The sequence below is a fragment of the Pipistrellus hanaki genome (assembly GCF_964339955.1).
Source record: "Pipistrellus hanaki genome assembly, chromosome: 1".
Taxonomy (NCBI): Eukaryota; Metazoa; Chordata; class Mammalia; order Chiroptera; family Vespertilionidae; genus Pipistrellus; species Pipistrellus hanaki.
The window spans coordinates 98,664,147-98,806,734 of NC_140503.1; the positions used below are offsets into that span (position 1 = coordinate 98,664,147).

At 49.5% G+C, this 142,588-nt stretch overlaps 2 protein-coding genes across 11 annotated transcripts; one reads left to right on the top strand and one right to left on the bottom strand.

The window, feature by feature from the left end:
- The first annotated feature begins 8,599 nt into the window (after nt 1–8,599).
- On the top strand, nt 8,600–22,798 carry CYP11A1 (cytochrome P450 family 11 subfamily A member 1). Of its 10 annotated transcripts, none has more exons than XM_084889165.1 (9): nt 8,600–8,966; nt 13,819–13,974; nt 15,745–15,944; nt 17,148–17,351; nt 18,108–18,265; nt 20,906–21,072; nt 21,335–21,413; nt 21,876–22,073; nt 22,480–22,798. In XM_084889165.1, exons 1-9 carry the CDS (start codon nt 8,698–8,700, stop codon nt 22,609–22,611), a joined length of 1,563 nt encoding a protein of 520 aa, XP_084745291.1. In that variant the 5' UTR covers nt 8,600–8,697; the 3' UTR covers nt 22,612–22,798. The 10 variants fall into 10 exon arrangements, with proteins under 10 accessions (XP_084745291.1, XP_084745294.1, XP_084745296.1 ...); XM_084889168.1 differs by having other exon boundaries at nt 8,613–8,966; nt 20,924–21,072; XM_084889170.1 differs by having other exon boundaries at nt 8,613–8,966; nt 17,280–17,351.
- Nucleotides 22,799–24,360: 1,562 nt separating this feature from the next.
- On the bottom strand, nt 24,361–116,019 carry CCDC33 (coiled-coil domain containing 33; the record flags this gene model as incomplete). The annotated part of the gene is made up of 19 exons (XM_084880291.1): nt 24,361–24,459; nt 25,258–25,371; nt 25,734–25,820; nt 27,217–27,383; nt 28,363–28,453; nt 28,565–28,693; nt 28,889–28,977; nt 29,236–29,401; nt 72,006–72,200; nt 84,801–84,872; nt 85,764–85,897; nt 86,469–86,598; nt 92,502–92,622; nt 93,738–93,829; nt 96,431–96,538; nt 98,054–98,163; nt 101,858–101,991; nt 115,654–115,877; nt 115,984–116,019. The coding sequence occupies 19 exons, from the start codon at nt 116,017–116,019 to the stop codon at nt 24,361–24,363; spliced, it is 2,298 nt and encodes a 765-aa protein (XP_084736417.1).
- Nucleotides 116,020–142,588: the final 26,569 nt, after the last annotated feature.

A 142,588-nucleotide genomic window follows, 5' to 3' on the forward strand; every position in this document is an offset into this window, starting at 1 on the left:
TCACACATGGCTGAGGAGGAGGCTGGGGCTGGACTGAAGCTGGGTGCTGCCAAGAAGAGGACCACAGGTCTTTCATGCCACACTAAGCAGGGCTCTTCTCAGCGAGAAACGTGGAGCCACTTAAAACAAAGGAATTGGCTTTCAGTCATGAACTTACAAATTTCACCTTGGTTCTGAGAGTCTATGAAGAAAAACAAGTTGACTGTTTTTCTTTGTGGAGGCTCATTGCCTTGGTGCTGCCTGTGAGAAATGGCCTTCCCTTGCTAATGTCATTCCAGGCTCGAGGTCATCAGTGAGGCAAAACAGGCTCCCTCCAACTCTCTTTATCAGAAAGCTCATGCCTGGGAGGGGCAGTGGTCACTCTCCTAGGGAGAACAGCAACCACTCTTGATAAGGGCAAATAATTATTTTATTTATTTATTTGCTAAAAAACAGCTGCTTTAAATTTGTGTTGGAAGTGGTTCAACACCATTGGATACTGGCTCAAATGGCTGTGTGTAGTGACAGCTTTCACTGTCATGGGTAGTCTATTGGCTGATAACATCATGGAAGGGGCAGGAGGAGGCCAGCTCCTCTGCATATGCATGTATACATGTGTGTGCGTGCGTGTGAGGTAGCAGCTTTATTGATATACAGTTCACATGCTACACAATTCACCCATTTAAAGTGTACAATTTGATGGTTTTCAGTATATTCACAGAGTTGTATAAGTATCATTGCAATTAATTTTTGAACATTTTCATGTTCATCACCCCAAAAAGAACCTCCATACCCTTTAGATATCATCCCTTCAACCCAAAGCTACTGCCACTCTACTTTCTGTCTATACCTTTATTTGCCAGCAGGTAAAGTTTTTGGGAGAAAAAAAAGGAGTCATATTGTCCAATGTAAAACATAAGGTATAGTGTGGATTGTTATCAAGAGATGTTCTACATGGCATGTGTGTGCTTTTTGACGTACACACTGAACAAGAGGGCCATAGTTTTGTTTAAATTATATTATGATGGATCCTGTTTTCTGGGAAGGTGGTGGGTTCAGGGAGGGTTGTGTGTGGGCAATGATCTCAGCTGGCCTGGGTCTGAGGGTGTATGGTGGGAGGGGTTGTAGAAGCAGATCAGAGAGCCAATGTGTGGGCAGGGAGGAGTTGACATCCTGGGTTGGGTGGTGACCTGATTTGTCATGATCTTGGAGTGAGTCCAGAATAGTCTGACCGCAGACCTCAGCTCAAGGGACCCTGGGCTCCTTCTGAGTCAGCCCTACTGAGCCATGACCCAGATCAGTGTCAGCTGGGAAGAGATGACGAAGATTGGAGTTCAAGGTAAAATTCCTTTGTTTCTTCAAATTCTTCCAAGGCCTGGGGAATGAAGGCCTTCTCATCACCTTCACTTCCTCCTCTGGTTTTCTTCTCTGTCCTCAGCCAGGCTCCTACTCTGTGGAAGTCAAGCAGGCCAGGCTACAGGGAGGAACCAGCCACACTTCTCCAAATGGCCACTCTTCACTTGGACCCCTATGGTTCTTTGGGGGGTTGGGGCCTGGTTTAGATCTGCCTCTGCTCCTACTTTGCTCTAGTGACTCAATATAGGTCTCTGTTCCTTTTTATTTTTTTATTGATTTTTATTGATTTCAGAGAGGAACAGAGAGAGAGAGAAACTTCAATGATGAGAGAGAATCATTGATCAGCTGCCACCTGCACTCCTCCCACTAGGGATCAAGTCCCAAACTCAGGCATGTTCCTGATCAGGAATCAAACCATGACCTCCTGGTTCATGGGTGATACTCAGGCTCTGTTCCTTTCTTTCTTTCTTTTTCTTTTTAGTCTTTATTGTTGAAAGCATTACATATTACTCCTCTGCCCCGTGACCTATTCTAGCCCACCCAGGCTCTGCTCCTTTTTTTTTTTTTTTTTTTAAATATATTTTTATTGATATTTTACAGAGAGGAAGGGAGAGAGATAGAGAGCTAGAAACATCGATGAGAGAGAGTCATCGATCAGCCGCCTCTTGCACACCCCCTACTGGGGATATGCCTGCAACCAAGGCACATGCCCTTGACCGGAATCAAACCCAGGACCTTTCAGTCCCCAAGCCGATGCTCTATCCATTGAGCCAAACCGGTCTCGGCCTCTGCTCCTTTCTTGACCTCAGTCTACCATCTGTTTAATGGGAGACCAAAGAAATGATACATAAGGACCTTTCTAAGTCTCTCAGCCTTTGTAACCTAGTTGTCATCACTTTACAGTTTTCAGGGCATGTCATAGCGTTGCCAATGCCCTCATTTAGTGTTCTCGAGCCCACTTATCAGCAGCATGGTGAGGAGTCAAGAGCCCAGCCCTGGGAGAAGGTCCACCTGGATTTGAATACCAACTTTGTCACTGGTTAGTACTGTGACTTCGGGCAAATGCTCAATGGTTGAGCATCAACCTATGAACCAGGAAGTCATGGTTCAATTCCTGGTCAGGGCACATGCCTGGGTTTTGGCCTCCATCCCCAGTGGGGGGAGTCAAGGAGGCAGTAGAACAATGATTCTCATCATTAATGTTTCTATCTCTCCCTCTCTGAAAAACAAAAAACAAAAATCAAAACAAACAACCAGAAAAGAATAAATTAAAAAAGGACCGAAAGAAAATATATCAGAATATTTTTAACAGGGTTAATATTTATCTCAAGGTGGTGAGGCCACAGGTATTGCCCCACTATTTTCATCAAATACCAGCTTGTCATGAGATTTTCTCTCTGGTTCCTGTAATGTACTTTTAATGAGTTGAAGTTTATGGGGTAAAATTTAAAAATAGACTGATATAAAATGATCCAACTTAGCTACATTAATTTAGGTGCAAAAATATTTGAAGTGTAAGAATGTGATGGACTTTCAACAAATATAATTAGCTGTTTACTGTAAACAACAATATAAGTGTAGCCATAGAACCAGAGCTGCCATCCCAGAGGAACTGCCTTGCACATCTTATATATCAAACCTTGGAATGTTAAAAACAGGGCCAAATAACCTTCGAACTTAGCCTAGGATTATGTCCCAAAGAACTGTTTGCAAAGATAAGAGAGCAGTTGACCACTGGACTGATGACTACTGGACTGAAAATTAACAATGTTGTTTAGAATTAACATCACTATGTTATCTGTACCAATACAAATGCCTTCCTTTTGTTGATTCTCAAAAATAGCCATTGCCTGTCTCCTAATCAGAACTCTGTTTGGCCTTAGCTATTCTTATTGATCTTAAATGATTGTTGCCTGTTACTCTGAAAAGTCTTATTTTTATATTTATTTATTTATTTATTTTTATTTTAAAAATATATTTTATTGATTTTTCACAGAGAGGAATAGAGAGGGATAGAGAGTTAGAAACATCGATGAGAGAGAATCATCGATCAGCTGCCTCTTGCACACCCCCCACTGGGGATGTGCCCGCAACCAAGGTACATGCCCTTGCCCGGAATCGAACCCGGGACCTTTCAGTCCGCAGGCCGATGCTCTATCCACTGAGCCAAACCGGTCCCGGCTATTTATTTATTTTTAAATAAATCTTTATTGTTCATATTATTACAAATGTTCCTCATTCCCCCCCCCACCCCCCCCATTGCTCCCCTCCACCAGGTTTCCACCCCACCTTCTGCCCTTTCCCCACCTCCCATTGTCCTCATCCATAGGTGCACAGTTTATGTTCAGTTTCTTCCCACACCCCCCTCTCCCCTTTTCCCTGAGAATCATCAGTTCACTCCCCTTCCATACCTCTGATTCTATTATATTCACCAGTTAATATTGTTCATCAGATTTTTTTTTAATTCCCTTGGTTTTTAGATTCACTTGTTGATAGTTATGTATTTGTTGTTCATAGTTTTTATCTTTATTTACTTTCTCTTCCAAAAGAACTCCCTTCAGCAATTCATATAATTCTGGTTTGGCGGTGATGAACTCCTTTAGCTTTTTTTTTTATTTTTTTATTTTTTTATTAGTGAAGCTCTTTATCTGGCCTTCGATTCTGAGTGATAGCTTTGCTGGGTAGATTATTTTTGGCTGTAGGTTCTTGCTATTCATCACCTTGAATATTTCTTGCCATTCCCGTCTGGCCTGAATGGTTTCTGTTGAGAAATCAGCTGACAATCATATGGGTGCTCCTTTATAGGTAATTATCTGCTTTTCTCTTGCTGCTTTTAATATTCTCTCCTTGTCTTTTGCTCTTGGAATTTTAATTATGATGTGTCTTGGTGTGGTCCTCTTTGATTCCTCTTGTTTGGGGTTCTGTGCACTTCCTGGACTTATAAGTCTATTTCACCAGGTGGGGGAAGTTTTCTGTCACTATTTCTTTCAGTATGTTTTTGATATCTTGCTCACTGTCATCTTCTGGGACCCCCATAATTCTGATGTTGGTTCGCTTGAAGTTGTCCCAGCGGTTTCTTACATTATCTTCAACTTTCTGGATTCTCTTGTCTTCTTGCTTTTGTGGAGGAGTGTCTTCTGGCTCTTTATGTTCCAAATCTTTGACTTGATTCTTGTGATCTTCCATTCTGTTTTTAGGACTCTGTATAATATATTTTTTTTTATTTCAGACAATGTATTCTTTATTTCTTGTTGATCCATTATTATTTCTTGTTGATCCCTTATTAGTTCTTGTTGATCCCTTTTCATATCCTCATAGGTCTTATCGACCTTTTCTAGGAAATTCTTGAAAAACCTTATAAGTGTGGTTTTGAACTCTATATCCAGTCGCTTCTTTTCCTCCATTTCTTTTGTTTGTGATCTGTTTCCTTGTCTTGGCATTTTTACAGCTTCTCTGAGTTGGTAAGGTGGCTTTGTGTGCTAAGGTGTCCTATATGGTTCAGTGAGTCAGCCTCCCAGTTACCTGAGGTGGACAGTCTTGGTGTAGCCCTTTGTGGGCTGTGTGTGCGGTTTTGTTGTGAAGCCTTGCTTGTTGCTGGTATCACTGGGAAGCGTTGATCTCCAAGCCAATTGGCTATGAGGATCAGAAGTGTCTCAGCTAGGAGGGTTTCTGTATTCCGCTTGAATGGGGTGGAGTCTCAGGGTGGCACAGACAAGCTTTGTTGAATCCCGTACAATTGGTTGGAGGTGCGTGCACCTCTTTGGTATAGGCGCAGACAAGCTTTAGATTCCTGTCTGTCACTCCCTAGGAGAGTCCCATTCGCTACGAAAAGCTAGCCACTGGAAGGGCTTCTGTGCTCCACTTGGATGGGGCAGAGTCTCGAGTGGTGCAGACAAGCTTTATTCAGCCCCTCCCTACGAGGGTCTGGTTTCTGAGTCCCGCAGTAATGGCCGCTGGTTTCACATACCTCCGAGAGATCTCTGCCCACTGCCTGACAATCTGGCCTCTCCCTGTCTGGGGCCATCTATCAGCGCAATAGGGTGGTTCTGTTTTCCTCCCGAACAAGAAAGCCAGCTGTGCATTAGCTGCCCGCCCTCTCCGTGCGCAGGGAGTAAGCCAGTAGCGAACTCTTCGACCGTCTTTTCGCACGTACAGTTCTCTGCACCTTCACAGTTCCTGGGGTTCAGCGCGCCTTCTTTCTCCTTCCCAGATGGTAGAGCCTCTTCTCAGCCAGCTGTCTGGTGCTTCAGGGTGATGTTTCCCCTGTCTTCCAGTTCTAAATTCAAATTTGTTGTGATAGGCTGCATTCGGGTGTCTACCCTATGTCGCCATCTTGGTTTCTCTCTCCTGACTCAAGTCTTTTATTTTTAGATTACCATTATTTTTGTATCATTCAGAGTTCTTAGTTATCAAGAACAGAATTTATTCCATCTAATATTTTCAGAGAATGGATTTATCAGGGAGTATTATGCAGTTTCACAAAATCTCTAGGAGAGTAAGATAATCAGGCTTATCGGGCATAATGTAAAAATAGATTATTTTAAAGTTATGTTTGTCAGCCCCAGACCAGTGTGGCTCAGTTGGTTGGTAGGTGGTTCTGAACACTAAAAGTTAGCGAGTTTGATTTCCAGTCAGGGCAAATACATAGGTTGTTGGTTCAGTTCCTGGTTGGGGTACACACAAGAGGCAAACAATCAGTCTCTCTCTCTCTCTCTCTCTCTCTCTCTCTCTCTCTCTCTCTCTCTCCCTCTACCTCTCTCCCCACCCCCCTCTTTCTTGACTTTCCCTTTCTCTCTCTAAAAATAAGTCAGCCCAGCTTGTGTGACTCACTGGTTGAGTGTCAACCTATAAACCAGGAGATCACGGTCAATTCCAGGTCAGGACATATACCCGGGCTTCAGGCTCGATCCCCAGTATGGGGTGTGCAGTGCAGGACGCAGCCGATCAATGATTCTCTCTCATCATTGATGTTTGTATCTCTCTCTACAGCTCCCATCCTCTCTGAAATCAATAAAAATATATTTTTAAAAATCATGTGTCAGGAATATTATCCAAATTATAGCCAGGGTTGCTTTGGTGGCCAATTATTGGCCCCCACAGGCCTTATATGCTGCAGCTGGCCCAGGCTAGAGGTCTTTTGCCACCACTTGTTCCAGGCAGGGTTTTAAATGGGGCCTGCTTCCTCATCTCTACCAAAATGTCACCAAAGGGTATCTGATTGGGGGAGTCCAAATCATCTGCCTGATTTCCATTTGTAAGGGATTCTGGAAAAGTGAGTTTGAAAAAGTATTTGTTAGAAAAAGATGATTTTTCTTTTTTGTATTTTTACTGCAGTAACTTGTATTTCATAAAATGCAAATATCACATTTATATTCAGATGAATTTTTACATATGTAAACATATGTAAAGAAAAAACATTTCTAGCACCCCAGAAAGTTCTCTCATGTCCTCTCCCAGGCAACCTCCCATGAGAGAACCTCTTCTAACACTATATATTAATTTGAACTTTGTCAGAATGGAATCCAACATATTAACATAGGAAACATCCAAACCTGCAGAGAATTTTATAAAAATTTATTTGAACCCTAACCAGTTTGGCTCAGTGGATAGAGCGCTGGCATGCGGACTGAAGGGTCCCGGGTTCAATTCCGGTCAAGGGCATGTACCTTGGTTTTTGGGCACATCCCCAGTGGGGGGTGTGCAGGAGGCAGCTGATCGATATTTCTAACTCTCTATCCCTCTTCCTTCCTCTCTGTAAAAAATCAATAAAAATATATTAAAAATTTTTATTTGAGCCAAACAGAGGACACACCTGGAAGCAATATCTCAACAGGCAGAAAAATGTTTCTCACAATGACAGTTTACAGCACATGTGTCAAACACAAGGCCCGCGGGCCAAATCCAGCCCGCCAGGCCTTGCAATGTGGCCCGCACCGCGCTGTCATCACTGCACTCCGCTGTCAGTTTATGACATTGTCAGTTTATGACTGTTCAGTAAACCATTCGGCCCGCGATTTAGGCTGGATTTTAGATTTTGGCCCCTTCTCTGATTCAGTTCGACACCCCTAGTTTACAGTTTCTTTTATGCATTTGGAATTAAGGAGGGAATGTAAGGAAGATTACATGGAGGTGGGAGAAAACCAAGTGGAATTGGATTATTGAATATACATGTGCTATCCTCTGAATAGAGGTATTTCAAAGGTGTGCTAACCTAGATGCACAAAAACAAAGGACAGGGCTTGTGTAAGGCAAAGTGAGAATTTTTAAAGAAGTTATAGGCTTGAGGTGAGATTAACCATCATGACCTGCCTGGTTAAGAACTTAAGATCAGATCACCCTGTGTGGTTACTTCCATAGAACCCCTTTCTTTCATTCACAACCAGTATTTACTATTGTGTCTGGCTTCTTTCACTCAGCATTCAAGACTCAGGAGATTGTAATTTGTCTTGTTTGTCCTTTCCTCAATGTTCTGCAATGAACAAATAAGACTAATTTAATTTACTTTTATAGTTATTATTATCTTTAAAAATAAGAGCAATACCTGCCAATTACAATGTTTTCAGAAAATAGGTTTTTTTTTTTTTTTTTTGCAAGCAGAGAAAGTAGAACTTTAAAAATCAGGGAACTATCTATAATAATAAAAGTATAATATGTAAATTGACCGAATGACTGAACAGTGGACCGACCATTCGGACAACCTTCAAGATGACCTTCTGTGAAGCCGGGGATGCAGCCACTGTGGCTGCGAGGGGTCGAGGCAGCCAGCATCAGGGGCTGTAAAGGTCTACTCTTGCACCAATTTCGTGCATCAGGCTTCTAATAGAAAAAAAAAATTAAATAAAGCAAAATCAGGGAAATATACAAAAACAGTTTATATTCATATACAGAATATATATAGTGGGGGTCACAATAAGATGTATGCTGCCCCAAAGCTGCAAGGTGCCTCCAACCTCCTCTCAGACCCCTCATTGTTGTTCCCAAGCCCCAGCTGTTGGCAGTAGATGGATGTCTGCCAGTAGCTGGGTCCAGCTGCAGGAGTCAGCAGGAGGCCCCAGCAGAGGAAAAGCACTGACCTGTACATTTCCAGGGCCTGCTGTGGCTGTCACCGAGGATAGAGAAGAGGGTCTTCCTGAGCTTCGGGGAGCCTCTCTGGCTGCAGAAATTCCAGATGGAGCCTTGGTATCCCGCTCTGGGAGGGGCCGTGTGTGGGTGGGAGCCAACCAGAGGAGGAGGGCAGTACACTGCTTTGTCAGCTTCTCCCTTAACCTTGAGCTGGCAGATATAAGCTGGGCCCCAGGGCCAGAGTCTCTTGTCAGGCCCTGCTGCAGTAGGAGTAGGAGCAGTGGCAGTCTTGGGGACAACATGCTGGTCAGGGGGCTTCCTCTGCGCTCAGTCCTGGTCAAAGGCTGCCAGCCCCTTCTCAGTGCCTCGCAGGAGGGACCGTGGAATCCCAGGGTGCCCACTGGAGAGGGAGCCGGAATCTCCACTCGCATGCCTCGTCCTTTCAGAGAGATCCCCTCCCCTGGTGACAACGGCTGGCTGAACCTATACCATTTCTGGAGGGAGAGGGGTTCACAGAATTTCCACTACCACCAAGTCCAGAACTTCCAGAAGTATGGCCCCATCTACAGGTAAGCCTGGTAGAGGGAGGGCTGGTGGGACAGGCAGGGAGAGGGGCCTGGACAGCTTTGCTGTGTTCCCCCTTCCCAAATCGCTTGCCCATTGCAGGTTCCTGACTACCTTCTGACTTTGCTTCTTCCATGCCTGGTGATGGTGGCAGGAGAATGGATAAGGCTCCCAGACAGTGGGTTCAATTCCCAGACTCAACCCTTCCCAGGTCCTATCCTTTGAAACTTTGTGGGGTGTGGGGATAGTAAGAGGACAAGCCTCTGTTAACTGGTTAACTGCCTCCTACATCGTTTATCCTCAGAACCCCTCGGAAGGTAAGCTTTCCACCCCATTGTCAGAGGGACTAAGGCTTTAGTCACCCAGTTGGATCCCTGTCCTGTTGGGCTGCTGGCCTCGCCCCTCAGCCCAGTGCATCTCTGGAGCCACTGATTTTGTCCCTTCCTCTTGGCCTGGCTAGGCCCCCCCTTCCCCAAGCATCTGTCTTGCTTTCTACCTGGAGGAAGGGACTTTGGTCTTTTGGCCTCAGTACTGCCACTCCCAGGGCTGGGATGAGGGGGGTGCAGGTATCTGAGGGCTGCTCCTGGTGGCAGGCCTTGCTTGTTCTGGTTCAGCAGTTTCTAAGGTGGGTCATCTTTAGGCCAGCCTGGGTTCTTTTCTGAGAGCATAGTTGAGGAGGATGGGAGGTGGTGGAGGTGATCGTTGGGAAGGGAGGGAAGAGCATCCTAGGGCATGTTGCTGGCTGGCTGGGTGGCTGGGGTGGGAGGGCAGGCTTGTTTGTGCAGGGGTCCAGCTGCCCACACTACTGGGTCACTTCCTCCCTGTCCCACAATCCATTTTGAAGCCTACAGTGCCTTTCTCACAGCAGGTTGGAGACCGAAAGGCCCTAGGCTGAGTGTCAGGCTTGGGAGAAAGTTATTCCGGAGTCTCTCTCTCTCCTAGGCCCGTCAGTGCCTCTCCCTCAACCTCCCTTCAGGGTTGTTCCTCTCTATCCCCTGCTTCCTGTGCCCCGGTAGAACTCTTTACCAAGCCCCTTTCTGTTTTCTGAGTCACTTTTACCTGAGCCTTGAAGCATGCCCTTTAAATTGGCGTTAAAATCCCATTTCACTGAGGCCCAGGGAGAAGAGTCTTGCCAAGGTCACAGAGCTCACCAGGGCAAAGCCAGAGCGGGAACTGCCGCTGCCTGGGGCCGAGCACTGTGCCGCCTTGCTGTTCACACACAGCCTAGGCACGGGGAATCTGAATAAATGTGAGGAATTTAAAATACAACTTTGGTAGATTTCTTCTTTCTGTTATTTTTAAATTGAATTTAGTGGGGTGACATTGCTTAATAAAATTATATAAGTTTCAGGGGTACAATTGTATTGTGTGTTCACCACCCCAAGTCAAGTCTCCTTCCATCACCATTTACCTCCCTTTACCCTCTTCAACCCCCCCCCCCATAGGTTTTTTTTTTTTTTTTTTTTTTTTTTTTTTTTTTTTTAATACAAAGGCTGTTCTAGTTCATATTTATAGAATGATTTGGAAAATATAAACAAGCACAAATGAAAAATTGAAATCAGATACAATCTCAATTTTGATAATATGTAGATACCATTAGAAATGTGAATGTTATATACACTGTTTGGTGTTGTTCCACAGAAATATATCAAAGACTTCACTCCTCTTTTCTCTTTTTAATGTAGTTTAGAAAGGCAGCATTTTAGTCCATAGTATGAATAAGCCATACTATTTTAGTTGGTTCTTCAAAGTGCATTTGGGATTTTTGCTATTACACAAATGCCGTGATGAACCTCCTCATCCACTAGGCATCACTGTCCTCGGTCAGGTCATTGCCTTGGGCTAGATTCCCAGAAGCAGAATTGATAATAATACTAGCAGTTCAAGGACTTTGCTGAGCCAGGGTGGGGCTTTGGAGCTAGTGGTGTGAGGACAAATAGTCCTTGGAAAAACTCTGAGGGGACTCTCTGGGAGACTTGGGAAGATAGCCTCAGGGTTTATAGGTCAGCAGTTAAAGCTGGATTCCTGAATTCTACTCCCTCAACACACCCCCCTCCTGTCCTCCTCCCACTATTTTCATCACTGCAGGGAGGAAGCAGGGGAGGGAGGAGGAGATGGGAAGGGAGGGAGAGAGAACTCAGCTTGTACCTGTACTAGTATGTATTTCTAATATTTTGCCTTAAAAATATCTTGAATTAACTTTCTTATGCAAAAGGCAGATACCACCCCCCCCCCCCCCAACACACACACAAAAGACAGATGTAAGTGACAAGTGGAATTTTCTGTGGTTTTGAGAGAAGTTAACTTTAAAAGCAGGCAGGCAGGCAGTGCAGGGGTTCAATGGGACACAAGGCAGATGGGACATAGGCAGGAGCAGACATGAAGTTTGAGCAGCCTAATCACAGGAAGCAATCAAGCAGAAATAATGAAATGTTTCTGGACCCAAAGCAGGAGGCATGGGAATCTAGGGAGAGCCTGCAGCAACAAAGTTCAGGACTGTTGCTGGGCAAGGACAACGAGGGAATCAATCAGGTGGTGACACAGGTGTCCATAGAGCAGGCTTGTCACACACACACACACACACACACACACACACACCTCTGGACTACAAAGCTACACGGGCAGCCTATTATTGGGCCCCCTTTCCCATGAAGGGAGTCTAAATCTGCTTGTAATAAATTTTCCACACTTTATTTTTTTATTTTTTAAAATATATTTGATTGATTTTTTTTACAGAGAGGAAGAAAGAGGGATAGAGAGTTAGAAACATTGATGAGAATCATCAATCAGCTGCCTCTTGCACACCCCATACTGGGGATGTGCCTGCAACCAAGGTACATGCCCTTGACCAGAATCGAACCCGGGACCTTTCAGTCTGCAGGCTGACACTCTATCCACTGAGCCAAACCGGTTTTGGCAATTTCCCACACTTTAGTTTAAATCTTCTGGTCCATAGATCTCATTCTTCTGCTTCTCAAGGCACGACCCCAGGGGAAAAACCTCCGCTCACAGTTCTGGTTATCAATTTCCTCAAGTTCTTGTATTTTCTCCCTTCCTTCCTTCCTTCCTTCCTTCCTTCCTTCCTTCCTTCCTTCCTTCCTTCCTTCCTTCCTTCTTTCCTTCATTCTTTCCTCCTTCCCTCTTTCCCTCCTTCCTTCCTTAATCCTCATTGAGGTTATATTTTTATTGATTTTAGAGAAGAAGGGAGAGAGAGACATTGATGTGAGAGAAACAACAGTTGTATGGACTGCTGGCCAAGTTCTTTGTGAGGTACATCTTGAGGATAAAAAAGGATTCTAGGGAAAGTAACCTCATTGATCATAGATTCCTAACTGGGCAGGTGTGGGTGGGTAGTCATATCCTAGACATTTTACTTCTTTAGTAAAAGGTTTATCTCTGCCTTAAGCATGCTCTGCCCATTGTTTCTGTGCATCTAGGTGAGCACACCTTTGAAATGCCTCTTTAAGATCCCTCCTCTAAAACTGACCACTCTAGAGAGAGTACATGAATCTTGTTAACTATCCTGTTATCCAATCCCTGCCTTGTCTTCTTCCACCTTCATATAATCTTCCTTATGTTCCCTCAAATTTCAAATGCATAAAAGATAGTGCAAAACTGTAGATCTCTGGAGCATTTCAGATCTTGCTTCCCTGCAAGGGTCCTCTGTTTGGGCCCACATAAAATCTTCTAAAATTCCCCACAGGCTTAGACATTTCTTATGTCAACAATCTGTACCTGGGCCAGTGTTTATTTTTATTTTATTTTTTAAATCCTCACCTGAGGATATTTTCCCATTGGTTTTAGAGAAAGTGGAAGAGAGAGGGAAAGACAGAGAGAAATATGGATGTGAGAGAAACACATTGATTGGTTGCTTCCTACACACACCCTGACCAGGGCCCAGGCCAAGGAGAAGCCTGTAACCAAGGTATGTGTCCTTGGCAGAAATCGAATCCAGGACCCTTTGGTTAGCAGGTCAATGCTCTATTCACTGAGCCAAACCAGCTAGGGCTGTTTGTGTGTGTGTGTGTGTGTGTGTGTGTGTGTGTGTGTGTGTGTGTGTGTGTTTTAATTTTATTTATATTGATTATAGAGAGAGAAATAGAAACATCAATTTGTTGTTCCACTTATGTATGTATTCATTGGTTGATTCTTGTATATGCCCTGATGGGAAATCAAACCTGTAACCTTGGTGTGTTAGGATGATGTTCTAACAAACTGAGCTACCTGGCCAGGGCCAGTGTTGTTTTAATAGATACAAAGTGCTTTGTCAGGCCTATGATTGACTAGCCCATGTGTGTCATATATAGTAAGCTACATGGAGTCATTCCAGTACAGGGTCACTTCAGTGGTGACATGAGGGTTCCATGCTTCTGAGCTATGCAGTGGGTGAGAGAGTGAAGAGGGTCTGAACACTCAGAAAGAATAAGCATGGGATGAACTTGGGATGAGGACTTGATGGTCCATGGAAGATGTGTGGGGGCGAGGCTGGTCCTGGAGGACATGCTCTGGCATGACAACAGCCAATGGATAATATGAGGAGCGTAAAACTGTCGCTTAGACTCTAAGCCTTAGAGAATGCCTGCCTACGGAGTCATATTCACAGACTTCATCTTATTCTTTAGCAGCCCTGTGAGAAAGGTACTGTATTCATTTCCATTTTATAAAAGAGGAAACTGAGACTCAGAGGGGGTGAGAGATAGCAAGAACCCTGTGGAACTGGGATCCACTTTCAGGGCCCTCTGCTCTGCACTCAAAGCCATGATGTGGTTACAGATGAGCCGAGCTCCTGTCCTGATTGCATAGGGTCTTCGAGGCTCTCCTCGATTCCTCATGCCTTAGCCCTTCTCCTCCTTCCAGGGAGAAGCTTGGCAACATGGAGTCTGTTTTTATCATTGACCCTGAAGATGTGGCCCTGCTCTTTAAGTTTGAGGGTTCCACCCCAGAGCGATATTGCATCCCGCCCTGGGTCGCCTATCACCAGCATTACCAGAGACCCGTCGGGGTCCTGTTCAAGTGAGTCTGGGGACAGAAGCTGGGGAGAGGGGCTGGACCATGTTTGCTCTGTGCTGTCTGGCTGGGAACTCGAGGCACATCCCTGTCATCTTCCTACCTCCTTGAAACAGATGGTAATGGTACTGAACTGCTGTGCCCACCAGCAGAGAAAGGGTCAGGCTGAAGATCTGAATGAGTAATTAAAGAACCTTGCAAAGTTCTCATTTATTAGTTCATTAAATCCTGTCTTATTGAGAACCTACTATGTGCCAGGCTCTGGGCTTTTAGCGACATGTAAGGCAGGGCCCTGCCATTGTGCGTTCCTCACAGTCTAAGAGAGCAGTGAAACAGGACAAACCAGTGTATTTAGTGTAGTGGGTACCATTTCCCACCAAATTCCTCATCACAAATTTAAAACGACCATATCAAACGTTGGTGAGGATATGGAGCAACTAGAACTCTCCCAGATTGCTAGTGGGATGAAAACTGGTGCCAGCACTTTGAGATGATTGGCCATGACCTACAATTGAATACACACAGCCTATGATGCAGCTGCCCTACTCTCAGGGATATATTCTAAAGAACATCCCTGAGGGGAAGGTAGCAGAATGTTGGCAACAGTGTCATTCATAAGCACAAAACCCAAGAAACCACCTGAACGCCAAACAGGAGTTTAAATTAGTGAGTGGTGGCATATGCCACTCATTATGAACAAACTCAGTGACCCTCCCCCCCCCCCCAACAGTACAGATGATACTGAGACATATAAAATTTTGTCAAAAAAGCAAATCTCCCAAGGCATGTCAAGAAATCATGTTTTAGAATTATATGTAGATCAGGTGAAGCTATACACAAAGCAAGCAAATCAGGTTGGAGGTCCCCTTAGTTGGGGAGGACCAGGTGGACACATAGAAGTTACTGTGATGTTCTTTGTTTCTTATTGGGTGGTGAATTTATAAACTATTGTTGTAAACAAACAAAGCCTCCAAACTAGAGAGAGGGCTTTGCATGGATCTACTTTCAAGAGTGGACCATAAGCTGAGGCTTATCACTGACCCTATTCTGGGCACGTGACAGTCCCCACCAACGTGAATAAAGGGACATACTAGGGTGCAGCAGAGAGGTTGATCAATTATGTCTGTGCAGGGGTCAGAGAGGATGACATACAGGAGCCCTTAAAAGGCAAGAGGAAGGAAAAGTGACGGAAAAGGCATACCTGCACCTGAGGCAAAGACGAGGCAAAGACTAGGGCACTGAAAGAGACATAAAGGCTCCAAGATGCTCAGTTCCTAGCTCGCAGCAGCAGCAGCAGCAGCAGCAGCAAGGGCTGGGGGTCAGGTTTTGTTTTCCTTCATTCACTTTCTTCCTGTCTCTTCCTTTTTTTTTTTTTTTTTTTAAAAAAAAAATATATTTTATTGATTTTTTACAGAGAGGAAGGGAGAGGGATAGAGAGCTAGAAACGTCGATGAGAGAGAAACATTGACCAGCTGCCTCTTGCACACCCCCCACCGGAGATGTGCCCGCAACCAACGTACATGCTCCTGACCGGAATTGAACCTGGGACCTTTCAGTCCGCAGACCAACGCTCTACCACTGAGCCAAACCGGTTTCAGCCTGTCTCTTCCTTAAGGCCCAACAGAAATAGGGAGCAGAGGGTGTTGGGAGGAGTGAGGGCTGGCACACATGAGTGCTGGACTCTGAGCTGTGACTTGGCCTCCTGGGAGAGCTCGTCTTTGTGTGCAAGCCTGGGGTTTGTGGCCATGAGGGCCCAAAGGGCCTGTGTTTCCACAGGAAGTCAGGAGCCTGGAAGAAAGACCGACTGGCCCTGAATCAGGAGGTGATGACACCAGATGCCATGAAAAACTTCATCCCCCTGCTGGACACGGTGTCCCAGGACTTCATCAGCATCCTGCACAGGCGCATCAAGCAGCAGGGCTCTGGAAAGTTCTCAGGGGACATCAGTGATGACCTGTTTCGCTTTGCTTTTGAGTGTAAGGGGGTGGGAGAACCCAGCGTCCCACCTTGAGACCCAGCCAGCATAGACCCTGAAGAAGTGGTGGAATTCGTTTTTGGGATGGGCTACTGAAAACATTTTCTGCCATTTTACCCAGGGGATGCTGAACACTCTTATCTAACATTCATACTATGGGGGCAAGGGTCTCCACAGTTTAGGTCCCCATTGAAACTTCCCTCTAAAAGACAGAGTATGGCTCAGCCCTGCATTATGCAAATCTCTCTCTTGGGCCTTTGAGGTCTGGGAGGGGAAGGGAGGATTGGGTGGTTAATCTGAATTGGGTATTCAAGAAGGTATAGCAGTTATTCAGATAGGGTAAGGAGGTTGGGCAGTCTGGGCAGAGGGAACAGCCCATACAAAGACCCTGTGGCATGATGAGAGTCATGTGATCACTGCAGGAGATCTGGGATGCCCAGACTTTGGTATAAAATCAGCATTCCCATTTCTGACCCCACAGGTGGGAAAAACTAGGGGTTGTTGTGACTTCTTTTTTTTTTTTTTTTAAATATATTTTTTATTGATTTTATACAGAGAGGAAGAGAGAGGGATAGAGAGTTAAAAACATCAATGAGAGAGAATCATCAATCAGCTGCCTCTTGCACACCCCCTACTGGGGATGTGCCCTCAACCAACGTACATGCCCTTGACCGGAATCGAACCCGGGACCCTTCAGTCCCCAAGCCAATGCTCTATCCACTGAGCCAAACTGGTCTCGGCATGTTGTGACTTCTTAAGTCTAGCCAAGGTGGTTCCTGTATGGCCAATTACTAGGGCTTTATGTCTTCTAGTCTTCCATCTGGCCTGAAACAGGAAGTATTTCGCCAATTTGGTTAATTACAGCTAAGGAATCTCTCTTCCTGGACAAAAGCCCAGCAGCTGCTTGGGTGCTAGTGGAAGGGTGGATGGAATTGTTTCATCCCAGCCTGGGCCCACTCCCGGCTCTGCTGGAGACTGCTTCCCACCCAAGTGATCCCTTTTCAGGGTCTTCTGCTTGCTCCCCTGAGTGGTTGTCAGAAGGGCAGTTTTCCTCAGTCCTAAAATTTCAGCCCCATAGCCTCAGGTTTCTGTTTCTTTACTGAAGGAGACTGAGATCGGGTCAGGAGGTCCTATGTGTTGGCAGGAGTGGGTTGGTGGGGGTTCCTGGGAGCAGAGTCTCCTCAGCTTGTACTTATCCTCGCAGCCATCACCAACGTCATATTTGGGGAACGTTTGGGGATGTTGGAGGAGATTGTGGACCCTGAGGCTCAGCGTTTCATTGATGCTGTTTACCAGATGTTCCAAACCAGTGTCCCCATGCTCATGCTTCCTCCAGGCCTGTTTCGTCTGTTCAGGACCAAGACATGGCGTGACCATGTGGCTGCATGGGATGTGATTTTCAGTAAAGGTGAGGATTCCTCTGGCTATGCCCTGGGCAGCTAGGAGAGCCTTATCTACCTCAGGGGGAGGGAAACCCAGGTTTGGGTGGACACACATACACACACACACACACACACACACACAGCCAGAAGCCCCAAGTCTCGGCCTGCTTCTTTGCCCCAGTTATGTCAATGGACACTGACTTGCTATGTGGGTAGGGAGGGTATCAGGGAGGTCCTATAAGCCCTGGGATTGGTGAGTTGAAGGCCAGCTGTTGGGAATGATCAGATCTTTATGGAGAAAGAAGATCTAGATGTCCATCATGTTCTTCTAAGGAGCCCATGATCCCCAACATAGGTTAAGGCTAATGTTTTAGACCCAGCTATACTTGGGGACAGACTGGGACTTGGGTAAGGGAAATTAGTAAAGTAGGGTGGAGAAGGCTAATTGGAATATGGTGATGATGTGAGACCTGGAGTCAAATCCCTTCTCTGCTCCTGACACCCATCTAACCCTGGGCAAGTCACTATCCTCTGTGGGCTTCTGTTTTCTTACCTGTAAAATGGTGATAATATCTCTTACTCAATAGGACTATGGTCAAGAATTAAACAAAGAAACAGATAGGAAGGGCTTAGCAGATAGTATGTGCTCAGTAAAATGCAGCTAGAAAGTGCAGCACTTCAGCATCTCCAAGCCCTTGGCCCATCCCTCTCACCAAGGGTCCATCCCTTCACTTCTGCCTGTAGAGAGCCTCACTCTTTCCCCCCCTCCTGCCCACCAACAGCTGAAAAATACACCCAGAACTTCTACTTGGACTTGAGACAGAAAAGAGACTTCAGTAATTACCCAGGTGTCCTCTACCGCCTCCTGGAAAATAACAAGCTGCTTTTCGAGGACGTCAAGGCCAACATTACAGAGATGTTGGCAGGGGGCGTGGACACGGTGAGGTGATCGTAGGGGTATACTCTGTCCCTTTCTGTGTCTGTGTCCCTTCTCCACCAGTTTGCATCATTCAAAACCTTGCCCATGTGGGGTAGATCTCCTTCTCTTGATTTTATTTCCTAAATAACCATCTCCTAGGAGGCTGAGGTCAAGTCATCTCTTGAGGCTGATCCAACATTTTTTTAACCTATGAGAAGGGAGAAACTAGGCATAGGTGGTGAGCCCTTCAGTCATAGGTGGGGACACAGATCACTGGATTCAGAAAGGCAGGCAGGACCTCAGAAAAGCTGGGAGCCAGTGGAATTAGCCCTGGGCTCTGCCTTCTAGAATCCTTTTGTTGTCTTCCATTCTTCCCCATGTATTAGTTTGCTAGGGCTGCACACAAAGTACCACACACACGATGGCTTAAACAACAGACATGTACTTTCTCACAGTTCTAGAACTAGAAGTCCAAGATCAAGGTGTCAGAAGGGTTGGTTTCTTCTGAGGCTCCTCTTCTCCCTTATGTCTTTGCACAGTCATCCCTCTGTGTGTGTGTGTCAGTGTCCTGATCTCTTCTTATAAGGACACCAGTCCTATTAGATTAGGGTTTACCCCAGTGATCTCATTTTACCTTATTACCTCTTTAAAAACATTGCATCCAAATACAGTCACATTGTGAGGTATTGGGGGTTAGGGCTTCAACATATGAATTTGGGGGAACACAATTCATCCCATGACAAGGATGGCCACCATACCATAGTCATAAGGTTGGATGAGTAGGCCTGGATTGGGCACTGACAATGCTAAGCGGCCCTGCAGGATGGGGAGAGGCCCCTTAAAGGAGCTAAAATTCAACTTGTGTCTTGAAGGCTGTTGCCAGGAGGAGGAAGGGAAAATAACATTTCGGGACAAGAGAGAAGATATATGTGTCAAGTCCCCTGGGTGAATAACTTTATTTCCTAGATATCTTATTTACATCGTGCTCTAATGGAAGACTTTCAGTCCCAGTGACAGGTTGCAGATGGAGCCTTTGAGTTTATTTTATTTTAAAAAACATATCTATTTATTGATTTCAGAGAGGAAGGAAGAAGGAGAAATAGAAGCATCAATGATGAGAGAGAGAATTATTGATGGGCTGCCTCCTGCTCACCTCCTGCTGGGGATCAAGCCCGCAACCTGGGCATATGTCCTTGTCTAGAATCAAACCTGGGACCCTTTAGTCCGCAGGCTGACGCTCTATCCACAGAGCCAAACTGGCTAGGGCTAAGTTTATTTTAAATCTAGTTCTTGTCAGTTATGTAGAAGGGATCTCCAAAAAGTGCTTACCTGAACCAAAACAGCTATTATTGTTAGGTAATGTTTATTGGGCATGCACTATATGGTAGGCAGGACCTAAGCTTTTCATATGTATTAATTCAGTACGTGCTCACAAACTAAATTATTAGGAATATTACTATTATCCCCCTTTTCAAATGAGGAAACTGGGGCACAGAGAGATTAACAAACAAGTATTTTCTGAGTAGCCACCCTGTCCAACTTTGGAAATAGTGAGACAAATACACAGATTTGATTCAAGCCTTAAAGGCCTACAGACTGGCTTCCATGGTTGGGAAGGGAATTGTAGGAAGAGGGAATAGCCGGAGGAAGATTTCTGGGCTTCAGGAGCTGCGTGTAGCTCAGTGCAGCTAGGGTATTAGGTGCATGTTGGAGAGAAGTGATGGTGAGGCTGGGAGCAGCAGGCAGGTGTTGAGTACTCTGTACTTGATCTGGATTTATTCTGGGGGATCTGGGCTTGATCTGGGGAGTCAGACTAGGATTTCCAACTGGGAAGTGACTGGATGCCATGCTTTCATGATTGCTCCTGCTGGGAGGAAGGAGTGTTCCGACTTTTTGGACAAAAATATGATTCTTGGTAAGTTATGTGCAACAACCCATGCCCTAATTATAGGAGGGAGGGCTGTACCAACCTGGGGTCCCACCACAAAGGTAGGGACTTGATGAGGGTCACTCACTCATACCTCCAGAGATGGGCAAATGGTCATGACACTGACTAACAATGGGATTAGCAGGTTTATCTTAGCATAACCGTATGCTAATTGCAACACAGATAGGAACCAGAGTGGTGGTTCTGGCTTCATTATCTGAGCCTTCTTTCTCACTTCACTACTATAGGTAAATGCTAAAGTTTGTGAAGTTCTACTGAGGAGACACTGCTTGTTTAACAGGCATTTCAGCAAGAATGGCAGTTAGTAAGGGAGAACTGTTACAGAAGGGGGCTTTGGTCTCTGAGGGCTCCAGAGTCCTTTGGAAGAAGGCCTTGGTTGTTTGGGTTCCCTCTACTGGCTGGGGAGGCTCTGGTGACATGAGGGATGAGGGTAGGGACAAGTGGTACCCCAAAAATTCCTGCCTGGACTGAATGTTTGGGGTACCAAACATTCAGAAAGCCTCTGGCACATTTGTCTTTTGAATTGGACTTTGGCACATTTGTCTTTTGAATTGGACTTTGCTTTTGTAGATGATGGTCTCTGGATACTGGGACAAGTATCCAGAGACCATGTTCTTGGAAGATGTTCTTGGAAATAAAAATGTAGCACAAGCCTAGGTGCCTCAAGAGTGACAGGCCCTCCTGGTCTTCTGCATCCTGACACTCCCTCCCAGACGTCCATGACACTGCAGTGGCATTTGTACGAGATGGCACGCAGCCTGAGAGTGCAGGAGATGCTGCGGGAGGAGGTTCTGGCTGCCCGGCGCCAGGCTGGGGAAGACATGAGCAGGATGCTGCAGTTGGTCCCGCTTCTAAAAGCTAGCATCAAGGAGACACTGAGGCAAGCTCACACCCACCCATGCCTGCCTCCTTCCCAATCCTGGCCAGGTTCAGCATGGTGCCTGGGGACTGGTGGAGATTGGTAGCAGAAAGTGAGAAGTCTGAGAAGACAGCTGGGAATGGGGAGGAGGGAAGAGAGTCCTGATCTTGCCTCCAGATTCCCCAGGGTGCTGCCACTGGGCCTGAGATGCATGCTGGGTGTGGGGCTTTGGGGCTTTGTCCTGGCCTCAGGGCATTAGCTTCTGAATGCCTTCCTTCGGCAGACTCCACCCCATCTCTGTGACTCTGCAGAGATACCTTGCAAACGACTTGGTTCTTCAAGATTACATGATTCCTGCCAAGGTAGGTACAGCAGGGCTGCAGGACCTGCCACTTAGACAGGAGGTTGGGGTCTGACTACAGTTGCCTACAGATGGGGGCTTCTGCCTGTGTTCCTGGAGCTGCCTGATGGGTCCTTGGCAGCAGCAAAGTTTGAAGAACAAACGTGTTAGGCATAGTGGGTGATCCCTGGAATGTTGCTGGAGCCCAGAGTTAGGAGGGAAACCCCATGGGTCACCTGGGTCTTCTGGTGCTGAGGAAAGGGAAGGACAATCCCTTGGGCCATCCCTGGCCTACTGGCTTCAGTCATGCTCCTTTGATGGGTGAAGCTCAGGGAAAAGGGGGGTCTTGTTCAATGTCATCCAGTGGGCAGTGTCTTCTGGACAGCTGGGAAGCTGGGCTGGGGAGTGTGGTGGGGAAGCTGGGTTATGCTCATGGCTGTGAGGAGGTGAGGCCTACTTAGGCCTCTGCTCACCTTGTCCCCAGACATTGGTGCAGGTGGCCGTCTATGCCATGGGTCAAGACCCCACCTTCTTCCTCAATCCGGGCAAATTTGACCCCACCCGATGGCTGGGTAAAAACAAGGACCTCATCCACTTCCGGAACCTGGGCTTTGGCTGGGGTATTCGGCAGTGTGTGGGTCGCAGGATCGCCGAGCTTGAGATGACACTCTTCCTTATCCATGTGAGTCTAGCCTGGGGACCTCTGGGCACCCTGGGCTGGCTTTGGCCTTAATGAAAGCACCATCCCTCCTACTCCCATCTCTGTTCAGAACCCTCCCCAACAATCCCCTTCTGCCTCCTCTTTTGGGCTAATATACTTGTCACCAATTGGTGCCCCTGGCCATGTGTCCACCATGGTGGTGATGGGATGGGGGTAGGGTGGGATAAGGTTCTTTAGAAACTGAAGCAAAAGCCTGAATCAAGGGGACAGCACTATTGGTGTGTTCTCAGGTTACATAGTAGCTGGTGTGGACCCCTTAGAGCTCCCCAAATCCCACTCAATAGGCATTGCCTACAGGTGAATGAGTCTGGCCCGGGGGGATGGATTCTCCCCACTTGTCACTAAGTCCATCACCCCTCCTTCTCAGATTCTGGAGAACTTCAGAGTTGAAATCCAGCATCTCAATGATGTGGGCACAACATTCAACCTCATCCTGATGCCCGACCAGCCCATTTTCTTCACTTTCCGGCCCTTCACCCCGGACCTGCCCAAGGCTTGACTGAGAGAGTGGTGTGAAAGGAAGGCCTGAGGGATGTGGCAGGGGCCCATGGAGGTGTCTGCATCCTGAGCTCCTGGTTCCCCACGCCTGCTCCTTTATGCCCCAACTCAGTGAAGGCACTTCTCTTTTACCCACCTCTTCCCCTAGTCCCACACTCCATGAAAGCAATAAAGGGCTGAACTACGTGAAGTGTTTTCATTTCCCTCTGGCCCCTAAGGGATCACTCCTGTGGAGATGCTCTCTGATGGATCAACAGTTGCATCTGAGCACAAATGGGCAGCCACACCTGAAGCCATTTCTGCTGGGATCCACCTACCTACAGCTCAGGAGCCAGCAGGATCAAGCCTCCTGCTTCCTGGGGCTGAGAGCAGATGGAGGGCTATTGCTACTGTGCCCAGACCAGCAGGCAGAGGGACAGAGGACCTGATGGAGCTCTGCTGAGAGAACAGGGCATTGGGGGCAGACCCACCTATCAGAGGCGAGGCTAGTGCAGTGCTCTGCTTGGCTGAACTTTGGGTTGGAGTTCCAGGTGGGGCATGAAGACTTCCTGCCAAGGTCCAGCCAGAGACTTGGGCATGACCAGGGCTGAGGCCTGTGGGTAAGGGGCTGGTATGAGGTGGCTGACTCTGGGGATAGAAGGCCAGTATGCTTCCTCTGCCCCACCTGACCCTTCTCTGGCTTTTCTAGGCCTCAAATTTCTGCTCTAGGGGAACATGCCCACTTTTCTAAGCTCTGAGCTGTAGGCAGGGAGACTGCAGCAGAATCTTTGGTCCATTATTTGAACTGATCCCAATTTTAGCCCCCCTCACCCCTTCTGAGTTCCATAACTTCTGATCTGAACCAGGTGCTTGATACTTCCTGGTCCTTGACTACCCAAATCTAAGTCCTGCCGGCAGTCAGGGAAGCTAGTCCTATTTGGGACAGCAGCCTAGTTAGCTTGAAGCCTTTTATAGTGGACTCCGTAGGTTCTGAGTCCATTGTTGGAGTCTTTCTGCTTTTCACAATACTCTTTATTGTCTCCTTCCTTTCTCTTCTCATGGCTTGAGTCATCTTTGACTCAGAAATGTTAGAGCTGGAAAGGGTCTTACTATCAGAGAGGTCAAGCTCTGCATGGGATAGATAGGGAAACTGAAGCCTAGAGAGGTTGCCTGAGTCACCCAAGGTCACATTGCATGCTCTTAGTTAGAACCCAGGGCTTCTTTCTGTGGAGGACTCCTTCCTAGTCCCATCTGCTTTCCTGTCCCTGGCTACAGTGACGGGACATTTCACACTATAACTGATTGCCACAGGCAGACTTCAAGTGTCTCCCTCCCCAAGAAACAAGTAAACTAGACTTGAAGGAATTTTATTATGGTAGATGTTTGGGAGCTGGTGGAAATCCCACCCTCCATCACATCACCTAACAGAGTTGGTCTCTGGTGGTCTCACTTCTTCCAAAAGCCTGGAAGGAGTTTGTTTCTATGGCTCCACTGTTGGAGCCTTTCTGCTTTGGAAGGACTTTTCTCCCTACCCTCCTGGGTCCACCATGGCCTTCAGCTCTCGAAGGATGGAAGGCAGGAGACTATTTCACTGCAGCAGAGGGCCCAGGCCCAGAATGAGGTCTGGGAGAAGAATCTGGGTACCTCCAGCCTGCCCTGACCCAGGAAAGAGGCAAATGCTCACTGACTTACAGATTTAATGAAGTCATTTTGAGGTTGTGGTAAAAAACCCCAGCACACAATGAGGGAGCTGCTCCAGTTCTCAGGTCTGCTAGGAGTTTGAGGGCTTGATGGACTCCGTCTCTGAGCTGGGCAGCAAGGGGCCCCCTTTTGAGGGTTGCTTATAGTCCTTGGCTTGGGTTGAGGAGTTCTGCAATTGTGCAAAGCAAGATGAAGTGTGTTTGCCCTTGCCTCGAGGAGCACAGGGCCCATTGAAATGCAGCTTGCCTGGCAAGCCATGTCTTAGAGGGCCATGACTTCCCAAAGATTTTCAAACTCATTTAACCATAGAGATTGTATCCAATTTCTCTGGGGTCCAGCAGGTGAATTTGCACAGGATTCCCTATGTTCCCTGTCAGTTCCCCATCTTCTTCAGACATGACCAAGAGCCTGGAATTGAGCTGAGTACTAATGGCTCAAGAGCAGGAGCAATCAGAGGTTTTGCTCTGGGGGCTGGGTGGCCCAGGCTGAGCTTGAGGCACAGTTGTGAGCAGGTCTATTAGTTTTTAAGAAACTGCAATGTTTCTGGCAACATGCTCCTATCCCTGGCAGGTCTGGAGCATTGCAGTTGCCCAAGAAGGGTGTGCTCACAGGACAATTTTAGGCACTACGGCATTGGGTGGTGGCCATGTGTACTTTGCTCATGAGCAAATCAGTCCTAAAGTACAGCCAGTCCCAGAGCACTCCAGGAGTCTTTTGGTTCTCACCATCACCATGAGGAAGGGGTAGTTCTGACAAAGTTTTCTATTCCCTTAGACAGGTGAGGAACTGAGACAAGGCCAGGGCTTCTTCTGTTGGTAATAGAGTAGAAGCTGAGCCTATGTCCTCTGAATTCCAGCTAAGGAGCTGGCTCCCCTGGACAGTTTTTTTCAAGGCCCAGTGACTCCGGGTAGAAGTTGCCAGCTCTACCGCCCGGACCCCAGGGAGCTCTTCCAGAGGGTTCACTCACAGGCAGGTCTGCGAAGATGGAGTTTGAAGGGTGACCCAAGCCGTTCTCTTGTGCCTGCAGCTGTGTGGCCAAGCCCTGCTTCTCTCGTCCCCAGCGTCGAGCTGAGTCCTCTAACTGCCACCATGGAAAGGACAGATGGGGAACCTCTAAGTAGCAGGGCCCATCCCTGAGATCTGAGACAACCAGAGCTTGAGCCTGTCCTCTGGGCAGAAAGCAAAACCCTGGGCAATTTGAGCTTGCTGCTTCCCCAAGAGACCTTGGGTGGCAGGGCTGGGAAGAGAAGGCCAAGTCATTCTGACTAAGACACAGATGGATCTTCTTTGAGTTCCAATAACATACTGAACCCTGACTCTGAGTCCACACTGATCCTTGACTCTGGTCATAGATTGAGCCTGGCTCACACACTGATCCCCAACCCTGGTCATGGGCCAAGTGGTGAGCTTGCCCAGTCTGACCAACTCCTTTGCCTCACCTACCTGGTTTTCCAGGGATAGGATCCGGTTATAAACTTGTTCCAGTTTGGCCAGGAGGTTAATCTTGTCTGAAGTGTTGCTAAGAAGATCCTGTGGGCAAAGCAGAAACTCACACATGGCTCCAGCTGAGGCCAAACTTAGCTCTCTGATGTAGAGCCTCAGACAAGGGCTAAAGCCTCTTCTTGAAGTTCAGACCTAATATGGCATGTACTTTTTTCACAGCTTTTGGATATATAGTTTTTGCACATCAATTTTATTATTATTTATTATTATTTAAAAATATATTTTATGATTTTTTACAGAGAGGAAGGGAGAAGGATAGAGAGCTAGAAACATCGATGAGAGAGAAACATCGACCAGCTGCCTCCTGCACACCCCCTGCTGGGTATGTGCCCGCAACCAATGTACATGCCCTTGACCGGAATCAAACCTGGGACCTTTCAGTCCGTAGACTGATGCTCTATCTACTGAGCACGAACCGATTTTGGCTATTATTTATTATTTTTAATCCTCATCTGAGGATATATTTTTTATTGATTTTAGACGAGGAAAGGAAAGAGAGAAATAAAGAAAGAGAAAGAGAGAGAGAGAAACAGAGAGATAGAGAGATTGGTTGCTTCCATTACATACCCCGACTGGAGATCAAACTCACAACCTAGCCATGTGCTCTGACTGGGAATCAGTGCACAGGATGATGCTCCAGCCAACTGAGCCACATTGGCCAGGATTGCATATCAATTTTTAAATGTAAAATGCATGAGGGAGTGCCCATTGGTGCATGGTTAGGAATCTTGAACTGGGAGTTTTGGTGAAGTGAAGAATCTGTGAAACAAGGGCTCCACTGTTCCCAGCACTTTACCTGGATGTCCATGCATCAGGGATGCTTTCAGACAGAGCTCACCTCCTGTAATTTAAATGGCCTGTCGTTGGGTTTGCATAAAGCAGGGCCCTTATAGCAGCTTCAAATGTGGAGTGGGGCCAGGGTATGGAGCCTGGGCACCCACCTGAGGAGGCAGGGTTCTGTGTGCTTGGAGGGGCCTCTGCCATCTGTCTCTCAAAACCTCTTTGCCAGGTCTCCTGCTATTAACTCCCCAGGGTCCATCTGGGGCAGGGGAAAAGGATTCTCCAAGGCTGTATAAGTCCCAGGAAGTGCTTCAGACTCGAGTTTCTGAGAGGTCTGTGTGGAGTTCATGAGCAGGCCAGCCATGTGGCAAAAGGAGTCAGAGATCAAGGGCCAGTTAGGGGCTTGCTTTCTCCCAGGGTGCTAGGTAAGGGTCAAAGTGAAGCTTTCAGACCCATGTGTGTCCCCCCAGGAGAAAGAGCAAGGCCTGAGGACTGGCACTCCAGGAGACACCAGGCACATTAGAGACATTGGAAAACCTAGCTCCTGGTCTTAGTCTTTGACTTGGATTGCACTGGGTGATGGCTGGGCACCTGCTGATCTGGACAGGCAGACCCAGGCTGAGCTTGTGCTGGTGGCTCTTACCGGCAGGGCCTGCTGCTGCAGAATGATGGGGGCCGACTGGTGATGGCTCTTATCCAGCTCTGCCCGCAGCCTCGAGTTTTCTGCCAGCAGCACTGAGTAAAGGTCAATAGGCAGGTTCTCTCCTGTAGGATCCTGGGGAAGTCCTGAGGCTGAGAGCATGGGGAAGACTGAAATGGCCACAGATGTTTATGAGGTGGGCTTTCCTGTCTCCATGTCCCTGGCCTGATCTGCTCCAGCATTTTGCTCCATTCTGCCTTTTCTCTGCTCCTTCAATGGCTCCCCACTACCAGTGGGATCAGGTCCACACTCGTCAGGCCATTATTCTCAACTCTTTAGAATCTGGTCCCATCTTTCTCCCTAACCACTCCCCTGCTATTTGTCCTAGGTCTATTGTAGCTCTTCACCCTTCTCTCTTTCCTTCCTTCCTGCTTTTGCTATGGTAATTTCCTTGGTCCTGAAGTTGCCTTCTTGTTTCTCATCCTACTTCTGGATGACCTCAGAGCCTGAAAGGAGAGCCCAACTTTCATTGTTTTCTGAAGGCCTTCAGAAGCGCATCCCCTACTTCCAGTCCCATGCAGTGAAGGCCAAATGCTGGCAGGCACACAGGGGTTTCTGGTGAGGCGGCCCAGACAGGTGCAGGGAAATCTGCTTGGGCTCGCCTGCGAGGGTGTGAATCTGTGGAGAAGCGACTGGGAGCAGAAGGGTGTGACCTGATTCTCTCTTGCTCACCAGAGCTACCTCTAAATGGCAATTCTAGGTGGCTTTGTTTTATATCAATGGAAAAAACAGATAATTGATTTAACTAAAGCATTTTGTTTGTTTTGTATAGAAGCAGATTCTGCAAATAGGGGAGATGAGGACATAATTTGAAAAATCCTGGAGTTAAGAAATCGGAGACTTTCCAGATAGTTCTTCTCTGCTACTCTGGTCTGCAGGGCTCTCCCCTGCCTCTTTCTAGCCTGGCTCATACACTGTGTCCTGATGTATCCTGTGGGTTTTCTGGGAGAAGGGAGTGCCACCATCTGCACTCCCTGGAATAGGGGAGTACCACCATCTGCCACAATTGGGAGGAGCTCCTGGAACTGGGAAGCTCTGGGAAGGGAGGAACTCCAGGGCCTGGATGACTTGGGGAAGAAATCAGCTCACCCCTGTTGGGCTCTCCCTGCAGCCTGTTGGGCAGGGGCTTGCTCCTCTCTTGAAGCTTCTTCTTCAGCACCTCCTCCATCTTCTCAATCACCTGGAAAGCAGAGTACAGAGGCTGGGCAGGGCAGGGCTGGGCTTGCCTGTGGGTTCCACACAATTCCCTCCATGGCTGGCCCCTGGCAGTACCCCCCCCCCCCCCACCTGCCTTTTCCTGGTGTTGCACGCTTTCCTCCAGCGCCTTCATCTTCTGCAGCTTGTCCTGTTGCTGCTTCAGCAGAGCAGCCTGTGGCTGCTGAATCTGGTACAGAAGCAGCTCTTTCTCTCGATCATTCTTCTGATGGTGGCGGACAGGGGCAAGAGGGAAGAAGGAGTGCCTGGGTGGTACCCTTGGCCTAGAGGGCTCACCCCAGCCCCTCTGCTGAGTTCTTCACTGTGCTGGCTCCCCTCCCTCTAGGCCCTTCCCCCTTCTGCTCCCAGACACTTCTCCACAGATTCCCACCCTCCCTCCCCATGCGCTGCCCCAGCTCACTCGAATCAGCTCATTCTGCAGATGCTGCACCTTGTCCCTCAGTTTCTTTATGTACAGCTCACTCAGCAGCAGTTTCTGCTTCATGGACCCTGGTGCTGGAGGCATGGGGAGAGAAGGCTCAGGCAGGAAGCATCTTCCAGCTCAAATGAGCACAGTTAGATGGTGAGGGCAGATGTCCCTCAGGCCTGAGGCTTGAGACAGGACTGGATTCCCTGTTTCCCACTATGGAGAGGGCCCAACTGGCTACTATCAAACCCTGGGAAAGGTTTCCCACCGCCCTGTCCCACAATTCAGAGCCGAGGCTCAGGCGGGCACCCAGACTCCCTTGGTGGCCTTTATGCCCTCACTCAGCTTCTGGGTCTTGTCATCATTGTCCTGCTCCTCCTCCATTTCCTCCAGGGTCAGGCGGCTCCTCAGCATGCGGTTTTCTGCCTCCAGGACCCTGGCCTCTTTCCGCAGCGACAGGATGTCCTCAGCCATCATCTGTATGGCCTGTCGGTAGCTGTTTATCTCCTGTGGATCCCAGTGCTCAGAGTTGAGCATCCAGCCCACATCTGCACCCACACTTAGGAGTTGCTGGGTCAACCCCAAGGCTGATGGACAGCATGCCCTCAACTCTTAGCAATTCCTTCGAGGGGTGGTTATAATTTGGTCTGCACCATGTGAGAAGTTGCATTCAGGTTCTTTCCCAGGGTCCTGCCTCTTCCTGTGATGACAGCTGGGGGGACCCAGGGCTCAGACACCAGGTGAAGAAAACTGTGAGTGCTGGACCTGGATCCAGGTTTCCAGGGCTACTTCTCTGGCTTCTCCCTGCTCCTTCTTTTCTTTTTTAATTCTTCTCCTTCCTCACGTCACTGAGAACATGGGGAACTCAGAAACTCCACTGACTGCCACTTGGGAACTGACTGCAGGCACTAACACCCCTGCCAGCTTAGGGGTCAGGAAAGTAGGCCTGGGAGATCCAGCTCCAAGATCTGGGGCCAGGATGCTAGGCTCTGTTGTTAGGTTAAGAGAGTAACAAAAATCTTAATATCTGGAGTTCACTGAGCTTCACTATGTTCCAGGTTAGGAGGAAGGCTTCCCTCCGGTGTCCTCACAACAAGCCTGTGAGGGTTGGCACTATTATCATCCTCATTTTATCGGCAAGGAAACCAAGGCCCAGATGGGGAACTAACTTGATCAGTTACAAAACTGAGTAACACCCAGGACCAAACCAGAGATGGTCCAACCTGCATCACTACCATTTGTCCACCAACCAGATCTGAAATATCATGGCTGACATGTACACATAAGGAACTGTTTGACATTGAAATTGGGACTCAAAAGAACAGAAAGGAACTCACTATAGACTGATACATTTGTTTCTTAGATAGCCATTAAGGGTTGTCTCAGTTTTGGTTCTTACAAGGGTATTTCTTGGATCACATGATCTTACACATCTAGAGGAAATAATGAACAACATAAACTGATGAACAAAAACAGACCCAGAGAAAGAGAAGCAACGATCAGACTCTCAAACCTCAGAGGGAAAGTAGGGGAAGGTGGGGGTAAGGGGAAGAGATCAACCAAAGGACTTGTATGCATGCATATGGGCCTAGCCAGTGGCCATGGACAACAAGGGGGTGGGGGCATATGTGGGGAGGGGTTTGGGATGGGAATGGGGGGGATGAAGACAACTATGTGACACCATAATCAATAAAATTAAAGCCAAAATCGGTTTGGCTCAGTGGATAGAGCGTCGGCCTGTGGACTGAAGGGTCCCGGGTTCGATTCCGGTCAAGGGCATGTGTCTTGGTTGCGGGCACAGCCCTGGTGGGGGGTGTGCAGAAGGCAGCTGGTCAATGATTCTCTCTCATCGATGTTTCTAACTCTCTACCCTCTCCCTTCCTCTGTAAAAAATCAATAAAATATATTTAAAATAAAATAAAATTAAATTAAATTAAAAAAAAAAATGAGTGGCAGAGTCAAAGTCTGAAACCTGCGCTTCAGCCCACAGGCTCCAGTGGCACCTGAGTCTGTGTTCTAAGTGCTGTGCAATCCTACCATGAGGCTCCAACATGGAAACATCACAGTATGTTGAGAAGTGATATAATAGGCTGCTAAAAAGAATTATCAGTGTGATCTCAATCTGGGAAAATTATTTATGCCTGACCTTATGTGTGCATAGGAGTATTACTAAGTTATATTTATGTGCATTAATTTCAGAATTAGAAAGTCCCTCTTGTTACTTAGAAAAAGTTTTATAAAGAGAGTTTCTTAAATCTAACCAACACAAGATATAACAGGGACCCGAAACATGAAGCCAGAAAGGTCCATAGAAGGGGAGGAGGCGGGTGCTCGTCTGGGGAAGGAGCAGATGAAGTCAGCAGGAATTTGTTAAGCCCGGGTTGGTTGGCCTCTCAGTGACTGTGGAGGACTTGCACGTGGAGGTGGGGCTCTGAAAATGGCTAGGGTCCTAAGTCTCCCAGAAGCAGAATTCTGTACCCAGTTTCCACCTAGGCCTCATGCTGACTGGGGACGAGGCCTGGCTCCCAGCCACTGCCAACCACCAGCTGTTGGCTGGGCCACTGGCTTCTTGGTGAGGGGTTCCTGGACAGCAGGGGTTCATCAGACACCACTTGTCACCTGCTGCTGTCTAGTCTTTTGGCTGGATTCCCTCTAACCAGTGCCAGGGCCGGGCCCAGTTCTCCAGCACCTGCTCCAGTCGAGTTCCAGGTCTCGGCTCCTCCAGATCTGCCCACATGGTGCCCACAGACAGCCCATTAATTAGGAGCCAGCCCAGAGCCCACACAGGGCTTTGTGGTTGGGCCCCAGTCACAGCCCAGCTTGGCCATTGACTCACTGAGTGAACTGAGACAGGCCCCTTCCTTATGAGCCTCAGATTCCTCAGACAGGATAAACACAGGTGCTGTAGAGCTCAGAGTCAGAGTGTATGGGGTGGCAAGCATAGGGCCTTACCAGGGCAGGTAGGATCTGGAGGTATCCATTCCCATCCAATCCTATTTCTGTTCAGTGGCTGCTTTATCAGCAGGTCAGACCCCTTCCTCTTTTTCCTGGCACCTTATTCATCACTTTGGAGAATTGCTTGGAGACTGGATACTATTAATGGTGAACACATGCAAACCTATGATATAGCAAATGTATTCCCGAGTATATACCCAATAAATATGCAAGTGTGAATGCATCTAGAAGAAGAGGTAAGAACATTGTTACCAGCCTTATTTGTAACTAGAGGCCCAGTGCATGAAATTCATGCATGGGGGGTGGGAGGGTGTCCTTCAGCCCAGCCTGCACCCTCTCCCATCTGGGCCCCCTCAAGGGATGTCTCACTGCCCATTTAGGCCTGATCCTGGTAGGGTTGAGCCTAAACGGGCAGTCTAACATCCCTCTCTGCTGGCTCCCAACTGCTCGCCTGTCTGCCTTCCTGATTGCCCCTAACCACTACTGCCTGCTAGCCTGATCACCCCTTAACCACTCCCCTGCCAGTCTGATTGATGCCTAACTGCTCCCCTGCCAGCCTGTTTTCCCCTAACTGCTCTCCCCTGCAGGTCTGGTTACCCCTAACTGCCCTCTCCTGAAGACCTGGTCACCCCCAACTGCTTTCCCCTGCAGGCCTGGGTCCCCCCCAACTGCCCTTTCCTGCAGGCCTGGTTGCCCCCAACTTCCCTCCTCTGGTCCCTCCCAACTTCCCTCCCCCGCTGGCCATCTTGTGACCACATGGGGGCAGCCATCTTGTGTGTTGGAATGACGATCAATTTGCATATTACTCTTTTATTAGATTAGAGGCCTGGTGCATGGGTGGGAGCTTGCTGGTTTGCCCTGAAGGGTGACCTGGATCAGGGTGGGAGTTCCCTTGGGGCTGCTTAGGTGAGGGGCCTGTGGTAGTTTGCAGACTGTCCACACCCCCTGGTGACCCAAGCAGAGGCCCTGGTATCTGGGATTTATTTATCTTCTATAATTGAAACTTTGTAGCCTTATGTGGAGGCCAGGGCAGGCCAGGGCTGAGGAAACTTGGTTTCCTTCATCGCTGGGGGCAACTCAAGCCTCCTGCTCTCTCCAGCTCGGTGGCTGTCACCATTTTTGTTGGGATTTATTTATTTTCTATAATTGAAACTTTGTAGCCTTAAGTGGAGGTCAAGGCAGGCCAAGGCAGGTGGAACACAAGCCTCCTACTCTCTCTGTGGCTACAGCCATCTTGTTTGGGTTAATTTGCATACTTGCTCCTGATTGACTGGTAGGTATAGCAGAGGCATGGACAATTTGCATATTACTCTTTTATTAGATAGGATAACCCTCAACTGGACACGACACAAATACCCCTCACAGTAGAATGGTGAGATAGTCATACAGTGGAATACCACGCAGCAATAAAATGAGCCAACATCAGCTACATGCAACCACATGGAGAAATCTCTCAAATACAGCACACAAAAGATGTCAAACACAAAATACCTACTCTATGATTCCATGTAGATTTGGTTCAAAAATAGACAAACTCAGGCTATAAAGTTAGAAGTCAGGGTATGAGATCCATTTGGGGAGGTGATTGAGAAGTACCAGGGAGCTTTGAGGGTGCTGGCAATGCTGTTGCTCTTGACCTTCATTGAACATTTACTATGCAGTTTGTAATAATTCAACACAGCGAATACACCTATGTTTTTTGTGCATTTGTCTGAATGTGTGCTGTACTTCACATAAACAAATTAAAATCATTTAACGAATTAAAAAATAAATGAAATCCTGGCTCAAGTTTGGTTGAATACATGAAGCCTCCACACAGCAGTCCTTCTCTGGGAACCCTCTTAACTCTTCACAACAATGGGCTCTTCTCAGCTCTGAGCAGTGAATGCTTCTCTGAGTCCTGTTCTTGGGCCCTCACTGCATCCTCTGTACCCTGAGAGGCCTCCTCCTAGTTTGATTCTGGGAGGCTGGGTGGATTCAGTGATGGATCCTGGCAGGCCCTTCTGAAAATGAGCAGGTGTGCACACAGACAGTTATCGAGGCCTGGCACGTTGCCTCAGAACATCCTGAGACTCACACTGGTTCAGTTGGATGACATAAGGTCACACTGCCACAAATGTGGAGCTAGCACTGGAACTCAGACTCTACTCCAACACCTGTGCTCTTTGTATCTACTTGATTGAGGAAGGCTGGGGCCTCACCCAGAGGGAAGAAGAATGACTGACTAAATCTGTCTACAGAAATGAAGGGGCAATGAAGGTGGCCAATGTAGGTACCAATGTCCATCTGATGTCCTGAGGCTCCATTCTGCCTTGTCCCTGAGGCCAAGGTTGCCGTGGGGCAAAGGTAGAAGAAGGAGTTCCCCTGTTTGCTCTTCAAGGAGCCAAATGTGCGCAGGCCTCTGTGTCAGAAGAGGTGGGTGTAGCTCATCTTACTGTCCCCACCTGCACCTAGCCCAACACAGTGTGAAAACAGCAGATTTGAATAAGCCAGCCTGATCCCATTGCTGCCTCACCAGCTTCTTCTTCAGGTGAGGCCTGCCCAAAGTAGGGGAGGGGACAGAGAGGCAGAAGAAGCTTGCTGGATGCTGCAGTCTGGGCACCCTTAGTTTATGTGTGTGCTGGTGGAAGGCTGAGATTTCCACGGCTGTGGTTCAGAGTGAGCTCCTGAGGTCTGGATCAGATGCAAGCCTGGCATATAAAAACTCTTACAAGCTTCCCCTCATGCACACTGACCAGCCCTTCACCTCCCACACTCTTATTTCTCCCTTCATAACCCCACTCCTGCATTCCTACAACCTAACTTGTCCATTTATATTCCATCCAGAAAAAATTTTAAAAATATATCTTTTTATTGATTTCAGATGGACAGGGAGAGGGAGAGAGAGACAGAAACATCACTGATGAAAGAATTATTGATTAGCTGTCTCCTGCCCGCCCCACACTGGTGATTGAGCTGCAACTCAGGCATGTGCCCTGACTGGAAATCAAACTGTGACCTCCTGATTCATAGCTCCACCACTGAGCCATGCCAGCTGGGCCAGAAATTTTTAATCACATGAGGACTGATAGTGTGTGAGTGTGTGTGTGTGCATGGAGGGAGTCCCAGGGGAAAGGGTTGCCAGGCCTCCTGTCTACTCCATGAATCTGATCATTCCCTTCCCATTCAGGGCTCATCTTTTTCTAGGATTCCCTTGTTATTCATCCCTTCATCCCAGCAAAGCTCTTTTCTGAACACCTCCCCCCTCCTAGACAGATGAAGAAAGCTGAGACCGAGATAAAGTGGGTGTCCTCTCCTCAGCCAGATGGGCCCTGATGGAGGAAGGATCATGGCTTCTTCAGGACTCTTACTCCTGAGAAAGCTCTATAGACTTTCTCAGGACCCTGTGCCACCCCAGCCTGGCTGCTTTCTGAGCATGAGGTCTTCCCAGGAAGATGGAGAGGGACCTAGTCCTCGCTTATCCTCCTCAGTCTCTACCTGGGCCAGTATTCTCTGGCCATTGGACCCAGAGAGGTAGCCTGGCAGGCCTGTCCTCCTTCCCAGTTTTGCCCACCCTCATAGCAGAGTGGAAACCTTGGGAAGCACAGCTGAGCTGAAAAGCTGCAGCCTGACCTATCCAAGCAGCCTGGTTGGGCTCCCCACTCAGGGCCACATTCTGCGTCACAGTCCAGCCTTGAGAGCACACAGGACACCATGTCTCAGATTTCCTGTCATGGTTTTGCCCCTCTGCCTGCTTCCTCTTTCCTCCAGTTCCCAGCCTGCTTGGGCTGGCACAGCCTCTAGGGCACTGACTCTACTTATGCCTGACCCTGAGTGCCCACTGCAACCCCTTACTCCCTGATACTCCACAAGGACCCAGCTCTCAGCAGTGAGCCTGAGGTCACGAAGACAAGTTATAAAGCCTAGGCTAGAAGCAGATCAGTGAAAGCCTGATCGTACTTGCAGAGCACAACTGTGTGCCAGGTCTTTGCCACGCTGGGGCCATGAAGCACAAAGGAATCCATACAGTCTCTGCCTGTAGTGGTCTCCCCTCTACACTGAGAAGATGGCAAGAAGTACCTGTAATAGAGGAGAGTTCAGAGAAGGCTCTTAACTCATCCTGGTGTCCAGGAAGGCTTCCTGGAGGAGGTGATAATCTGAGCAGACTCTTTGAAGATGAGTAGGTGTTACCTGGGGTAGGGAGAGGGCCCTCTGGGCATAGAAGTCACTGTGGCAAAGGCAGAGAGATGATGAGAAACAAAGCAAGTAAATTTCTGGAGAGCAGGATGCAGGGAAAAGGGGTAGGAGTATGGCTGGAGAGGTGTCAGGGAAGACAGAAGAGGGTCTTGAAGGTCAGTCTCAGGAGCTTGGACTGACTATTGAAGGGTCTAAGCTGGGAACAGGGGGTGCACGTGACACCTCTCTGATTGTTTAACACAAAGAATAAATGGGGGGAATGGAGGCCAAGAGCAGCAGGCAAGGTGACACATCATGGGACCTGCTCGGGTAAAGGCAGTGGGCATGAAGACGAAGGCAGGAGCTGCAGGAGGAAGAAGAGCAAGGAGAAGGAGAAGGGGGCGGGGGAGGAAGAGGAGAATCTTGGGTCTTGTGAGGGAGCACTTACATATAGGAAGTGACAGGGGAGGGGCATGTTGAGTGTGAGGTGCTTGTGCGGCTTCCAGGTAGAGATGGCCATAGGCAGTTGATGGTGGTCAAGCTTAAAGAGAATCTCAGGCTGGAGAACTGAAATGGAGGGGTGGGAGGGCAGCCCTCAGAGGTGTGAGTGAAGCCTTGGAATGGAGGAGATTTTCCATAGTTAGGGGAAGTGTAGTGTAGAGTAGCGTGGAGGATGGGCTTTAAGAACAAAGGGAGGGTGGTTGTGGGAGAGGAGTCTTCAAGATCAGGGGAATTGTCAGAGACATGGGAGAAAAAGGGCTAAATCAGGCTGGAAAGCAGAGCTTCAAAATGAAGGGATTATGGCCTTCCATGTTAGAAAATGGCACATCGTGTAATATAGAACTCTCAACCTCAGAGATAACCTAAGAGCCTGGATACAAAATAAAACTACACACTTAAAAATATTAAAGAGCTGGCAAGATAGTTAGGAATTATTGGACAGAGATAAGAGACAGATGGGGACCCGTACAGTGGAATACTACACAGTAATAAAAAGGAGGAACCACAGCACCAAATAACCACACAGATGAGGTGAGCAAAAGAACCATACACAAAATAATGCATAGGCATGACATCCTTTAAAGTTAACAACAGGGACTATTAGGCCATAGTGATTAGGGAAGTACACTTAGATGATGACAGTTTAAAGAAGTAAAGCAATACAGTAAGCTGGCACAGTGATCTTGTCTAGGAAAGGAGGGGTGTGAGAAGCTTCCAGGCACTGGTGATGTTTTATTTCTTAACCTAGGTAGTGGTTTCATGGACATCCTATAATAATAAAAGCTAGTATGGCCTTGGCCAGTTTTGCTCAGTGGAGAGAGCGCCATCCTGTGGACTGAAGGGTCCCAGGTTTGATTCTGGCCAAGGGCACATGCCCGTGTTGCAGGCTTGATGTGGGGGCGGGGGGTGTTGCAGGAGGCAGCTGATCAATGATTCTCATCATTGGTGTTTCTATCTCTTTCAACGTCTTCCTTCCTCTCCAAAATCAATAAAGAAACATATTTAAAAAATAAATAAAAGCTAATATGCTAAATGTCTGGTCATCCAGTAATCTGTTCAACCAATCAAAGCGTAATATGGTAAAGTTGCTCAACTGCTCGCTATGACATGTACTGACCACCAGGGGACAGATGCTCCAACCGGTAGGTTAGCTTGCTGCTGGGGTCCAGCCAATCAGGACTGAATGAGAAGGGCTGGACACACCCTGAAGCCTTCCCATAGTCCCTCCCTGGCTGGCCAACCTCCCATGTCCCTCCCCAGCCCTGATTGTGCACCAGTGGGCCACTTTGGCCTGGCTTGCACCCTCTCACAATCCAGAATCCCTCAGGGGATGTTGGAGAGCTTATTTTGGCCTGATTCCGCAAGCCAGGCTGAGGGACCCCACTGGTGCATGAATTCGTGTACCAAGCCTCTAGTTTGTTTTATAATAACTTGGTTGTGTTGTGTTTTATTTTTATATTCAATGCAATTTTTCCATGAGGGTTATGTTTTATAATTCAAAAGGTTTTTAAAAAATATGCTTTTATTATTTTATTATTTAATTTTTGTTAATCCTCACCTGAGGATATTTTCTCATTGATTTTTAGAAAGTGGAAGGGAGGAGGAAAGACACACAGAAAGAAACATGGATGTGAGATAGACACATCAATTGGTTGCCTCCCGCATACATCCTGACCAGAGCTGGGGTCAAGTTGTAATGGATACATGCCCTTGTCTAGAATTGAACCCTGACCCTTCAGTCCATGGGCTGATGCTCTGTATACTGAGCAAAAGAGGCTAAGACTGTTTTTATTGATTTCAGTGAGAGGATGAGAGAGGGAAAGATAGATAGAAACATCAATGATGAGTATCATAGATCAGATGCCTCCTGCATGCCCTATTGATGATTGAGCCCGAAACCCAGATATGTGCCCTGACTGAGAATTGAACTGTGACCTCCTGATGCTCAACCATTGAGCCACACTGGTCTGGCAAAAAATATTTTTGTTTATTTGTTTTGTTTTTTTTAAAAAAATATTTTTATTGATTTTAGAGAGGAAGGGAGAGGGAGAGGGAGAGGGAGAGGGAGGGAGGGAGGGAGAGAGAGAGAGAGAGAGAGAGAGAGAGAGAGAGAGAGAGAGAGAGAGAGAGAGAGAAACATCAATGATAAAAATCATTGATTGGCTGCCTCCTGCACATCCCCTCCTGGGGATGGAGCCTGCAACCCATGCATGTGCCCTTGGCCAGAATCAATCCTGAGACCCTTCAGTCTACATGCAGGTGCTCTACCCACTGAGCAAAACCAGCTAGGGTGGGCAAAAAGGTTTTTGAAAAAAGGAGAGAAAGATTTACTTCCAGCCAAGATGGTAAAGTAGATAAATGTTTTGCTTGCATCCTCCTATGACTACACCAAAATTAGAGAACAACTACTCTTGAGAACCACCTCATGCCTAGCTAAATAAAACGTCTATAACTAAGGATATAATGAAGAAGTCACTGGAGACTGATAGGAGGGGAGATGTGGAACAGAAAGGTTTCACACCCATGGTGTGGTAATTAAGAATCAGGAGGTATATGTTGGGTACAGAGGCATCCCCTGAGGAGAGATGGGTCCTAGCCGCACACTGGCCTCCCCTGCCTGAAGCACCAGTGCCAGGATGAGGAATCCTCATAACACCTGGCTGTGAAAACCAGCAGGGATAGCAGCTAAATGAGACAGAAGGCTATTGGAGTTCCAGGCTAACTCTTGAAGGGCTTGTTCATGGACACTCTGGCTCACAAATACATTCATTTGAAGTTTGCAGGAAAAACAACTTGAAAAGTGCTAGGGACCTATAGGGAAGAACTGAATTCACTAGTTTCAGGGTGAGGGATGAAGGGTCAGGGGTCAGGGGAGCTGTCTCCAGGGATGGAAGTGCTAGCAGTCGCCATTGCTCCTTTGTTGAACTCTTCCCCCACTCAGCCCGCAGGTGCAGGCAGGCACCAAATATGATATATTACTAGTAACTTAGCACTGTTCACCCTGCCCTAATGGTTTCCTGAGACCTTGTCCCACTCAACTCTTGTCCTACTCCAAGCCGCTTCCGGAGGCTTTTCCACACAATTGGCCTGTCTGAGCATGTGATGCAGACTTTCCTAAAATCTCTCAAAGATCCCCAAATCCCCAAACAAGCAATGGTTGGCTTTAGAATGCCCTGTACTTCTTGCTAAATGGCCCCAAACCCAGAACAAGCAGCAACAGGGCTCAACTTGCATTGTAACTCCTATCAGGTGGTCCCAAGCCTCGCATAAGCTACATTGAGTGCCAGCTTGGAACAAAACCCAGCACAAGTGATGGCTGGCTTCAGTTTACATCGTGGTGCCCACCAAAAGGTCCAAGCACAGCACTAGTGTCAGCCAGCCAAAGTTTTCAGCATAGCATCTCCCAAACATTTTTAAGCCTTGCACAAGTGGCAACTAACTACAGATTACTTTATAGCTTCACCAGGTGGCCATGAGCCAAGCACAAATGATGGTTGATTTTGGCTTGCACCAGAACACCTTCCAACAGCCTCCAGAACCAACATTCCTGGTGTCCAGCTTCAGATCACACCAGAGCACCACCCAACCAGCTCCATAAATGACAAACACACAAAGGGTAGAGACTTCTGCTCTATAAAATGAACCCCACAAAACAGCATCTCGCTGTAGTCTTAACCAATCCTCCCAGCCAATCAGCCTGAGGATCAATACTATTGACTGATGTGCCAAAAGAAATCAAGATCTGACTACAACAGGAAGGCATACACAACCCATGCAAGGAACACCCCTGGAACACCTGGCTCAGGTGAACAGGGGATTACACTACTGGGTTCCCCAGGACACCAAATAGATAAGACCATTTTGCCAAAACTGGGAAATATAGCATCTATACCTAATACATAGAAATAAGCACAGGGAGGCAGCCCAAGTGAGGAGACAAAGAAACATGTCCCAAATGAAAGAACAAGATAAAAATCCAGAAAAAAAATGAAACAAAATGGAGAAAAGCAATCTATCAGCTACAGCGTTCAAAATACTGGTTATAAAGATTCTCAGTGAACTTAGAGGAAAAAACCCCACACCAGAAGAACTCAGTGAGAAATTATACAAAGAGATAGAAACCATAAAAAAAAAGAACCAGTCATAAATGAAGAATATAATATACTGAAATTAAAATTAAGGGAGTCAACAGCAGACTATATTAAGCAGAGGATCAAATCAGTGATTTGGGAGACTAGCAGAAAATACCCAATGAGAACAGGCAAAAAAAGAAAGAAGAAAAAAAAAAAATGAGGACAGTTTAAGAGACCTCTGGGATCACATCAAGGGTAGCAATGCATGTCATATGGGTACCAGAAGGTAAAGAGAAAGTGAGCAAGGAATTGAAAATCTATTTGAAAAAATAATGATAAAAACATCCCTAACCTGGTGAAGGAAATAGACATGCAAGTCCAGGAAGCACAGAAGGTCCCAAACAAGATGAACCCAAATAGGACCATACCAAGACACCTAATAATAAAACTGCCAAAGATTAAAGACAAAGAGAATTTTAAAAGTAGCAAGAGAAAGCAGTTCTAACATAACTATGTGCAAGGGAGCTCCCATAAGACTGTCAGCTAATTTCTCAACAGAAACTTGGCTGGCCAGGAAGGATTGGCACGAAATATTCAAAGTGATAAAAAGCAAAGATCTACAACCATGATCACTCTACCCAGTAAGACTAGCATTTAGAATCAAAGGAGATATAGTTTCCTAGACAAGAAAAAACTAAAGGAGTTCATTACTATTAAGCAAATATTATAAGAAATATTAAGTAGGAAAAAAAGTAAATCTGAATCAGAAAATATAGGAAAGAAAAAATTCTCATTAACAAAGGCAGACATTTTAGTAAAAGCTAGTACCAACTACAAAGCTAGTACAAAGTTTAAAAGGCAAAAGTAGGATGAGCTCATGTAAGTACAACAAATTAAGGAATCTATACAGACACACACACACAGAAGACAAGTAAAAGATAATGACAAAAACATAAATGTGGAGGGGGTGAGTCAAAATTGCAGTGATTTAAAAATGTCTTCAAATTTAAGTGACCATCAACTTAAAATAGGTTCACATAAACATAGCTTGGTGTATGTGAAGCACATGGTAACCATAAACCAAAAATCTACAAGTGATATGAAAGAATAAAGACAAAGAAATTCAAACAATACTATAGAAAGTCACCAACATATAAGAGAAGAGAGTAAGAGAATGAGAAAGGAATAGTGAAGAACTACAAAAGAATCAGAAAATAATGAATCACATGGCAACAACTACAGGGCTATCTGTTAATACTTACTTTAAATGTAAATGGACTAAATGTTCCAATCCAAAGACTTGGGGTGGTGGAATTGATTAGGGAAAAAAAAAAAAAAAAAAAAAAAAGCAAAAATACATTGCTTTCAAAAGACTGAAAATGGATAAAAAAAAGTTATTTTATGAAAATAGCAACAACAACAAAGCTTGAGTAACAATACTTATATCAGACAAAATAGACTAAAACAATGGCGGTACAAAGAGACAAAAATGGGCATTTAATAACGATAAAGGGATCAATCCAACAAGAGAATATAACTCTCATAAACATCTATGCACCCAACATTGGAGCACCTAAATATATAAAGCAAATATTTATAGACATAAAGGGAGAAATTCACTACATAGTCATAGAAGGGGACTTTACTACCCTCTTGATATCAATAGATAGATCATTCAGACAGAAAAATCAATAAGGACACAGTGGCTTTAAATGACACACTAGATAAGATAGACTTAATAAACATTTTTAGAACATTTCACCTCAAATCAACAGAATATACATTCTTTTCAACTGCACATGGAATATTTCCAGGATATACCACATGTTAGATCACAAAACAAATCTCAATACATTTAAGAAGATTGAAATAGTATCAAGCATCTTCTCTAATCACAATAGTATGAAACTAGAAATCAATTATAAAAACTGAAAAACACACAAACACATGGAGGCTAAATAACATGTTATTAGACAATGAATAGGTTAACAGTGATATCAAGGAAGAAAAAGATCATTGAGACAAATGAAAATGAAAACACAATGACCCCCAATCTGTTTGATGAAGATAAAGCAGTTCTTAAAGGGAGCACAAGAGCCCCATTAAAGACACTCCTGCTCCATGAAACGAGCACCCACAAAACAGCTTGTCTGCTGTGGTCATAGCCAATCTTTTCCAGCTAGGCAGCCTGAGGGTCCATGCAGGTCTACCTCATAAAACAAGAAAAATCTCAGTAAACAATCTAATCTTACACCTAAAGGAACAAGGAAAAGAACAAACAGAGCCAAAAGTGAGGAGAAGAAAGGACATAATAAAGATCAGAGCATAAATAAATAAAATTGAGTCTAGCCCTGGCTGGGTGGCTCAATTGGTTGGAGTGTTGTCCCATACATTAAAAGGTTATGGGTTTGATTCCTGGTCAGGGCACATGCTTAGGTTGTGAGTTTCATCCATGGTCAGGGCAAATACAGGAGACAACTGATCAATGTTTCTCTCTCAGATTAATGTTTCTCTCTCTTTCCCCTTTCCTTTCTCTCTAAGACAAACAAACAAACAAACAAACAAACAAACATATCCTTGGGCAACAAAATATAATACAGGAAAACAATGAGTCTAAGATATGTTAGGGGAAAAAAATCAACGAAACCAAGAGATGGTTCTTTGAAAAGATAAACAAAATTGAGAAACCGCTAGCCAGACTCATCAAGAAAAAAAGAGAGGACCCAAATAAATAAAATCAGAAACAAAAGTGGAGAAGTGACAACCAACACCACAGAAATACAGAGGATTATAAGGACATTCTATGAACTATCATATGCCAACAAATTGGACAACCTTGAAAAAATGGATAAATTTCTAGAAACATACAATTTTCCAAGACTAAATCAGAAAGAAACAAAAATGTAAACAGAGTGATAACTGTTAATAAAATTGAACAGTAATAAAATACTCCCAACAAGCAAAAGCCCTGGGCCAAATGACTTTAGAGGTGAATTTTTAGCAAACTTTCGAAGAATTAATAATTCTAAAAAAATTGAAGAGGAAGAAAAGGTCCAAAACTCATTTTATGAGGTGAAAATTACTCTAATATCCAAACCAGACAAAGACACCACAAAACAGAAAATTGTAGGCCAATATCCTTGATGAAAGTAGATGCAAAAAATCCTCAATAAAATATTAGCAAACAGACTTCAGTGACACATTAAAAAGGTTATTCTCCATGATCAAATGGGAGTTAGTACCAGGATGCAAGGTTAGTCCAATGTCCACAAATCAGTCAATATGGTACCCCACATAAACAAAAAAGTTAAAATTTATAATATTATTAGATTCAGAAAAAGCATTTGAGAAATCCAATATTCATTTATGATCAAAACTCTCAGCATAGTGGGAATAGAGGGAACATACCTTAACATAATAAAGGCCACATATAACAAACCCACAGCTAACATTATACACCACAGGAAAAGCTGAAAGCCTTTTCTTTAAGATCAGGAACAATGCAAGGAAGTTCACTTGTGTAACTTTTATTCAATACAGTATTGGAAGTGATAGCCATAGTGATTAGACAAGAAATAGAAAGCAGAAGGCATTCAGATAGAAAAGAAGAAGTAAAACTGGTATTTTTTTTTTTTTTGCAGATGGCATGATACTATATATAGAGAACCCTAAATATTCCACACAAAAAAACTCATTAGAACTAATAAGTGAATTCAGTAAAGTAGCAGGATACAAAATAAATATTCAGAAATTGGTTGCATTTTTATATAGCAATAGCAAACTATTAGAGAAGTTTTAAAAATCCCATTTACAATTGCATAAAAAAGAATAAAATACTTAAAAATACTTTTAGTCAAAGAGATAAGACTTGTGCTTGAAAAATTATAAGACATTGAAGAAAGAAATTAAAAAAGATTCAAATAAATGGAAGAATATACTGTGTTCATGGATAAGAAGATTTTTAACATCAGTAAAATGTCCCTTATGCCCAAAGCAATTTAAAGATTCAGTGAAATCCTATCAAAATACCAACGGCATTTTTTCACAGAACTAGAATAAATAATCCTAAAGTTTAAATGAAACCATAGCCCTAGCGGGCTTGACTCAGTGGCTGGAGTGCCAGCCTGCGACCAAAGGGTCCTGGTGTTCTGGGCTGCAAACATTGCACAGCTCCTCCGTCGCCTGGAGGCAGGATGCGTTGGGACAGAGGGAGTGGAGTAGGTCACCGAACAATCGGTTGGAGTTTGGAGGGCAGTGGCAGTTCAAGCTCCGGCCAAGAGCGCCCAGGCCTTGCACCTGTGCCCTGAGTTTCTTGGAAACGGCTGAAATAACTTTTGTAACCTTTGGGTTGTCATTGTAACTGTCCTAACTCCCTCTTGTGGTTTCTGAGTATAAATTTGCTGTAACACCTGTGCTCTGCTCTGCAGTTCGGCCTTTACCGCGGTGAAGTGCTGCAACTGTAGTCGCTGGCCAGCTTAATAAAGGCTCATAAATTTTGATCTCTGTCTCTGGTGGTCGTCTCTTGCGGGTTGCCCCATAACACTGGGTTCAATTCCAGTCAAGGGCATGTACCTCGGTTGTAGGCTCTTCCCCAGCCTGGGTCCTGCTTGGGGCATGTGCAGGAGGCAACCAATTGATGTGTTTCTCTCACATCAATATTTCTCTTTATCTTTCCCTTTCTTTTCCACTCTCTCTAAAAATCAGTAGAAAAATATCCTCAGGTTGAAACTGGTTTGGCTCAGTGGATAGAGTGTCGGCCTGTGGACTGAAAGCTCCCAAGTTCGGTTCCGGTCAAGGGCATGTACCTTGGTTGTGGGCACATCCCCAGTAGGGGGTGTGCAGGAGGCAGCTGATCAATGTTTCTCTCCCATCGATGTTTCTGACTCTCTATTCCTCTCCCTTCCTCTCTGTAAAAAACTGATAAAATATATTTAAAAAAGAAAAAAGAAAAATATCATCAGGTAAGAATAAAAAATAAAATAATAAATAAATGGAACCTCAGACCCCAAGTAGCCAAAGCAATCTTGAGAAAGAAGGTTGGAGGTAACATACTACCTGATATTCAAGTATATACTACTAGAGGCCTGGTGCACAAAATTCGTGCATGACGGCTGGGGGATGTCCCTCAGCCCAGTTTGCACGCTCTCCAATCTGGGACCCCTTGAGGGATGTCTGATTGCCCGTTTAGACCTGATCAGGCCTACATGGGCAGTCGGACATCCCTCTCACAATCCAGGACTGCTGGCTCCCAACTGCTCACCTGCCTGCCTTCTTGATTGCCCCTAACCACTTCTGCCTGCAGCCTGATCACCCCCTAACCATTTCCATGCCAACCTGATTGATGTCTAACTGCTCCCCTGCCAGCCTGTTTGCCCCCAACTTCCCTCCCTTGCAGGCCTGGTCACCCCTAACTGCCCTCCCCTGCAGGGTTGATGCCTCCAACTGCCCTCCCTTACAGGCCTGGTCCCTCTCAACTGTTCCTCCTTGCAGGTCTGGTGCCTCCCAACTGCCCTCCCCTGCTGGCCATCTTGTGGTGGCCATCTTGTGTCCACATGGGGGCAGGATCTTTGACCACATGAGGGCAGCCATATTGTGTGTTGGAGTGATGGTCAATCTGCATATTACTATTTTATTACAATAGATAGGATAAGGCTATAGAAATCAAAACAGCATGGCACTGTTATAAAAACAGACACACAGATCAATGGAACAGAATGAGAGCCCAGAAATAAACACATGCCTACATGGTCAATTAATATATGATAAAGGAGTCAATGGGGTAAAGACAATAAATGGTGTTAGTGAAACTGGACAGATCTGTGCAAAAATTTGAAACTTTCTTATACCATATACAAAAAATAAACTCAAAATGGATCAAATACTTAAATATAAGACCTGAGACCATAAAAGTTCCAGAAAAAACATAGCATAGGCAGTAAGTTCTTTGACCTTACTCCTTCTTGGATACGTCTCATTGGACAAGGGAAATAAAAGAAAAATAAGCAAATGGAACAACATCAAATTAGAAAGTTCTTTTTCCCCATCACCATTTATCCCTCCTTTATCCTCTTCCATCTCTACCCAGCCCCTTTCCCACTGCAATCACCACACTGTTGTCCATGTCCATGAGGTATTTCTTCTTTTTTTCTCAATCCCTTCACCAAACTAAAAAGTTTGTGCACATTAAAGGGAATTATCAACAAAATGAAAAACAGTCTACTAAATAAAAAAAGATATACACCAATGACACATCTGTTATAAAGGGGTTAATATCCAAAATATATAAGGAACTCATACAACCTAACACCACCCCCACTAATCCAATTAAAAGGGGCAGAGGGCCTGAGGAGACATTTCTTAAAGAAGACATACAGATGGCCAATAGACACGAAAAGGTGTTCAACATCACTATCATCAGAGAAATGTAAATTAAAACCACAATGAGCCCAAGCTGGTTTGGCTCAGTGGATAGAGTGTCAGCCTATGTACTGAAGTGTCTCAGGTTTGATTCTGGCCAAGGGCAAATGCCTGAGTTGTGGACTTGATCTCCAGTAAGGGGCATGTAGGAGGCAGCCAATCAATAATTCTCTCTCATTGATGTTTCTACCTCTCATTCTCACTTCTTCTCTGAAATCAATAAAGAAATATATTAAAAAACAAACAAACAAACAAACAAACTATGAGATACCAGCTCACACCTGTCAGAATGACTATCACCAATAAATCAACAAGCAACAAGTGTGAGAATGTGGAGAAAAGGGAACCCTCTTGCTCTGCTAGTGGGAATGCAAATTATTGTAGCCACTATGGAAAATAATATGGAGGTTCTTCAAAAAATTAAAAATAGAATTGCCATATGACCCATATGGGTAGCTCAGCTGGTTGGAGCATTGTCACAATGCATCAAGGTTGTGAGTTGGATCCCCCATCAGGGCACATGCAAAAATCAACCAATGAATGCATAAAATCAGTAGAACAACAAATCAATCTCTCTCTCCTCCCCCTTCAAATCAATCAATAAAAAATAAAAATAGAACTACCTCAATACCCAGCAATTCCATCTCTGGATATATATCCAAAGAAATCCAAAACACCAATTTAAAAAGATTCACACACCTCCCTATGTTTATTGCAGTATTATTTATAACTAGGAGCCCTGCCCACAAATCCGTGTGCCAGTAGCACTCTGCTGCCCTCCTGTAGCTTTCCACTGCCCGCTTGTAGTTTGCTGCCCTACCCTCCTGCAGATACGTGATCCCATTGTTACGTGATTGGGACGTAACAGATAATTAGCTTATTCCTCTCTAATAATATCAGATAGCCAAGACATGGACGCATAGAAGTGTCCACTGATGGGCAAATAGATAAAAAGGATTTGGTACAGATACATAAAGAAGAATGAAATCTTATCATTTGGATGCACCCAGAGGATATTATGTTAAGTGAAATATGACTTCACTTACATGTGGAATTTAAAAATAAATGGACAAACAAAACAGAAATAATATCATAGATACAGAGAATAAATTGGTTGCCAGATTTTAGTGGGGGGGGGTGTTTGGGGGCTGGGTGTATTAAGAAGTACAAATTGCCAGTTATAAAAATAGTTATGGGGATGTAAAATACAGTGTAGGGAATATAGTCAATAATATTGTAATAACTATGTATGGTGTCATATGGGGTCTAGATTTATCAGGGTGATCACTTAGTAAGTTATATAAATGTCTAATTAATCTGTTGTACACCTGTACAACATAATATAATATTGTATGTCAACTGTAATTGAAAAAATAATTTTTTAAGAAAATAAAAAGAGCCTGGTGGATGTGCTAAGTGGTTAGAGTATTGGTGCACAACCAATGGGTTGCGAGTTTCATTCCTGGTCAAGGGCACCTACATGGGTTGCGGGTGCAGGAAGCAACCAGTTGATGTGTCTATCACATCAATGTTTCTCCCTCAGTCCCTCCCTTTCTTCCACTCTCTGAAAAGCCATGGGGAAAAATATCCTTAGGTGAGGATGAAGGAAAAGGAGGCGGAGGAGGAGAAGGAGAAGGAGATAAAAGGAAAAAAAGGAGAGAACATTTAATAGCCTACAAATCTGTGAAGGAAGCCTCTGGGTGTTGTCTCCAGAAGGTGGCCTCTGGTGACTTTGGCCAGTGCTCTGGATGCCAGGGTAAAGGAGAGAGAGGACTGAGGGGGACAGTGAGATTGTGAAGGGACAGAGATAGCTGGGGACACAGAGTGGATGAGAGGCTGGCGGGGGATGGGCGGTAGGGAGGTGGAGAGAGAGAGGGGGGATTTTCTGGAGAATGAGGAGACTAGCAGGAAGGGGTATATCGGGAGGGAGAGCTGAAGGGGGAGAGGGCCTTCATTCTCCTAGGGGGAAGGAGAGAGGCCTGAGCCCCAGGCAAGGTGTAGGCAAGTGTCTGGATCAGAAGCAGGGTGGGTGACAGGGCCCTACAGGGGTGGAGTGAGGCAGTGGGTGGGTGCCCAGGCTGAGCCAGGGCAGAGGATTTGCTAGGTTCAGTACATTCTTCCCTCTTTGCCCTACGCAGTGCAGCTATCCAACCTCTCGGTTCCCAGGCTGGCAGGCTCAGGCTACCTGTTTTGCGGTTTGCCTTTACAGCCGGCAGAGGGCAGCCACCTTCCACAAATGCTTCATTTTCAACCTGTAGTAGGAATGAGGCCAGCTTTAGGGCTCCCACAGCTCATGATGGGGGGCATGCATGGGGGACTGTCTTGCTGACCAGCCCCAGGAAAATATGTCCTCCCTCCAGATGATCCAGCCTGCCTTTCCACACCTTCTGTCCCCAAACTCCCAGCTTTGAGGTTCTGATGAGTACTCCTGCTGAGAATCACTTATGGAGTCCTGAGCCTCAACTGGGTCCTCTGTCATGAGCCAGCACCAGGGAAAAATGATAGCTGAGTGGGGAAGGGAGAAGCTTGGGACAAGAGCCATCTCAAAGCACTGAAGTGACCTCATTGGAAAGAACCCTGCACAGCAGCAGACATGTGAGGCTCACGTCTGTGCACAAAGACTCTGATGCAGCTTAGAAAGTGTAATAAACACATGCACATTAACCAAAGCCTAAATCTTTGCAAATTAGACAAGATTCTTCAATCCACTTAGGAAGACACAGAATGGACACCAGGCCCGGGTAGGGCCTGTAGGGATACTGGGCCTTGACTGCAGCTCCCTTTGTTGAATGCCCATGGCTGGCCAGCCCAATACATGTTGTCTCTATGCAAACAATGAGTCTGCAAGGGAGGCCTTTTCATTCATTCCTCATTTTCTGAGGAGGAGGCTGAGGCTCAGAGCAGGAAGGGCTGGGTAGCTCATTCAAGGCCACCCCTCTGCCAGGGGCAGAGTGGCAGTCTGCTTGGGCCTCTAGCTGTAGGTGAGGGTGTGTGCTACTGGAGAGCCCACCCAGACAAGCTGGGGTTAGGCCGGAGCTCCGGTCTCCCAGGGGACTGAGTAAGGTGCTATCCTGCTCTTGACCTTTTCTTTGCCTCAGGGACTGGGAAAGGTGTCTGCCATGGAGGGGAGGATGCCTAGGCCCATCCCATACACTCCCAGCTGTGATGTGTTCTTAGGGCCCAGAGGGGCTGTCTTTCTGAGTCAGGGATAGAAAAATGCCTGTCCCCCTGGGCCTGGCCAGGCTTGTTTCTTGGTGCCTCTGGAACTCTACCCAAGGCCAGTTCAGTTCTACCCAGAACACAGCTCTGCCTCTGAGAAACCAACTAAGAATGCAGCCCACTGTCCCCCAGGAACTTCCTCTGCCCAGGATGCATCTCTTGGTTGAAGGGAGTGCCCAGGCACCAGGGTGGGCAACCCACTCCCACTGCTCCTGGTCTGATCTCTATAGCTTTCTCCTTTAAGCAGGCCTCCCTTATGGCTGGGCTTTCTTTGTGCTGCTTCAATACACAGATGGGAGATGGCTAAAAACGCTGTTATTCCTCTGACCAAGAGGTGGCATCTCCCCCTCCTCCCCCCGGCTTGCTGCCCTAGCCTTAGAGGCTTGCAGAATGCAGTGTTGTAATGTTCTGGAATTTCTGAGGCCAGGCCACCAGCCACTATGCCTTTCCTCCTGGAATATTTGCTGTTTCCCTGGGAAAGAAGGCTCCCTACCCGGAGGCTGCCATGCTGTGAGGAAGGCCAAGTGACAGTGTAGGAGACAGCCACGTCCACCCAGCCCCAGCTGCTCCAGCCCCTGCCCTACAGGTCTGCTCAGCTGAAGCCCCACAGATCTCCCAGCGGTGCCTTGGCTGAGCTCCTGACCCACACAACTGTGAGCTAGGATAATAAATGTAAAATGATGGCCCCGAGGCACATAGTTTGGGTGGTTTGTTATACTGCAGCAGGTAACTGGAACATTCTCCCTGGCCTCTCAGAGTCACACAGAGGCTCCCACATGCCCTCATGAAAAACTTCCAACTCTCACTTTCAAGGTAGTCTGTCCCAGCGCCAGATCTCCTTTCAGAAATTAGTTTTTAAAAAAATATATTTTATTGATTTTTTACAGAGAGGAGGAGAGAGGGATAGAGAGCTAGAAACGTCGATGAGAGAGAAACATCGACCAGCTGCCTCTTGCACACCCCCTACCGGGGATGTGCCCGCAACCAAGGTACATGCCCTTGCCTGGAATTGAACATGGGAACTTTCGGTCCGCAGGCCAATGCTCTACCACTGAGCCAAATTGGTTTCGGCAGAAATTAGTTCTTGATCATTCTTCTCATGAGCCAGCCTGAACCTCCTTCTATCCTCAAAGCCTCACCTACTTCTGCCAAGAAGCCATTCCTGACCATTCCAGCCTGGCATTCCCCATTCCATCAGGGCCCACCTACACGTTCTCCCTCTTGTTCCCAGGAGATCCTGACAGCCAGCGAGGAAGGGCCTCTGGTTGTCCTGTGTTGGGGAAGGGGCTAAGCAGATGCCCAGGACTGGGAGTGGAGGACCTGCTCCTGCTAGATTTGCTTTCATCTGACTCATCTCCTGCAGGTCCTTCAGGACAGCCCAGAGGCCCCTCTTGGCTAAGCTAAGGAGTCTAATAACATCAAGGGGAATTAGCCACATTTCTTTAAAATGGAAACATTCAGCTTGTGCAAATTGGAGCTGGCCTCCAGCTCCGAGTTCCAGTTGGGGGCTGTTTCAGGGAGGCGTGGGAAAGGAAGAAGGCCGTGTCTAAGATCTGCTGAAGGAGAAAAGTACTTTTGGGGGGCAAGCTTTACCATGGCTAAATAGATACACCTAATAGCTCCTAGGTACACCCAGGCTGCCACCTCTGTATCTGTGGCCCCCTGTCCTTAGTCACAGACCACCCAGCCTGGGACCCTTCTGTCTTGCCCAGGACACTGACAATGGAACCCCACAGTCATGAGAACAAACCATTTTCTTTTTGCCATATATTCTCATATTCATTCTCTCTCTCTCTCTCACCCCCTCCCTCCCTTCCCTCCCCTCCCCCTTCCCCCAGAAGGAAGGCCAGGGAGGCCTGTGAGCACCATTGCTGTGGGGATGTGAGGTCCAGGGCCGGCCAGCCCGAGGTCAGGCAGCTTGAGGTGGAGCAGGAGAGGTTCCATTGCAGATCGCAGAGGGCAGGGCAGGGCAGTGGATGGCAGGGGATGGGTGGTCTCCCCGGTGGGCCTTGGTCCTAGGGGTGGGAGCCTGGAGGAAGTGTGCCCTGGGGGATCAGTTCTCCATCTGCTACTGCTCTTCAGGCCAAGCCCAGGAGCTCTGCCTCTGCTTTGAGGCAGTCCTGGAGTCAGCACCTGCTCACAGGGTCCCCTCGAATGTCAACTGAGATCCCAGCCACAAGCAAATCTGTGCAAATTGCGGTTTAAAACAGACTCCCTGAGGGGGAGGCAGTTGCTTCTTTGTTCAACCCAAGGTTATAGTAAAGAGACAAAAAGAGTGAATTTTCCTTTTTTCTTTTTCTTTTCTTTCCTGTTGCAGCAGAGATGGTGCCTAGAAAGCTTTTGTGCTTAGCATGGTGAATGTGAAGCTCAGAGGGGTGGTGAGACTTTGGCCACTGATCCCAGCCCCTGCCTAATTGGCCCCTGCAGGAGCGGGACTGCTAATTGGTCTGTGCCTGGACAATGGGGCTGGGTTGAGGCTGGCTTGGGGGAGGGCTTCCTGAAAGATGCTCTTTCCAGTTCCCCTCCCAGAACCTGCTCCACCTTCAGGTCTCCACTCTGTGCCCTCCTCCTCCAGGAAGACCGCCTGGACTACCCCCAGCCCAACCATCAGTCACTCCACTTCAGGTTTGTGGGTCAGAGTCCTGCCTCTCCTGGACTCATCTTAGAGCTGGCTCTTGCCCTCAGCCCAGCGACTTAGGGTACTGGTGAGGGGACAGATCCTAGCCCTGGCCTCACAGACCCTGCTTACTCTCCCATAAAGAACCCCCCCTCCCCCCCCTCCCACACACACACACAAAGGGGGGGAAGAATCTTTTCTGGTCACCTCCTGCCAGAATCCACCCTGGTTAGAGCATTGCTGCTCTGAATGCCTAATGTGGGGTGCAGGGAGAGCTCTGCCCAATGTGCTGTATCACCCTAAGCAAGGCTCTGGCCCACTCTGTGCCTCTTTACCTGCAGGCTGGGGAGATGACCGTTGTTGGTGTGTACTCTGGGGTTCTTGCACAATGAATAAGCAAATACTTTGGCTCGAATGAGAAGGTTGTTGTTACTAAGCCAGGCAATGCCAGCCCCAATGGCCTGGGTTAGTTGCACCTCCCCTTGAATGCCCCCATCTGCCTCTACCTCTTTCCCTCTCAGCTCCACACAGCCAGCAAGCCTTCCACACTCTATTTGCCAGGCTAGCCCAGGCACAGACACTTTCTAGGATGCAGGGCTGAACCCCCAAGAGACCAGAGCCAGGGTCTGAATTAGCAGGAGACAGTGACCATATTAAGGGATTTACCCAGAATCCCTTCCCTTTTTCCTTCTTGTTTTCTGGGTTCAGGGGGCCAGGGCAGAGGCTAGAGGCTCCAGAGAAAGTTCCTGTGACCATGGGCATTTGGGGTGAATGTCTGCAGGCCTGATCTTCTCTCCGGACCTTGCTCTGGGAATGCCTCTACTGGTTGCCAGGCAACACACCCCTAACATACTTGTCTGCTAGGTTAGCCAACCCATCCTTCCAGAACGGTGAGTGTGGGGGCAGACTTACAGAGTGGCTGTCAAGGATGTCTGGGGCAGCCTTGGGGGCTGGAAGGGATGAGGAGCCTGGCTCCCCCATCTTCCCTGCCAACAGTCCTGCTCCCCAGGGACTGTTGCTACAACAAGTACCTGCTTGGTGATAGAGCCCAGCCCTGAACTGGAAGCAGGCAGGCCCCTGGGGCCTTCCCCTCTGCTCCAGGGTGGGGAGGCTGCCATCAGGTTAGACTCATTTCTGGGCTAGGGAGGTACAAGGCGTGAGGGCCTGGGAGGGTTGTGGCCAGGAAAGGGGCTATGGCTTGAAGAGCTGTGGCCTTCCGTCCCTCAGCCTGTCAGCATCCTTGCCTGCCTTCCAGCTACACTTCAGTGTCTCCCACAGTGCCCCCTCTTGTTCCCCCTTTTCCTCTGTTGCCCCTATATCAGCCCCTGTCTCTGCTCCTCCATCACCCTTTAGTTCAGTGGAGACATGGGTAGATGTTTTTTAAAGGAACTCACTGCGAAGCAAAGGGAAAACAAACCAAACAAGGCCGCCCACCACCCAGAGACGGCTGTGGTCACTAAGGCAGGGCTACCTGCTTTCTCTGTCCTGGGCCTGGGTTGCAGAGGCCCGCTCCTAGGGCATGGAAGGGCCTGTTTGCTTTTTTCCCAACTGAGCTGGGTTTAGCCTGTCTGTCCCAGCAAGCTTGGCTCCAAAGCCTTTCCTGACAGGCGTCCCCATCTGCCTGAGCTGGGTGCTTGCACAGAGCTGGGGCTCCATAGAGAGCTGTTCGCCTGTTTAATGAATGGGTGGGTGAATATTGGAGGTCGCTCATGGCACAACAGTATCCCTGACTGCACAGGCCAGGACAGATAGCTCCACCCCTAAGGCACCCCCACCCCTGGCTGGTGGGTTCTAGCTCAGGACTCTGCAGGGGAGGCTCTGACCTTTGTCAGTGTTGGATGGTGAACCTTACTTATCTCATTTCAGCCCTAATTTTTTGCTTAATTCACTTTGGGACCTTGGAGAGTTCACCTTTTCTTAGTGGGATGTCTTCCTTTGTATAATAGGGACGGGGCGGGGAGCTGGACAGGACAAGCCCCACACTGTTCTGGTGACTCACGTCCAGCTGCAGGAGCAAAAGACAGACAGTGGGCTTTGAGTTAGCTGGAGCTGAGTTTGAGTCCCTGCTTGCCTGCTAATTGTCTGTGTGACTTTGGACAGGGCAATCACTGGCCTGAGCCTCGGACTCCTGTTCTGTAACATGGAGAACATGACCGTGCCCATCTCCTAGAGCAGTTGGGGGTTTAGTGAGATTGTGAGTGTGGAGCTCCAAGCAGACTGCCTGGCCCATGAGTGGCCCTGGAAATGTTACTCCCTCCTCTGTGAGGACTCGGGAGGGACTAATATTCCTCTAGGAATGGAAAGTAGGCTTATGACAGAGATGGTCATCCTCTTTGGACAGCACCAGCTACCCAGATGGCATCCAGATGTGGGCCTAGACCTTCCTCATCTTGCTCCTCTGCCCCCCTTCCTACAGGGAAAATGGGCTCTGCCTTCTGCTATGTGTGCCCTGCCTGTCCCAAGCTCCTGGGCTAGAATCTAGAATAAAGGCAAAGTCAGACTGGTGCTCCCTCCTAGCCCCGCCTTTAGCCACCCTCACAGAGAGAGGCCCAGAGCTCCCGCGCCCGCTGGGCTACCAATCGATTGAATGTGCTCCCATCCTCGGGCATGCCATGAATTTTTCATCAAAGGTCTGTAGACTTTGGGAAACACACAATTAGAAGCCCCATCAATAATGCACCACGCGGAGGCATTGGCTGTGCTCAGCCAGGCCCCAGACATGGCTGTCTTCCGCACTGCCCTGACAGAAGGCTGGAGGAGCACCCAGGGGCCCCCATAAGGGCCCTCATTGAACACAGATCAGGTGTGGGCTGTTGAGAGGCAGGAGAAGCCTGTCAGAAATGTTGAACCTGCCTCTTAAAGCCCCAGTGGGGCCCTTTACAGAAGTTTGGGCCCTGACCCTTAAAGTGTGATAAACAGAGAGTTGCTATGTGAATACTAGGGTTCTTTGTCAGGCTGGGAGGCATCTTTCTTCCACGGGGTCCCAGGAAGCAGGATGGGCACTAGGCTGGGTGGAAAGGAAGAGGAGCACAGAGATGCCTGGTGACGTCAGGGGGCTTTATTCACCCAGCTGTCATTTGAGGTCCCCTATGATCTAGCCCCACCACCTTGCAGCCTTGTAGCGAGCTCCCCTTCACAAGCATCCACCCACTTGCTGCAGCCTCAGAACCCTCATGGAAAGAACAGTTCTGTTCTGTCCAGTATCTGCCTTCACAGTTCCTCTACCAACAGGACAGAGGCGCCCTTGCCTTGTCTCTGTTGATCTGTTCTTCAGAGCTTGCCTCCAGGCAAAAGCTTCCCTTCCGCCAGAGGGATGTCCTTTTCTGAGTTTCCAGAGTCTGAACCAGGCAGGTAGTAAACAGTGCTCATCTTGGCAGGAAATGTTCTAAATACTTTATATGGATCAATCTAACTTCATCCCCCCCAAGCAACTGGACAAGGCAGATGTCCATTCTACAGAGGAAGAGGTCAGGGAGTTTGTCCTGGTGGGGAATCTGCTTCCAGAGCTTACTCTGAACCACCTCCTCAGACCCTGGGGCTGGCTTTCCTTCCTCAACTGAGTCCACAGGGCTGGGCTCATGCTCCCACTTCCTCCCTCAGTAGGGCTAGGACCGGGGACTGAGGGTCTCCTGCCTACCCCCCTCCCCCACTCAGGGGAGCACAGGGTGGGGTACTCAGGCTGTTAATAGCCACTGGCTCTCTGTTCTCCCACACTCACAGGCTCCAGCATGGCTGCTGCATGCCCCTTGAAATAAGGCCTTCATACTGTGGGGGCGAAAGGGGAGAGGAGGCTGGGGCTGAGGCAGTTTGTAATATTGATTCTGCCCATGTCGCCAGATCTCTTTGGGTCCTGTCTAGCTGTTGGCCTCTCTGTTCCAGCCTCTGTGGGGGCTCATAGGTACCCAGGGTTCTGTGTCTATGAACATGGCTGTCATGGAGGATTACCTGAAGGCCTACATTTCTAAAGCTTCTCCTGGCAGAAATGCCACCAGTGGGCCTGGAACGTAAAGGAGGCCATGTCACACCCTTCCCACATCCACCACCTGGCCATGCCCCAGCCCTGGCACCCATGCAGGACACAGGCTGGGACTCTCTACAGCAGAAGACTCACTATGATTCTAACAACAAGGCTCACACAGGTATCCTGGGAGGGACTCTGGGGGTGGGAGTGGTTGGGGGAGGGTGGGAAGGAACCTGGGTGCCTCCCCAGTTGTGCACTGTCTTTGGCCTTAATGCCTGCCCTGGAGACCTCCATGGCAGCCAGTGAGGCAGGAGGAGCGCCACCTTCCATCTATGGGGGATGGTGATCAGTGCCTCTTCCCAACCCAGGCTAAGGACACTAGCCCGTCCATTTTTCTCTCCAGCAGCCTCTTGCCCAGCCCTGTGCTGCTTGCTGGGAACACAGATGTGAACAAGGTTTAGTCTCTGTCCCTGAGGAGCTTGTATTCTGGTGGATGTGGTAGCAGGCACAATATAACCCTCAGCCAGGCCCCTTGCCACCGCGAGGTACAGGCAGAGGTGGAAGGAAGGGCATGTTAGAGCTAGAATGGGTTTTGAAGGGTGAGTAGGAGTTTGTCAGGTGATAAAGAAGTGATGAAGGGGTGCATTCTCAGCAGAGGGAACAGGAGGAGCAAAGGTGTGAGGTGAGAAGCAGCCTGGCACAGTGAGGAGGAGTGGTGGGAGATGAGGTTGGCATGGCTGCAGTCATAAGGTCTTGAATGCCAGGCCAGCATCCAATGAGGAGCCTAGTACAGTCAGGTGAAATGGGCTGGGCTGAGCTAGATGCTGGCATCAAGCATGACTATAAAGACCCTCCTAGGAAAAGGCCTGGTCACCTTACAAGCTGAAGCTCTGTTCCCTTAGCCAAACCAGCTAGGGCACAACTCCTGGTCACCTTACAGATATGCCCAGTCTGGCAGCACAGTCTATCAGAGCTGGAAAGAGCGGCCTCCAAAGGAGCAGGGCTGATGTTGGCCACCAGGAACCTTGGTTGGGGAGATAGCCACAGGCAGGTGACCTTAAGGATGCTGCCCTCTCTCAGTTCTTGGATAGGCTACCTGCTTTGGCATCCCAGAGTCACCAGGCCATGCCCACCCTGTGCCAGAGGGCTGTCTGAGTCTTGATCCCTGTGTTATCCTTCTCCCTTGTTGTGTGAGAGAAACAGACTTGGCAGTAGCTTCTCAGTCCCCTCTGACCTGTAAATCAATGATATCACTGTTCTTGGAGCAGGAACGGGAGCTGGGAGCAAAATGGTCCTGAGAGCTGCTCCTCAGCCCCAAGGGCAGCAGCCTTCTGGGGTTGAGGGGCTTCTTCTGGACACAAAGCCCTACCTGGTGGGGTCAGGCTCTGCGGTGGCCTGTATGGCTCCTCAGGGTAAGGGGCCAGGGGGGAGGAGGGAGATGAAAGGAGTAGGCTTGGCCCCACCTTCAGAAGTCCTAGGTTGAGGGGGGAAACAGTGCCCACCTTGAGGAGCCCCAGTCTGAGGTGGGACACATGGTTCTGCTCTGGGAGTCCCAGTTTGAGGGAGGTGCCATGTCCCTGGTCTGGAGCACATCTGAGGAGGAGGCAGGGCCCCACACACCCTGGAGAAGGACGCATGAAAAGAACAGATGGTCCCAATAAGTGCAAATTAATTGAGCGAAACCTGTGTACATAGGCGCTGTGAACAGGCGGCTGACAGGAAGGTTGGGGGGTGGTGAGGCAGGGGATGGGGGGGGGAGGGACGCGGGGAGCTGTAACGAGCACTTATCAATGTGTTGCTGGATCTGCAGCTGGGAGCACAATTATTGACCAAACCTGTCTATAAATTTTCCAGCCACGTCTCCAGAAACCTTAATGAAGGGGGCTCATTATCCCTCACACCTCCAGGCACAGGAGACCAGCCTGAGCTGGAGTGGCCGGTGACACTGCGGCTGGCGTGTGACAGCTTGGCAGAGCCCTGCAGCGAGAGGTGCCCAGCTGGGATGTGGGAAACACAATTCAGGGTCCCGTTTCCCAAGAGTTGGAGTGGATGGAAGCTCAGCTTCCAGGCCAACAAGGGCTCAGGGGGAGGGGACTTTGGAAGTAGGGCGTTCAGGGTTTACATTCCAGTTTTGCCAGTTACTCATGACTCCGGTGAGCACTTGGCCTCTCTGAGCCTCAGTTCCATCATCGTACAGCGGGGAGAGAGCTGTGGTAAAGACTGAGTGGGCAGAGTCTGTCTAGGGCTGAGCATAGCACCTGGCACTGGTACGTGCGTAACACATGCCCCTTCTCTAGCCCCTGTCACTATGCCCAGAGCTGTGGAGAAAGAAAGAAGCAGCCCCTGGTGGCCGGGAGCGGGCCCGGCCTGCCCCGCCAGGTCTTGTTCCGTGGAACTACAGGCCACTCAGGCAGTCAGGTCTGACACGGCTGGAACATGAACAATGTCCAAACCACAAAATGACCAGACAGCAGCCTGGGCAATGTGAGTGTCTGCTGCTGTTTTACCAAGGACAGTTTCACCCTCATTTCACCTCCCTGACCTTGGGATAAGAATTACAATTCTTACGGTCCTTTCTGTCCTTTCTGTTCTTTCTAGCACCCTCTTCCTGATCGGTGGCCCCTTGGCTGCAGTGAGTTAATAAACCCAATGTGCTTGCAGGAGTGCTCCTGGTCATCTTTGGCTGGAGAGAATAGCGATTCTACTCTTAGAGCATCATCTCTTTAGTGTGCTTTCCAGGCCTGAATTCCAGACTCTTTTTCACCGTCTCCCAGTTTATTATTTCTGTGAAGGTGTGGGATGCTGCTTCCTATTTATTGTGTCCTCCCCAGGCAAGGAGAAAAGACCCCTGGAGCAGGGCTGTGTGTTGCAGGGGGAGATTCTGGGGCCACCTCTAAATCTCTGGTGAGGGGGAAGGAGCCCCGGCCAGACTCCTGGGCCTCTTGAGGGACCTGGGGAGGCACAGTAGGTGGGGGTGGGACTGGGCTGAGAAGGGAGCAGCAGGTGAGGCCTCCCTTCTCTGTATTTCCGGTTCATCTTAGCTCCGGAAAGGCAGCCCTGGGAGGGCCAGTGGAGAGGGTGGAGTCCTCTGCCCCAAATGCCAGGCCCGTGGGCAGGAAGAAGCAGACTCCAGGGCCATTTTCCCTTCAGGACTAGCTCTCCCCTACCCATCCTTTGGGGCCCAGGCCCTCACAAATCCGAATGAGGGGAGGGGTATCATGGGGATGCTCTGTTGTCTGGGGCACCCTCCCCACTCAGTTTCTCAGGATGCCTGTGCCCTGCTCACCTCAACTCAGTCTCAGAATGCAAATCCTGGTTACCAAGACCTTTGGAACCAAGCCCATCTCCAGTCCTGCCTCGGAAACTCTTCTGAGGCTTCTGAGCTCCCCTCCCACTTTAAGGCCCAAGCCCCAGGCCCTCCTGCGGAGACACCTGTGAAGTCCTGGCTGGGTAGAGGACTTGGGGATTGGGGATGGATAGGGCAGAGACCCATCTATAGTGGGGGAATACACTCCCAAAGGGAGTGGCTGATGGTTGTCTGATATGAGGGCCTGGGAGGGGCTGAGAGAGATAGAATCTGGTCTCTAACCCGCTGCCCGCAGCTCTCCCACACAGCCTTCCTCACCTCTGCTGTAAATGATTAGGCACCAGAGGCCCAGCACAGCTCTCAGGGGCCTCTCCAGGCACATCAGGATTTTTGCAGCTAGCCTGGGATAAGGATTATCATCACCCCCATTTCATAGCAGAGAACACTGAGGTTCCTGTAGATGCTGGCTGGGAACTGAGTGGGAGGCAAACATCCTCTCTCTGATGAAGATCTGTCATATCTTCGGACCATGTGGCCGCTTAGGAAGGGGCATTTTATGCATTCATTGGACTCATTTACTGAGCACCTACTGTGTGCTGGGCACCTGGGGTGGGATGGAGAAGGAGATATAAGGCAGAGAGTCGAGAAAAAAGGTGTGGAGCTGTAGTGCTGTCAGGGTTAGGTGTGGGTAGAATATTCTGGGTTGGGCAGAGGCTTCAGTAGTCACAGGGGCCCCCAGGCTGAGGGGTTCCTTGTACAGATGAGGGAGTCATGGAAAGGTTGCAAGCAGGGGCAACACATTTTGTGCTTTGGATAGATCACCTGGTGGCTGAGCCCTAGGGCAAGGGGTCAAATGGGTAGGAGAGCCCCATCTGGACTGTCATCAGCTCCTGGAACCTGAGCCAGCTTCCTGAGGGAGCCCCTCGGGCCCTCACCGAGCCTTCCGCACACATAAAGGAGAAAGGGGAGGGAGGGGTCTTCGCCTTGGCCTCCACAAGACTCCAATCTGATGGAGCAGGGCTCCGAGGGGGCTCCCCATGCAGCCAGAGGAGGGAAGGTCAGATAGGCCTCCAGTTTCCCACACTCAGAGTGGGTCTAGCTGCCAGGCCCTTGCCCCTGCCCTTCCAAATCCCTAAGCCACTGTTCAGCCCTCCCCAGAGTCCACCATGCCGCAAGGTATTTGCATATCTGACAGTAAAAACAATTCTTCGTAGAAGCTTAGCACCATCAGGGCTGCAAAAACCCCCTTTGTCTGTCTGGGTAAGAGCTGGCTAAAGGCCGGATGATAATTAGTCCCCCAAGGGCAACTGCTGCCCACCTCCTTGAAGATTTAAAAGCACAGCCCACCTATTCAATCTTCGGCTAGCTTATTGGCCCCATGGTTCCCTCCATTCTCTAGCCCCTCTCCTGCAGCCCCCTCCCCCATCCTCTGTCCTGGCTTCTCTGAGAAGGGGACATCAGCCTATGGCAGGAGCCGATGAATGGGCATTTTATCTGATTAAACTGGGAATGAACTGGCCTTTCTCTATTATCTTTGCACCTGATTGGATATTTAACACCAAATGTAGTGTGTGTGTGTGTGTGTGTGTGTGTGTGTGTGTGTGCGTGCGCGTGCGCGTGCACACGTGCACTTTTCTAATTCATGTCAGCAGAAATTGGATTGTACTGAAAGCATTTAATCTGAGCTCAGGGGTCCACTCTAACAGAGTCACTAAGTTGGGGGCGGGGCAATTCTACCCTCAGCCCCGGACAAGCAGAGCCCTTGCTCCGTCCCTGTGTGTTAGTGCCCTGCTCTGGCCTCCTGGGGCCACAGCTCTCTCCATGGGATAAGGAACTGATCGTCAGGGGGAATGCACAGCCAGAGCTTGAGCACCCTCTGAACCACAGCCCGGCTACTTGGGACCCTGGAATTCCCTTCTACTTCCTGGGCCTGTCTTCCTGAAGGTGATGGTGTAGCCTTACGCACCTCATGTGAAAGGTCTCACTTGGTCATTGGGTCATTAGTGTGTGGAACTGAATCTGAGCCAGGTGAGAAGGGCACAGAGGGGGCTAGGATCAGGGGACTCTGGAGGTGTAAATGAGGAGATGGTGTTAAGGTAGAAGAATAGACCATATGTAATTGATTGTCAGCTACAGCTTGGTTTATCACTTTTCCTTATTTGGAGTTTAGACATATGGTGTGTAGGCCTCTCAGAGGTTTGGGCATGCCTGGCAGGGAGCCGCAGCACAGAACTCTGTTTTGATGTTTACTCGAAAACTGAGGCAGATTGCCCACCAGACCAATGGGGAAGAGGGCGAGCCAGGCTTTTGACTTCTGAGTCAGGAGGTGTGGCCAGGGCAGCTGCAGGAGCGGGCACTGGGCGGGTGAGCCCGACCTGTGCTGGACCAGTGCTCTCCTGTGGAATTGCCCCGAGCGGCCAGCAGTTTCTCTATCTGCAAATGGGGACAAATGTGTGTTCTTCATCGGATTGGTGTAGGGATGAAATAAGATTCTGATTAAAGCTCTGGGAGCTGAGTAAGAGCTCAATAAAGATCGGTGGAAGAAATTAGTGTTATTAAAAGGAGGGCTAGGTTTGCAGAAGAGGTGGGCTTATTTCCCAGGTTAGCAGATCTCTCCCAGTCATCCCTGGTTCTGTCGTCCCTCCTGCCCTCACCAATGGGTGGTTCTAGCCCTTAGCAATCCACGGCCTCATCCTCTTGGCTTTATTTACTGCGAGAGCCACACTCCTGCTCACCCAGCCACCTCTAAATCGAGGAACCGAGGTGAACAGTGATGGGGCAGCAGCAGACATCTTACTAAGGAGCAGAGCCAGGAGGCCATCCCACTCCACCTGCCTTAAATGCCAGGATAAAAGAAGAAAAAAATTAAGACCAAGCCCCTCACTGCACAGAGGCTCAGGGAGGCTTGTGGGGGCCCCTCCCATGCCAGGCTTTCTGAGCTGTTTTCTTTCCTTGCTCCAGTGACCTGCTCATCCTCATCTCCTTGGATTCTTTGGGTGCTTGGAGCTAGGCCCTGATTTGGTCAATCCACTGTCACTCTTATCTCCTCAGTTCTCTCGTCCACACACCTAAGACTTCCTCATCCCTCCCTGGAGGGAGGCATTCCCCCCATTTTACCGATAAAGAAACTGAGGGCCAGAGAGGGATGGGTTAGCTTGAGGGCTCCACAGTGCCTCTGAGGGGGGGGGGGGGGGGGAAGATATGGAAACACACATCTTCACTCCCTGACTTCTCTTACAGAAACAAGTTCACTGCTACCAGCAAACCAAAGACCTGTATGGTTTTATACCAACACCATGGATGACAGTGACATCTGGGGACCACCCCCTGACATTCTGTATAAAGTGTGCCCTGCCTGGTAGGGTAGCTGAGGCTTAGAATTAGGTAAACTTTCCTCTGTGCTTCCATAAGCCCCTCAGCAGACTGCACCCCCGTCCTGGACACACCCTTCTTCACTGATTCCCAGAGTATTTCTGCTGACCTCATCCTCCTGAGGACAGAGCCTTTTGCAGGAGGTTATCTCTAAGTTACTGTGACTCAGCTTGGAGAGGAACTTCTGGAGAGGGCTCAGAAGGGAAGGCCTGGTGAGCGGTGCTGCTTCCCCACTCCGCCTCAGTCTGGAAGGGCCCCATGAATACAGTGATTATTCATAAGCTTCCTGCAAAGTGGACAGTCCTTGGCAGTTTCCAAGGCGCTACCATCCATTCTCTTTAATCCTCTCTAAAGATTCAGGTAGGAGCGAGTATTCCCTCCCGTGAACAGATGAGATAGGCCCACACAGGTGGGGTAATTTATTCAAGGTCACACAGCTCTCTTGAGTGGTGGAGATGGGACTCAAACCTGCTACAGCTGCACAGGTGAGCAGAGGTGTCTCTGCGGGATGTCACAGGACTTGACACAACAGATGCTGTAAAAGCTGGTCAGATGAATGAGTGAGTGCACGTGGAAGGCCGTGGAGTCAATAAGAACAAAGAGGCAGCCTAGGGTCCATGGGGTGGGGGAACACTTGACCGTTTTGTTCCCAGTCCCCCCTTTGTGGCCCTCAAGCACTGCTCATACGGGAGAAGAGCTCCTTTGCCTTCTCAGCCCCGGGGTGGAGCTCCTTGCTCCCCAACCTCCCAGGCTGTCTCACTGCCCTTGGCCTTTGCAGACTCCTCCCAGTGAGGCTGGGCTTTCTCCATGGAAGCTTACATCCTCCTCTCCAGGTCCACCCCTAATGTCCGTGGGCCCAGGACCAGAGCATAAATGGAGGCTCCTAACAGCTATCCCCCGGGCCTAGGGGCACAATCCCCCCAAACTATTCGACCCTTGGGAGAATGGACTCCAGGAGGAGGCTTACATAGTCCTCACAAGCAGACTCAGGTCCATTTGGACCACAGAATCTTGGATACCCAGATAGTGGCCTAGAATTGTGGAGTTGGGGCTCTGGGTTACCTTTTCCTGGCCCTGTGTACCCTTTGCTCTGTGGGGAGAGATGAGGCTGAAGGAGGCCCAGAAAGGGCCCACTCAACCGTCTAAGGATGGCCTTCCTCCCACCCTGCCTAACACCTGGTCCCATGGGTCCCGGGGCTCTTTCCTGGGCCACTGCCCCTCTGGGCAAGTTGGTCAGGAAGACAAGACCACTCCAGTGGCCAGTGACTCTCCACGAGGCTCCTGAGACCAGGTGGGGGTGGGGATGGTGTGGAGGTGGTGAGCCCAGCAGATAGAGTGTGAAGTGGGGGAGAGGGGAGGAGGCTGGCCTGCAGGGGGCCTTGCCCAACCACTCACAAACACACCAAGAGACAATAAATCCATAAACACTTAATCTCTCTGCAAATTGAAAAGGAGCTGTACATATCTGCTGCACCCCAGCAGCTGAGTTATGAGCCTTGCTTATTAATTTCTTTAGTCCCAGGTGATGGATGGAGGAGGAGAACGGCCCACCAGGGAGATGCAGGATTGGAGGGAAGGAGGGAGGTGGAAGTGGGTCAGGGCTCTGGGAAGAGCCCTCTGGAGAAGGGGTGAGAGGGGGAGGCCTAGGCATTTGTGCTTTCTCCCTTTTATTCTGTCTAGAAGGGCCTCGTGAATATAGTGACTATTAATGAGCCTCCTGCAAAGTGGACAGCTCTTCACAGTTTCCAAGGTGCTGCCAGCCACTCTCTTGTTAATCCCCCCCTTTCCCCCCTGCCCCAGTCTCAGAAGGGAGGTATTCCTACCACGTCACAGTGAGAAGACAGGTCCAGAGAGGTGGAGTGATCTAAGATCACACAGCTCTTGAGTGTTAGATATGGGCTCAAACCTGCTAGAGCCACATGGGTGAGAGGAGGGGACAGGAGGGGTCTGCAGGGGGAGGACAGGTACCCAGGCAGGATGAATCCTATTTCTTTCTTTACCTCCCTCCCCCCTTCCTCCCTTCCTCCCTCCTTTTCTTTCTCAAATGCTATGTGTCCCCCGACCCTAGGAACTGGAGGAGGAAGAAGAGAAGGGAGTGTGAAGAGGAAGAGGTAGCAGTGCCCAGGAGCTATGACTGTTGTAACCTCACAAGACTGATTTTTACACTCTCCAGGAGCACAACCTGATGCTCCTGTGTGAGGAACGCATGTCTTACTAGTAGGTGGCCCCCGCAGCACATGGACAGAGCAGGGGAGATTAGAGGTGATTGGGACGGAAGACTGACCTGGCAAAGTGCGATCCTGAGCCCTGGGCAGTGGAGTCAGGGGACAGATACTGAGGTGGCCAGGGGGCGGCGGCGGCGGGGGGGGGGGGGGAGGGGGGGCGGGCGGAGAGGGGGGCGGTGACCGAAGTGTTTCGGGAATGTATCTGGTGGTTGTGCCGGTGACCTGGAGGGGGCACTGAGTCAGGGGTCTGATTGGAGGCTGTGAAGGCGGGCACCAGATGCCTGGGCTTTCTTTGTCTCTGTCCCACTCTCCGTTTCTGTTGAATTTTCTCTGCCTTTCAAGAGGACCCAGGTGAGCTGCTTCCCAGGCTGGGCTTTGTGCCTCCATGGCTGGTGGGAGCCAGTCCCAAGCTCCTGGGCCTTGTGATGCTGTTACTCTGGGTTGATGTTCCTGCTACTAGTGGCCACTGCGGTGGGTGTGTCCAGTATTAAATGACCACCGCTGGTGCCGTAGGAGGTGGTGCCATGGGAACCGAGACTGGGTCTGAGCCAGCCTCACCGTCTGCAGACCTCATCTGGGCAGGGGCTGGGCCAGGACCAAGACTCCAGTCATGGTGCAGGAGCCCCTAGGACTGGGGAACATCTGCTCAACCTCTGCTGACAGAGGAACTGGGACCCAGAAAGGAGAAGAGAGTTCAAGGTCACTTCAAAGAGCTGATGAGTATAAGGGACAGTGTGGAGCTGGGCTGGACAGTGAGCAGAGTATGTATCCTGTGGCTGTGGGTGCTGAGGGGGCCGAGAGTCCAGCAACCTCAAATGGAGCAGGGCTGGGGCAGGACAGCGCCCGTGCTATGGAGGGTGAGTGTGATCTGACTTACCTGGGCCTGTGTTGGTTCTAGCATTGCTGAGCCCCTCAGTCCTGAGCAAACAATGATGGTTGGTCTCCCTGGAGCCATGTCAGGCAGACATGCAGGACCAGGCTCCGAGGTGTCCTTGCTACACTGATAGCCCTTTCTCATGGCCCCACCATTTCACCCTGAGAGGCAGGTGAGGAAGGAAACTTCCTGTGTTACAGATGGAAAAACCAAGGCTCAGGGACACAAAGTGCTTTAAGCCACCCTGGGAAGGCGTGGCAGGGCCAGCACCTCTCTGCCTGCGGGGAGGGAAACTGAAGCGGTCCCTGAGCTAGAGGCTGCCCCCTGTGGCCCCAGCCCCCACCTCCCTGCTGTGTGACTTGGGAGGAGCCACAGCTTCTCTGGCTTTCCTTCCTCTCTTTACACAGGCAATGGGGTCCTCTTTCTTGGAGAAATGGTCCCCAGGAGCTGAAATCAACTTACTGAGGAGCAGGTTAAATGAGGTGGGACAGCTGGAGAAGTGGACATGAAACCAAGGGATCAGAGATCATTCAAGAGTCTAGCAGATTCAAGAAAGGAAGAGAAACAAAAGCATTATACTCAGAGGGGGTGGCATGTGGGGAGTGGATGGGAGAGATGAAGGGGAGGGGGGAGGCTTTCAAAGAAAGAATGAAAGAAACGAGTCATTCCAGTGTGGTGTGGTTGCAGAAATTCCACTGTATCTTTAGACAATCCTTGTCAATTTTTCATTTGCTGGTATGAGGGCCCTCTGGTCTGCCACAAATCTCTGAGTATCGGGGGAGAAAGAGGGAGGGAAAATATGGGTCAGAGAGAGGGAGAGAAAAATCAGAAAATCAGAAAGAGAGATAATTAGAGAAATACAGAGCAGGGCAGGGAGAGACAGAAGTAGAGAGGGGGTGGGGAAGAAAGGAGAGACAGAGTAGAGAGAGGAGGGAAAGACCCTGTGATGGGATTCCCACACTGGCAGCAACACTGAACACACACCTCCTGAATAGCACCGAGCACTTCTGCCTCTGTTTATCCAAAGCATAGCCACCTCCTCTAGGACATCCTGCTTGTTCCTCTTGCTCTTTGCTGGGGGCTTACCAGGTGTGCCCAACAACCTGGGAAGGTGTGATACTTAGAGGATCCATGGTCTCAGTCATGCCCCTTCATCATTCATCCCTCACCAAATATTTACTGGTTGCCTGCTCAGGGCCACTGTCTTGCCTCCCGTCTCTCAGGGCATGGCTCAACTCCTGCTGGCTGGAGAATGTCCAGGGCTCAGGGCCTTGGCCTCTCTTTGTCTCTGCCTTCCCCTGGACACAGCTGGGCACCTGGCAGGGGATGGGAGTTTTCTGGCTGGTTGGAGGCTTGCTGAGGACTGGGGAACCAGGCACAGGCAGGTGTTTGTAAGCCCTGTGTGAACAAAGCCAGGCCTGTGCACCCAGCATGAAGTCCCTCATCTTACCTGCTCTCCCCTAGTGTCTGGTTGGCTGGAGGGCTCTAGGGGTGAAGGAGGACGCTTACAAATGGTTATTGTTTGGAGCGCTGTCATGTTCAGGATAACGCTGACTCTTCATTCCACTTAAAGCCTGCCTCTTTCAAAAGACTTCCTGGGCTGCTCAGAAAGGTGGTGAAGGATTCCTCTAGCTCTGCCCAGGCCCTGCTCTTGACTCAAGCCCTGAGCCCAGTGGTCCAGGACAGGACAGAAGCTTTGCACCACATTGACAAAATGGTACATAAAAAGACCTGTTTTAAAACCAAATGTCCTGGATGAAGGGAGCTCGAGATGGAAGAATTTCCTGAATGGCAGTCCTGGAAGGAAGATGATCCAAGGGCATACTTGGGGGAGGGCACCCCAATAGGGCTTGGTGGGGCTGTAGATTGGGACTGGCAGGCCTGGGGCAGCATAGAGCATCCACAGCCTCCTTCCTAAAGAGAGAGTCCAGCCTGTGTCTCCCCACTCCCTTCTCCACCCCAAGGTGCTTCTTTCTCCAGAAAATGTTCAATTTCCTATTTAGCCACAGTAGGCTCTGGAGGGAATCAGAGGTGAAATTATTTCTTGTGCTTTGGGGAGTGTGCTATAGCAATGTACTCTGGGAGTCAGGTGGTGCTGGGAGGCTCACAGCCGGGTAAAGTGGCCGAGAGCCCAGGGAGGTACTTTAGTCCTTTGCTCCCTACACTGCCATGTCACTGGGGCCCAATGATACATTCTGAGGCTCTGCTGCTGGTGACTACTCCCTGACCACACATTCAGGAGTCACATACCTTGTGGCTATGCCATTGCCGCCAGATGTGTCTGTGTGCTAATCAAATGTCTTCTACTGCTCTGTGACTCTGTCTATGGCTTACATGCCATGTTCTTTGCTCATTGCTATGTCCTATGGTTGTGTCTTCCTGTAACACACTGCTGTGTGAAAACACTGGGCAGCTTGGGTTTATTGCTATGCAGCTGCACTCAGCTGCTCCCTGATTGCAGTTCTCTTGCTTGTCACTATGTTTCTTGGTTGTATGAGTGCATTCACCATTATGTAACTTGGTTTTGTTGCTATGAAACAGGGACCCATTGCTACATCATTATTCATAGACCTGTACTCCATTGCTACCCACCCAAGTTCTATTGCTTGTACTGTGCTGTACTGGCCTTGTGAATTGCTTGTACTTGTGCTTCTTGGTCCTTCCAGGTTCTGGCTAGTTATTAAGAGCTGGAGTTTCAGGACCGAATGAGAAGAGACAGAGAGAGAGAGAGAGAGAGAGAGAGAGAGAGAGAGAGAGAGAGAGAGAGAGAGAGAAGAAGAAGAAGAAGAAGAAGAAGAAGAAGAAGAAGAAGAAGGAGGAGGAGGAGGAGGAGGAGGAGGAGGAGGAGGAGGAGGAGGAGGAGGAGAAGAAGGAGGAGAAGAATAGAAGGAGGAGACAGGGGGAAGGAGAGGAGAGGGAGGGGGGAGGGGAGAGGGAATAGGGGAAAGGGGAGAGGCAGGGGTAAGTGAAATGGAGCTGAGTCAGGAACAGAAGGGAACAAGATGGGGCCTGGGATAGGTTGGGATGGGCAAGGGAGAGGGGCATGCCAATTGTCTTGCATACTATGTGTCTGAGGCATCCAGTGGTGTCAAGTAGCTTGAAGGGTCCAGGGCTGGGTATCCGGGCCTTTACAGCCACCTGATATTCACTGGGCTATATGCAAGGCAACTTAGAGTCAGGAGCCTTGGCAGGGTTGTCCCACTTCATCTTATTGCCATCCTTCGTAAAACCAGGAGCTCAGTCTAGATGCTCTCTAAGATGTTCTTTCTGATGTACTTTCTGTCTAGCCAGGGATTCTGGCACATGGCCCAATAAGCATTTACCTACATTTGTGTGGAGCCAGGCCTGGACTGGGTCCTGGAGCCAGTATTCTCTTAGTTCAAAGCTGAATGGTGTTGGTTGAGTGGACTTAACCTTGTAGCAAGCCAGGGAGAGCAGCTAGTGCCTGTGGCCTTGCCAGGTGCGCAGAAAAGGAAGACCAACCCACTGATGGGTGTGCTAGAGTGGTATTCAGAGAAGACATTCTTTAGTTCTCCATCTAGACCCACTCACAACATCTCTGACAGCCTGTAGCTATGGGGTAACCCTGAGCCCCTTGTTTGTACTCAGAGCCTCACAGAATCCATGTTGGTGCCCTTGGGTCACTTATTTCTCCTCTGGCCCTCATCACTCACAATGGTTACTCGGCCCCTTGCTTAAAAATGGTTCTTACTGCCGGGACCGGTTTGGCTCAGTGGATAGAGCGTCGGCCTGGGGACTGGAAGGTCCCGGGTTCGATTCCGGTCAAGGGCATGTACCTTGGTTGCGGGCGCATCCCCAGTAGGGGGTGTGCAAGAGGCAGCTGATCGATGATTCTCTCTCATCGACGTTTCTAACTATCTATCCCTCTCTCTTCCTCTCTGTGAAAAATCAATAAAATATATTTAAAAAAAAATGGTTCTTACTCATGGCTAATCTTGACTTCTCAATATGCAATCTCATCCCATCTCTTACAGTTTAAATTGACTTCAGAAAGGAAGGGAGAGGAAGAGAGAGAGAGAGAAACATCAATGATGAGAGAGAATCATTGATTGGCTGCCTCCTGCATGCTCTCTACTGGAGAACAAGCCTGCAACCCGCATGTGCACTGACCAGGAATCGAACCTGGGACCTTTCAGTCCACAAGCTGACATTCTATCCACTGAACCAAACCAGCGAGCCCATCTCTTACAGTTTAATTCTTAAGAGAAAATCAAGACTAACTGCAGGCATTGATTTATTAATATGTCTAAAGCAGGGGTCGCCAACCCATGGTCCATGGACCACTGGTAGTTCCAAGGTCCGAAAGGTTGGCGATCGCTGGTCCAAAGTCTCCAAAGACAAGATTTGAATCTTTATTTGCAACCCAACTAATGCCTAAACTGGAAGGTCAGGTTAGATAACTGCTTTCCCGAGAGGCAGAAGTGAGAAGAAGGAGAGTAGAAGATAGCCTGAGTGCTCTGGCATCCAGGCAGGGGCCTGTGCTGGGGTGGGCAGAGGCAGTTCATGTGGGAGCACCCTGGACACACCCAGCAGACAGCAACCCTCCCTATGGGACCTGTTTCAGAAAGGTGCAGAGTGCCCAGGGAATATGCGGAGGCTGTTAGTGAGAGGGGAGATCCCTAGAGGAGAAAACCCAGGGCTTCCCTATTGGCCAGTGGCCTTGGCTTGGGCCTTTTCTCAGGATCTTCTGGAGCAATGCTTACCATGGGACCCATTGTGGAAGAAGGGAGGAAGCCACACTTGAATTCATCCATGGTCATTGGCTTGGTACCTCAATTAGGGACTATCATAGTACTTTACCAGAAAATTAAATTTCAAAAAATGCATTTAGTTGTTTACTGTCTCCATGCTAGAATGTAAGTTATAGGTAAGCAGAGACCTTGTTTATCCCTCGTCTGCCTCAGTTAGATGGTTAATGAACACTTTTAAAAGAACAAACAATGCCATCTAAGACTTCCATACTCAGTGTAGTAACAACAGCTTCTAAAATCTCCACACTCCTGTGACACCCGTTGCTGTGCAGACTTATTTTCCATCCCATCTCCTCTGTCATTATTTTAGAAGCTAAAACAAACCTCCCAGGGCTTCCCATTACCCAATCACATGCTCCTGAGGATGCTCTGAGTTGATGACTAGTTGAGTAAATGGAACCAGCTTATACAGTGTTGCAAGGTTTGTTTTAAAAAAAATCGTATGGGTATTTCATTCAAAAGAGAAATAAACTTTGTAAAATGAAGAATGCACACCTTCCACAGTTTAGATTTGGGGTAACTCCCTTACAGAGTGCTCCCAAGGGGAGGTCTACTTGTCACCTGAGGAGTGAACCAGGCCCATAAAGCCAGTCAAGTCCTTTCCAAATCCCCCCTATCATGGCTCCAGCCCTCCCAGGTCTGGGAAAGGAGAGAGACACTCACCATTTCATGGGACATTTGGGGCATCTGAGGCTTTTCCTCTGCTTTCTGGTAGGTGGATGTGCTGGAGTTCATTGTGGAGCTCACTGCGGCCTTGGACTGGGACTCATAGGTGGAACCCAGCTTCTCATCTAAGATTTGAGGGTCCAGCGTGGGCAGAACCTTGCAGTTGTTTGGTGTTAAGAAGTTTTCTGGCCTCTGGGAAGAGAAAGTGCAAAGAAATTCCTCTGTGCCTCTCTACCATAGTGCACTTTCTACACCCCAAGCCTCTCCTCCTCATGGCTCAGGAGACCCTGTATTTTAGCCCCTGTCTACCTCCTGCCCCCTTGCTCTCTGGGCCCGAATCACACTGTCCTTGATGTTTCTCTAACAAGCCAAGCTCTTCCTGCCTCTAGGCCTTTGCATCTGCTGTTTTCTCTACCTGGAAAGCCTCATGGGTCTTTACATGGCTGTTCCCGTCTCTTCACTCAGGTCTCGGCCCAAATGTGATTTTCTTAGAGAGTTCTGCTCTTTGAGGTGGAGGCCCATCCTACTAAAAGTAATTCCTCTTCCAAAATACTCTCTTCACATTATACTACTTTACTCATAGTACTTTACCAGAAAATTAAATTTCAAAAAATGTGCTTAGTTGTTTACTGCCTACCTCACTTCTCCAATCGCCACGCTAGAATGTAAGTTATATGTAAGCAGAGACCTTGTTTATCCCTGGTCTGCCTCATTTAGATGCTCAATAAACACTTTTGAAAGAATAAACGATCCCATCGATGACTTCCATACTCAGTGTAGTAACAACAGCTTCCAAAATCTCCACACTCCTATGACACCCTTTGCTGTGCAGACTTATTTTCCATTCCATCTCTGTCATTCTTCCTCTTATCACCCCTTAAACAGTCTCTCTCTCTCTTTCTCTCTCTCTCTCTCTCTCTCTCTCTCTCTCTCTCTCTCTCTCTCTCCCTCCCCCCCCTTTCTCCTTTAATGTCTGTTTTCTATTCTCCTCCTCCTCTCTTGGTATGATTTTCACTCTCATCTCCGCTTGTCTAGAATTTGACCCACTCAAATACCAGCCCCTCTAGGAAGCCTAATGGCCTCTGCCCACACTTGCTCAAAGCTTTTCTGGGTTCTTCCAGCCCAACCACTAGCTCTCTGTGCTCATATTGGTCTCTAACTCCAGGCTTGTTTTTTATTTTTCTAACTAGAGGCCCAGTGCACAAAATTCATGCATGGGGGCGGGGGTGGGGCTGTCCCTCAGCCCAGCCTGCACCCTCTAGAATCTGGGACTCCTCAAGGGATGTCTGACTGCCCATTTAAGCCCAATCCTACAATCCCTCTCACAATCCAGGACTGCTGACTCCCAACCACTCACCTGCCTCTGTCTGGTTGCCCCTAACTGCTACTGCCTGCCAGCCTAATCACCCCCTAACCACTTCCCTGCCAGCCTGGTCAACACCTAACTGCTCCCCAGACGGCCGATTGCCGCTAACTGACTTCCTCTGCCAGCCTGGTCACCCCCAACTGCCCTCCTCTGCTGGTCTGGTCACCCCTAACTTCCCACAACTGCCCCCTCTGCTGGCCATCCTATGGCGGCCATCTTTAACCACTAGGGGTGGCCATCTTGTATCTTGGAGTGACAGTCAATTTGCATATTACTCTTTTATTAGGATAAAACTTTTAAGTTTTTTGGACTTGGGGACATGTCTTATGCTCTCTCTGGTGAGAGGTTACTTTAAAGCTCTGTTGAAAATCTGTAGTTAGCCATAACTGTATTGTTCAAAGAATTATGCAGTATCAAGTTTGTAGGGACCTTGAAGGTGATCCACTTCCACTGTACATTAGTTGATGGAATTCTTTCTTGGCCAAAAGCAGACAAATATGGCACTTTCTAGAGCAGCATTCACCAACCGTTCAGACCTCATGGACCACAGGTTGTCAACCTTTGGTTTAGAGTGTTGTTCTTGAAGTAAATAGAAGAATGGGCATAGTGCCAAACAGGACAGATGTGTTGAGGGTTAGAAGTGCTTGAGTGTCTGACCCTGAACAGTGAGAACTTGGTACTCTATATGAAAGCCCACTCATGAATCATATGAATTAGGACAAAGATCCTTCACTTTACCACTGGGATCCTTTATGTCCTTTAAAAATAAAATTGTGTGTGCAGAAATTCATTAACATGAAGCCTTTTCAGGCTTGTGTCAGTAGAGTAAGGGATAGTCACACAATACAGAGGTATATCTTGTTCAAGTTGCCCTCACTCTCATGCTTACCCCCACCCTCCACCCCATCCCTGGATTTAAGGATAAATACTTCCAAAGAGAAAACAGCTGAACAAAGACTGTTGGAATGGAAAGAATGAAGCTTGGGTGACCTTGGGGCTGACTAAGGCACCTACTGCTTGTTAAAATCAAGATTTCTGGGACTGTTTTTCCCTGGGCAGTAGGCCTGGCTGTCTCTCTCACCTGCTCCTCTCAGTAGCTATGTACATAGAGGCTGGAACTCACTCAGGGGCTCCTCATTGAACATGCCCAGGGCCTCAGTGCAGCATCTGAGTCAGATGGTTTTGGCATTTTGGGTTGTCTGTTTTATATAGGAAAAAACACCATATCTCTCTCCTGTTCAGAATGGCTGAACACCAAGATGGCTGCAGAGAACAACAGAATACATATTGGATGGATGGATGGATGGATGGATGGATGGATGCAAGAGAGAATGAAGGAAAGAGTAACTACCCAGGGTAAAGACTAACTTTCCATTGACAAAGTGGCCCTGAGGCTGGGGTGAGATGCTGATTCAGGACCCATAATGACATTTTTCCTCATTTCCAGGCAGCAAGCCAATTTTGATGTCCTGGATTTCATAGACTGCCATCTAATCCAGTTAGAAGAGGAAGTAGAAGTAATGAAATCAAGGGAGGTCTCCAGAGGTGCCCTATCAGTTCTGAAAGCAGGGACACCATGCTGAGAAAGTCCCCTCCCCCACAGCCTGTCTCCCTGACATCCACCCTGTGTGGCCCAGAAGTGTCAACTCAGTGACTCAAAAGCTGACATTTATGAAACTGGGCATTCACAGGATACTTTTATGTGTATTCTGAAGTTTGTGATGAATAATTCATTTAATTTCATTATAATGACAAAATAAAAATGAGACTGACCCCAGTCCAGTCCAGTGCTTTTTACCCCATCAGTTTCTGGTGGGTGGGTGTGCTCTGAAAAGCACAGCATCTATGGATTCTAGTCTATACTGCCCACTGCACTCCCTTCTGACCCTCAGCTGCTCTACCCAGAGCCCCTGTCAGACTCAGAGGTTTTGCACTGCTCTGCCCTCTCCATGACTGGTCCTGGCCTATATCTGCTCCCACAGCTGTTTCATACCAGCACCTCCCCACCCTACCCGCCTCTGCAGGTCTCCTACCCACATTTTCAATAAATTTTTTCAGGATCTATTGTGGCCTGGTTGGGGGCAAGGTGGGTGGGTGGTTTTTGCAGAAAAGTCTTTAGACTTCCACATAGTATAGGCCCCACAGGCAAGGCCAGAGGCAGTTGCTCTTGTCATGTGAGATAACTGGCACCAGGAAGGCCATAGTGCCTCACGAAGTGCCTAAATTCTCCCTAACCATCCTTTACCTCTCCAGACTCCTCAGCTTTCACTGCCTTATTTTGGGGAGGGGATTGTGCCCTCCCGCCTTCTTTCTATAGGAAAGGAGCTTGTTTAAGACTACAGGGAGGGGCCAGGCTGCTGGAAGTGGTGGGTCAGGGTAGAGGATGGGGGGAAGGGCAAGGCTAAAATGGGGGAAAGGGTGAAGCCTTGGGGTTAATTCTTCTTTATGTAGTCCCAGCCTTTCTTGGTTCTCTCCCTTTCCTCCAGATGGGGGTTGGAGTGGGGGCTACTGGCCCACCCCACAAGCCTGCTTACTTGTTCTTCTACTTGGCAGGCATACCCTGCCTATTGAGGCAGCTTGGGGCTGACAAGTGGCTTTTCACTCTGTGGCTCCATGGCTGCAGCACGTCCAGCTTCATTAGGGTTGTAATTGGAGACTTACTTTGAAAGCTCAAAGCAATGCATCGCCATGCATTGGCTCAGACTGGGAGCTCAGCCCACCACTCCTTGTGCTGCCACAGCAGCTGCCCCACATGACGAGTGCCATGGTGGGGAGAAGACACCTCTTCCATATGCCTTCCAGCCCTCACTGATGCCTGCAGGCGGGTCTGTTGAGACAGACCAGGCCAAGAGCATCATAAGCTCAAGGTTTTTTGGGTCACCTGTTTCCCCCTCCTCCACTTACATATTCTGCTTCTCTCCTATACACTCCATCCCCCAGATCATGCAAAATGCAACAGTTCCAGCTTGCCCTGGCAATTACAGACTAGCCAGGTTGCAGCTGCTGTCCTTGCTGCTGAAAGTCCCTCTACTAGACTGGGGCCTCTTACCCCGCCCAGAGCCTTCCAGCTGGAGTGCACTGCTTTTAATTCAATTAGGTGGTCCTGAATCCTCCCCAGGGAGCCTGGAGCGGAAACTGACAAATTCTGTTTAACAAAGACATTTTCCCCCACCCGCCAGCTTTGGATTCTGCCCTCACCTCCCTCTCATTAGGTATCTAACAAAGTGCGTCCCAAGAAATCTACTTCCAATCGCTAGTAATTCAGGGGGCCTGATGCAATTTTCTACATGATAAGGGTGTCTCGACTGCTGGCAAACGCCATAATGAGCCCTGTACAGCGGCTCCCCATCAGTCACTGCTTTGTCATTTCCTGTTGCTGAAGTTTAGGTTCTTATCTCTTCAGCTGAAGGCGCAGACAACAGGCCCTCTCCAGGAGGGCTTGCTGCCCCCCCTACGTATGGCAAGCCTCAATTATGGCATCTGGCATGGCCTTTCAGCTGCCATGGGGTTTAAAGCTCTGAGTCTGTCAGCCAACCAAGCCATGATTCATTCTTTAGTAAATGATGTCAGAGGGTTAATCTAAAAGCCAGCTGTGGGATCAGGGGAGAGGAGTCAGTGATATAATTTAAAGAAAATTCTGGCAAGGATTCTAATCTTATATAATGCTATATAATAAAAGCATAATATGCAAATTGACCGAATCACCAAACAGCCGAACAACCATCTGGATGACCATCTGGGATCATACTATGACACCCACTGGTGGTAGATCAGCCAAAGTGGGTGCAATGTGATTGGTTGGGGCCCAGCCATCCCCCATGATCACCTTGCAGAGTGGGCCCAGGCCACTTACTGGTGGGCTGCGGTGGGTGGTGGGGCCTCTCTCTGTGAGGGAAGCCTGGTCCCGGTGCCTGCAGGAAGCCGGTACCGGCAGCCAGGGGAAGGAAGGCCTACTCTTGCTCAAATTTTATGCATTGGGCCTCTAATCCTATATAATAAAAGGCCAGCCACCATGAGTGTAATGACCAGAATGACCAGAGACTAAAACCACCCGGCCCCTTGCCGGGCTGGCCGTCCCCTCTTCCTTCCCTCCCTCCCCCGTAAGCAGTTAGGGGTGATCAAGTAGGCAGGCAAGCAGTTAGGGGTGATTAGGTAGGCAGATAGCCCCTTGCAGGGCTAGCCCCACCCCCCAGCAAAGAAAGAGGGAGGCCCAGGCCACCAGCAGCAACCCTGTGGCAGGTGTGTGGCTGGCCAGTGATAGCCCCGCAGAGGGAGGACCAGGCCAGCCAAGCCATCGCACCCCACGCCTGTCGCCTGCAGAGGGAGGCCACCGGTGGCAGGGGAGGGGGGTGCAGTGCTGAACAGATGAAAAGCAGTGTCAGCAGTGGGGTTGGGGCCAGCTGCCTGCAGGCGGGGGAAGGAAAGCCATGATAGGCCCTGATCTCAGGCCAGACCTAGGGACCCTACCCAAAGGGTCCTGGGTTGTGAGAGGGTGCAGGCCAGGCTGTGGGGACCTCCCCCCCCACCCCCCCGCCCCAGTGCATGAATTTTCATGCACCAGGGCTCTAGTTTCCTTAGCCATCCTTGCATCCTGAATCAATATACTTCATCTGTGGGCTGGGAGTCACAGGCACACTTTCTTAAAGCATCATAGGGCCTGTGGTTGATGAGGTGTTTGGGATAGACCTGCAGTATGACTTGGTCCAGCCCTGCTCACCCTGATGTGGGAGCTCAGGGCCAAAAAGCAGGTCTTTACTTTCTTATCTCCTCCATAGCCCCAAGCTCAGGGCAGGGTACACTGGGAACTCCAGCAAGTCTGGTCTCTGGAGAGATGATTGTCTCTTTTCCATTTCTTCATTCCCTGAAAAATTGCCGTGAAACCAATGTGGTGCTGGTGATGTTTATCTTCAGCACTTGGCAAGGCTTCCTGATGTCCTTATGGACATGAATCTGGGGGGGGGGGGGGGGCTGTTATGAGGGGTGGGCAACAAGTGAGGGTTAGCAGGGCTCCACTGTTCCACTCCCTCAGGATTCCTGCCCTCATCCCTGAGGAGTTCAGGTGCTTGTCAGCAACCTGGGTGAACAATGAATGTTAAGCACTCCCCTCACCAAGTGTCTGTAAGACACTGTGCTGGGCACTCACTCATGCTCCTCCTGTCAATTTTTACTATATTCCTGGCTGGTAGGAATCACAACCCCTTCCTTTAGATAAGGAAAGCAAAACTCTAAGATCAAGTGGAAGATCCAGGATTCAAACCCAGTTTGAAGGATGCACACTTTTTAGTACTCAAAGTGTCCTGACCACATCCACAGATGATACAAAGGTTGCGGTGGGGATGGAGGCAGGACTGTAAATGTGATGCATGATAAAATCAGGGTCCAGAATGATCATAAGCCCAGACAATGGCTGAGATGGAGAAAGTGAAACCGGCAGGGAAGAGAACCCTGCCCAAGTTCAAAATAGAGCAGCAGAAGGTGAAGATGCTCCTGACAATGGCTCACATGCCAGCCTGGACCCACAGACTTTCAATGGATCCCTGTGGTGTAGGTTAATAATAAAGTAAATGACAGACTTTGGCTGTACCAAAGGGGAGAATGTGTTTGGAGAAAGGGGTAATAGCCCTATTCTATCCTCCAATGTTGATCTGGCCCCACATTTTGGGGGGAGTTTTAAGAGCGGTCTTGTCAAGAGGAGACGGCCAGGAGGATGAGAAGCAGAAACCAAGTAGGACAAAGATCAGTCAGAGCAGTGGTTGACAAATTCATTAGTCAACAGAGCCAAATATCAACAGTACCATGATTGAAATTTCTTTTGAGAGCCAAATTTTTTAAACTTAAACCTCTTCTAACATCACTTCTTCAAAACAGACTCGCCCAGGTCGTGGTATTCTGTGAAAGAGCCACACTTAAGGGGCCAAAGAGCAGCATGTGGCTGCGAATCGCATTTTACTGTCCACAGAATCAGAGGAAGGAGAGCTGGTCAGGCTGGAGATGATATAACAAAGTTTGCAGGCAGCAGGAGAGCTGATGTGGGCCTGGGAGCTGACTTCTGTGGGGCTGGCCTCAGGAAAGAAAAGGTAGGGTCAGGGGGAGGAACTGGAAAGAGACAGAAGGAAGAGGTTTACAAGGGAGATAACAGATGCTGGAAAGGGCTTCCTGGGAAGTAATGAGCTTGCTGTCACAAGAAGTGAGCAGGTAGATTCTGTAGAACCCTGTGCTTTGGAAGGTGTGTCAAACTCCCTCCTTGAGGTGGAGAGCACCAGGTGGGGAGTTGTATGATAACCAAGAGACTGTGCGGGGACCAATTCAAGCCAGAGTTGTATACAGAGCTGGGTTCTGTACTTATTTGTTCCCAAGGCATGGAGCAACTGAGATAGGTTTGGGCATAGTGAACCCTGGAAAACCACAGGCTCTTGCCTCTTACCCACCATTCGCAGCTTCTTTTGAGTTGACTTGGGCCTAGAATCTGAGCAGGTGGAAGAAAGAGTACCTGTGAGCTTGGGGAGAGATAGGCCTGTTCCTGCTTTCTGCCATTTGGCCTGGCAGAGTGAGAGGACAGGGGTTGTAGCAGTCTGGGGCAGAAGGAAAGATAGGCAGGGATGTTGTGAGGTTGTGGGAGGGGAAGGGTCTCTTTCTCTGGATCTACCATTGTCCTTATGGTAATATTTTCAGAGCTGGTGTCTTGGGATGAGGACAGACCAGCCAAGGAGGCTGCTATGCTATCCTGGACACTGGGCCTTCCAGGCAGCCATGCTTGTGAGGAAATGGAGGCAAGCTTGTGTTGGGGCTTCTCAGAGAACCAGCCTATGGCTGTCGTGTGCTTTTCAACTAAATTCGTGAAAATTCACCAATCAAAGCCAGGAGTCTATGTCCTGCCTATGCCTCCACTTTGGGCAGGTCTCCAGAGATAGTGTTGTAATCAGTAGTTTGAATTAAAACACCAGAGCAGCATGGTATCATTTCAGAGCAGCCCCACCTGCCCCTTTCTGTGAGGGGATTAGGGAAGGGGAGGGCAGACTGATTGGGAGCCACCCCCTCCTCCAAGGGGTGGCAGCAGATTCCTCCTTTCCTCAAATGTATCCTCCCTGTGCCAAAATCCATGGAAGCCTGTGGGTTTCAAGTTCTGCCAGCATCTCTCAGGGCCGTGGGCTACCTCTGCCTGGTGCCCTGGCACCCGGCCTGGACAAGACTCTGGATCCCAAGCCCCAGCCCTAAGAGGGGACCCAAATGACTGCATGGATTTGTCCTACCTCACGAAAGGCTGAGACCACCCCCACACCCCCCCCGCCCAAGGAGAGCCTAATGTATGCATCCAGGCTCCAGTGCACATGGCCCAGTGCACATGGCCCAGTGCACATGGCTGGGCCTAGAAACCTGGTCAGGGTGGGCCTCACTTAAAAGAGGATGTCTCTGAACTGGAGGGCACCCAGGATACTGTGGAAATTTGAAGCCAATTCATTAAAAGAAGAGGCTGCTTAGCCTGGGGAAGCACAGACTCTCAGTGGAGCAGATCACACTCTTCAAAGAGAAAAGGCCAGCATCAGAGAAGGAGTGAAGGAGACCAAAGGCTTATTCATGTATATATATGTGCAGTAGCCACAGACTCAGGGGTTCTTAGAGCATAGTGGGTCTCCAAGGCCAACCCCCCCAGAATGTGCAATAAGGGGAGATTTCTTTGTATCTATGCGTAGCTATATACCTACTCATGTATATACACAGCTCTGGCTTGAATCAGATCACTCAAAGCAGCAGGTCCTGAAGTATGGTAGAAGAAACTGCTGTTTGGGTTCTGTACTTCTTTGTTTGAAAAAACAATAGAAAGTTATTTTGATTTTCTGAACTTATGTATGCTATCCCAATACTCCATTGATGATGGTGATTGTGATCTCATTGGTTACTGAAGCACATTTTTCTGGGAACTATGACAGATCAATTATCCTAAACTGCCTCAGTAGCTACAGATAGTGCATTCCTGTTGACTCAGTGATCCCAGAATCTGGACAGCACAATTATTCTAAATTGCCCCAGTGTTCCCAGATAATGTGTTTCTGTTGATTCAGTGATTCAAAGATAATTTAGATAACTAACTTGCTCAGTTTCACTTCTGTAAAATCATGAAACAAGTTCCTCATTCCAGACCCAAAGATATAATCGATACTTTTGTGATATTCTGCCAATATAAGCCAGACGTGACAAGCTGTTCGGGGCTTCGAGATTTGGAAGTTTAGCCCCTTGTATGCTGCTGGCTTTTAAGAAATGACTCCATAATTCCACTTTTTGAGGCACCCTTTGTAAAATGGGGGTTACACTACAACAGTCCCATAGAGAAGCCCCACTAGAGGGAAAAGCTTAATCAATTACCAACACAACCAGCTTCAGGCACAATATCCCAAACCAGGAGACCACCCGTTCTTGCCATTCACTGAAATGGCTGGCTTTGTTGGCTAGTCTGCCCACCAGCATGCTGGATGGCTGACCACATCCCAGTGTCTCTCCAACCGGTGCACGAGGCTTGCTAGCATTGCACTGCAGCCCGAGGACAGAGTCAGTAGCCTGGGGCAGAGGGAGGGCCCTTGGAGGCAGGGTGGGCTCACTGGGGGTTGAGTGTTTCTATCAGTTGTAGCTACTGAGCCATGGCGTGGGTTGCTTCTAGAGGTAATGAGCTCCTGGCCAAGGCAGAGCAAGAGGAGAGACTGGCTGACCAACACGGTAGATGTTGTCAAGGAGATTCCTGTCCAGGGTGGGCTGTTGAGATTCCTCTGCGCCTAATTTGGAATAGACCACAGCGCTCTTGTTCCTAGAGCTTTGAGAATGGGAGCAGTGGGTGGGGGGAGACTGTGTTCACCAAAATATCAATTAGCCAGGATGGTCTGTGCTTTCCTGTGGAGGCTCCCAGGAAAACAGGCTATGTCCTCAAGCAGGAAGGCATGCATGTTTATTTTTCCTGAGTTATTTCCTCTCTACAGCACATCTGACCATGAGCAAGGAGCCGCACTTAAGACAGCATTGTTAGCCACATGGACGTGGGGCTCCAGAGATGAAGGCCTGCAGTCCTATGTGTGAAAATATTTGTGTGTCAGTTTGCATGTGTGTATGAGCATGCACACATGTGTTAAATGTGTGCACCCTGGCAAAGGTGTGCGTGTGCACTTGTGCACATAAATGACTGTGTGGTTATTTGAATGCTATTGTGTGAATGAATATGTGTGGAACTGCGTGAGTGAATTCTAGGCTGTAGAATCTTAATTTCCTCTGGTATTATTTTCCTGGTACACACCAGATCTCCACCCTCTTTCTTTTCCTTTCTTCTCAGAAATCCATTACTGAAAGGTTTTTACCCACCTTCAGGGGGAGGGGGAGCTGGGGAAGGGAAAGCTAAAATCACAAGGCCCAGATCAAAACACTCAGCAGCTCAATGAATTCACAGCGTTTTCCCGCATGACTTGGAGGGATAATTTAGTGAGGTCGCCAGCTGGAAGGAAAGGGATTAATTCTGCACTTAGCACAGCTCCGGTGAATAATTCATCACCAAGATCTTTGTGCCCAGCCCCTGGGCAGCTGGGAAAATGTCCTGCACACCTGCCTGTTGCCTGCTTGGATTCCCCAGTGCCTTGATGGCTTGATGCTCCTTTGGGTCCTCAGAGCACACTTGTCCCAGTGAAAGGGCGGGAGGTAGGGGGAGGTGAGGAAAGGGCTGGCAGTGGCCTCTCCTAGACCCTGAGAAGAAGGGCTGGAGCACTGACCTCTAATTTGGGTAATCTGTGACATTTTTCTCCAAGGACTGTCTTTCCCCTTTCTTGGTGTCTTTCGCTGCCTCTGTGTTCTCCCCTCTCAGTGCCTCTGGCTCCTGGTTTGGGAGGGGCTATGTCAGCTACCTAACAAACTCTCTCACTAGGAATTAGAGGATGCTCTAGAAGGCAAAGTAGAACGTTGCACAGCAGGGAGTGCTGATGGGAGGTCTCAGACACTCACGAGAGGCCTCGTGTATGCAGGCTGATACGTTTCTGGATAAACCCTAGAAGGGACAGTGGACAAATTACAGCAGGTGACTGCAAGGTGCACCGGGGTCAAATGATGGATTCAATCTGGACTCAGAGCCCAGGTATGATTGGCTAGAGAGAATCTCATCCGTCAGGCAGGGCTCAGCTCCTGGTATTTTTCTACTTGGACCAACCCAGCTGTGGTAGGCAGCATTCCTACAATGGGCCCTCAAGAGTCCATACCCTAACTCCCAGAACCTGTGAGCATGCTGAGCTGTCACTCTTGTGCTTATGTTTAATGGCACCATGCACCATAAGATGGGAATGTTATCAGAGTGGGCACAACCTTTCCCATGACCCTTCGAAAAGCAGAACATTTTCTGTATATGCTGACAGAAGAGGAATCCAGAGTTTGGAAGTTTGAGAGGGAATTAGCATGCTGCTGTGTAGAGAGTGCCTGGGAAGGCACATGGGCATTTCTTTAATTATTGTCAGCTGAATACAGTGGTGTTGGCAAAGCCACATTTTGGAAACACGCTTTGCCAAAAGGCGGCAGTGTTCTCAGCTTGATCTTCATTTCTGCCCAGGTGCTGGAGTGGGCTGTATTATCTAAATCCGGCCAAGCACCAGGAATAGATGGGACTCGGGCCCACCCAAGAATGCGAATAATCTCCTTTGTCTTTACTTTTAGTAAAACTTCCTGGTATTTGTTATATAAAATAAACATGCTGTTTTGGCTCTGGATCACTGTTCCTGCCTCTGTCCATGTCAGAGGACAGTGATCCCACCCTGCCCCAGCTTTTCCCTTCTATCTCTATTTCATTTTCTCAATCCCCAGCCACACTGGATGTGGAAAAGAGAGAACCCTCCATCCTGCTGGTTTGAAGATGGAGGAGGCCATTGTGAGAAAGAACGTGGGCAGCCTCTAGGAGTTGAGAGAGGCCCCTGGCTGATAGCCGGCAAGGAAACCGGACCTCAGTCCTACAACTGTCAGGAACTGGGTTCTGATGACAACCCAAATGAGGCTAGGAGCTCAGTCTTCCCATAGCCTCCAGAAAGGAGCTCGACCTGCCAGCATTCAGTTCTCAGCAGAGTCTGAACTCATCCGTGGGTGTTTTTTAAACTGCTGAGTTTGTTATAAGCTACAGAAGCTCATGTTCTAGTCACCCTATGGAACCAGGCTCGGCTTAGACCAGCTTAGAGGCTAACTCCCAGACTTTCTCCTCCAACTCTCTTCTTTCTAACTAAGCCTTCTCTCTGGTTCTCTGGAGCCTCAAGTCACCCTCAGACGTTTCCATCTAAACCAACAGTTCCCTCCCCGCTGAAGCCCTGAGCCATCCCTGAACAAGGCCAGCAATTGCAAAGGAGGCTGGAACTCACTGAGGGGCTCCTGGAGGAGGCACAGTGCTTCTAGCCACCCCAACTTCCCCTGGCCTTCAGCCTTACCTCAGAGGAAAGCAGCTGAAAGGAGAGATCTACCGTGGGGGCCTCGCCATTCAGGGTTTTCAGCTTGGTGTCCTAGAGAGAAGAAGGGAGCAGTCAGACCATGATGTCCAGGGCAGCTCTGCCTCTGCTGAGCCCACTCTTCTGATTACTCAGGAAGGTGCCTGCTGAGGGCCAAGCCTCCTTCCTTCCTCAACCACACCGCTCTGTACACCCTTCCCCACTCCACTGGAGACCTGACTGGCACCTTCAGACTTGCCTCCTGGTGAGTAAGGAAGGTCTCTTATGACCACATGGCCAGAAGTATTTTAGTAAAAAAGATGGGATAGAAGTCGACAATGATGATAATAATGTGTTAATACTTATTGAGAACTTATTCTGTTCTAAGTGCTTTATGGGCATTTCCCCCAAAATCTCACAGCAAACCTATGAAAAAAAATATTATTACTATGAACCCATTTTACAGACAAGGAAACTGAGATGCTGAGACTTTAAGTAATTTTCCCACAGTCATGAAAGCTGTAAGTGGTAGGACCAGAATTTGAACCTAGTTAGTCTGGCTCTTGAGTTTGAGTTCTCAATTCTTATTAAACAGAGAGTCTGTATACAAACATGCTCCCATTTTAGAGTTGGGCACTCTGAGATTTAGAGAGGTCAAATAACTTGGCCTAGCTTCTACCAGGAGGACTAGGGTAAGTCAGGATTTGAACTCAGGTCTCGCTGGATAGAGGCCTGAGCTCTTGTTGCTATCCCAAGTTGCTCTGGGGCAATTTCATCACAAGCCCAAGGGCAAGATGGACTTCCTGTGTTTGTGGATGCTCCTCACACCTGACAGCGATCAGCTTCAAGGGTGGGGGGCCCTGCTGGAAGCTGCTGGAGAAGCCAGACTCGCCTGTGTTGGTGAGGCATGGAAGAGCAAGGCGGGGCAGGGTGGGACCGGGTGGACTTGCCAGGTGGCAAACTCACGGTGATGGGGAGTCTCTCTATTCGAAACCCATTCAGGCCTTTTCCTCTCAGCATCTTGGAATACAAATGGCTCTTCAATGGCAACACAGAGACTCCCAGGGGCTTTCCGAAGGTCCACGACTCACCGCCCTTCACTGTGGTCAGGGGGAGGACAAGCTGAGGCTCCCAACAAAGTCCCCCCTGAGGCTTTTCAGCTCCCAGCCCCACAAGGGGCCCATCCTTTGGTACCCAACTCTCCCATCCCTCACCACCCACCTCCTGGCATTTGCCCACAAATATCCTCCTCCTTCTCTGCTCTTCAGGGCTTACTGAGTTCAAGGCCAGCTCTAAGCATATTCCTGAGTCTGGGTATTGATATGCATCTCTCTTGCCCCTGTTTCTGGGGGCTTCAGTCTTATAGTGTGGACTGAAGATGGTGGATCGGCTATTCTCGGAATCTGTCTCCTCTCCACTCCCCAGGATGTGAGTCCTGAGAGCCCCATCTCTCCCACCTCACTGATAGTGTATGGGGAGGAGTGGTGATGCAATAAAACCACTCGGACCCAGTATGGGAAGAGGGCCTGTACTCCAGAGCTGCAATTTAGACAAGGAAGGCAGCCTGGTGCTCCTCTGCCTGTCTGTGTGCACTGGGAGGTGGCCCCGGGACCACCCCTGCAGGAGCAGAGGCAGGATGGTCTGAAAACCCTGTCACACGCGTGCCCTTACTTGAAGTCGAGGTGTAGTACTCCAGCACCAAGGCGGTGTCTTCTGAGAAGCTGGTGGCTCCGTCTCGGCCTTGGAAGAGGAAGGACTGATTCCACTGGGGCAGCTCCGGGGGTCCCCCGGGCTTGGACAGCTGAAAGGAGAAGGTGGGAGCAGATGATGGGCCATAGCTTCTCCCCAAGCAAGGGGTGTCCGAATACTGGGTTCTGTGCATGTCTATATATGCCACAAACTTTTGTCTCAATTATAAAAGCAACACACACTTAATGAATAAACTTGGGAAAATACAGAAAAGTAGAAAAATTAAAAATCCCCTAAGTTCCTATACTGAAGACAGTACATTTTTCTAGTCTTTTCCTATGCCTCTTTTGTATATGATTGCTATTCTAACATCCCATTTTAAAAATTTACTTAAACATACCCACAATCAGAAGTAACATTTGTCACTCAGAATTGGCTATTCTGTCATGTCCAAGTGCCCTGGTTTCTCCCTTCCTATTTTTCCTGTAATAACATGCATTGAATGTTCTTTGACATATCTCTCTGCATTTCAAATGGTGTCCTTAGTATCGAAAATAGAAATTTGAGTTAAAGAAATTCCTTATGGATAGACTGTTTTCCTAAAGAGTTGCACCAACATTCACACCCATGGCTGCTGGCATCAGAAATGCCACATCAGACATGACCTCTACCCTGTCACAGCCCCTCTGTCCCTCACAGGCTTACCAGCTCCTCGCAGAGGCCATGCCAGTTCTTCAACGGAATTTCAGGGGTTTGCTAACACATTAATGCAGCAGCTCATGTGCCATTTAAACAATGAAACAAGACAGCATTAACTATAGTCCCCAAATAAGGGTCTGTGACACCTGGGGGTGGTCAGAAAAGCCACCTGGTAGGAAGAGGGACCGGTGGAGGGCTCTGAAGGAGGACCGGCAGAGCAAGGGAAAAAGGAAAGTCTGAGTGGGAAAACAGCCCAGCAAAAAACATGGAGGTGGCTTGGGTGGAGGGCTCCTGGAACACTAGAGGACTCTAGGTGGAGGAAACCCAGAATGGGGGGAGTGGGGACTGAGACATGGGGGTGTCACCCTATAACCCCAGTAGGCCGTCCTGCACATCCCAGCACAGGGCAGTCATTGGTGCGCTCTCTCCTACTGGCGGTCTTGCCTCTGCCCCAGCCAGGGGCTGTCAGCAACAATGGCGGAGACCCCCCTCCCATTCCCGCTGGAATCAGTCATCCCTGGAAAGGTCAACGCAAACGCACCACCGGCTTCAGGGCTATTGACGGAGGATCACAAAACATCAGTGGGTCTGCTCCCCCCACAGTGGCAGGACCCTAATGCCTGTCACAGTAATGTGCCTGTTCCAGTCTGAGGCTCAGCTGGAGGTTCAGCTGTGTCTGCCCAGTCCCTCCCCTGGGGAGGGGCCTGAACACAGGCAGTGGCTGAGGTGACGGCAGTGTTCCTGCAAGCAGGTGATGGTACAGTGCCCAGACAGCTGCTTGGCCATGAGGTCAGTTAGAGAAGCTGCTTCTAGGTTCAGTGGCCCTTGGAAGTGACCTTTTAGGATTGATTGCCAAACCATGCCGTCCCAAAGGCCCCCCCCCGCCCCCGATTCTCCTGTGTGCCAGAGGGGCATTCAATAGCCTGGACCACCTGCCAGGCATTGGGCACTCAAGGACCTGTGACTCAGCCCCCCGCTGCCCTATCCCTTGCTTCTACCCTGGGAGAGGGGTATTGAATGGATGCTGGCTGCCCTCTCTGTGGTCTGGTCACGTGTCAAATGAGGTCCACAAAGCCGGAAATGGTGTCTGTCTGCCCAGCATTGACAGCTCCTCTCCTGAATGGTTTCACACAGTGAATCCCCAGAAAAGGGGACTCATTGGGTTCCCAACAAAAGATCCCTTCAGACTGAGAATTGAGTGTGTGTGTGTGTGTGTGTGTGTGTGTGTGTATGAGCCTCTCCTGTATGTGTAGTGGGCAGGGGAAAGGAATCAAGGTTGGCCACAACCACAGCCACACCCACATCACACCCACAACCACAACCACACCCACACCCACATCACACCCACACCCACACACCCACACCCACATCACACCCACATCACACCCACACCCACACCCACACACACACACCCACACCCACATAACACCCACACCCACAACCACACCCATACCCACATCACACCCACACCCACATCACACCCACACCCACAACCACAGCCACACCCACATCACACCCACACCCACACCCACACCCACACACACACACATCACACCCACACCCACACACCACATCCATACTCACACCCACACTCACACCCACACCTACACCCACACCCACAACCACACCCATACCCACATCACACCCACACACACATCACACCCACACCCACAACCACAGCCACACCCACATCACACCCACACCCACACCCACACACATCACACCCACACCCACACACCACATCCATACTCACACCCACACTCACACCCACACCACACTCACACCCACACCCACACCCACTCCACACCCACACCCACATCCACTCCACACCCACACCCATACCCACACTCACACCCACACCTACACCCACTCCATACCTACACCACACACACTGCTGCCGGTTGTGCTCAAGCTTGTGACAGCCATGCTGGGAAGATTAGCTGCCAACAGCTGATGCAGTGTGGGACCTCCAGGGAGCTATGATGCCAAGAGACTGGGATCTATCTCAACGTTGCTGTGTAACCTTTGGCAAGTCCCTTTCCCTCTCTGTAGTCAGATTTGTCACCCTCCAATGTTTTCTGCTCCTTGTCCTGATGAGCTGTTGTGAGGATTGAAGGAGACAATAGATATTTTGCTGTGAAGGTGAAAGTCAATTAATTGTACTCAGCAAACATTGACTGGGGGCTTCTCCATGCTTGATGCCTCTGGGATGCTAAAGGGCATACGGGGGAGCTACAGCCAGAGCCTGCTTCCTCTAGAGTTCATCATCTTCCAAGGGGATAGCCCCCCGACCCATCCATGATTCATGCAGAGGCCTAAGCAAATTGCAGGTTGTGGAAGCTAGGGTGTAGGAAGAAAAAGCAATGATTTCTGACCTGGGGAAGATCACGTAGTTGGTAATGAGGAGGAAGACCATGCAGGCTCAGAGTGCAGTAGAGGTGAAGACTGAGAGGTGAGAGGGGACGATACAGGTGTGGAGAACAGCCAGTTACCCAGTGGAACTAGAGAATACCTCTGAGAATTGGAGCAGTGAGCCAGGAGACTAGAGAAAGTGAGGCCTGTGTATGTGGCTGACAGTGAGGGCTTTGTCTTATGGGTGAGAAGAGGTCCAGTGGAAGGGACTAGTCCTGGGCAGGAGGTCATTGTGGCTGTTTCTGACAAGATGGATGGGAGAGGCCTGGCCATGAGTGGAGGCATGGCCAGCTCTAGGGCAGGATCTGTGGGATGATAAGAGGCCCCATGAGAGGTTGGGTACAGACCAGCTTCGGAGGCTGAGACAGGAGATGATGCTGGGTGCAGACAGTTTCTCTCACCACTGCTTTTGTTTCATTGGCCAGGAGCTCCGCCTCAGCTATGTAGCAAGCCAGGCCAATAGGAGCAGCCTGTTGGGCAATGTTCCCCCTCAAAGTTCTGGGAAGAGGGTAGGAGTAAGTCCTAAGTCTCAGACTTGTGCTGGGTCCGGCAGACTCATCAGAGCTCAGATTTTACCATCATTGCCAGGCTCTGAGAGGCGTGAACAGACATCTACCTCTCAACCATTCCTCTCCTCCCTCCTAGCCAACAGAACCCACTTTGGGCCAGTATGCCTCCTTCTCCTGCATTAGCGACTGCAAGGTGATGCCATGCTCCTCCTCAGGATTGGCTGAGAGAAATGCATGTGACCTAGTTCTGGCCAATGAGATGAGAGGGGTGGTCTGTGGGGGAGGGGTTTGCAGGGGAGGTTTCAAGTTCCTCATTAAAACCGTTTTCTCTATTCTTGGTCATGTCTAGATGGGAGGCTGAGACATTTTGCCTCCATGAGTTGTCCAGCTGAGGATGGCATTTCAGGGGTGTTGGAAAGATCCCGAGTCCCTGAGGACACTGCTGAGCCAGTAGGTCAACCAATTCTAGCAGCATCCTACATGGGGGACCCTTTTAATGTATGACAATAAATTTCCTTAGAACTTAACTCCATGTGAGTTGGGGTTCCTGCTACTTGTAGCCAAACATGACAAGGGCAATGTCCAGACGGGCCTCAAAGGGGGCATTTGGCATCAAGGGAGGGGCATCTATGAAAAGGATGGAGCCCATTTAACCTTCACCCCAGGCTTGGGCACTTTGCACAGGTTAGTCCTCTACATTTTCCTAACAGTCCAATAAGATAATAATCAGTAGGTCTAGAGAAATTGAGCAGCTTGCCAAAGGTCACTCAGTAAGTCACAGAGGTGGGTCCAGTCTCAAACCCCTGCCCAAGTGCTTTGGCATGGTGGGCAGCTGGTGGGTAATCACAGTACTCCAACATGTCAGAGAGGCAGATGCTAGGGTTCCTGTGCCGTCCCCTCCTCCCCCATTGCCCCCTGCCCAACTGGAAAGAAGAGGGAACTGAAACTCAGAGTGGGGACACGGCAGGTCTGTGTGAGTTCTGAGCCTAGGATTGCTGACTGGTGTTCCTTCCAGGTGGGACTCTGCCCACTAACCCCCTAATCTCACTTTACCACAGAAGCTCATCTCTCACTCCTGGCACCTGGGCACCTCTGTGCTGGCTGCCAGTAAGCTCTCAACCTGGCCCAACTGCTATAGTACTGGGTGACCTTCCACAAGGGTTCTGCCATTGCTGGACCTCTGGCCTTGAGTCCCACACATGCAAGAGGCACTGCGGCAAGTTTCTGTATTAAAGGATACCTCTGCCACCCAGACTAGCCAGGCAGCAAAAGCAGCCAGAGAAGGGCGGGGGGTGGGGAGAGGTTCACTCATTAAAGCAGCCAGTGCCTCCTGCCCCTTGGGACTGCCTGCTGATTAGTTTATAATTTTCTGAACAAATGCAGGTCCATGTGTGAGATGACTCTGGGGAAATCAGGCTAAGGATTGGCTTGGGTTTGAAGCCTTTGTCCCCAGTGTCCCCCTTTGTTCCACCCCTTCCTAACACCATCACTCTTGTCCATGTCCGTCCGAACCTTCTTCAAATGTCTTTGCCTTTAAATGAAGATTGTGACTCTGAAAGAATGCCTCATTTTATATTTGCCATGAACATTGGTGGACAGACAACAGGAAGAACTTCCCAAGCACGCTGTCTTCTTTAAGGCCCCTAGAATGTTGGGAACATCATGTGGGGCAAGCTCCTGCTGAAATGCAGACCATGGAAAAGATGGGCATTTGCCTGGACTCAGACATTCTCTGCACACCTCTCCCCAGTACACTCAGACACACTGGCCTCCTCTCCAACCCAGACATGCACCCCTCCTGCACACCTGTGCTCTTGTTCCACCTGCCCTGCTAAACACTCCTCACTAAAAACTCAAGTCTTGCAGCTCGATGCCCAGGCTTCATATCCCCCTCACCTCTAATTAAAGCAAATTGTTATTGTGGTGAAATACACACAACAAAAACTTACCACTTTAGCCATTACCTACTTTTAGAACTTTCCCAACATCCCGAACAGAAATTCTAAACCATTAAAAACTAACTTCCCCATTCTCCCTGGCCCCAGTCCCTGGCAACTACCATTCTACTTTCCGTCTCTGAATTTGCCTCTTTAGATACCACATTTAAGTGGAATCACAATATTTGTCTTTTCTCTGACTTCTCTCCTCTGATCTTTACAGCTCTGGCAGCCTCTCCTGGTTTGTTATTAGATTACCTATTATCTGGTGTTGATGTTTACCCTTTTCACCAGACCAAGAGCTCCCTGTAGGCCGCTTCTCTGCACACAGACGGCACAGCCCTAGGCACATGGCAAATTTGGTGAGCTCCATAGTCAAGTGAACAGCTTGGATGATTGTGTAGGTGAGTTACTAGAGGACTGGACCAGTGAGAAGTGAAGTAGGGAAGAAGCCATACCTGAGGGCACCCGTTCTGGCTGACTTGAGGAACATCGAAGTTCATCACAGATGGAATAGGGAAGGAGAGTGGGGTGAAGGGCAACCCCAGGGAGGCTGGATCCTGGTTTATCTGACTGACCCTGGGGAGGCAAGGAGACAGGGGTCAAGCACTGCTCAAGAGTGCTGTCCTTCAAGCCCTGTGTCCAGCACTCTTGACCTTGTATGGCAGCCAAGGGCCTCCAAGTGGACTCAGGATTGATGTGAGAGGAAAGTGCAGTGGCCCACCTAGGACAGGTAATGGTCCTTGTCCTTCTGATCACTAGTAAGGGCCTTGGGAAAGCGCATCTTGGTCAGGGGATGGAATGCAGCTCCCAGGTTTCCTTCCCCATGACGCACCATGGCCTTGGCGACATCCGAATGCCCCAGCTGCCCATCTTTAAAATGGGTCTGGCATCCCTGCCTCACCTTTGGAAGACCTTGTGAGAATGGCCCAACCCCATGGTGGCATTCTGGTTTAGGCTTGGGTGGCATGGAGGCTCAGGGGTGGGATTCAGGGTGTGTGTGTGTGTGTGTGTGTGTGTGTGTGTGTGTGTGTGGTGTGTGAGCTCACAGGAGGTCTGGGAGTGAGGGCATCTTCATTTCTCCAATCCACAAGGAGGGCTCATAGTTTGTCAGAACTCAACAGATGGAGCAGACGAGTCAGGGAATCTTCCCAGACCACCAGTCAGCGGAAGTGCAGAGGCAGACAGCTCCGGAGATGGTGCTGTCACAGAGGGCACATGTTCCCTGGGGAACTCTCCGCATTGTGTGTCTCCAGTGGCCAATCTAGACTGAATCTCCTCCTGAGGACTGTGATGCTCATACCTAAAAAGAGGTCTGGGGGCAGGGGAGTGAGCTGGGGCTGTGGCCAGGGAGACCTCATGGAGGGCAAGGAAGGGGACTCTGCAAAGCTAAAGGTCATGAAGTTCTGAGATGACCCTTAGGCTGCCTCCTTTGGGAACACCACCACTTGAGTGGTGGGTATAAGATGAAGAGGTTGAGGATCACCTTTCTTCATAGTATGCTGACCCCCCTCAGCCTGCTCTCAGGAGGGGTCTGAGCTTCCCCTCTCCACGGGCTGTGGGTAGCTTCCTGGGTCCTCAGTCCCAGTGGGGAGGCTGGAAGGGCCTTGTGGGGAGAGCAGAGTTCTAGCCATCCCTCTCCTCTGTATTCTGCCCCCCTCCCTCCTTGCTCACAACACTTGGGCCTTACTCACTTAAACTCCATGTAGTTGGGAACCACCCGGGCAATGACCACCATGGGACTGGGGTTGTTGACTAGGGGTTCATTTATTCCCTGAAGAAAGACCTGGGGAAGAAAGGAGGCAAGTGAACCCAGGTGGCCTTTAGCTCTCTCCGGAGCATGGTTAGCTAGCCTGCCTGCCATCTTTCTTTTCAAATATGGGCTCATTTCTGCCACCATACCTCTGCACCTGCTCCTGCCTCTCTAGGGTCTTTGCTTAAGGCTGCTGTCCTTCAGGCCCTGTGCCAGGCATTGGGTGGGCAGCAAGAGAAGACATGGATTCTGTCCCACATACCTCCACTGCCATCCCAGGCAGCTCCTGATCTGGATCTGGGCCCTCAATTCCTGTGGCTCCTTTTACTTCTCTGACCCCTCACAGGCCTCTGCTCTTGTCCCTAACCCATCCCCCTTCCCAGGCAATTTGATACATGGTGGCAAAATTGCTGTCTTAAAAAGAAATTAGATTAGTAATTCCTCTGCTTGAGATTTAGCAGTGACCACCCTTCCCCCCACTACACTTAGAATAAATGCCATAATTTTTACCATGATAGTCAAGACCTGCACAAACTGGCCTGTCTGCCCCTTGGCCCACAGCTCCTGCTAGCCCCCCAGGCTCCACAGGGGCAGGGACTTATCTACCTCATTCACTGCTGTATTTCCAGTTTTTAGCAAAAGCACCTGGCTCAGAGTAGAAGCCCCATGTGTGTTTGTGGATAAATGAATGCCATCAATGAGTAGGAAAGGGGGGCAAGGGCAGGAAGAAGCTGACTGTTCTTATGAGGGTGAGAGAAACAACCATAGAGACTTGGGAGGGGAAGGAGGGGGAGGAAGATAGCAGTGGCCTCAGGGAGAGGGCTGGGTTGAGCTAGTCTTGGAGGTTGGGGGGGATCCTTGCTATAGGTCTACTCTAGCTCAGCCATTTACTAAGTCTGGGCCATTAAGTCATTGCGGCCAGTCCCTGCTCCACTCTGGGCCTTAATGTCCTAACTTGTACACTGAGGGGTTGACCATAATTTCCCTGGTCCTTTTAGTTCTGATCTTCAAAGGGAGGAGAGTGCCTAGGAGTAGGGACTTATTCTGGACACATGCTAGCATCCATGAGGTGGCTCCCCTTTCTCCCCTCCACCCTCAGCTCTCTCTCCTAAGCCCCTTGGTTGGGACCTTCCTGACCCATCTCAGCTGGCTGCCAGCTGTGAGCTGATAAGGATTTAAAATAGTGCTTACAGACTGTCAGCTTTGGGGGCCTCTGAAGACTGAGTCCCTTCTTCAAATTCAAATGATGAAATCTCTAATTTTGGCATTTCAAACTTGGGATGGGGGTGGGAGTCTGGGCCTGAGGGATTTTGCTGGAATGCTGTCAAGCTCTATTGCTTACAGGGACTCCAACAGGTGTAAGGGCTAAGACGGGGGTCTGAAAGATGAAGGGGGGGAACTAATTTATCACTGTTCTGGGCTGAATGGTCAGGTGTTGAATGATTCAGGTGCCCAAGCACACCTGCTCATGACAGCCCTGTAAGGAATAGGAGCAATTTCTTCTCCCACTGTCCTTTCTGGTATGCCCCCAGGAGCCTATAGGGAAGACATCTATTCTGGGGCAGGGGAGGGCACTGAAGGGCAGAGGAGCCCAGACTCTACATGGGATGGCTGATCCATAGTGAGCCCCTGCAGGTCAAGGTGAGGGCATGAAAGGGCATGATTGAAGAGGGTGAGGGGTGCAGAAGCTGCCTACAGGTCTGATACATGCTGGCATCCATGAAGTGGCTATGGGGAAGCAGATGTGTGGGCCAGGAGATCTGTGCTCCCGTATCAGACTGCTCTTGAGGCTCCATGGCCTCAACTGTGAAATGGGATTGAAGAACACTTATTGCTCTGTCATGGGGTGGATAAGGGAAAGGGGCAGGGGCAGGGGCAGGGGCAGGGGAAGCCTGAAGTTTGGGCCACCCTGCCTTCATCCTGATCAGATTCAGGTAATGGCTGGATTTGAATCTGTCACTAGTGGGCAGTTTGAAGACTGAGAGAGAAAGGAGAGGGGTTTAGGTATTTGGCCTATATCCTCCTGGAGCATCGCTAATTCTCCTAAAGCAGTGAAAGGCTTAGTATAGAAAACAATGGTGTTGGGTATGTGTGGAATAGGGCCTGCGCCTGGCCTGGCTAATGGAAGTTAATTATTGAATGAATGAATGAATGCCTAATTAGAAGACCAGCCAAAGCTCTTCAGAAATAGGATTCAAGGAAATATAGGGTGGCCCCAAAACTTTCACTTGGGGGAAGTAGGCCCTTTGTCAGGAGTCACTACTTTGGGAGGGACAGAACGGTAGAGAAATAATCAGGAGATATGAGCCAAGGTGGGGGCTTTTCCTGCTCCCATGATATTTAGACATTGCACTTTGGAAGCCTCTGTCCTCCCTGTAGCCCTCCCTGCATGGTGTGTGAGAAGCAGACCGAGGGAAGACAAGGTTCGGTCAGGGCTGTATGCCTGGAAAGTGCTGGATAATGTTAGGCATCTTTCATCTTCATCTCCATCTCCATAATCTCTGCCATCCCAAGGCTATTCTTCACAAACCACTTTTGCTATTTTGAAAGTCCCAGTCTTACCCAGACACCTCTGCTTCACATCATCAAAATTTGACCCTTTCTGCCCCGCCCCCAAGGGCCCCAGGCTGGCACCTCCAGAGCTCTGTGGTCACAGTCAGCTTGGTGGGGGATGAAGCTGCCCTTCCGGACAACAGTTGCGTACAGTTGGGTCTTGGCAGTGGCTTTCCCAATCTCTGTGGGCTGGGAATAGAGTGAGGGAAGAAGACAAACAAGAAGAAGCTTGACTAAGAAGCAGACCCTGGCCATAAATCCAGCCCTCTGCAGACAAGCATTTGCATTGCTCCACCGGGGCGCCCCGCTGATAATTAAAGGCTCCCTGTGAGCCCTTCCAAGGAGATCAATATAATAAATCTTCGCTTGTCTATTTGAATATTTCATTGCCCTCACAAGGACCATGCCTGCCAGCTGTCTTTGTAAAGATGTGATAACTAGGCTTGGATAGAGAGCCAGGAGGCCTGGGTGATGCTCCCAGAACTATAGCTTTAGTACTGAGTCTCCCACATGAGTCACTAATCTCTTTGGACTTTGCTTCCTTGCCTCATTCGAGGTCCTGAGTGTGTGGTTCTCCTTTAGGCATAGGGAGCATACAGTCCCCTGAAATTATGGTTGAGGAGTCATTTGAAAAGGAGGTCAGTACCAGTGCCTGGGAAAGGGAGGCAGGAAGGGAACTAGCCTGAACTGAGCACCTACTATGTGCTGTATTTGATTCTCCAAAAGGCCATGTTAGGAGGCATATTATCTTAGTTTTGTTGATGAGAAATGGAGACCCAGGGGGTTAAGCAGCTTCCTATGTATATATAGCTAGCAAGCAGAAGACCTGAAAGAAGAACCCAACAATTCAATTTCACATTGTTCTTTACTCTGAACCACTGTAGGGAACTGGAGTGCACAGTGGAAGAGAGAGAAATGATGCTTCTGCTTTTCATTGGCCCAGTGTCTGGCACACAGTAGGTGCTTAATAAGTACTTGAGCAATGAGAGAGGAAATTCTCCTTTCCAGCAATCAGCTCTGGGAAGGGGGGGTAGGCAGGGGAGCTGGCCTAGGATGCTCAGAATAAAATGAGTGGCCCGAGGCCCACTAGCTGGGTGCATTCCAGGGAACACCTTATCTCCCATATACTACAGCTCTCTTCAGGCTTCCTCCTGCCAAGGTAGCATGTGGAGGCAGCACGGAGTGAACTGGTTGGGAGATGGTGTCACCTGGATTCACACTTGACTCTGCACTTCACTTGCTCTGTGATTCAGGATAAAAGGATTCTCTCTCCTGAGTCTCAGTCCTATATATGCAAAGTAGAATTCATCTTGAGAATTAGAGATGTTGTGTATACCATATAACCCAGGACCTGGAACATAGCAGGTGCTTTGCAAATACTGTATGAAATTTATTTTTAGATATACTCTTTCTCTTTCAACATATATGAAATCAGAGTGCATTTTCAGTTGGTATATTCATTTAATGTGGTAGATATTCTATGCCATTTTGGCTGTTTTATGAAGATCAATTTGGAGAATTCCAATTTTTTTTATGGATAACATTCCTGTCTATTTGCTGTGTTTCCTGAGCCCCACAAGGTCCTAGACTGGTCTTACTGCAGGGTGGGCATGGATGCCTAGAGTCACTATGAGAGAATGACTGGGGGCTCCCCCCCTACCTGTCCCAGGCCCATGTGGGCCAGAGTGAAGGGCTCTGACTCACCTTCACCAGGTCAAAGTGGTAGGGGTGGAAGACACGCAAGTACTTGATGGGGATTTGATAGGACAGCAGCTCCTCTTTTTTGTTGTTGTCCACCACTTTAAGGACCACATCTGGAAAGAGAAAAATAGAGCACAGAGTTAGGATCAGGCTTAGCTGACCACTATCCCTCCCTCTGAGTTGAGAGACATTGCTGAGAGTAGGGAGCAGGGGCCACACTGAGGAATCCACACACAGGCACGCATGCACACATCACAAGCACTGCCTGAGCCCCGCACAGGATAAGGCTCTATGCTAAGCACTGCTAGAACCCAAAGATGCCATTCTCATCTAGTTGGTCTAGAAACTTCCAGCTCAGGGATGGACACATGCAGAAATGAGCCCAGCCCCCATAGCAGAGATATACATGTGTATGCTCAGAGACACACAAGCAAGTAAGAATAGTACCCCTTTCCAGGAATAAGGCTCCTCCCCTTGGTCACAAACACTCTCATCTGTTCCTTAGGCAGGGACTTTCTCTCACATTTTGCAAATGGGGAAAAGAAATCTGCTCAAGAAATCTTCAATACAACTGTCAGTAAAAGTCTATTCCAACTACATGAAAACTAAACACTAAGAATGATGCATTTAGAAAACTCCCCCTAAAGACACTATATTTTGCCATAAAAATGCATAAACTTTGGATAAAATTCAAGGAGATCACCAATGATGTTGGAATAGTCATAGCAGTACTTCTTAGTGAGTACCTACTGTGTGCCAGGCATGGGGATGGGTGCTCCTGAGCCTATTCCAACAAATCCTCACCCTTAAGTAAGAAGGAATAACTATCTGTTTTTTTAAACATGGCCACTGGATCTCAGAGAGGTTATATGACTTGATCAATATCACACAGCTAGTAAAAGGCTGATGGAAGAGGCTGAATTTGGCGAGACATTTTCTACTCTGGAAGTCTATCATTTGAAGAGGATGAGAGCTGTGGAGATAGGAAAGGAGTAGAAGGGTGTATAAAGGAGTGAGAAGTATTGAGGGAGATGGAGGAGGAAAGAAGTTAAAAGAGAGATCTAGAGAATAATGGGAGAGAGGCTTGAAGTGGACAAGTGTACTCTTGTGTAACTCTCTTAGCCTCTGACATTTCAGAACCAGGAACAGGTACCTGTTCTGTAGGCTAGGCAGACTGGAAGCAGGGTGAGTCCTTTGGATTAGGGAGTGTAGGTGGAAGCTGAAAGCTTTACTGGTTACTTTCACTCTCTTTCTTCCCAAAGCTACCCTGGACACAGAGAGGGAAAGACACTTGCCATATTCCCTCAAAGCTAGCCACATGGGATTCACACTCAAAGGGGAGGGGGAAACTGTGCACTAAAAGGATTTGAGGTTGCCTTGAAGAAACTAGAATAAATCAAGGGAGTTGAAGTAAGCAAGTCTGGGTCCTAGTACCAATATACAAACTTGCTCTGTGACATTTAGCCAGTCACTTAACCTCTCTGAGCTTCATGTTCCTGCTCTGCAAAATGTTAAAACTTTAAAAAGAAAACCGCTGTCCCTCTCCTAATCTTGTTATAGAGAGGAGAATGTGTTTTTCAAGCTATAAAATTCTAAGCAAGTGCTCCTTGTAGCTACCATTACTTTCCTCCTTGTTAACCCTCTGTAGTGCTCCATACATTCACTCAGCCTGAGCAGATTGAGAAGACTCAGCTGGGGGATTCCAGCTACAATAGTAGCTGTGGAGGCTGCAGCCCCGCATGGCCATTACCCATGGGCTCTAAGCCCCCATATCCAGTTGGAATTTGCTGAGGTCAAGCAAGGGGTGAGTGCCCTACCTCCCCCCTCCCCAACCCTAATCTCTGTGTGGGCAGCCAGAAGATGAGCTGGAATTGGGGTGAGTTGACAGTCATACCTCCCTGTTCCTGTCCCTATGCTACAAACATGCTTCAACAGCTCTCATGAGGCCAGTGAGCTATTTCTACTGCCAGCCTGCTTTGGCCCTGACACAGGGTCTGAAACTGCGCTCTCCCCGAGACCCCCCTCCCCGCCCCCCCCCCCCCCCCCGCCTTTCTTTGCTTTTCATTAGCATAGGGGTGTCGAACTCAATCAGAGAAGGGGCCAAAAATCTAAAATCCAGCCTAAATCGCGGGCTGAATGGTTTACTGAACAGTCATAAACTGACAATGTCATAAACTGACAGCGGAGTGCAGTGATGACAGCGCGGTGCGGGCCACATTGGAAGGCCTGGCGGGCTGGATTTCGCCCGCGGGCCTTGTGTTTGACACATGTGCATTAGCACATCACTGAGTTACCTCCCCCCCTTCCACCCTTCCTCCACCTCTTGGCTGGTCCTCCATCTCCCCAACCCTCCCACTGTAGACATCACCACAGCAATCATTTCCAACCAGCATCCAGCTACTTCAATATGAAAAGAGGTGTCTGCCAATATTCCCTGCCTGTGGGGGCAGGCTCCCCCCACCCCCCGTCCTGTCCCTCCTACAGTGAACCCTGCTTCACTTTCTGCTGCAAAGATAGGCTTGAGGCCACCCATCACATGCTTTCTTGTGTTACCCCAGCTGCGTAAAGCCCAGGTGGGATCCCAGTCCAGATTCACTTGCCACAGTCACACAGATGCAGGCATACACACACACACACAACTACACATACACACACACACTCTGCACACACAGACACACTTGCCTACAGGCACAGTCACAAGCACATTTTTGAACAAACATGATGTTCATACATACACATGAACCAGCATGCAGACATTCACAAAGATAGGGACACACCTGCATTTGTATGAAGTCCTAGGTCAATTTTTTCCTCTTTCACATTTTTTTCATATCATCCCAACAGCCCCACCTCACCCTTTATGGTGGAAAACAGTCCTCTGGCTTGACCCAAGACTAGCCTCTTTCCTTTTTATTTATGTCCCTCCTCAATCTTTTTTCTCTCTCCCCATTCATTGTCTTCACAACTGGTTTTCTGCTCTTTGTGGGGAGTGGTGAGGTTTCAAGGAGGAAGGAAAGCCTGTCACCTGAGAGAAGGACCACCTATGAAGTTCTTCTGACTAAATACTAGATAAGACCAGAGACTAGAGCTCTCACCTGCTCAGGCTTTCAAAGGAGAAAGCATAAGTATACACACGCATGCGTGCACACTGGTACCTCAAATTGCCTGCAGTGTTCAAATTTGTCAGGACATGGGACTGGAAAGGCTTCTGGGGTGGAGGAGTGAGGAATGTCAGGCAGTTTCTGAGAGCAGATACCGACCCTTGGAAGCACAGGAACATACTGTAGACAGCGCTGGGCAGGACCAGGCATGATAAGAAGCCGTGTATGAAAACAGCTAAAATACTGGACCTACAGTGAGCGCATGGATGCCAAGTCCCTCCATTCTCCACTTACTGGTGGCTTGAGTTTGAGCCAGTTACTTAAGTTCCTTGAACCCCAGTGTTCTCATCTAAGCAGTGGGAGCAGCATTGTTCCTCTCATGTGCCACTCCTCTAAGAGATACTTGGGGTGTGCCAGGAAACTGTGATGTGCTGTGCCAGTGGGAAATGCAGCAATAACTACCATGGAAATAACAACAATGGTCATAAAAAAGATTAGCTTCCATCATCTAGAAAATTTGTTTATGTAGGATAACTCATTTTTCCAGTAGGCTAGGTAGATGAGGAATGACAGTATTATAATTTTCTTGTTTAAAGTGCTTTTAACTGAGCCCCCAAGGAGGCATTCAGGTGGCTTCCAGCCGAGTTGAGAGGGAGTTACTACCCCCTTCCACACACACAGGGCCCCACCCAGCCCCCTATCTTACCTTCTTGTCCCACATCCTCAGCTTGGATCTCCACTGTGACTGTGTCACCCCAGATGGGGGCTTTGGTAGGCTCTGAGGTCACAGATGTGACTGCCTTGGAGTCCTGGTTCTTTGCTTCCTCAGACGTGGTTTTCCTGGGGAGGGAAGGAGTAGGCTGAGTGAGAGGGAAGGTGCCCTGCCTGCTCCTCACCCATCCTGACTGCACAGTCCATAAATCTGAGCAAGGAGTGGACAGGGCAGGAAGATCTCTTTCCCAGGCAGACACTCATGTCATCTCAGGCCCAGGGAGAACCAGGTTTGTTTTCTGCTGCCCTGCCTGCTCCGGAGACCACACTGTCTCGCTGGTCACCCCTGAGGCTTCACATGGACGAAGGCACCAGAGCTCAGAATGGGGTGGGAATGGGGGGGACACCTTGCCTGTCTGTCTTCCCGCCTCTGCCAGTGCAGGGCTCCCCAGGAGGCGCTTGTGTACACAGACTCCATTATCATCTTGACCATCTTCTCTAGGCTCTGTTTGGTGGGAGGAAGCCCTCGGGCAGGGTGGCTGTGTGGTACTGCCTGGCTGCCCTTCACTTCCCTAAGCTTCTGGTCCAGCTCCCCCAGCTCTGAAATCTTCCAATGGAGCACACACATGCCTTCTGTAGCACCCACTGTGTACTGGGCCCTGGGCATGGGGCAGGGTGGGGTGGAGAGTTTCTGGCCCTCAAGCACTCACAGGTGGCCCAATGCGAGGCTGTCCAAGGTAAGCTGGAGCTTGGGCCCCCTGCATCCCAGTGCATCTCACAGGTCCCTGGGACAAGAATCCCTGAGATCCAGAGCCATCAAACAGCTCAGTGAGAGAGTTAATATGTGTTCTGCTGAGGAGGTTTTTATGTCGAGCTGTAATGGTGTGGCAGTCACAGGTAAGGGGTCATTGGAGAGTGAGTGGCAGGGGAAGCCTTACCACACACTTGGGTGCACAAACAGCACCGCATGGCAAAGAGCAGAGCTGGTGTCCTCACCAGTCTTGGCCCCACTCCCAGAAGTCCCCAAAGGGAGCGTGGGGCATGGGAGTCAATCTGCCCCAGGTGTTAGCAGCACCGCCTGTGGTCCTTCCCAGCCCAGCTTGTTCCTTTCCTCCAGAAAGCATGCTGGCTTCCTGGCCCTCACTGCTCCCTCCATGCTCTGGACTCGAGTGATACAGTAGCCTGACTCCCTGTTCTCTCCTTGTCACAACCCGGCTCCTGCGGATGAGCAATCTTGTGGGAGCCCCATCTCCAAGCTCCCCTTCTGCTTTGACTGAGGGGCTGTATGGGTCCTAAATAGGGTCCCTGATTCAGACTATCTGGGTTCCAAATCCCAGCTCTATACTCTACTAGTCTGACTTTGGTCAAGGTATGTAATCTTGCTGTGTCTTCTTTCTTTCATGTGAATGGGGATGAAAAATGCAGGGTAGTTGTGTGCATGAAGTGAAATATGTGTAAAGTGCCTGCCACACTGTTAAATACCATAAAGTGTTAAAAAATAATAATTTTAATTGTCTCTGACCTGGTGTCTCCCATTGTTTACAAGTGAGGTTTTTGGCTGAAGTCCTAGAAAGAGTAGAGGCTTTTAGCCACATAGAGGTGGTTTTGAGCCCACAGTTTATCTCCTGGCCCAATCACACACCCTCTCTGAGTTGTTTCCCTGAAGGGTACTTGGAAGGGCTGGGGAGAAAGTGGGAAGCTCCTGCAGAGGAAGGCCCAGAGCTGATAGTCTCTCATTTGTGGTATAAACAACCTGGGTGTTTCTCAATGGGACCTGACTGAGGGCTACATGGAGGGGAGTGGGGGAGCTCTGATGGAGAGCTGAGGGGAGCAGGGCTGGGTCTCCCAGAGAGCTGGAGCCCTCCTCAGACTCAGGGCCCACCCTGCCAAGGGGGCTGTCAGGCTTGAGAGGAGAAGGCATCACTGTTGGAGGGCCTGGAGCTCAGCCTGCCCCACCCTCAGGTCCCTCCCTCAGGCTCTACATCTGCTAACTGAAGGGTGCAATCATAACCCTGCTGCTGTATTCTGCTTCTCTCCCCTAACAGCTGCCCTCAAAGTCAGAGGCCTCGAACTCAAAGCAGCCTCTTACCCACTCTTGTCCGCCTGCTCTGTGCATTGCCTGAAGGATGCTCGCCTCCACTCTTCCATGGAAAAACTTAGGGAGGGGATACTCCAGGAAGCTGTGGAAGGAGGAAGTCAGCCCTTCTACACCCTAAACACTACTCAAAGCCTCAAAGCTCCTGCACCATGCACAGTTTTGTTTTGTTTTGTTTTGTTTTGTTTTTATTTTACCCCCTGGGGGCCTCCCAGTGCACTAAGAAGACAGAACCAAGGGAGAGTGAAGGCCTTAAGTCACAAGAAGTGCAGTGATAGATCCAGGTTAGAACTCATGACCATGTTGTCAGCTGTCTTTCATCCTCCTGTTAGTTTTGGCCTCTTGTCCTCTTCCCTTCCCTATATAAGCTCCTGGGTGTCTCGCAGGAGGAACAGTAGGTGGAAAGAGACAGGAAGGACCATGAGCAAGGCCAAAGGAGCTGACTTCACTCAGGCACAGAAAGAGTTAAGCAAGCACCTCTCCTTCCTTCCACACCAGAGAGGTGGGTCAGGGCTAGGTGAATGGAGATGAAATAAGTCTTGGGGGGGGGGGGGGGGGGGGGGAGGGGGAGGCCCCAGGGGAAGGAGAGAGCTTTTAGCAAGTGGAGAGAGGCTGTCAGGATAATGGCTTTTCCTGGCACAGCTGACTCCTCTAGGTCTTGATGTTATTCTAGAAAATGAACTAGAGGGGCCTCTGATTCCACACAGAAGTAGAGAAGGGGACCAGCTCATGCCCTCCTCCCAGCCCCTATTCTGTGCCTACAGCTGGACACATGGGAGGCCAAGTTCTAGGACCCTTAGGTCCCTGAGGGAGTCAGGTCTCCGGTTATCTCAGAGCCCAGGGGCCTCTCCAAGACCTGCTTCCACACAGCATCTGCAAGGTGATGCCCTCCCTCTCTGTCTCTAGAGCTCTGGCCTGGCCTCTAGCTGGGCCTGGGAGAGCTGCTTGTTGGCCATGTCGCTGTCCTGGGGCTCAGACTTAAACCAGCCATGGTGGGGAGGGTTCAGAGGCACAGTGCAGCAGTCCTAGGTCTAAAGCTGCTGGGAAATGTAACCCCCACACCTGGCTGAGTGCTGGAGGGGTATGTATGTGTCTGACAAACTCTAGCCACGTGGCCCTGTGGAGGCCAGGCCCAAGCCCAGTTGTCACTGAGAGGAAAGACAAAGGACTTTGCTGCCTTTCTGTGAGGTCATAACTAAGGCAAATGTGTGGTCTGGCTCCCAGGAGCTGCTGCTGTGAGCAGAGGTCAGCGGTGGAAAAGTACAGGACATTGATGGATGGTGCATAGGCTCTGGAGCCACCCTCACCCTCCTCAGACCTCTGACCACCTGACAAGGCACACAAATCAGGGATGGAACTTGTGTGCCACTGTACTTGACCCTCCCCCCCCCCCCCCCCCACACACACACACGCCCGTGCTGCTCCAGAGAGGTTTTTGTGCTACAATGTACCAGATCTCTGACCCTATCCCCATCTGCAGCCCTCAAGCTGCCTTCCAGCACCCGCCCAGCCTGTCCTCTTGGTCTTTCACACTCCTCAAAGCCTCAGAGCATGAACAACTGTCAAGGTCTGGCCTCCTCCAGGGCAGGACTTTGGAAACCCAGGATGCAGGCCACCTGGCTTTTCCTAAATGCCAATCCCAGACACCAAGTTTGGCTGCTGGGTTCCCGACTGGGCAGACCCCTGAATCTTAAAAGACCAGAAGGATGCTCCCAGGGAAGGCAGACTGAGAAGGATCCTGCTAGGCAGAGCCTTTAGATGGGCCGTGGTAAAATGAGAGGTTTTGTGACCTTTTGACCTAGTTCACCATAGCCCTGTTGCTAGCTCACCTAGGAAACTTGGAGGTGGGAAAACAGGTTCAGATTAATACTACTTCAGCCTGAGCTTGGTGGCTCAGTTGGTTGAGCATCATACTGTGCACCAAAAGGTCACTAGTTTGATTCATGGTCAGGGCACATGCCTGGGGTTGTGGGTTTAATCCCCTGTCAAGAGGCAACTGATTGATGTTTCTCTCACACATTAATGTTTCTCTCTCTCTCTCTCTCTCTCTCTCTCTCTCTCTCTCTCTCTCTCTCTCTCTCCTCCCTTTCCCTCTTTCTAAAAAGATCAATAAAAATGTTTTTAAAAAAGATTGCTCCAAGCCAGATGCCAGGAATGTCATGATTGGGCATCAATCTGTCCTAAAAAGGCAGGGTAATTCCCCTCTACCTGGACCCTTCATGCTGGCCTCTGAGTCAGAAAGTCCAGCCTCCTCCATCCTCCAGGCCAAAAGGCAGCCAGACCCCCAGGCCACAGGCCTACCTCCATCCTGGAAGGTACAGGGGAAAAAACAAAAAGCCCTGCTCCTCGACCTAATAGGGACAGGATGGGAAAGTTGTCCCAGACAGGAACGGTTATCTAAGCAGGGTGGGCTAAGGCTGGATTCTTGTGTTTCTGACTCTTTGTCTGCTGGACCTGGAAGGGAATGTTTCCTGGAAGAGGCAAGGCTTGAATAGATGGAGAGAAGGGGGCATGAGCTGGCTCATGGGCTTGGGGAGGAGCTGGCTGGCTGATCCAGGTCTGTGGGTTGGAAGCATGGGTGAGGTATTCAGAGAGAAGAGCAAAGCTTGTGGTCCTCTTTGACCTCGTTCTCTCTCCAGCCTCCCTTTCTCCATGCCCATGGCATAGTGTTCTCTGGCCTTGGCCAAGCTCCCCTGGGATTGCCAGGCAAGAAGATGTGGCCGGAGCAGAGATGGAGGCAGGGAGTGTCTGGTCTCCCACTTCACCAGACAACAGCCCATCAACATCACTCCCATTCCATGTCTGCCCCTCTCCCAGCCCCAAATGCAGTTGGTCCTTGTAGGTTTTGAGTTCTTGGGAGGCTGCAGCTTAAGAAATGAGCAGAGCGGTTATTCACAGCAAAGCGATGGGCTCTCATTCTGGAGTTCACTTATTAATTGGACTTCAATGAACCATCACTGTGGCTGATGGTACGACACCACTATAGGTGGGTCTCATTTGAAAAAACTGACTCTGGAGCCAACTCCCCAGGCACGAGCGTGTTCCTCTCCCTGCACTGTGCTGCAGGGAGTGGGACTGCTCTGGAAATCAGAAATGGGCAACAGGCACCTCTCCCCATGGCAGCTCCTGGAGACACAGACAGGGGTATACTTTCCATATGGCCCAGGGAAAACCACAGGCAGTGCAAAGGCAGTCTTGATCCTCAGTCTGTGGGGCACTGCCATTCTCTCCTCTCCTGGGGGCACTTCCTTGTTCTCTGTTGAGGCAAGAGATGGATGGTGCAGGGTCAGAAAGGGCCCATGACTGTGCCATCTGCCAGCCTTTGAAATGTCCAGCAGTGGCTGCCCTGTGGTCTAGCTGGGTGAGGGGTCCTGGGAGCCATGTTCTTAGGTAGAGGGGGAAGGGCCAACTGGAAGAAATGACAATCCCCTTGTCGAAGTAGAGGCCTGGATGAGATAGTCCAGGGAGATCTTGCCATGACTTGGGATCCTTCTCAATGGGTTGCTCTGAACATCCACTCTTCTGAATATTCCCTTTCTTACAAATGGCGCCTTAGAGGAGGAAGAATGTGGGTAGGCATAGAAGAGAACTTCCCAATCTCATAAGAATCACTTGAATCACCAGAATCACTCTAATTCTGGTTCTTGGCCTAACACACATGGAGTTCAGTTCAAATTCTGAAGTCTGGGGCATCTCAGATACAGAGCCCTGCTTCCTGCCCCTTTCCACAAATAACAGCCTTCCTGGCAGGTCCTATTACCCAATGCAGGGGTGTGAAGCCTGCTAGCTGCCTTCTGCTTGGGAGACTGTGAGCAAAAGATGAGTGAGTTAGATTTATCTGTGTATTTGCCACCCTCCCAAACCAGGCTGTGAACTCCTTGAGGACAGGGACCCACCTTGACACTGTTGGAACTGTTCCCAGCTCCCAGTCTGGGCACAGTGAGGCCCAGCAAGTGTTTGTGAATGCAGGAAGGGACCCCTGGAAACTCCCGTGGAGACAGAGGCAGCCCCTCCTCTCTGGCTCTGCTAAGCCAACCCCGGCCCAGACTGCTGGACCCTGCTCTACACAGTGCAGCTCCTCTTTATTGTTCTAGAAGAAGCTCCTGGGCTGGGAGAAGGGCTCAAATCCTCTCAAAGGAAAAGAAGGGGTGCCTCTCAGACACATATAGAGGACATATAGCTACGGAGAAGTCACTGGCAAGAAGAGGACAGCAGCGAAGCTGGATGTGGACATTGTGTCTGAGCGGGAGGAGGAGGCGATGAGGAGAGGCCTAGAATCCTAAGCTGAGGCAAGTGGTCTGCAAAAAACTGGCCCGTTTTACATAGCCACCTGGATTTCTGGATTATCTTGAAAATTTGAGAGAGCTGCCTGCATTCTTCCAAGGCAGAAATCAGCAGGGGTGACTCGGGTTGCTTTTCAAAATAACCTGTGTGCTCTCCAGTTCACCTCAATCGCCTCGACTCTCTATTGCATCACACACCTGGCTGACTGGAGCACTAACGCACTGACGTTGTCTTCCCAGGTACCATTCCTCTGACAGAAGCTCACTGTGTGTAAGGACCACTGATGACAGAAATGGGAAAGGCAGAAGCAGGAGGAACTATATTGGAACCCAAACACCAGCTTCCTGCCCAGTGGCCTTCCTCACTTTTCAATAGATGCTGGGCCATCTAGCATCTGACCTTGAAGCCTATGGGGCCAGACAAAGGCAGAGGGAAGCCAGACAAAGCCTGGAAGGAGGATCAAGCCTCCTAGCTACTCATAGTGTCGTGGGAGGCAGGAGAAGCCTTTCCAGAAGCTATGCCCATGCTCAGAAACAGCCTGGGCAGAATACTATGGGGACACCAGGAAGGCCCCCTGGCCTGCCTCACTGCCTGAGATCTCCTCACAAGTACTTCTCCTGGTAAGCTTTGCCCTATTGGATTGCTCCTTTGGGATCCTGGCACTTCTCAGGGAGAGCTCATGCCTTTTGGGTCTGAGTGAGTGTTTCTGGCATGAGAAGATGTCAGGGGCCTGAGCAGTGGTGAGAGGGGGAGATCTGAAAATAATTCTTATGGCTTCAGTCTGGCTGGGGGCGTTGCAGACCAACCCTTCCTTAACCACTGATGTCAGCTGTGTTTATAGTTCTGGGATACAGGGTTGTTCTCAATGAACAAAAATTCTGAAGCTCTAAGCATAGAGGGACTGACATTATGGGAAAGCCAGACCACCTTGTAAGCTCGGGAACCTGAAGGGGAAATAAGACCCCAGATTCCCAGGTCCTGTGCTGGGCCTTCTCCTTCACCATGTGCCTCTTCTGACAGGCATCCTGCTGGGAGAGGGAAAGAGCCTGGGCCCTGCCAGAGCAAGTGGCCAGTGGCTAGAGGGTCATCTTCATGTGCTCCACTCCCACTGGCAGCCATGTGACCTCAAGTCCCTTTATTGCCTGGGGTCTTGGCCTCCTTGGCTATCACATGAAGCCAAGGCAACCTGCCTCCCAGGGCTACCGCATTAGAGCCGGCGTGTGGAGAACCAGGGTCTGAGTGAGCATCGCCATGATCACTGCCACTGTCACAGTGAATAAGGATTAATTTCTTTTGCTGAGCCCAACTCTCTGGCTGCTGAGATAAGCCTATGAGTCATGCCAGGCCTCAGTCTACTCCACCCAAATCTCTGTCCTCTGAGGCTCTTTGGCCAAGGCCCATGGCCAGACTGGGATGGTGTGAGCAATCCAGATCCTAGCGGGGGGAGAAAGGAGGGCAGAGTGGTGTCCTCAGACTTCTCTGGAAGTCTGGCTTCGGGCCCTGATGCAACAGTCCCCTTCCAAGTGGGCAACTGTTGCATAAGGATCAAGGCAGGGACGAGGTGGAAAGAACCTTTGGATTCTGGAATCCTGGATCCTGGCTTGGTTACCTACTGGTTCTCTAACTTTCACCTAGCTCACAGGACTAAGCAATAATTAAATGATGCAAAACACACACAGACACATTGAGCACGTTTGCCAGGTATATGGTAGGCACTAGATAAATATAACCTTTCTCCTTCCTCTGTTACCAGGACCTTAGACAATTGTCCTACACTCAATACCTTCTTCAGTTAGTCGCCAGGGTGTGACCAAGGTCAGTCTCAGTCTGGGACCAGGGTCAGGGCTCTCAGGTTCATCCAAGAAAACCAACGATCCTTTGAGTATGACTAACTGACCCTGATCTGTGCCCCTCCCACCAGGGCCGGGGCTAAACCAGGGCAGCCCTTCCCCTCTCAGTACTGGCTCTGTCCCTGCTCATTTGCTCTGGGCAGTAGGCAATCAGAGAAGTAGCTACCAACTGTCAACTCAGCCATCCAACCTTTGGCCGGTGGTCAGAATCCCACAGGCTGTCTCCTGGCTTGCCCCTTCCCCACACCCTGACCTCTTGGGTACCCCACCTGTCAAGATCACTATCCTCCTGGTCCCTGCTGTGTTCTGACTGGTAGGTCTCTCTGTGCCAGGATGGGAAACAGGCAATGCTCAGGGACCAGGAGCTTGAGACAGGTCCAGACCAGTGAGGGGAGACGTCAGGCCTGAGCAGATCTGGGTGTAGAATATGTTTTGGGTAATAAAGCTGGGACTCCTGTTCCCAAGAACTAAGGCTGTTTCCCAGGCCAGAGCACAGCCTGGAGCAGCATGGAGGCCAGCCCTCACCACCTGACCACGGCAAGATTGAAACTCAGAGAGGAGCAGTGACTGGCCTGAGTTCACACAGTGAGTCAGGGGCAGTGGGCCAGACTCTGGGTTTTCCTGATACCATTCTGGTTTTTCTTCTTTGCCCTGAGGCTTTCTTCTGATAGGTCTTACATGCCCACAGTGAGTGCTGCTAAGGATACCCCTCACCTCCAGGATATCCCTCACCTCTGTGTCACTCTTTACCAGTCAACATCTTTCCCATTTGGCTCTGCCATCTTCACAGTCCTTTGAGATGGGCTCCCAGATGAGGTATTCAGGCACTGAGAGGTAAAATAACTTTCCCAAAGTCACAGAGAAAGCTAGAAATGGAGCCAGATTCACTCATTCACTTGTTTATTCATTCATTCAATAATTGTTGACAGCTTCCTATGTTCCAGATACTATGTAGGGATGGGATGGTAAGCAAAACAGAACTAGTGGTTGCTTATGGAACTAGTCTGGCATAATGGGGGAGGCACTAAGGAAGATTAAACCAATCTATATAATAAAGAGCCAGGGTTGTAATGACCGTTACTACTGAAGGCTTGACCAGATGGGAAGTCGCACTGACTTCCTAGGGGGTTGTGGATCAGGCCTAGAGAGAGGCCTGCAGAGAGAGAGGTAGGGTCTGTCCATAGCCTCTGTGGCAGCAGTTGATCAGAATTTGCCTCTCTTTCTCTCCTGGCCAGGCCTCCATTTCTCTCCAGACCTCCACCAGGGCTGCTGATCAGCCCTGCCTTTCTGATCAGACCCCATTGATAGGCCCAGAGATGCTGACTGGCATAGAAACTGACCAATCAAAACCAAATCTGGGTGAATGTAAGGAGCCAATGGCTGGCTAAGAGGCGGAGCTTTTGACACTGACTGGCATAGAAACTGGCCAATCAGAACCAAATTGGCTGGCAGAAGAGGGCAATTGGGGGCAAGATCAAACTAGCAAGGGAGGGCAGTTAGGGGAGATCAGGCAGGCAGGCAGAGAGAGGGGTTATGGGCAAACAGGCAGGCGGGCAGGTGAGTGGTTAGGAGCCAGTGGTCCCAGATTGTGAGAGAGGTGTCTGACCGCCGGTTTAGGCCCATAGGGTTTGGGCCTAATCTGGGGTCAGACATCCCCCGAGGGGTCCCCGATTGGAGTGGGTGCAGGCTGGGCTAAGGGAATCCTACCCCTCCCTGCTCTGTGCATGAATTTCATGCACTGGGCCTCTAGTAATCACAAAACAGCACACAAAACGTAAAGCTATAATAAGGGGGGAAGATTTAGACTGGCCTGGGAAAGTTTGGGAGGGCTTTCTTGAGGAGGTAATGACTAAGCTGAGATCCTGTGAGGGGAGGAGGGGAAGGAAGTATGTTCTGGGAGAGGGAGTGTGCAAAGTCCTGGAGTGGGAGGGAACAGGTCTGCTCAGAGAACAAAGAGATGTCTGGAGTGGCTGGAGCAGAGAGAGTAAGTGAATGTTGGTGGGGGGAGGGTCATATTAAGGGGCCAGCAAAGACTCACTCATGTTGTGTCAGGAATCCTCTTTATTCTGGGAGCAATGAGAAGCCATTGGAGGGTTCAAATAATTAGTTCCTTTGGTAGTACGGTACCATGGTATCAAATAGTAACTTGCCTTGGAAGGGGGTTTGAAGAGGAGCAAGTACCAAGAGCGGAAGAATAATGTAGTAGCCTAAGGTGGTGGAGCTGATGGAGAGAAGCAGCAAATTCAAGGTACGAGAGAAATGACACAGCTTGGTGATGGACTGGATGGGGTGAGAGAATGTGATTTGATACCAGGATGCGGAAGAGATCATGTGGAGAGTATAGAGAAAGAAGAGCAAGCGAAGGCTGAACCCTGAGGCAGGTCAACATTTAGTGCCAGGAAGAAGAGATAAAGGGGTGGTGCACAGAGAGGAAAATAAGAGAGGGGACATTTTGGAAATTTGCAGGAAAAGAAAGGGTAGAATGAGTGGTCCTGAGGGGTTAATACCCCAGAGAGATCACAAAAGGTGAGATGACTGTTGGATGTAGGATCAGGCATGATGGTCACTGGGGACTTTAGAGAAAGCTGTTTCAGTGGAGAAGTGGGATCAGATTGGAAGCAAGCCAAGGGCTCAGATGGAAAGAGGCAGAACCTCAAGATGAGCTAAATGGACCTGTTGGCCTGGAGGATGCATCTTATTATTAGACTAGAGGATGCATTTTATTATAAGGTGGGACAACAGAGAGCAGGAAACTAAGTCTGGTGCACAAATTCATGCAGGGGTGGGTCCCTCAGGGTGGCCTGTGGGGATCAGGCCCCAGCTTGGGCCCCCAAGCTTGCAGCCCTGCAGCTCTGCCTGATACCCTACTGTGGCCTGGCACTACCTCCTCACCTGCTCCACCATCCTGCCTTCTGGATAATCTATCAGAGCAGGGGGCCTCCACCTGGCTCCCTCAGTGCCTGGGAGTCTAGTGGTGCCCCCCCCCCCCCACTGGTCACTGTCTGTGGGGCGATAAGTGGGGTAATCAGGGCCCCCACTTGCACCCACCTTGTCCTGGCACTGCCCGCTCACCTGTTCCACCATCCCACTGCAGTCCCACTCTTGTTTGGGGCCCATCGGGGCGGTAGCACCTTCACTGCCAGTGCCGCATTGCTGACACCCCCCATGTTCTGCACTGCCCCCTGGTGGTCAGCGCATGTCATAGAGAGTGGCCGAACTCCGAAGGGGACAATTTGCATATTCAGCTTTTATTATATAGGATAGCTCAAGGCTGGAGCCTGCATAGTGGTAAAGCGGCCACATGTTCCTTCTTAGGATCTGAGCCCTCTCCAACTCTCCTCTAGTGGGCTGATGAATGAGTAGCTTGGGCCCTTGTGCTTCAACCCCAACTTCACCCCCTATCACCACGGGTCTGCCTCTGCTGGGGATGCAACAAACCCAGAGAGGAGGGCAGAACTGGCAGACACAGGAATCCCCAGCATCCCACCTCCAATCTGAGATGAGACAGCAGAAACTAAGCCAGGAGACCAAGCTAAAGGCAGCAGAAAACACAGGCAACAGGAAGAGAAGAAAAAATATTTTTGAAAGAATATGAAATTATATGTTTAATATATGTTAATATACTATTTACTATTAGTCAATATATAAAATATATGTAATATATATTTTAAGCATCAAAATACTCATCGTGAGAAAAATAAAAAGGCAAGTGGAATAAGTAATGCTCATTGCAGGTGTGCATTGTATTGTTTGGAATCAGACATTGTATTGTTTGGAACCCAGTTCTTCCCAGGGTTTACAGCTTCTGAGGGCTTGGTCCTCCCTCATGGGTTCCTGCCTAGAGCTGGGGGCTCGAACTGAAGCCCCTTTCAGGTCCCACCAGCTGGGCCTTCCTTTTCTGAAGCCCTCTCTTTGATTCATTTGCATCTCATTAGCGCCTAGCCGCCAGGAGGCCTGGAACGCAGCTCCCTGCCCCCTCCGGGTGAAGAAGGGTGCTGGCGATGCGCTCCTCCCGCCCCCACATCCCACACCCCACACCCCAGCTCCTGCCCAGCACAGCTCCAACTGAGCGTTCCCATGGCAACCGGGTGAAGGCACAGGTCCTGACGCCTGTGGAGGAGCAGCGGGCTGCCGAGCTTCCCCGCCTTCCTCCTCCCCCCCCCCCCTCCCCCCCCCCCCCCCCCCCCCCCCGCTTTGGCCCTGCCGCCGCCGCCGGGCTGGATTGGTGATAGGCAGGGCCTCAATCTCCCTAGATGATGGGCGATAATTGGTTTATGGAAATAGCTGAGCAGAGACCGCAAGCTCCTCGCCAAGCCCTCTCTCTGCGACACCTGTCCTTCCTCTCCGCAGAAATGGATTTGAGGGAGGAGAGGGGAGGGGAGGGCCTGGGAGCTGGGCAGGTGGGGATGGGGCTTTTGAGACAAGCAAGTGTTTCACCTGTTGGTCTCCAGCCCACTGTCTATCCTTCTTTCACTCTATGGGGTGCAATAGTTGTTATAGTAACCTGGTGTTTGCTTCAATTGCTCTTTGGCCTCTAAGTCTGTGCTCAGGCTTATGCTGGGTGCATTGTCAGAGAATGTTCCCTGTCCTGAGGAGCCCTAGTGTGGGGAACAGAGGAGCAGCACTTTTTTACATAAAGTGCATCTGACCAGTTTGATACTGCCTGGGCCTCCCTGAAGGGAGAGCTCAACTTTGGCAGCTGCCAGAGTTGAGGAGGCATCATGAGCAAGGCTTTGAAGGTGGGGTTTCAGCAGGTGTTGGTCAGGCACTCTCCAAAAGAAATTGTGCAGAAAAGCCAACAGACAGCACTGAATGATGCTGTTATTGGTGGAGGAGGGGAGGAGGGGGGAGGTGTAGTGGAAGGTCCTGGTGGCTCCCAGTTTCTACAGAAGGGGCTAAGGAATGGCAAACATGGGGAGGGGAGCACTGCATAGTGCTTTATAATCAGGATTGAGCAGATGTCCAGTATCCACATGGAAGGTTGGCTGGATGGAGACTATGTAGCCCTTTGATGCCATTCTGAGAGAAGTGAGGTCCATGAGATTGGCAGCAGACATGGCATGGCAGGCCTCACTTGGATACCAAGCTATGAGAAGTGTGTACCCTGACTACAGCTAGCTGGAGGGGATATGGCAGTGCATTACAAGACAAGAACTAGAGAAGTCCCTGTGGTAGAAATGACCAGAGAGTAGTGGGGGCCAAGGAGGAGGATGGTAGGTAAGGGTCTGGAAGAGGTAAGGCCCGGAACTTCTCCTTCCTTTGACCACCCTCACCCCTCTGCATCCAGGGCCCTGCCCCTAAGGTCAGGTTGTGTCCAAGCCCAGCCCAGTGAATTGTGAAATCAAGGAGTGGCCTGCCCTTTCCTCCCTAGCCCTGGTGAGCAGCTTCCATGCAGCAGGAAGATGCTAGGCCTCACATTTGCAGAGCCACCCAGCCCCTTGGCATTCCCTCTGGGTATCACAGCCCCAGCCCCAAACCTTTGGGTGCTCATATTCTAAATAACCATACTGGTTTCTGCTCCAGTGGACACCAGGCCCTGACCCACTTTCAGCAGCTACTTACACTACTACGTATGGCCAAGGCACAGAGCCATCTTTGCAGGCAGGGAGGTTGGTGGCTCCATGGAGTGTGACTGTGATAATCTCCTTAGTAGAAGGAGACAGGTGGCTGATGACAGATTCCACAGTCTGGGAGGTGTTTGGGTAGTTCTCTGGGCCCTTGGCGACCTGTGAGGAGTCCTCTGGGCCCTCGGTGACCTGTGGGGAGTCCTCTGGGCCTTTGGTGACCTGTGGAGAGAGCCAGGGCTGAGTGGCCTCCTCTTACTGCCTCCTGGTAACTCTTGTCTCTCATATCTCCTCTCTAGATAGCTGTTTCCAACTGTCACTCCCCTACCCAGTCTGGAACTAGGGTTCCCAAAGGGGCAGTCATCTTTGACCCCATTTTCTCCTCACCTCTGCCCCATAGCCCACACCTCTCCCAGTTTCCCTGCTGTCTCTCCACGGGTCCTGGGTCCATCATTTCTTGCAGAATGAGAGAGGTCACCTCCCTTTCAAGTCCAGTCCCACCTCTAAGCCCTTACTTTTGCAGGTACCCTGCCTGTAATTCCCAAATCCCTCCTGCTTTTGGGCTCCTAGCAGTTGACTTCTGTCTCTCCTGTAACCCCACCCCAGTTCACCTCAGGTTCCCCTGTGCACTGCACTTTACAGTTTACAAAGCTTATCCACGGAGCCATCCAATATCTTAATGAAGATGAATGATTTGTCTGTCCCAGATGTCTGGTCTATCTTCAACCTAGAGAACCCCGTAGACCAAGAAGGAGGAGAGAGGTGCCTACCCACATGTGATCTCCTGGGCTGGTTGCCCCAAGCAAACTCATATGCAAGGGCTCAATAACTCAATAGTTTGTGGATTCATGGTCCAAAGGACCATGGTGATGAGAGCTGAGAGGAGACAAAAGCTACAGCTTGGGGCAGTCAGGGAAGGCAGCTGGGAAGAAGAGGCCTTAGAGCAGTGGTTCTCAACCTTCCTAATGCCGTGACCCTTTATCACAGTTCCTCATGTTGTGGTGACCCCAACCACAAAATTATTTTTGTTGCTACTTCATAACTGTAATTTTGCTATTGTTATGAATCGTAATGTAAATATCTGTGTTTTCTGACCCATAGGTTGAGAACCTCTAGCAGGGTTGCCTAAGACCATCGGAAGACACAGATATTTACATTATGATTCACAACAGTAGCAAAATTACAGTTATGAAGTAGCAACGAAAATAATTTTGTGGTTGGGGTCACCACAACATGAGGAACTGTGATAAAGGGTCGCGGCATTAGGAAGGTTGAGAACTACTGCCTTAAAGGGTTGGGAGAACACGCATGGGTGAAGCAGGGAGGACAAATGGGAAAGCAGGACAGATCTGAGGCAGCTGAGTGGAAGGGGCGGGAGCATTCTGAGGCCCAGGACAGGCTCAGAGTGTCTCGGGAGGCTTCAGGGAGTCAAGGGACGTGGCAGAGCCCAGCATTTATGGGTGAATAAACAAAAAAAGCAATTAAGAATCAAGTAAAACACTGGGGGTGAAAGAATGTGGACATGGGGCTGCTGTGACTTGGGGTATCTGGGTCCTCTCTCTGCACTAAACCACGGACTCTCTCCCTGTGCCTGGAGTTGACATTGACAGTTGACCCAGATTAAACTGGCAGGAAACCACCCCCACCCTTCTATCTTGCTTAATAATTGGCACCAGCTGATGTGAGGGGCCTTCTGTTTGGGAGAGAGGAGCAGTGGGCTTCTTCAGGTTGGAGATGGGGTGCTAGGGGGCCACTGGGAGCTGACCCTATTATCTGGAAAACTCAGTTTATCAAAGCCTGCATTTCAGGGCAGCCTGGTAAAGTGAGGGAGTCCTCAGAAGGGGAAGGGTCTGTGGAGACCATTGAGAACAATGATCTATTACATAGAGGGGAGGCTGAGGGTCTGGTCCTGGGTGGCCTTTGTGCTGTAGCAGCCCCGGCAGGGTGGGTACTCTGGCTCTGTCCTGATAAGTGTCAGGAGAGCTGGGTTTAAATCCCAAATCAGTCATTTTCTGAGAGCCATTTTCTCCAACTGTACAATGAGGGCTTGGACCAGCCTGCCTGGGACCTGGCTTCCTATGTGATGGCCCAGGTTTCCCACACACTGTCTGCATTTTGAGCCTGGGGTCCTAGGCACTGTGGCTCCTGGTTTCTGGAAGCCTCTAGGCAGAGGGAACAGGAAGAACTATTATTGTATTCAGTTCTCACAATGGTGGTGTGGTGTGACCACAAATATGAGCCCTGAGTTAATCTAATCTGTCAGCATGTCCTGCCAGCCCTGCCTCCAAACCATGTCTAGAATCTGACCCCTTCTCATGGTTTGCACTTCCAGCACTGAGGTCCAAAACAATGGATTTCTGTATGATTCTTAATAGCTTTCCTGTTTCCCTCTGCTTCTCTTCCAGCCTGCCGCACCTCACAGAGCATCCAGAATAAATCTTTACAGATTTCAAGCCCTACGTCACTCCTCTGCTCAAATCTTGCAGCAGCCCCTCCCCTCGTTTCACTCAGGGCCTCACAGTGCTGTAAGGACCTGGGGGCCAGTCGGGGAAACCTACCTCATCTCATCCCGAGGCCCTTGGCCATTCACTCAGGCCACTCTAGCCTCCTAGAGGTTTCTCAGATACACCAAGTTGACTCCTGCCTCACCGCCTTTTCCCTGGCTGTCCCCTCCCTGGCCTGCCCTTCCCTACATGCCCATATCTGTGGCTTGCTCCCTCACTTCCTGCAGGTCTGACTTATTATCCAAAAGCCTTCCTGGTACAGGCTGGATCCTGGCCTAACACAATGACTAATTAGGAGGTGAGAATCCCATCCCCAGCTCCAGAAGTGCCAGCCTACAAAGAGATTCCTCCCCTTCTGACTGAGGCAACCCCCACCTCAGGACCCAGCAGGCCCTGTCACTGTCTGAAGGGTTGTTGAGTTACCTCTCCCCCTCCCCCCTATTCCTCTTCCAGGCCAGGATAGGATGAGGGGGAGGGAGGTCAGCAGAAGAAACCCCTGCCCCGTGAAGGGGAAAGGAGAGGGAACAGGCACAAAGCCACCTCCCATCACAGTCTGAGATGCTGCCTTTCCAAGGTTCCACCCTCACTGCTACCCCATAGCCCCCCCCCCCCCACTCCACCCCCACCCTAGCAGGTTTGCTGTTTGGTGGTGTAGAAGCAATATACCATCTTGAAGGTCCAGAGACCTAATAGTAAGTATCCAGTTCTGCCCCCAGATCTCTACACGACCTATCTGAGCCTTAATTTTCCCACCTGGTCAATGGGTAAATCTGGAATGGCTTGTAATGCAGTCTTCCCAGCAATTAGCCTAAGGTTTGTGCAATGAGGTCAGGAGAGTCAACTAATCTCTCTCCCATCCCCAGATTCCTAGGAGCAGCCTAGGACGTGGCCCCAATACCCTTGTTGCTGTAGGGGTACAGGGCCTGTCAAAAGCTCCATATGGCCCCAGAAATGAGGGCCCAGCTGAATGGCAGTTGCCTAAGAGCTCTCACTGACTACCTGGCAAACCCCAGAGCCCAGCCAGGCATTTTGCAGATCAGACCATAAGTAGTGCCTCCTCCCTGTCCTCTCCATCCTCTGCCTCGGCTGTGCCCCGCCTTGGGAAGTAAAGCTTGCAGGGGTTTGGGAGAGGACGGCTGTGCCTCACTCTGGGCATGAGGCCAACTACCAGGTGGTGCTTAGAGCTGAGGCCTGCAGGCACATGCCCACTGGGCAGGCTGAGCCCAGGGCCAGGGAGGCCACGAGGGGTGGCTGTGGGCCAACCTTTCTGCCTTCCCTGCTTCCGGACCTATGTCCTCTCTCTACTCCCACCCTCCCGGGCCTACATTGGAGAAGTTATCAGGGAAAAGAAAACGCTTGTGCTGAGTTACATGTCAGGGAGCCAAGTAAACCAAGGTGATGATGAAATTTCCATGGGGGCAGAATTGGATACCAGGGAGCCAAGGTGATGATGAAATTTCCCTCAGTCTCAGGTCCCATAGATCCAACATGGGGATGAGATGAATGAACCCTTGGGAGGGAGTTCACTTTCCTGAATATACTTCCTGTAGGCTGATGGCAGAGCTGGGCACTTACTATCAGCTTACTCTCCATTGGTTAACCCTCCAGCACTGCTGGAGTGCAGATAGGGTCTTGGTCAGCATACAAAGCAGCCCTCTCGGCTCCTCTACCATGGCCTGGCTCACAGCTAACTCAGAAGGTTCTAATTCCAATACCTTACCCTCCAGACTGTCGGCCTTGCCTTCAATAAGCCAGGATTAGCCTGCAAATGTCCCACGGGACCCTGGGCTGCCCATTTTGGGATGTACATGCTGTGCGGAGAAGACTAGGATGGGAGTAGGAAGACTGTACCAACAGAAGGAATTAATGGCTGGTTGTTTCAGCTTCCAGGGCTGGGGCTTAAATTGGCCCAGGTGGGGAGACAAATCCTCCTTCCTCCAGATCCTGCCCCCTGCTACCCTTCTGCCCCAGCAATCTGGGCTGCAGGAAGCTCAGGTCCACCTCCAGAAGGGCCCTCCATCTGAAAGCCAGGGGCCAGAGGAGAGACCGCTGGACTGGGAGACATGAGATCTGGCTGTCCCTGTTCAGTAATTTGGACAAGTCATTGGACTCCAGGGGCCTCAGTTTCCCCAGTTGTATCACAAGGGTTTTGAGTTAAAAATTGTTCTTCATGTTCCTTCTAGTTTCAGCTTCTAAACGTGCCTGGGAGTCATAGTGGCCACAAAGGCTCTTTCATAGCTGAGGAAGCAGGCACTGGGACTTGAGACAGAAAGCTCTTGCACTTGCACTAAGGCGCACAGTGAGCTCGCGGGCAGAGCCGGAAATGGGAACAAGGTCTGGCTGCCTCCACTCTCTGCTGTCCCTGCTCTGAGCTCAAGCCTTTTTTGGATGTAACCTGCTTTCTCTGGGCCACAATGTATCCATACACCCTCAGGCTCATAACCTGAGTAGCTAGTACTCATTTGAACTAGCAAGAAGTTGTAGTGTTTGATGGTGAAGCTTTTTAAAAGATGACACAAAAGTCAGAAATAAAGAGAAGGATTGATAGATTCAGTAATTAATGTATGGATATCCCTAATACAAAAAAACTCTGAAATCTATAAGCTTCTCCACAATAAAGAGGCATGAGTGGAGGATTCACACACACAAAAAATATATGAATATGTAATACTATATATACATTATGAACATTCTTACAGGGGATTCTGTTTCCTAAAGCTATGAGTCAAATAAATCCAGCTCCTCCTCAGGGCACTCTTTCTCCCGCCAATATGTCCAGAGTCTCTCCTTCCTCCCCCATTCAGCTCAAGTGGGCAGGTGGCAATGAGCTTCAGGAACCAGTTGGCAGCTCAGGGCCCCCAGGTCAGGCCAGTTTGGTGCCTGGTGCCCAGTGAGTGACTTACCAGAAGGAGGCTTAAAGAGAGAGGGTGTGATCAAAGAGAGGAGCCAGCTGTGGGGAGAGGGCACCAGGAACCACAGACACCAAAGTCAAGGGTAATCTATCTATCTATCTATCTATCTATCTATCTATCTATCTACCTACCTACCTACCTGCCGAATATGCAATTGTCCCTGCAAATTGTCCCTGCAGGAGTTTGACTGGGAGACCCATTGCTTGCTAAGACATGTGCTGACTACTGGGGGTGTGGGAGGGGGGGGGGGCGTGCGTGGGAGGGTGCAGAACAAAGGAAGGCCATGATAGGCTCTGATTGCTGGCCAGGTCTAGGGATCCTACCCATGCATGAATTTTGTGCACCAGGCCTTTAGTAGATTATAAACCACATTGGGGCATGGGCACTCCTAGCTATTTGGTTAATTTGACCTAAGAGTGTAACTGCAAAGAGGATGTTTCCAAGTTAGCAAATACCTGTGCCTTGGTGTTAGTTCTTTCTGTCATCCCTGTTGGTAAGTGACACAGTCAAGGGCATGGGCTCAACCTTGCCAGTTAGCAGAAGGTAGGGGAGCCCTGACATGAAACTATTTGCCTTTCTTTGCACTGAGATTCTATTCCAGGTAGGGTTGTGCTGCTCTCTCATAGCTATTTATTAAGCACCTACTACCGTGTTTCCCCGAAAATAAGACATCCTCCGAAAATAAGACCTACTTACAGGTTTCCTTCTGAGTGAAATATAAGGCATCCCCTGAAAATAAGGCCCCCCTAGGCTAAACATGAGAGATTTGGTCCACTGATTCTGAAAGAAATGGAGTCACAAGAAATTCACCAGGAAATTCAGGAATTGGATTGTTATAATGATGTTCCAGAAGATGATGACATGATTGCCATTGAATAAATGAGTAAATTCTTGATACTGTAGGATTCGCAGTTTGTCTGGTTTGTGTTGACAACTACCGTACTACTGTACCGTATACAGGTAATAAATTTCCTTTATTTTCATTTAACAATAAATGTGTACCGTATTCTTCTTCATGGAAAAATAAGACATCCCCTGAAAATAAGACCTAGCGCATCTTTGAGAGCAAAAATTAATATAAGACACTGTCTTATTTTCGGGGAAACAGGCTATATGTCAGGCACTATTCTGAGAACTGGGAATACAGTAGTGACAGAAAAATTCCTTCTTCCCAGGCATTGGAGTCCCTGTGACCTGGGCGGGGGCTGGGCCAGGGCTGGGAGTGTGTGATAGTGGAGCATGGACACTGCAAGGGTAGCAGCTTGGGAAACCCTTGGGAGATCTTGGAGGGTGATGATGAGCCACCTCCTTGGGCTCCCTGGGCCTCTGTGACCCCAGCAACGAAAAGGCAGAAACTCCTTTTCAGGTTGTGGAGGGTGAGACAGCCAATTCAAGCTACATTTCACTCTGGGTCATGGGGAGACAGGCAGAAGTCATCAGGTAAGTGTAGTAGGGCTTGATAACACCGAGCATGCCACCTTTCAGATCCCACCTGGCCCGAGTATAGGACACCTAACTGGAAGGAGCCGCCGAGATCGCCTCAGTCCCCATTTCACAGCTATGAAGTCTGAGACAGAGAAGCAAAGTATCTGTTATGATTTAGGGAAAAACACACAAGGGACTTGGAAGAAAAGATGAATTCATGTGGTGCATAGCCCATGTCCCCAGGCCTCACCTTTTTCTTTTCCTGGCCCATCCTCTTGCGGGAAGCAGTGTTTGGCTTTGTTTAACAATCTCAGAAACCAGGACCTGGTGTTGGTCAGGGATCAGGCATCAATACTGTCTGGGCACCTTAGAGTCTTTTGGGTGGTGAACAGTATAGAGCATCAGTGTGGCCTTAGGGGTGCTATATCCTGGTCCTGAGACCTCAGTGGGGAAAGAGGGAGTCGGGTGGGGGTGGGGGAAGTGCAGGAGAATGGAGCTTCCTCAGCAACCAGACATACTGTGAGTGAAGATGCCGTGGGGAGTCTGGGGCATGGCCAGGGGTCAATAGCTGGGTAACTGGCTCCTGGCACCCCCAGGAAGATAAAGCCAGGGGTGTCCCTATGTCTGCTCAGATCTGGGAAAAGCAGAAAGCCTTTCCACACAGCTGGGTCACCTGGGCAACGCTGTGTGATGTCATAGGGCAAGGCAGAAGTCACACCGAAGTCCAGGTACAGTGGTGGGATCAAGAGCCCTTTTCCCTATTCCTGGAGCTGTGTCCTGCCTGCTCTCTAGAATCCAGTATTCATCCTTCCTGGTCTGGATACCCAAGCAGACCATCAGTCAATATTCACCAACCAAGGCCCTGCTGGTCACACTGCAGGAGAGGAGGAAAAGCTGCTCCCAAGGAACTTGCAACTTGGTTGGTAAAACAGCTTATTTCTTTTAAGAAATCTGCAACCATCCTGTATCTTTGGGTATCCATAGCTTTTCACTTGTTTACTAGTAATAATAAAAAACACAACGTTCAAGAGAATGGTTTCCACTTGGAGTGTGGGTAGGAAGGTAGGGGAAAGAATTGGGGATAAGTAGATCTGTTATTGTAATGTCTCTTAGATTGGGTGGTCAGTTAATGAATATTCATTATATTATTGAAAATCCTATATAATAAAAGGCTAATATGCAAATATACTGAATGGCCAAACAACCAAACAACTGGTTTCTATGATGTGTGCTGACCACCAGGGAGCTTGAGCAGAACATGGTGGGCATCGGCCATGGCCAGATGGTGGAGCAAGTGAGTAGGGGTGCCAAACCAAGGTGGGGCACCAGTTGCTGCCATTGGGGCAAGTCTGTGGTGGTTACTGAAAATTCTTTGCTCCCACGTGCCCAGCACTCGCACCCACTGCCAGGCCTGGTCCCAATTGCTAGGTGCCATCAGTAGGTACAACTTCACCCCTAAGGGATTCTCCCCCTCCCCCTACTCCTGTGGGGCAATCAGGGCAGCATCGTGCTGCGCTGTCAGTGGGAGTGGTGGTGGCAGGAGTAGGGCTGCTGACAGATAGGGGAGGGGGAAAGGGGAGCATGGCAGGAGGGTCTGGGCAGGGGCACAGAGGATGAACAGAGACCCACCCCTGTGCCCACTACAACCTCGTGGCCCACAGTTCCTTTCAAGGTGTACAAATTCGTGCCCTAGGCCCTTAGTAAATTATAAAGAGGACCATGTATGGGTCAGCAGTGGATCTATTGTAGGATATGGACCAAGGTTTATGACCAATCCACAAGCCAGGTATGGTTCTAAGTGCTTTTCTGTGTGGTGGGATGGCAGAATGAAGATAACTGGCCTTTGGCCTGGAGTGGGTGGGGTCGGTTCCATGGGTGTGAGGTCTGAACTGCACCTCAAAAGATGATCCAGAATCCTAGGCTAGCAACAGTGAGATTTGAGTGTACTGGATAAGGTTGAGAGGTATCTGGGAGACCCCTCTTGCCTGCCTCATTCTTCTGTCAGCTGTTTTACACTCATGTTGAACATTCTTCCTATCTTCTTTGGTTGGGGGACCAAGAGTAGGCCCACCCTGGCAGCCAGAGGGAGAAGGCCTCCAGTTTTCGGCTCCACCCCTCGACTCCAGCAAGAGAGGCAGGGAGGAAGTGGTTCTTCCCAATTTAGAGATAGAAAAACTGAGGCCTCACCTTTGTTAGAACAGAAGGACCTCCTGAAGTCACCCAGACATTTGGTTTTGGAAGCTGGGAGGCCCACTCCCAGTTTTCCTCCCTCTCAGGCCTGCCAAGGATGATGCCCCTGGCTCCTGGGCAACACTGTCACAATCCAGCCAGGATTATCCTAAAGGCCTTCCTGGTACAGTTGCTTAGAGTGCCCCCTTCCTTTCAGTGCTGAAGGCTGCAGCAGCAAGTTGGGACCGGTGCTGCCCAGTGCCTGCAGGAGCCATTTGTGCCCAGCTCAGGGCCAGGGCGGCAGGGCTGGGAGAGGCCAGCAGGGCACTTAGGGAGCATACTTTAAGAAGGCACTGGCTCTCAGGGCTATGCTACCACACCTTAAATTCTGTTCCCTAGCCATCTTTCCTTCCTCACTGTGGCTCCTGCCATGCCCTATAGCTCTCCCAGAACCTAAGCAGCCTCCCCAGGGCCAACCTTGGGTTCTGAGCTTTCACCCAGCAGCCCTACCTAGCATCTAAGCTTTATGCTACGGCAGCCCCCAGCTTTGCCTTCCTGCCTAAGAAGATAATGCAGGGGGCTGGTTCCAGGCCGTCTGGCTCCAGAGTACTGTGAGCACTGCACATTCAGCAGTCACCGGAAGCAGGCCTTCCTACCGCCTCACTAGCTGGCTGCCCAGCTTTCTGAACCATAGACCCCTCCCTAGGACACTCACTCCTGTGCTACAATAACCTTCCCCAGGCATTGCTTCCTCCTCACCAGTGAGAGGGCTGGCAGTCTGGGGGCTGAGTGTGGCTTTCCCACTGAACAATACTGTGAACCCAGCTACTCCACCTGCCTCATTCTCATTCCCAGGAGTGGAGCTCCGCCTTCCCCAAACAAGGAAAATGAGTCTGCTCCCCAAAAGTCCAGAGGATACTTCTGCTTCCCTGTCCAGGGACTAGCCGCAAGCTTAGATGACTGAGGGAGATTCCTATGTTGAGGGGAAGCAGAGAATGATTGGTCTAGCAGCTAATAGGTAACCCTCTCCCTCCCCCAACCCCCTCCCTCAGGAGAAAGCACTTGGAGCTCTATCATTTAGTGGGGCCAGGGGTTAAACACAGCCATTATGCAGCCCACAGCTGAGGGGAGTGTGGCAAGCTGCCTGGATCTGAGGCTGGCTCTTGGGAAGGAGGGGTCCTGCTTCCACTCTGGCTTTGCACTGGGCTGGGTTGGGCACACTGTGGGGCTTGGCTTCTGGGGAGGCAGCCCTTTGGCCTAACTGCATGAAGCAAGTTACAGGGCAATGTGTCTCCCAGACCCCACAAACTCCCTCCCCTCAGTCCTGTCCCATGCCCTGTAACAATGACACTGCTCCTCCCCATTATCCCTCCCTCCCCCACTCTTAGGCACACACACACACACACACACACACACACACACACACACACACAAAACCTTTCTCATCACTTTCTCTCCATTTCTTTTGGGCAGCTGAATTGGGAAAGGGGAGGGATGAATGAGGTAGGAAACTGTGATTTTGTGCAAATGGCAGTTCACAACTGTGTGATCTTGGTTCAAAATACTAACCCTCTCTGAGCTTTGGTTCCCTTTTACAATGGGAAAATTAGCGCTGCTCTGAGGATTGAATGAGAAAAGGTAGGTGTAAAGCACTTAGCACTGATATTCAGTTCAGTTATCCAAAAATGCTTGCTTTGTCCTGCTAAGCAACCTTGGACTTGGCAGGTTCTCCTCAACAGAAATGGGCCAAAGTGCAAACATCTGCAGGGTCAGTCTGTACATCTCCACCCAGCTCAAACCACACAAGATATGCCAGTTCCTCTCTCCCTCTTCCCCAGACCCACTCTGTTCAGGTTTCCAGGCTCATTCCCACAGCCACACCTTTCTCACCATAACTGTCTTCTTTCTGTCCTAAACCCAATTTGTCCTTAGGATCTAGCTCAAGACATTTTATCCAGAAGACTTCCCGACTCCCTTTATCTCCTGCACTGATCAATCCTCTTCCATGGTGGCACCAGCCTGTGTCTATGCCACTGAGCTCATTCCGAATGAATACCAAGCCTGAGGCAGGGGGTGGAATCTGGCCAGGTCTTTGCTCCCTCCTGATTTTTTGACAGCTGTCTGAGGCAGTTGTCTTGGGGAGGTCTCTATGCTCCCAATGCCATATTCCCTTAGCCCCAGTGGTGTATACAGCAGGTGATCACTTGTGAGCTAAAGGATGGCAGACTTCAGGAAAGTCCCCAAATCGGATGACCGCAGTGAGTGCACAGCCTGCTTGGCCAGGACCTTCAGAGCTGTTTTGACCTCACATCAGCTACGAGGCTCCACCTGGAAGTTTCTAGAGAGATCAGGGGAGCTGGCTTTGCCTTGTGCTTCAATTATGGTTCTCACTGCCCCCCCAGTTCATACCCTATTCCTTAAGGCTAGTCTGAGTTTGAGCTGGAGGCACTGTTGACAGAGCTCTCTTGGGGCTGTGAAGGGCACTCTAAGCCCCTATCATTGTGTTTCTGCCCCCCCCCCCCTGCCCCCGTCCTGAGTCCACACCAAACAGCAGCCAAGGACTGCCTGTCTGCGTCCCCTGAGTGAGTTCAAATTGGAAAGCAGTGAGTGTGGCTGCAAGTTACAGCTGTCATCTCTCCTCTCACCTGGGGAGACAGTTGTGGTCATCCTTCCTCCTCATGCCTATCCAGGCCTAGGGGTGGTGAAGGTTCCTCTCACTAGCCCCCAGGGTACTGCACTCTTCTTCTTGTTTTACCTAAACCTCACCGGTCAGCTTTCTTAAAGTGTCCCTTGATTAAACTCCCTTCAAATGACCAAATTTAAAAGCCTCCTTCTTCCTACCAGGCTTCTGACCGATGCACCTGCTGCATGAGCCACTCTTTGTGGGCTAAGATGTCACTTGATGTCCTGGTAGATCATAATCATCATTGCTACCACACCTTCACACCTAACTAGCTTTCAGTGACCATTTACCTTGTGCCAACCTCTGCACCTGAAATTTTATGTGTGGTCTCATTTAATTCTCACATTCATTCTCCCCAGGAGTTATAGTTGTTTCTCCCTTATGAAGAAGAAGGAACAGATATTCTGAGCAATGGAGGGTCTTGCCTAAGCTTTGAAGCAGCAGAGTTGGGATTTGAATCTAGGTCTGCTGGCTCTAAAGCCTGTGATCACCACCACCACCTGTCTTTTTCTTTAATTCTAGGGGAAGGAGGGCGGCATGAAAAGTTCAAGTGCAGAGATTAAGACCCCTGACCTTGTGAATGAGGCTGTGTGATAGTACAGCCCGCTAGTGTCAATGGAGAGGGAAGTGGAGCTCCTGGAGGCAGCTGGCACTATGGGCTGGGCTAGGCCCCTTTAAACCAGGGCAGAAGCCACTCTATTCTGCACAGATGGGTGTTGAGTTGTTTAGTGTGGCCATTGTGCCCTGAGGCTATGACAGAGTATCCAGAATGGGAGCTTGCTTCCAGTTGCACTAAGCCCCTTGGATGCAGGCTGCCTGAAGGCTGACACGGCAAGGAGGTGAGGTCTTGCAGGCACTTGATGGTGGGGGACTGCCCCTCTGACCTTACTTTGGTCCCTTATTGTGCAGAGGTAATCTTATCAGGTCCTGGACTATATGCATTTACCTTTATGTTTTGTCATTTGTACTTAATAGTTCCGACCCTATGCCTGTACCTAGTTCTTGTGGGTCCCTGGGAATAACCATTCTGGCACAGCACCACCATGTTGGGTAGCAAAAAATGCATGACCTCTTGAAATCTGCCAGGCCAGGCTTTAACCCTGGCTCTGCCAGGCCTCTCAGAGCGTATCTGGGCAAGTCCCTTGACTCCTTGGGCCTCAATTTCTCATCTGCAAAGCAGCAGGGATAATCCTACCTGGCAGAGACATGGGGATTGGGTGAGAGAATAGGTACCTGGCATGTGGCAGGCAGTTCTCCACCTTTATGCCAGTATGGAGCCCCTATGGCCAAGCCTTGCTATGGGAGACTTGGGGTGACTATTAATGGACACATTCTTCTTGTTGTTGGCTAACAGCATGGCCATTTATTTACTCATCAGGCACATTCATGTTGGAAGAGTTCTCTCAGCATTAGGTAACCAGAGCTCTTGTTTGCAGCAGCCCAGGTTCCATTGTCATCTCAGGAATCACTTTGCTAAAGATACAACCTGACTTCTGGAAGTTTTTCTTTTGCAAAATTGATAACATTAACAAGGGACTGGCTAAAGGGGTAAGTAATGAAAGCCACCTGCTCTTTCCTCCATGGTGAACAGTGGTGGCGGTAGAAGCAGCACTCTTCTAAGGTGGAGTGGGGAGGGCCAATCAGGGCAGAGAGGTCTGGGCAGACAGTAGGCTCAACCAGTTCCCTCACCTCCACTATTCCAAACCACAAATCTGACCATGTCACTCCTCAGCAAACACTCTGATAGCCCCTCCCCCCCCCCCCTCCTGCTTTCAGGAGAGCCTGCAGGCCTCATGATCTGCTCACACAGTCCCTGCATGCCTTTTCACAGTCAGTCCCTGCCTCACACCCACCCTCCAGCCATGCTCCATGCCTGTGGTCCCTTGGATGGCTCTGGTCTCTCTGGCCTCTGGCCTTCACATATGTTCCATCTGCCTGGACTGTCCTCTGCCAGGCTGATTAATCTATAGTGCTTCTTCAAGACACAACTGGAACAATTGACAAATCTCCCCTGAAACCTTCTCCCACTGCCCCACCCCACCCAGGGGCATCAGGTACAGCCCCTGGGTTTCCCCTAACCCTGGCTCATGACCAATCACTGACTTTTGTGGGAGGGAAAAGTTTGTTTCTTCCAGGGAGGGCGGTTGACTGTCACAGTCTGTGTCACATGGGTGCTCATTGAGTGAGTGAGGTATGACACTCATTTCAGATGCCTTTTTCCTTGCTAGCTCCCCAGATGTCCCACTTCAGCCTGGGACAGTGATGCCTGCTCCCCCAAAACCTTCCCTCCTCCAGAGTCCATCTCCCCACTTCTAAAGCATCACTAGTTGGTGTGTGCACTACCTGATAGCAGCTACCAATGATCAAGTGCTTGTTATGTTCCAGGTACTACTGTATGCATTTTACATGTTAACTCAGTTCACAATTACATATGAAGTAGGTACTATTACTATTGTAGTCCCCATTTTACAAATGAGAAAAGAAAGGCACAACCAGGACAGAGGAGTCAAGCTTTGGACCCAGGCCATCCGGCTGCAGAGCCTGCCTTTGTAATCTTAGCCCTCTCCTTTACTGAGGGCTCTTGTGGGGAGTTCTGGGGTGGGGGAGACAGCCCAGAGTACCCCACCCCCCAGACAGGGTCTCAGGGCTGCCTGTGCAGCTGGAAGGAGCCAGCAGGTCCCAGGAGCTCCAGTTACAGGAAACTGCTCATTCAGGCTAGATTCCCATCCCCTCCCTCAGACTCCTTGCTCAGCTAAACCCCTTGCCCACACTGCCTGTCCTTGTATCTATCAGAGAGAGAGAGAGCAGAGCCCCTGGCCCTAATCTTATTTGAGGCCATGAAATCACATTTGCAGTATATTAATGCAATGCTGAGCTGGCCTGGTCTTGACTGTCTCTTGGAGGAGAGGAGCCGGGAAAGCAATCTCTTGGGAAGGCGGCTCCCAGAACACCTGCTGACAAAAAGCAATTATGCTTTGAGAGGAAGATTAAAATAATATCCACCCCTCCCTCCATGCCCACCCTGAGGACCTCAGCTCTCCTGGGGCCCCCTCCCTGATCTGTGATTCAAGAGCCAGGCTTCCTGCTGGGGTGAGGGTTGAGGGCAGGCTCAGCCTTCTCTCTCCCAGGTATGCCTCATGGCTGACCCCTCAGCTGTCCCCATACTCCTCACCGCCCTTTACCTCCTCTGAGTACCACACTCTCTCAAGCCTCTGGGCCTTTGCCTAAGCTGTTACTACGTCTGCCTAGAATGCAGGCTTCCAAACCTTGTCTATCTGACAAGTTGCTATCCATCCGCATAATGACCATAGTGAAATATAGTGACAACCATACTTTGGTAAAAACTGCTGTTTGAATTTTAACCCTGCTAAGTGTGGCTGTTGCATCTGATAAAAACACTGGGTACTTACCTCAGCTTCCAGGTGAAGACCTGGAGGCTAATGCAATTTTCCCTTGCCTGGGACCAGGATCACAGGAGATTAATTCCCACTGACTCAGTAACTTCAGGGAGAGAAACTGTAGATAACCTTTAGAGACTAACCGATGAACTCTGCTTCTGTGTTATTGGCTATCGCAAGATAGGGCCACATTCCAATGTCCAGCAGGATGTGACTGGGAACCAACCCTGCGGGCTGTCCTCAGTCTTTAGGATTTAGTCTTTAGGATTTAGAATTTAGGACAAAGGAAAATTCCTGTGCTTTGAACCTTTAAAAGGGACTGCCTACCCCTGAAACGGTGCAGTCATTTGGAGTCCACCTGCGTGTGGTGCTCTTGTGGCTGTCCTGGCCAGTTCAATAAATCCTTGCCTGCTTTTTTAATTAATTAATCAGCCTCCGGTGGTCTTATTTTGAACCCAGAGTTCAACCCCACAACACATAGCTAATGTTTTGTGAGCGTTAGTATATTCTTTAAATGTACTACACTTTCAATTCAATGATCCTATCAGGGCAGTCTTGTCACCACCCCCATTTTATAGATAAAGAAAGGAGGCACAGGGAGGTTAAACTCCAGATCCAGGAGGCGGCAGAGCAGGAGTGTCATCCTTTCACCCAGGGCAGGCCCAGTTGCTTCCCCTCCGACATCCAATGACTGCAATGGTCTCACTGAGCTGTCTGTCTTCCTGAAAACTCAGAGAGGCCAGGCCTGGCAAAATTTGGGCTTAGCAAATACTTCTTGTGAAGAAATCGATATACCCCCTTGCAGGGCTAAGTATGGGTGTGGATGTGTATCCTCCTCCCTCCTCCAGGCCGGTTGTATTCTGAAAGTCAGGGGTCCTGAACTAAGTGTAAGGTTTGAGGGGCAGGAAACTGACCACCAAGATATTTTAAAGTAAAGTTTATTCCCCAGTAATTAGCAGGATTCATTACTGAGGTAGAGAAATCAGAATTGAAGGAGTTGGGGAGAGGGGATGGACCCAGCAGGCTGCCACCTGGACATGGAGGATCAGCAGCATGGCTGGTCTAGGGGTCTTTTTAAGGGGAGGAACAGGAGAGGGTTGGACCCAGGGCAGAACAAGAAGGGGTGGGCTTCAGGACACTTTGGCACTCGCTGATTGGTGGCTCAATGCATTGGGGATGTCCCTGCGACAGGTGCCAGCAATGTCACAACTCCGCCCAACAGTTGGGAGGAGGGAGAACCTTATACTAAGGTCAATCTAGCATGTTCTTTAATTTTCACAACCATGCTGCAGAGTAGGCATCGTTATCTTCTAGAGGAGTAAACAGAGAGTCAGAGAAGTTAAGTGACTTGCTAAGAACACCTGGTATGGCCCTAGCCAGTTTGGCTCAGTGGATAGAGCGTCAGCCTGTGGACCAAAGGGTCCCAGGTTCGATTCTGGTCAAGGGTACACACCTGGGTTGTGGGCTCGGTCCAACATGCAGGAGGCAGCCAGTCAATGATTCCCTCTCATCATTGACGTTTCTCTCTCTCCCCCTCTCTGCAGTCAATAAAATTAAAAAATTTTTTAAAAAGAAATAAAATGAGGTTTCTTTAAAACAACAACAACAACAACAACAACAACAACAAAGAAACACCTGGTATGAGCCAGAGCAGGGACCCGAATCCATGTTTATTCATGGAACTTTCTTGGCTGTAACTGACTCTAACTCCTCAGTATGGGCAAGGGCTTAACTCTGGGATTATTTATGCAACTTTTTTTCTCTCAGTGTCATCAGCCAACACTAGTGGGCCGCTGGGGTTGACTGGGGTCTCTGAGCCATTGACTCTGAACGCCATCCTCAGTCCTGTTTCCAAACCCCAGGACAATGAGCACTCGTTGTTAGGGCTGGCTTAACATTGTCTTGGCTGGACTTGGTGTGATATGGGGCCACAAGGCAGAAATCTGTTTCCCACAATCCTGACTCATTGCCTAGAAAGCCCATTAAAAGATGAACCTCCCTGGGAAAGACTGCTATGAGCGATTATACCTGTGCTCACTACCTATCGGAGAAAAACAAAATATATGATGGAGACCTCAATTCCAGCCTGGCTATGCGATTGACTCAAGGGAAAGCTGTTCAACTCCTCTAAGGGCTTATTTCCTACTTCAGAAAATGGACATCATCCAGGCTTCCCTAACCACCCACCTCCCAAGAGCCATATGATGCTCCAATGGGCTCTGCAGGATCCTCCTTGCCAGGTTGGCTCAGAGCAGTCTGGGAAATAGGGGATGGTAGAGGGCTCAGAGCTGTGGAGCTGGCACCTACTCTCCATTCCTTTGGCATCCCCTGCAACTCTCCATCCCACAGACAATCTCTCTACATGTCATTCTTTCTCCCTGATGCTCTCCCCTCACACATCTCCCAATTCTTGCTTCTATACCATTGTCCACCTGAAACCTCTTTCCTGAAACCCTACTGATTCTTTGAGGCAGGAATCAGATGTCCCCCTGACCAATGTGAGGTGGGTTTTAATGAACTAAGTCTCTTGCTTAGCTGAGCCTCTCAACCTTTTTGTCAGTAGACACTCTATGCCCATTGTACAGATAGGAACTTGAGGCCCAGGGAGGTAAGTGGTTTGCTCCAAGTCATACAGCTTGCATGCAACTGTGAAATGGTGCCCTAAACCAGAGTCTTTTGAACTGTTTTTTTTTTTTCTTTTTTCTTTTTTTTTCTATAGCCAACTGAGTCCTTGATGACCACCCAGCCTATTATGCCTCCCCAGCCCTCATATCAGCTTGGAAAGTAATTGTCTTCCAACTCCTCCTACGTCCTCTCCCAGCCCAGCCTGGCAGCCCTGTAAATGCTGGGAGATACAGCTACCTGGTTTAGTGCTGAGGAAGTAGATGGATGGATGGATAGATGGATGGATAGATGGATGGATGGATGACCACCCTGAGCTGATGGAGGCCAGGTCATGGGACCCCAGGACAGGATGTCTGATCCAGATGGAGGGATACCCCCCACTTATCCTCCCTCTGTCCTGAGCCCAGGCACTCTGCAGAACCAGTCCAGGATCCAGGATTGGGTGTTTGAGCTGACTTCTAACAGGCTAACCCCTCATCAGGGCCAGGGCAGGTGACTGGGCACTGTCAGCCTTTCTTCCCTGCTGCCTATCCCATCTACTCTTAGAGTTTTTTTTTTTAAAGATCAATGATTAAAGATAGACTTTGCTTGCATTTTAATTTCACCTCATATATCACACATGCCAAGTCCCCAACGTCTCTTCTAGTGGAAGCTGCACTTGGTTTATATAGAAATGAAGCCAAGAGGCCAGGATGGCCCTAATGAGTGGGGACCTGTTTGTGGGAGGGTGTATGCCCCATGTGAATCCATCAGCGAGTCTATCTTTGTGATGTGCAGGGTGTGGTAGGTATGTGTATAACAACACGTATGCATCCTGTGCATTTGTGTTCTGGAGTGTCTGTTGGGATACATTTGCCTTCCAGGGTTGTAAGTGAGGAAGAAAAGAGGGAGATGACTAAAAGGCCATGAAAACCAGACCTTTCCCCTCCTTTCACTCCCTTGGAGTCCATCAGGTGCTCTTTGGTGCTGGGCCTGGCTGGCTAGGAGGATGGCAGATATAGGCATCCCCTTCCTCCCCATCTCCCTACCACACACATCACACATTCACACTCAGGGCCTCTGGGAATCCTGAGTAGGGTGGGAAGGCAGCCCAGGAGGAGCAGCAGGGCCATCTGTGTGCTCAGTTATAACAATCTGCTAACAGAGCCTCTTCCCAGACTAGCATCCAGGCTGGGCCAGTCTTCCCTCCTCCTTTCCCCCTCTCTGCCTCCCACCCCCAACACCAGAGACAATGGGGCCTTGGGAGGCCAGCTATGCAATAAGGACCAACGTATTTTCTAGATGCAAAAACTGAAGCCCAGATCCATCTGCTTTGCCCAGTGTAGACATCTCAACTGATTACCAGAGTGGCAAGCATTACTAAACACTTCCTGAAGGGCAAGGCTACTCCAAACAGCTCCTCTCACCCTCCTGGCATAGAGGACACAGGGTGCCACCCCACCCCCTACAGTGGGAAATGGAAGCTGAGGGACGTTACCTAGCCTGCACAAGATCACACAGCTACTAAGTGCCAGAGACTGATCCGAACCCAGACCCACCTGACTTACATGCACCGTCTCTCCTTGTACGCTGGCTAGACCCCAAAGCTCTCCTATTTCCCACCAGCAGAGCTCCAGGCACGGACCCTGAAATGACTCCCAAGGCGTAAATGTAGATGACTTGTAAATCAGGCAGGCTTGGGCAAGGACAGAAATAGGGGGACAGCCCTCCACCCCCACTTACATATATTCATGTCTTATCCATTATGCCTAGGGACTCAGTCTGAGGTCTCCTTCAGAGGCCCCAGGGGGCAGAACGTCTTTCAGTGCCTCCAAGGAGGAAGAGGGGGGCAGCAGGAGACCTGCAGGTAATTGTGTACGTTTACAAATAGCTTTTCTCTTTCTGAGGGTCCTGGCCTTGTCCCTCACTAACCAGCCCTGCCTCTCCAGCCAGCCTCAGCCCTCCTCCATGATGACAGGTCTGCACCCCTTCCTGAGTGGGTGACAGTGCCTTTGTTCCCCTGAAATAAAAGAAAATCGAGCTTCAAAGCGAAGCCTCAGGTAGCTTTTAACAAGGCTAGGCTGCCTGGGGCAGAGTGTGTTCAAGCTGGAGGCAGTTGTCACAGGAGCAGAAGGGGGAGCCACCCACAGTACCACTCCTGCCCCGCTGTGCCCCCATGATTGAGTTTACTCAAAGAAAAGGCTCTTCTAAATGGCAGAAAGGAGAAAAATCAATGAAAATTGATAGAAAAATGTAAAGCAGCTGTCCACCCGCTGGTGTGTGTGTGTGTGTGTGTGTGTGATTTTGCACAGCAAAAGCATGCTGCCTGGACCCACGCTAACCTGCCTGGGCAGGAGGCCAAGAGGGCTGGTGGGGGTCGTTGGGAGGGAGGAGGGAGGATGAAGGAGGAAGGAGCTGGGAGTTGCTCCTGCACGTGCTACTGGAGGGGCGCTAGTGGCTGGGGGAGGGGCGGCAGCCGACATTTTCATTCAGTTAGGAGAGAGATTAATATATTCAATCTGCTCAGTAATTGAGGGAACAATTGGAGTGTTTTTCTAAAGCCCATAAAACTGCCTCATTGCCAAGGAGGCGCTGACCCGTTCAGTCTCTGCACTTGATGAAGCACAGGAAGGGGGAGGAGTGGTGTACGCTGGGCCCCAAAGCAGAGACTGGCGCCTCAGCCTGGGAGGGCTCTAGCAGACCCTGTCTCCCCTGTCTCCCCTTTCCCACCTCTCACCACTTTGGTGGCTGCAGTCCGAGCACCGCCTTCCACTGCCTCTTGTACCCTACCTGTGACATGGGCCGGGCATTCCCCTCCAAAGGAGGACGGAGAGCTTCAGAAGAGGACACGACACAAAACTGAAAGTGAATCCCACAAAACAGGTCAGACACTGAGGTGAAGGGGCCTGAGCAAAGAGGTGCGCAGCTCCCCACCACCACCGGACGGGTACTGGGAAGTAGAGTTGACAAAATCCACATTGTATGCCTTTCCCTGCTTGCACCAGCCCAGTCTCCAGGGCGATAGGAATTGTGTATGCAATAGGAAACAATGAAAGGCACAATGAATTTAAAAGCCCCGGTAAGAAGGGTGAGGAGGGCAACCTGGAATGGGTCGGCCCCTATGAAGAAGGATGCCTTGGACTGGGAGAGTGCAGATCCAGAGCTCCAGCCCGACATGGGACAAGAGAGAATCCGAGAGAAGGGTGGAAGAGGGAGTGGGGGAATAAGGGAACAAAGGGAGAGAAACTCAGAAATGGAGGTGTAGGGACAGGGCAGAGGGACACTAGGCAAGCCACTCACTGCTCCGATCTCCTCCCCATCACCATAAGGAAAGTCCCCAGCCTGTTGATGCCAGAACCACGTTTGGAATCCAGAGGCTTAGAGACCAGTGATTGCTTTATAAGTTTTTCTTCTCTCCCTCCCCCACCCCTCCCGGGGGGGGGGGGGGGGGGAGGGGAAATGGTGTTTTAAATGGAAAGAATAAAAAAAAAAAAAACACCTTGAAAGTGCCATTTAAAAGGCTCCCAGGGAACGTAATCATTTCAGTGAAACAAAAGTGTGATTGTTTGGAAGTGGTAAATGCCAGAGGGAATGGGGGAGGAGCCCACCACACTCCCTCCTCCTCCTCCCCTTCCTCTTCTTCCTTCTTTTTTGCTCTCTGAATGGGAGGGGGCTTCGCCCAGTGAAAGAGCCCCCAAGATGCAAGCCCCAGAGCTAAGAGCAAGGAATTTTTAAGTTCATGTTTCCAGAAATTCCATCACTGCGAATTTCCAGCACAAAGATTCCCTTTGAAACAGCTCTGCTTGTGGGAGGTTGTCCTTAAACTTTCAGGGTATCTTAGAAAGGCGAGTGAGGTGCCAGGAGGAATGTGGCCCTGGGACCCGGCGGCTCTGCCCAAGGTTGTTGTGGCCCAATTTCCCAGGCTGCCCCGTTCACTCTTAAGAGTCCTCATGGACAGGACCCCTCATTCTGGGAAGGAGGGCCTTGGGGTGCTGGGGTGGGACAGACATGTCATTTAAAACCTGCGAAGAGGTGAAGGAGGTGGCATCAGGGAACTGGATTAATCTTGGGGAGCTCTGCCCAAAGGAAGGAAAGGGAGCTGCTGAGCCCCCTGTGCAGCTTTCAGCAAATCTGGAGCTGATGCCGATTCCCTCCTTTGCAAGGTAAGCTTCCCCCTTTAGCTCCTCTCTGCATGCCCAGTACCTTCATCCATGGGTCCGGGATGACCTCCCAACACACACACACACACACACACACACACACACACACAAACGGAAACTTGGAGACTGGAGATGGGTAGGTGTTTATGTCCATCTAATGTTAGTTCGGGTGAATTTATTGTACCAGTGGAATTGCCAGGATTTGGAGAAGGCTGTGACCAGCATTGGTGTAGGCCTACGTAACCTGTGGGCCATGCAAAAAAGCAAAGTAATTGATTCAGATCCTAAGCCAGTCACTGACACTCAGACTGAACCCTGCCTCATGCTTGCTACTTATTCTGGATCATGTCCTTGGCCCCCCTGCTCCACTCTCATCCCAACCCTCATTCCATGACCTTTGGCGGTCTGCTTTTTAAAAATGACACAAGTTGAAGAACTTGTGAACTTATGATAAAGTTCTACACCAAATAGATTCACTAGTTGAAATACCTGATACGGACACAACAGGATGGTTTGGAAGGGACAAATATCAGTGCAGAGACGGCTTCCTGGAGAAGGTGGCCTTGAGCCTATCCATTTGCATCTGGAACCCGGAAGTCTGTTCCTGCCTTGAATTAAATATGGCTAAAGTTGGCTCCTCTCCTTAAAAACTCCACTTTCAGCTCCCTTTCGCCTCCTCTTTATTTTTATTTTATTTTCCCAATTTATTGATTTTGGAGAGGAGGGTAGAGAGAGAAAGAGAGAGAGAAAGTGAGAGATAGAGAGATTTGTTGGTCCACTTATTTATGCATTACTTGGTTGATTCTGACACTTTAAGAGGAGGAAGATCAAATCTGCCACCTTGGTGTTTTGGGACGATGATTCTCTGATCAACTGATCTACCCAGCCAGGGCCTCTTTCCTCTTCAGTTGAGAACTACTTTTTCCCATCTACAAAGAGGGGAGGGTGGTTTTAAGGGTTCTTGTAGTTCCAGGCTGAAAGATGAGACAGAAGTCTGAAGACTAGGACACAGGCTTTATTAGAGGAGAAGGACTCTGCGGGGCTGTCTTGCAAAGGAAGAGAGCACACTTGCAGGGGTGAAGGCGGCTTTTGAAGGGAGGAAAGGGAAGGGATGGGGCTTACAGCACTCAGCGCACACTGATTGGTGGTTTCATAAAAGGCACATGATTAGGCACTTAGGGACTTAGGAATGGGGGCTTAGGGTATTTGGCAGGTGCTGATTGGTGGTGCAATGTACAGTCCATATAAGGTGCCTGGTTAGGTGCTCAGGAATGTCCAGGCCGCAGGTGCAGTTTACGTCATACTTCATCCATTCGTTGGGGGAAGGGAGGATCTATCACAGGCCACATCTACTTCCCCAGAGAGCCGGCCACATACCAGGACAACCTGTGGACCCCACCTCACTGAGAGTCCTGCCTGGGTCTTGCTCTGTCCTTCCAGCTGCGTCTTTGAGGCTCCAAGTGGAAACCCCAGAGAGGCGCCCACCTTCTTCAGGGGGAACAGCTGAGCTGAAAGCAGCATCTCTTCTCTTCTCTGAAGGATCCCTCCCCATTGTCTGTGCACCACGGGCTGCTGCCCATGTTGTCAGAGTTGTGATTGCTGACACCTCCTCCCTTTGCCCCTCCTTTGCCCAGGAGGGAAGCAATTTTCCTCTCCTTTAAAGCCATTTTCTTGTCTTGCTAGAAGCAGACATCTGACACTTTAAGAGGGAGAATGGCAGGGAGATGATGGCATTAAATAACAGAAATTAGAGCTGCCTAGGATGGCTCAGCCATCTCTCAGCCCCCTTTCCCAAAGCAGTCCCACCCCTCCCTCACACCCATTCAGAACTGCAGTCTGCAAAGCTCTGTCCCTGAGGCCTCTGGCTCCCGTGGCCAGGCATGCTTCTCCCTGAGCTCTGCATATCTAGTCCTGTGACAAACTTTTGGACAAGACCTGAAGTCAGGGAGCTTGTAGTGTGAGGAAACAGAATAGCATGTAGGAACAGGATGAGATGGGGGCAAGAGAAGCTGGTTCCTGGGTCCTGACCTGTCCTTGCAGTTCTCCTGGTGCATGTTGCCAGACCACTCTGTCTAAACCACAGTTCAGAACCTATCTTTCTTCTGCACAAACTGCTCCAGTGGTCCCCCGTTGCCCCCTGAACTGAATGGCCACATTTCTCTTCTGTCACTGTGTCCTGACTCTTTCCACTGTCTCCCACCCTCCCTCTCCCAGCCCAGCTCAGCTCAGCACCCTGGGCTTCACTTCAGCCCCAAATCAGTGCACTGCTGGGAGACAGGTACTGAAGGAGAGCCAGCTACCTTTCTCTGTAAATTTTTGGTTTCAACTTCAGCTCTTTCTCCTGCTGCCAGCCAAAACCTCTCCTTCTCAGCCAGCTTATTCTGGTCCCTCCTCTTAGAATACTCTCCCCAAAGCCCAGAATTGCCATTCCTAAGTGAGGTCTGACATAGTTGGCACTTAATGAATATTTGATGGATGAATGGATAAGTGGGTGAGTAAACAAATGAATGAAAGATTCATCTCAAAATAAATCTCTTTCTGAAGCTTCAAAATCAGACACATCCCTCCCTGTCCAGCCCCCCCCCCCAAGCATGTTCTTTCTAGAACCACATGATGCCCACACCATGTCTGACTGTCTTCAAGCCAGTATCACTTCCATCATCATCATTCTCATCATTAACCAATACATCATCCTCATCATCATTTCCAATACATGTCATTGAACAGCTATTGAGTACCAAGTATTCTAGATGACTCTGAAGTAGATTTAATTATCCCCATTTTACAGATGAAGAAGCTGAGGCTGGGAGAATCTTAGAAGCAGAGCTGAACTTAGAGATTCTATCTGTACTTTCCCCTACTAAACCTGTTCTGGGACTGGCTCAAGGGTTTATTCTATTAGAGACTTCTATACCTTCAAATTGTAGAGATATAGTTCTAAAGAGAACAGCATAGATTTCATTCAAAAGATTTATTTGAAGTCACCTTGATTGGAATGCATCATTTTCAAAAAGTAAAAGATAACCAGTCTGCAGATGGTATTGGCCAGACCAGCTAAAGGCTGCAATGTATTTGGTAGTTTCCTCTTCAATGATTAAAATTCAGTTTAAGGTCTCCCAGGGAGAACCCAAGGCAAAGAGAGTTCAGAATATCAGCGTTCTTGTCACCTGACTTGCAGAAGAAGATCCCTTTTCCTCTTTGGATGTCAGTAGCCCTATCTATATGATGTTGGGAGTCTGGTAGATGTTGTCCCACAGCTCTTGTGGTCTGAAATTCTGTGATTCATATTGGGAAAGGGCACAGTCTAGCCACTGGGGGAGAAGGTGGGTGGCAGAGGCTACCTGGAAATCTTTACCTCAACAGCTGGGGCTGCCTGGCCAACCAGCCTGGATGTCCTCTGCTAGGTCTAAGGTCTTAGCGATTCAGTAGTTCAGTAAAACCAGCTTTCTTCCCTTACATGTTTGAAGTAATCCTTAGAGATGCGGTTTTTTTTTTTTCTTTTCTAATTTATTAATTGATTTGAGAAAGAGAAAGAGAGAGAAAGAGAGAGAGATTTATTGTTCCATTTTTTAATGTATTCATTGGTTGATTCTTTGTGTGTGCCCTGACTGGGAATCAAATGTGCAACCTTGGGGTATCTGGACAATGCTTTAACCAACTGAGCTACCCAGCTAGGGCCCTCAGGGATATTATAAGGTTGGAGTCAGTCTCTTCTACCTTAGGTCCAAACTCTTTGCACTGCACCCAGCCTCATGTCCCTAAAAACACACCCTCCCCCCCCCCCCCCCACACACACACACACTGTTCTTACCACAGCACTTCACTCTTCCTTGCTTCTATCCCTCCCTCCAACATTCTACAAAGGATATGTGGTGACTGGGTTGGCCTTAGCTTGGTTTGAGGGCCCTCTACTTCTGACCCCCACCCCTTCCATTTCTGGCCCCCTTCCCATTCTCAGTCTCTGGGGAAGGCTCATTCGTGTGTGTGTGTGTGTGTGTGTGTGTGTGTGTGTGTGTGTGTGAATGTATGGTTACTTTTCTAAAAAATGTGGTAAAGTACATATAACAAAAAATTTACCATCTTAACTATTTTTTGGGTGTGCAGTTCAGTAGTGTTAAGTATATTTACATTGTTGTGCAACCAAGTTCCAGAACTTTTTTCATCTTGTACACTAAAACTCTACACCCATTAAAATCCCCATTTTCCCTCCCCCAGCCTCTGGCAACCAGTATTCTGTTGTCCCTCTCTATGAGTGACTACTCTAGACATCTTATAAAAGTGGAATCCCATAGCATTTGTCCCTTTGTGACCGTCTTACTTCACTTAGCATTATGTTCTGGGAATGGGTCACTCTTGCCCCAAGCCAGCTCTGCCCTGTCTCCCCTCCCCACCTTTGTAAATGCTTTGTCCTTGAACCAAACTGCAGACCTACCTGACGTTATCCTAAGCTTTCTCCACACAGCCAAAAGCCTAGTTCTGGAACCTGGTCAGTGACTCCCTTCTCTGCCACACTGTACCTTCTTCTCCTGTTTCTAATGATGACTTGCCCACACTTGACTGACCATTCTTCAGGGGCCATGTCTGCATGCCTAGCACAGGGGAGGGCACAAAGTAGGAGCTTGGGGGACCATTAAATCATTATACAACGAATGAATGAACAAAGGAATGGAAGGGTAAATGAATTAATGAATAAACTTGACCCAGCTTTTGCTTGTGCATAAAAGAATAAGAAATGGTTCTTTTTGGCTGTTTTCATCCTAATTCCACGTGAGAAATGAAGACCATTTGGGAATTTTGAGCCATATTTGGATTCAGAGATGCATCCTGGTCCCCAGGAGGCTGGACCTAGGGTTAAGCGGCAAACCAGAATCAGTCATTTCCAATGCTCAGGCTTCTCCTTGCCTGGTCTCAGTCCCACATGGAAACTGCAATAAATTTTAGTGGGTCAGGGCTGGATAGCATTCCCATTTTACAGATGGAAAAACTGAGCTCAGAATAGTAGAGCAGGACCAGGTCCCTACTTCCTTCCCAGGATTCCTTCCACTCCCAGCTGCCTCCCTGGTTTAGCCTTCTGTGAT

What these genes read in the sequence shown, in the direction of transcription:
- CYP11A1 (XM_084889165.1), top strand. Translation starts at nt 8,698, where the DNA reads ATGCTGGTCAGGGGGCTTCCTCTGCGCTCAGTCCTGGTCAAAGGCTGC. An exon ending in GGATGTGATTTTCAGTAAAG is followed by an intron (nt 17,352 to 18,107) that starts GTGAGGATTCCT and finishes GCCCACCAACAG; the next exon opens with CTGAAAAATACACCCAGAAC. An exon ending in TGACACTCTTCCTTATCCAT is followed by an intron (nt 22,074 to 22,479) that starts GTGAGTCTAGCC and finishes CCTCCTTCTCAG; the next exon opens with ATTCTGGAGAACTTCAGAGT.